Source organism: Colossoma macropomum, unplaced genomic scaffold, assembly GCF_904425465.1.
Source record: "Colossoma macropomum unplaced genomic scaffold, Colossoma_macropomum, whole genome shotgun sequence".
NCBI lineage: Eukaryota > Metazoa > Chordata > Actinopteri > Characiformes > Serrasalmidae > Colossoma > Colossoma macropomum.
The window spans coordinates 17,530,017-17,634,990 of record NW_023494801.1 but is presented as its reverse complement, the minus strand read 5'-3'; the positions used below and the strand labels follow the sequence as shown (position 1 = coordinate 17,634,990).

At 37.5% G+C, this 104,974-nt stretch overlaps 3 protein-coding genes across 4 annotated transcripts; all 3 read left to right on the top strand.

Annotated features, from left to right (window-relative positions):
• Window positions 1–11,446: 11,446 nt before the first annotated feature.
• pik3r6b (phosphoinositide-3-kinase, regulatory subunit 6b) lies at window positions 11,447–45,598 on the top strand. 2 transcript variants are annotated; one of them, XM_036589765.1, is made up of 20 exons: window positions 11,447–11,636; window positions 25,220–25,309; window positions 27,062–27,166; window positions 27,354–27,445; window positions 28,038–28,106; window positions 28,300–28,432; window positions 29,482–29,551; window positions 31,743–31,926; window positions 33,411–33,552; window positions 33,651–33,737; window positions 36,019–36,439; window positions 36,618–36,717; window positions 37,486–37,605; window positions 37,839–37,949; window positions 38,947–39,061; window positions 39,156–39,223; window positions 41,239–41,329; window positions 41,441–41,496; window positions 41,645–41,748; window positions 42,723–45,598. In XM_036589765.1, the coding sequence occupies exons 2-20, from the start codon at window positions 25,297–25,299 to the stop codon at window positions 42,871–42,873; spliced, it is 2,232 nt and encodes a 743-aa protein (XP_036445658.1). In that variant the 5' UTR covers window positions 11,447–11,636; window positions 25,220–25,296; the 3' UTR covers window positions 42,874–45,598. The 2 variants fall into 2 exon arrangements, with proteins under 2 accessions (XP_036445658.1, XP_036445659.1); XM_036589766.1 differs by having other exon boundaries at window positions 11,608–11,636; window positions 25,220–25,325.
• A 3,158-nt stretch (window positions 45,599–48,756) lies between these two features.
• Window positions 48,757–51,808, top strand: mfsd6l (major facilitator superfamily domain containing 6-like). Its single transcript, XM_036589767.1, has one exon. It carries the CDS (start codon window positions 48,786–48,788, stop codon window positions 50,538–50,540), a length of 1,755 nt encoding a protein of 584 aa, XP_036445660.1. The 5' UTR covers window positions 48,757–48,785; the 3' UTR covers window positions 50,541–51,808.
• A 1,197-nt stretch (window positions 51,809–53,005) lies between these two features.
• zgc:171844 (uncharacterized protein LOC100151763 homolog) lies at window positions 53,006–96,520 on the top strand. The gene is made up of 7 exons (XM_036589886.1): window positions 53,006–53,288; window positions 56,589–56,821; window positions 75,430–75,553; window positions 83,424–83,497; window positions 85,603–85,717; window positions 93,847–93,917; window positions 95,360–96,520. The coding sequence occupies exons 2-7, from the start codon at window positions 56,743–56,745 to the stop codon at window positions 95,476–95,478; spliced, it is 582 nt and encodes a 193-aa protein (XP_036445779.1). The 5' UTR covers window positions 53,006–53,288; window positions 56,589–56,742; the 3' UTR covers window positions 95,479–96,520.
• The last annotated feature ends 8,454 nt before the right edge of the window (window positions 96,521–104,974 follow it).

The window sequence follows — 104,974 nt, the reverse complement described above, 5'->3', positions numbered from 1 at the left end:
GCCTTTCTTTTCCTCTCCCTCGCTCACTCACTTTCGCCGGATATGTTGTAATCTCTCACTTTTCTCCTCTCCCTTTAGACCTGAACACAACGAATATGAAAACGAAAACCTGCTATTAGACTCCTGGCTTAGCGTCTCTCTCTCTCTCTCTCTCTCTCTCTCTCTCTCTCTCTCTCGCTCGCTCTCCCCCAACCCATTCACACACCGCTGTCACCCTCTCTCTCTCCCTCTCTCTCTTTCTCTCTGTCTCTCTCTCTCTCTGAATGGAATGGGGATCCAGTAACTCTGCAAAGTTTGAGGTCACTGGAGAAGTTCAGGCAGGTGACTGATTAGCAATAGTTTACACATTATTTACAAATGTTCAGTTTACCGAAATGAGTTTTCTCCTCAGCTGTTGATGATCAACACAAAGCCGCTCTGTGTCCATTTAAAACACTTTAACAGTCTAGTTTAGACAGCAGGCAAATCGCTAAATCAGTGGATTAATCTGTCAGGCCTGCTGTCACCAGAAAGGAGTAGAACTGATTAATAAAGCATACAAATACATAAAACAGATTAAGAGTGTAATTTTCCAATTCACAACCACTTGTTGACCGGCCGCATTGAAAATGCCCCCCTCCACCTGTTTTGTAAAAGCCTGGTTGTTGTGTCTTGGTCCCTATACGAAATTAGATAATGAGAGAGCGACATCGTGTGGTTAGAAGCTGTAAATGCCAGAGAGGCGTGGCGTGTGTCAAGATTACGGCTGCGTCCCAAACTGCGTACTGCTATACTAAACATACCACACTAATCAGGGGCGCTGTAAGGGGTTGGACGATTAGGAGGTTTCCAATAGCCCGGAAGAGACAGGGGCACAAAAATATTGTACATTTTTGTATGTGATACTCAGGCTTACTGAAAGATTCTTCAGAGAAACGCTTTATTAAATTAATACTGATTAAACATATATAGTGACAATATATAAGACCATGTAGAAGACAGAAGAACAACAAACCAGGGAATACAGCAGGGGTGCACAACTCCGGTCCTGGAGGGCCGGCATCCAGCACAATTTGGTGATTTACCTGGTCAGACACACCTGATTCAACTTATTTATTAATTGCTAAGTTTAGTGGGTGTCTTTGAATAGGGAAACTACCAAACTGTGATGGACACTAGCCCTCCAGGACTGGAGTTGTGCACCCCTGGAATACAGTATGTCAGGCAGTTTTCTAGAGTAAAATTGGGTTATGAAGACTGCAGCTGTTCATAAAAAAGTATTTTTGAGTCTCCCCCCTCCCCCATAAATCGATAGTTTTGTTTTACATACTCATTAATTTTGTGTTAATATTTTGTATAAGTTTAACTTGCAAGTCAAGCAGAAGTAGAAGGGTCTGGTGTCCACTATATATGCTAAGGACACTCTGTAGGCTTCTCTTCTATGCTATATGACCAAAGGTATGTGACCATTCCACCTATATGAGCTTGTTGGACATCCCATTTCAAGCAATACAGATTAATATGGAGTTGCCTGCTCTTTGCAGCTATAACAGCCTGCACTCTCCTGAGAAAGCTTCCCACAAGATTTTGGAGTGTGTCTGTGGGAATCTGCGCCCATCCAGTCAAAAGACCATTTGTAAGGTCAGACACTGATGTTGGACGAGAAGGCCTGGCCTGCAGTCATTGTTCGAGTTCATCCCAAAGTGTTCAGTGGGGTTGAGGTCAGGGCTCTGTGCAGGCCAGTGGAGTTCTACCACATCAAACCTGTCAAGGGTACAGGACAGGGTCTTCTCCAAACCTTAAAGTTGGAAGCTAATGATTGTCTAATTTGTCTTTGTATGCTGTAGCATTAACATCACCTTTCATTGAAACTAAGGGGCCCAAACACTGAAAAACAGCCCCAGACCATTGTCCCTCCTCCACCAAACTTTACTGTTGGCACTACGCATCCCTGTAGATAATGTTCTCCTGCCATTTGCTGAACTTAGATTCGTCCATCAAACTTCCAGACAGTGAAGATAGTCGGATCAAAGAGTCCAGTGGTGGCATGCTTTACACCACTCCAGCCAACGCTTGGTATTGCACATAGTGATCTTAGGCTTGTGTGCAGCTCAGCCATGGAAACCAATTTCAGATGTGCAGTTTTTGTGCTGATGTTGCTTCTGGAGGCAATTTGGAACTCTGTAGCGAGTAATGCAACAGAGGATAGGCAATTTTTATGCACTTTTAGCAGCCCCACTCTGTGACTTTGCACGGTCTACTCCTGTGTGGCAGAGCAGTTGTTGCTCCTAGATGCTTCTGTTTCACAAATAATAGAACTAACAGTTGACCGGGGCAGACCTAGCAGGGTGGAAATTTCATAAAGTGTCTTGTGTCAAAGTTGGCATCCTAAAACAGTGTCATGCTTAAAGTCACTGAGCTCTTCAGTATGAACTTTTCTACTGCCAGTGTTTAGCAGTGGAGACTGCATGGCTGTGTGCCTGATTTTATACAGCTTTCTGCAATGGAAGTCTGAAGTCTATAATTAGGAGTGATCTCCACATACTTTTGGACATATAGTGTATCTTTGAGCCTCAGTGAAGTACAAATTTTCAAATGCCTAAATCTATAATTGGATAAAGGAATGTTTTAGTGGGCTATGCATCTGTCCTATAGTTGTCAATAAGAGTTCATTATAGAGTTTTGCTTTGACAAGCATTGACAAGCATTTCAATCCCCTGGTAAGTTGAATACAGTGCACTGATATGCCATCATACTTATAGTCATATTCACAGCTTGCTGCATGCTTTGCTGTATTCTAAGTAAAAGTTGGAATTATAGAGCTATAACAAAATAAAGTGTAGGATTCTGAAAATTTTGGCATATTTTAATATTGTGATAGGTTCTGCTGAGGGAAATGAGGTGAGGCAAGGTACCCATGCAAATAGTTGTCAGAGGGCCCAAAATTAATACTTACTAATTTAATTTACTAATGAATGCACTTCTACTGGAGGTGTATGATTTTTTTTAAACTTAGTGTGGCAGAATGTGGTTCAGGATGCAGCCTACATTTACTGTCACTATTTTTACTGATTGCTGTACTAACAGCATCATTAATGACCACAAATGACAGCACAGTCATCTATAACAGCTTGGCCCATGTGTATCTCAGTGTTTTTCCTATGTGGGCATGCATTAAGAACATAAGTCATCAACTGCAGAAAAAGAAGAACTCTGTGTGTATGTGTTTGTGTGGTTGTTTGCAGGGGAGGTGCTTGATAGTAGGAGGAAGTTCTCCTTTCCTCTTTTCATTGAGAATGATGGGTACCCCCCTTTTCCCACCACAGTTTACTGTAAGCATAAACAATGGCAACTATGGACATTTCTTATTTCTATCACAAAACCCACAAAGACAATCACTTACTGGACAGAGAGCAAGCGAGATGGACAGAGGCTCCCTTTTACACCAACATATGACCAGTTTTGTGGTTTTCCTTGTAACGCTTACAGGTACAAAGAGCAAGACTTTTGGCTTGTAAGGCAAGTCATAGGCCTGCTAGCTTGTTGCTAGCCTCATGGGAACGTGTCAACGTAGACTTACTGGCCACATCTACCTTCTTTCTACACTCACTGTGCAATTCTACTTGCCATGTTGTTGCTTTTTCTAGTTCTACAATTACAGACTGTAGTCCACCTGGTTCTCACTTTGATTTGTTACCCTCTATACCAATTTACAATGGTCAGGATCATTACAGGACCACCACAGATCAGGCATTTGAGAAGTGGACCATTTTCAGCACTGCAGTGACACTGACATGGTATTGATGTCCTAGTATGTATGTGCTGCGCAGGGGTGATGCCGAAATAAAAAATAAAGAAAACTCATACTGACTCAGTGACACTGCTGGACTGAGAACAAAAATATCCAGCCAACAGCATCCTCTGCCCAGAAACCGACCACTAAAGAAATACAAGGGCATAGGTAACACAAAACTGACCACTTAAGAAATACAAGAGCATAGATAACACAAAACGTGCAGTAACAGATGAGCTATAGTCTTTGACTTTACATCTACAAGGTGGACCGACTATCTGTGTCTAAGAGAGTGGACAGAAAACAAAAGCAGAATACAGCTTATCACAGCTTCCATCATTTTCTGGAGACTTGCTTTTAGTTTTGCAGAAATGTTTTTCTACACCTCCAAAGCTCAGTCTTAGAAGTTGGTTGCATTTTCTGCTTTTCATGATCCAAGCAATCCCAAACACTTTCAGTGATGTTGAGGTCTGGACTCTGGGGTGGTCAGTCCATTGTTTTGAGAACACCAGCAGCTACTTTCTTTGATTTGCAAAGGCTCTTGATAGCTACATATCATTTCAGACTCATAGTGTTGAGTTGTCTTCTCAGGATGGACAGAAACACCTGTGAATTTTTCAGATCTGAAGCAAGAGTGGAGCTTGATTTTTTCCTCTCTCTCAAAGATGAACGCTTTAAGTGCTGTTTATCTGATGGTGGTGGTTTTGGTGGTCTACCATGTCTTGCATGGTTGTTAGTAGTCCCACTTTCTCTATATCTTTGAGTTTTTTTTCCAGTTTTGGAAACTTTTCGCCGCCTTATGCTGCAGGATTGCTTTCTACGTCATCTCATCAGAAATATCTTGTGTAAATGAATAACTTACTTAATGGACGTTTCAACTAGAAATTGAATAAATGAAAGGTGGCCTCTGTCTTTTGCAAAATGCTGTGGTCAATTAACGTATATTGTGGAATTAAAGCACTAGTTGATTAAAATAAACACATGGAAAAGAACTATGATTACTTTAAAAAGCATAAAGGATGTGTGTCCACTGACTTCTGCTGTTTCACTGTCCACTGTGTTCATTGTTCCTAAGCAACATCCCCAGCGAGACTCACACAGGAAAGAGGACAGAAGTGAAATCCACCCTGCTGAAAACGAGAGTCCTTTTTTTGTATATTGAATTCAGCAGCATATTACAGAAGATTTGCATGTTTTTTTCTGTGATAGTTAAAAAAAGTTATAAAAAGTTATTTTTATTAGTTTTCTCAAGATCTCATGATTTTTATGCCATTTTGACAGCAAAAAGAAAGTTATTTTATCGGTAGTGATTAATGGCATAAATATCTCAAGAAAACAGCATTTGTTATGTAGTGATGATTATTTAAACATCTTGAGAGAATAATTGAAAATAACTTATCATAGATAAACGCAGCTTATAGCTGTGAAGTAAACAACAGAATGCCACTACCATGTTGGTGTCACTGGCTCACTGAGAACAGTCCACCACCTAAATAATACCTGATGTTTTTATGTGTATCCACCTATTCAGCCTTGAACCTTTCAACTATTCATGCTGAAGTCATAAGGAGTGTTTCAGCCTGGACTGCTTTTTCAATGAGGCCCAACACAGAGCAGCTAATCAGAACAGAGCCTGATTATCTTATATTAGTCTAAAAGGCGCAGCAACAAAAACAGCCTGTTTTATTCTTAGGGATAAAGAGAGTCATGTAAAAATGGATTATGACTTATATTTAATTATGATGAATTATGTTTTTTGTACATAAAAACACAAATGTTATAAGTGGACCTCAAGAGACAAAATAAAATACAAGAAAAACGTAGGATATGGACCCTGTGAGTAGCTGTACATGTATGGGAGAAAGAAGGAAGTTACAGCCTAGTCTTGCATAGCAACATCACAGGATTGGAGCATTTAAGTATTTGAGTATGGGAACTAGTCTGACCACTGTAACCACTACAGAAGCGAATAAGCTTTACAGACCCATTTTCCATACCATCAGTAACATGAATTTCTTGAATATTTTCCTTTTCTTTCAGTCATTCAGTTTCTTTTTTTGCAAGGGCAGATCTGAACAGAGGAAGCTGGTCACTGAACAACGAGATAGCACTGTAGTTAATTTTAGAAAAGGGAAGTGCAGAACAAGCCATGCGAAACTGCATGAGAGCATGAGGAGCATGAGAAAACAGTCGACAGACTTTAGTGAATGATAATCGATGAGATTTCTAGCAGCAGAAGCTCCTTCATACGCCTAAACGTATTTCATGCACATACTTTCCTTGATTTAACAAATTATGTATATTATTAGCTACGCTTTTTATATTACACGCCATGGCCTTTATGGTCTGTGGATCCACCAATGGTGTGCTGTACAAGTTTTTGAGAAAAGAGAAGCGTAGGGTAAAAGTTTCGGCATGTCTGAAAAACAGAATAGAGAAAAGGCGTAAAAGAGCTGCTTTTTTTTTTTTTAGCTTGTTACAGAGTTTCTACAGGCTGAATGATGCTAAAAGTTGAGAGGTAGGCCTCTCGTTATTTTTTTCCCCTCACATATAATCTGACAAACAGCCTTCTGTGTTAGGATTGGCTACTAGTTTGTACTCACAGACAGTCCACCATTCAGTCATCGTTTACTTACTGTAATGTCTGTGCTGTTTGAGTTAGTGTGTAATTGATAAATGTATCTGTTGTTCCCGCTCATATGCCATCCTGTTCCTCTGCAATAAGGAAAAGTAAATGAGATTATAATCTTAAAACAAACACTGATAGCTAAATTCAGGAAATGTGAAAATTCCACCAAAACAAGAATGGCTTGCTGGATTATAAGACAAACCATGGACAATTAATAATCATGATATTGCAGCTGACCACCTATTTAAAGACTTCCATAAATGCTATAATTTCACTTCTTGCATTACTTGGATTTCTATGCATATATTTAACCACTGCGTACATCGTATTAGACACACAGACACTTGTTGGTACATCTTGTAGGTGTTCAGTGAGAGACTCCAGCTCATTTTTTCCATCCACAGTATGTTAGACCACCTTCCTCAGTGGTTTACAGGGCCGCTGTTGGCTAGATGTTTTTGGTTGGTGAACTATAATAAACCCAGCAATGACGACTTTTACTCACTGAGATGTTACATAGTCACACCTGCACATCACCCACTAACATGACAACACCATATCAGCGTCACTGCTGCGCTGAGAAAGGTCCACCACCCAACTAGTACCTATGGTGGTCCCTTACCTTTGATTGAGAAAGATAAACGTAGCTGGCAGACTGTATACAGCAATTAGAGGTCTGCTACCCCACCCAAGCCTGACAAAACATCAGGGTTTGGGGTGATTTTTCAGGCAAAATATCAGGCTTGGTCAGGTTTGGGTTTGTTTTCTGCTGAGTCATTTTTTATGTAGTACACTATATGGCCAAAAGTATGTGGATACCAGTTCTAATTAATGTAGGTGGTCTTAGTCACTCTCATTGCTAACAGGTGTATAAAATCAAGCACATAGCCATGAAATCTACATAGATAAACACTGGCAGTAGAATGGGTCAATGGAAGAGTCAATGACTAAACGTAGCACTATCAAAGTCAGTTTGTGAAATTTCTGCTAGGTCTGCCCTGGTCAACTGTAAGTGTTATAGCATCTTGGAGCAACAACGGCTCACCCACAAAGTGCTAGCCCTCAAAAAATTCACCCGGCTGTCAAGTGCACATAAAAATGGCCTGTCCTCTGTTGCATCACTCACTACAGAATTCCAAACTGCCTCTGGAAGCAGCATCAGCACAAGAACTGTGCATCGGGAGCTTTATGAAATGGGTTTCCACAGCCGAGCAGCTGAAAATAAGTCTCACTATGTGCAATGCCAAGAGTTGGCTGCAGTGGTATAAAGCACACTGCCACTGGATTCTGGAGCAGTGGAAATATGTTCTCTGGAGTGATTAATCACGCTTCATGCTTTGGCAGTCTGATGGATGAATTTGCGTTTGGTAGATGCTAGGAGAACACTAAATATCAGAATGTATAGAGCCAACAGTAAAGTTTGGTGGAGGAGGATAATGGTCGTTTTTTCAGTGTTTGGGCCCCTTAGTTCTAGTGAAGGCTAATGTTAAACCTAGAGCACAGAAAGACATTTTAGACAATTACATGCTTTCAGCTATAAGACAACAGTTTGGGGAAGACCCTTTCCTGTTCCAGCATGACTGTGCTCCTGTGCACAAAGTGAGGTCCTTAAAATTACTCCAGTGGCCTGCACAGCCATTATGGCATTAAAGGGGGGAAAACTCCGTATTAACAACCATGGTTTTTGAATGGGACTTCCAACAATCCCTTATAGATGTGATGGTCAGATGTCCACATACTTTTAGCCCCAGTGTAGATTCCTTTTTATTTGAAAGAATGTGTCTATGTCAAATCCGTGCCTTCTTGCTCTCTCTCTCTCTCTCTCTCTCTCTCTCTCTCTCTCTCTCTCTCTCTCACTTGATTTCGTAATATCATGGTCTATAGCTGTGTGTGGAATAGTTTGAGTAGTGGGTGAATGAAACACCCGTCTGAGTGAAGTTCAGCAGTATATCGGTTGCAGTCACACCATGGCCGATGAGAGATGTATGGGGTTGGAAGAGAGGTGGATCTTTTCTCCTGCTTGTTAGGCTTTCTTACAAATTAGGCATTGTTAGGCATTCTTACAAATAGTAGTAGTAGTGAGAGGAACTTTTATATATGAAAAAATATATATATTCCAAGTGCATTTATCAAATATATTTTTGCAATGTATGAAAATGGCCTAAAATACATATATATGCATTTATATGTTTTTGTTGTTGTATTTTTTCAGTTGTATGTAGTTTTACTAAAGGTTACAGATATAACGAAATGGTACTTACTGAATGGTACTGTGTTTTGCATTGTACTTTGCATTAACCATGTATGTATACGGTAAGACTGTGCTCACAAAATGTATTTCAAATAAACAAGATATCAAATCATAACTGCATCTTCACAGTGTATCAATACCTACAACACTTGCTTTTGCCATGTTAAAGGTTCATTTGCTAATATTTAAAATTAAAATACTGGAATACAAAATTCATTTCAAAAGGTATTCCAAACAGTAAAGTGCATTAGACAAGTATTTTGGCTATTTTCATGCATTTTCAAATGTATTTAGTAAAAACATTTATATACATTTATTTTTGTATGGTACATTACTATGTGTAATATGTGCCCATACATTTTAAAATAAATACATTTCTAAATATATTTGGTTAATATGGCAATATATTCTGAAACACAATTTAGTGTTTGGAATGTATTTCAAATATCTAAAAATATATATGTCCATCTCCATAATACAGCTTCTGTTGATCAGAGGAGGGTGGATGCTGTCCTCTACCTTTGTCAATTCCACAAAAATATGCTGATCATAAATACTATTTATATTGTATAAGAGAGAGCTTTTGTACATTCATTGACCACATCCTCTAATAACTCTCACCACATATTTACTCTCATTTACTTACCTTGGAAAACACCCATGGTTTCAGTTCCTCCTATCTCTATTACTAAATAACCTAATGATTGTTCAAATTTTCCAATAAAGTTTTAATCACACTTCTTCATGTGTTACTAGATTCCTATACCCAGGAATAAAGCCCCATTTATTACCAGGGCAGCTGGTAAAAATGTTTTTAGAGGGCTATGGAGGTCATGGACAGCATATAACAAAACCAGTCCCTTCACCACAAAACCTATGCCTTAGACATATAAGCCAATTTGGGTCACAAATTTTTTCTCCATGTTGTTTTTTACGCAGTGAGATTCATGGTTGTAGTTTTAGAGGGCATTCATGGATGCTTGTTCAACATATTATTTGCTGAACTTACTATGTCAGTCAATTGTTGGGAGAAAGTTACATACATCAAATCACATTCATTTACATTACATTTAAAACATCTTCTTTTTGTTTCTTCTTATTACCGTTTCAGAAATGCTGTTTTCTGAAAGATGCTTGTAAGTTTTACGTTAAAGTAACTTAATGTAACTTAAAAAAGAAGCTGTTTGCTGTTAAAGAGACGTCAAGAAAATGATGAGCTACGTACTGGATATAATGGATATGGGCTCAATATTTTTGCTGTAATGTTTGTTCTAATGAATCAAATAATAGTACAGATTTAAATGGAGCAAATAACTATTAACCTCAATTTTGATCGTTCCCTACGCTGTCAGAAAAAAGGCTCTGTGCAGGTACATTTTTTGTTCATCAAGGTATAAACAATGTAAATGTACCTCAAAAGTACAACAAAGGTCCAACTGTGCGCCTTAAATAAGGGTTTTTTCCCAAACGAAAGGTACATATTAGCACCTTTTCAAAACCTAATGTTTTAAAAGACAAATGATCTGAATGTTGGGTTAGGTTTAGGTTTTGTGTTGAGGTTAAGGTTAGATTTAGGGCTAGATTTTATTTATCTACAGTGGAGTAAGTACGCCTCAAAGGAAAAGTTTCTAAGAAAAACAAAGGGCCTCATTCACCAATATCTTTTTTCTTAAATCTTGAGAAAGCTCCTAAGAAAAAGCCTATGCCAGATTCATGACATTTTCTTAAATCGCGGAGTTGTTGGTACCTTAGTTCTCTCGACTGTGTGTAGATTGTGTTCTTACTTAATAACAAATCCTAAATAAGAAAACATTGGTGAATGTCAGAATCTTGGTAAAAACTGCATAAGTGGGTTCTAAAAAAGAAATTTCTTCTTTAAAACGGTTGGTGAATGAGGCTCAATGTCTTTTTGGCCCAAACGCTGCAGTAATTTGAGTTTGTATGGTGCTGTGTGCACTGCTTACAAAACATGTTCAAATCACATGTTGTTTATACCTCCCCCTGTCTGCGATTGGTCTACTGCACAAAGCGACCTTAGTGAGGCTAAGACGTACAGTGAGTTCTTTTTAAGTATGTTTTCAACTGGGTGTTCTGCAGTAGTTGGTGTTTGTGGGTTTGTTTAGTTCTTTTCAGTTCATTTACTGCCAGAAACTGCCATCTTCAAAATCATTATTCATATTTTTAGCATTCTCAGGGATAGATCATGGTCTTGCAAGGACCCTGAGCACAAGAGTCTTTTGAAAAATAAACAAAATTAGCCATATTAATGTGCGGCATCTCGTTGTGTCTACATTGTAACAGTGCTTTTTGCATTAAGATTTGAAGTAAGATTTCTTCACTTCTTCATTCACTTATACCAAATCATAAGCCAAGGCCCCTGACAGTCAGAGGCCCCTGGGTGCTGGCCCCTAGTGCCCTGGTCAGTGGTCCATTCCTGATTACTGCCATACTACTATACTAACAATGCTTTCACACAACGATTGGATGAGCATACACTGATCCTAATATTTTTGCTTACCACTTGTTCAGCGTGCTGAAGGCAGGGAGGCTCTCCAGAGCTATCTTTTACAACTCAGTAAGGCCTTGAGGTTTTGAGGGACTTCTTTTAGCTTTTCAAAGGCTTAAATTTCAGCCTAAAAATATGTCAGCCCATGCAACATACGCCCACACATTTAGAAGACAGGAAACCCATTGTTGCACCTTGTAAAAAAAGAGAATAGGAAGTGGAGGGTGTTCGTGTTCATATGTATGTATGTATGCGTGTCGCTTGCAGACTTTGATTGACACCAGCGAAGTTCATGTCTCCCCCCACCACCACCTCTAGAAATACTCATGCTAACTTCACACAGACACAGTAGCTTAATGAGGAAGAGAAAAGCTTACTGACAGTGACCTCAAAGCGAGGCTCCGCTTACTGGCAGCTGTGCTGAGGACGGCATTCGAAGTCTGCTGGATCTGAATTAGACATCGTTGCTTCTTCAAAGGTACGTGAGACGTTTCTGTTTTGTACCTCACATTGATACTTGTAAAGATAAAGTTGCCAAGAAAGGTTCTGCAGAGGACTTAAGGGCTCTTTCAATGGGTGGTTCTTTAAACTTATGGGTCTTCACTGAACCATAAGAACCTTTTTCATTTCTTGTTGCTTTTCCTCAACAGTGAACGCATCGACAATAAATCATGTGGAAAACTATAGAAGTATGGCTGCTTATGTTGTGACAGTTTCATTTATTTTTTTATTTATTTATTTATTTACATTTAAGGTCAGGTACCAATGCAGTAGTAGTAGCAACAACAATTTTATTTGACAACAAACATTTTACAGACTGATTGCCTGACATGCCTCCAATAAAGCCAAAGAAGACTGCTTATCTGCTTATACTGCTTAGATCTTATCTTTTAATTATTGGCAACACTTCTTTTATCACTTAAAATCTTGAAGGAACCTGACGCTATACAGCTGTAGGCCTTTGTATGCATTATGGGTAAAATCTAAGCCCAGCTAAAGGTCAGTAAACACATTTATAATGAATATTTTTCAGGTTTTAGTGATGCATCTCATACTAATGAAATATTAGTCTCTTTTGTAATGTAATGAAGAGATTATTTATTCTAAAAATAACAATAAAATAAAGAAGAGAAAAGACGAAAAGTCTGGGCTAGTTTTAAAGGGGACCCGTCGTTGTTTAATTTCAGAAAAAAAGCTCATTGACTGAACATTAACTGATCATTATTATGAACAACATACATTTTACATTGTTGATAAAAGGTTTTAACACTTTATCCATATTAGTTGGACTCTCTAAGTCAGGTAGATGACTAATCGTAACATTAACAGTCTACTAGTCTAAAGCCTTATTTTTGTGCATCAGTCTATGCTGGGTGTTGAAGAGCATGAAAACAACATGAAAAAATGCAGTAAAAATCCTCTGTGTGGGAGCACATTTACAAAGACTATTTGAAGAAGTGGAACCCACTCTGCAAACTCTGCTTTACTCACAGCACAACTTCAAACACGATGAAGGCCTCTCGCTTAAAACCATGGCCATAGGTCAGGCACTGTTATGCTTAAGTATAGTCAGCCATGCTTAAAAAGTGCAATAAAAATGTTTATTAACATATATAGTGAATTAGATTTCACATTCTGTCATGTTTAGAGTTAACAATGTAAATGGCGAAGAAAAGACAATCTCGGTACACTCATAAACAGATGTATTAAAAATAGCACGTTCTGTCAGTTTAGGACTACACGGTTTGTGTTACTTTCGCCACAAAACGTATTAAAACAGAAAACAACATGACCCAAAATGTGTGAAAATGGGTAACACAGGAAAGTGTGTTGTTATTTAACACATCACTTTTTTAGAGTCTAACTCATTTTAACTCGTCTGAGGCTGCGCCACTATGTTGCATACATGGTGGGTTATGTGCAAAAATTGAAACGTCCTCGTTGGAATGACATGTTTTGTTGATTTTCTAAGTGAAACTATGTTAATGCATCCTGTACAGGGAATAAACTTCAATATGACATTTTTCTGCAAGTTTCTTTTTATTTGCTAGGCTTAACACGTTGGACCTAACATAGAAAATGTGCCATAACTTTTTCACAGGCCACATTTTATGTTGATTTTTTTCCCCAGTATGTTAAATTTAGCAAATAATCAGTAATTGAGCATTAAGTGTGCAGAAGTGTGTCTCTATAGAGGATCTTTTAACTTTTTTTTTCTTTTAGAAACATGTCATTTGACCAGGGCACCCAAACTTTTGCACAAGACTGTAGACATTAGGCTTCCATTTAAACTCTGTTGACAAAAGCTATTGAAATGGGTTAGTGGGCTTATTAAGGTCTGCAGTGTCAAGTTAAAAATGAGTTTTTTCCTGCAATACACAAAAATATAATTGATAAATAATTTTAAAAATCTTCTTGACTGTCTTTATTAGAAACAAATAAGGCAGATTTACATTTATTATTTCCCCAGCTAACCTTCTTTTTCTGAAGCAGAATGTCTTAGCATGCATATGGTTTAGCCATGACAGTGTACCCTTTAAGCCCACCATCTAAACAATTGCTACTATTTAAAAATATAAAAATAATAGTTTGTAGAGTATGATGACTCTATAGATGTAAATGTAAGTGTAATTCCTATATTTTGTGAATATTATTAACATTTATCGCCTTTTAAGGCAAAGTTTTCATTGTTATTGTGAGGTAGTTAGATTAGCCCCTCCACACAGAGGTCTCAAACTAAACAGAAAAAAAAGGTTTAAAATTCATAGTCACCAACAAAGATGTGTGTGTATTGCATGAAGTTCCCAATGTTTTAAAACCTGCAATGATGAAATACTTCACAGTGCAAATCAATGTACAAGGCATTTAGGTTCACTTGAAGCTTATGCTGCATTTATGTGGAGTAAAATCCATTTGAATGTCCCTCCAACTCATAATTCCTTTTCGGAAAGTCAGAGTTTCTTGTGGGCTCTGACTTCTCTGAGTTGCTGTTCCGTGACATAATTTCAGCATGCCGTTGCCTGTAGAACAAGAAGTAGTAATGTGATTTAAAGCAGCACTAGGTAATATTTTTTGTTAAAACTGAAAGAAATAGCATTATTCAGTATGGAGAAAACAGAACACGCTACAATATGGTGTGTATGCGACGCTGTGAGTCTCCCTGTAAGGCCTGAAATAATTATGTACAAGTCAGAGGTACCAGGACTGATTTGGTGGGAGTCTTTCGGACATCATACATCTTTACGTATTAACGTCATGCACACATAGGCTCAAAAAGGTCCAACTCGCTGTTTCGCTCTAAAATGCAAAATCAACTTAATAATGATGAGGATATGATGGTAATTGTAAATAATTCACTTAGATCCTCAGAGCACACATCCCTCATCACGTTTGGCCAGAGTTCTCTTTCAGTACTCTTTTAACATGCTTGCGAAAGTTAGATTCATCCACTTGTGGGGATTTTCACACATAGAAAATGTGCCATAACTTTTTCACAGGCCACATTTTATGTTGATTTTTTTTCCCAGTATGTTAAATTTAGCAAATAATCAGTAATTGAGCATTAAGTGTGCAGAAGTGTGTCTCTATAGAGGATCTTTTAACTTTTTTTTTTCTTTTAGAAACATGTCATTTGACCAGGGCACCCAAACTTTTGCACAAGACTGTAGACATTAGGCTTCCATTTAAACTCTGTTGACAAAAGCTATTGAAATGGGTTAGTGGGCTTATTAAGGTCTGCAGTGTCAAGTTAGAAATGAGTTTTTTCCTGCAATACACAAAAATATAATTGATAAATAATTTTAAAAATCTTCTTGACTGTCTTTATTAGAAACAAATAAGGCAGATTTACATTTATTATTTCCCCAGCTAACCTTCTTTTTCTGAAGCAGAATGTCTTAGCATGCATATGGTTTAGCCATGACAGTGTACCCTTTAAGCCCACCATCTAAACAATTGCTACTATTTAAAAATATAAAAATAATACTTTGTAGAGTATGATGACTCTATAGATGTAAATGTAAGTGTAATTCCTATATTTTGTGAATATTATTAACATTTATCACCTTTTAAGGCAAAGTTTTCATTGTTATTGTGAGGTAGTTAGATTAGCCCCTCCACACAGAGGTCTCAAACTAAACAGAAAAAAAAGGTTTAAAATTCATAGTCACCAACAAAGATGTGTGTGTATTGCATGAAGTTCCCAATGTTTTAAAACCTGCAATGATGAAATACTTCACAGTGCAAATCAATGTACAAGGCATTTAGGTTCACTTGAAGCTTATGCTGCATTTATGTGGAGTAAAATCCATTTGAATGTCCCTCCAACTCATAATTCCTTTTCGGAAAGTCAGAGTTTCTTGTGGGCTCTGACTTCTCTGAGTTGCTGTTCCGTGACATAATTTCAGCATGCCGTTGCCTGTAGAACAAGAAGTAGTAATGTGATTTAAAGCAGCACTAGGTAATATTTTTTGTTAAAACTGAAAGAAATAGCATTATTCAGTATGGAGAAAACAGAACACGCTACAATATGGTGTGTATGCGACGCTGTGAGTCTCCCTGTAAGGCCTGAAATAATTATGTACAAGTCAGAGGTACCAGGACTGATTTGGTGGGAGTCTTTCGGACATCATACATCTTTACGTATTAACGTCATGCACACATAGGCTCAAAAAGGTCCAACTCGCTGTTTCGCTCTCAAATGCAAAATCAACTTAATAATGATGAGGATATGATGGTAATTGTAAATAATTCACTTAGATCCTCAGAGCACACATCCCTCATCACGTTTGGCCAGAGTTCTCTTTCAGTACTCTTTTAACATGCTTGCGAAAGTTAGATTCATCCACTTGTGGGGGTCCGAAGCACAACTGTTATTCCAAAATGTTCTTCTGCATGTTGCATGCAATTACACATTTCCATCAGAGAGGTCTCCAAATCCCCAAATCTTACATTGTGTTGCTTTAAGCTTTTTAAACAAACTTTTGAGTTTCTGTTTTTCTGTTTTCATATGCTAATTATGTATGATGTCGACAAACATAGTTATAATTATAGGCTTAAGACTTCTATGCTTTTCAGTCGTATATTAATGCTGAATTTTCATAGCCTACGTCTCCTGTAAAAATAAATAAAGCACTAGGAAAATGGCTCTCTTTTAAAAGCTTTCAGCGGCCAAACAAGGGCGAGCGTGCTGTGAGCCTCTATATTTCCCTCAACCTTAAATAGCTGAAGTTGCCTGAATGCTTTGAAGAGGAAAATTAGGAGATTCCTGGTTGGAAAATTCTGAGCTCCCATTTGGCACGAAAGCAGCATTGTCCCATACATTATTGCAGTGTTGTTGCCAAATTTTTGCAGTAATGTGTTTGTGTGTCTACAAAAAACTGACCAAGGGTGCCCAAATTGCATGTTTTGTTGATTAGTAAAATGAGTTAAATGTGGACTGCACAAAAGTTATGGCACATTTTATATTTTAGTCAATGTGTTAAACTCAGCAAATAAATAGAAATGGTGCACAGAATTGCCATATTTCATTTTATTCTCTGTTGCAGATGTGTTAACTTTCTCACTTCGAAAATCAACAGAACATGAAATTTGAAATTAGTTCAGACTTTTGCATATGACTATATTTTGCATTTGTACTGCAGAATATCTCCATTCTCCCTATCAGATCTGAAATTTGAATCCCTGTATGTATTTAGAACATCAGACCGTCTAAATATTTGATGACTACTTATCATGTATGCATATATTTTTGAATACTTTGCAGTCAGCCATTTCAGTTTTGAGTAAGTTTTTAATAGTGTATTCAGGCACAGTGCCAGGTAGGTGCTAGGGGTGCTCAAGAGTTTATCACCATAGCCTGTGTTTGTCTTTACAGCTACAAGGACCAACGCAACACTGCAATGATTAATCACAGGCCAACCCAGAATATTTATTAACCTGCATTTTTTAAGATAAAGACATTTGATTAGTTTTCTGTGAGTGCTGTTTTCTCAGCCCACGAATCGCTGCTTAGCAGCTGTCGCTACCCGCCATTGCTTCAAGCGGTTAACCGTGCGTCAGTGTTTGAATGTGTAGCTTCAACTGTGGTCAAAACATCTACCTGGTGGACGTGTAAAAGTGAGAACCCATCCCTGATAGAAGAGAGTATGTTGTTTTTTACACATCGAAAGCCAAACACAAATTTTCATAATGTCATTGTCATCAATGGTCTGTGAATTTGATATTTACAGTGCTCTTGAACTAGCAACAAAAGCTAAAATGTACTGTTAAAATGCTTAAGCAAAAGTCTACTTAAATGGATCAAGTCATCAAATGTAAGACATATTTTTCATGCCTGTCGTGGCCGTAACCTTGACCAAGGATGTTAAGTTGTTTTTCTTCATCTTTGCACATCTCAGCTGTCTGATTGATTTTAACAAAGTTTTGTCTTCATTCAGCAAAAGCTGTGCCTGTGGTGAGCAGATGTGTGCTTTCTAGTAAAATATTGGCTTTGTTTATGTGAACCCAGTATTCTGTTTGATTGCTATTGTTTTGTATCTGTATAGAATGAAAATGTTGGAATAGGTAGGGTGATGACTGCACTGCTGTTAGCAGTAGGTTATAACCTGATGTTATGACATAGCAGGACATAGCACATTTGGAAACTGTGTCTATCTGTTCTAAGTTGGTCTGCCCACTTTTTCACAGGCCTACCCAATATTTTATTTTTGCCTATGCAACTGGTGTGATCGCGTTGCATGTCACTAAAATGCAGCATGTTTAGTTGTGAACAGCAAAAGTGCAAGCAGAGTTAAAGACTAGTCAATGACCAGCAAGCCTTAGATGTTCACTTGAACGTTGGAAACTTCATATTGAAACTTCTAGCGCTAGACTATAGTGCTGCCCCTGAGTGTATTTGACTTCACTATTTTACCTTAGCCTCTGTAAAAGACTACAATGTCTGGTCATTCTTTATGAGTGACTTTCTAAGCTGAAGAAAATGCTGTCATACTGCTTGCTCTTTGCTCACTTCGAAACTGGGCCTTCATATGTTCAGACACTGTCTACCTTAAGCTGTCTAAAATATATAAATTAAAAAGCTGGGTAATTGTGTATTGCTGATAAATAGATGCTTGTTTTCTATTCTAATAAGTTAGTTTAGATTACAGATGACCTTCTCAGCATTCTGGATTCAGGGTTCTGTCTCAACATGCAGTGCATCTTACTGACCTGGCTAACTTTAGGTCAGTCTAACCCTGGTGGCACTGATGACCGATTTGCTTTTAAACATTATAAATGCCTTTTTTTCTACATGTTTAAGTAGTATAATTTCTTTTTCTGTCTTTGGCAATTCCTCCTCATGTTTTGCATGATTTGCATGATTCGGCGTAAACAGCACACTTTCAGGTATACATGCATGAAAACTATTCAAAGCTTGAGTATCTAAACCTGGATGAATCGCATCCTAAGTATCTAAACCTGAATTTAACAAGGTATGAGAATCTAAACCAGGATCTCCTCCTGAGTATCTACACTTGGATTAATCACAGCCTGAGAATCTAAAGATGGATTAATCACAGTCTGGGTATCTGAACCTGGATTAATCAAAGCCTGAGTATGTAAACATGGATTAATAATAGTCTGAGTATCAAACCTGGATTAACCATAGTCTGAGAATCTAAACCTGAATTAATCATAGTTTGAGTATCTAAACCTATCTTAGTCACATACTGAGTATCTAAACCTGGATTAATCACAGTCTGAGTATCTAAACCTGGATTAATCACAGTCTGAGTATCTAAACCTGGATTACTCATAGTCTGAGTATCTAAACCTGTCTTAGTCACATACTGAGTATCTAAACCTGGATTACTCATAGTCTGAGTATCTAAACCTGGATTAATCACAGAGAAAATTGTTCTCATTGTTGTAAAATGAGTTACTGCATATGTGTTTGTTTGGTTTTGTGAAGCTGAAATTCAGTCAGAAACTTGGTCTAAGTTGAACTGCTTTGTTAGACAGATCCCTGATCTACTATTTCTGGTCGTCTAACTACAAGCCAAAACAAGCGTCATCATGTTCACACCACAAAAATCAAAACATAACTTTAAGCTTTTTCTCCTCATCCTCTTTTTTTCCATTTTTGGGTCTGGATGCCTACGTTCTTTTTAGATGGAAAGCACCTCAAAGATCTGGCTTTACCAGTGTTTCTCAGTGATTTTAATTCTGTCCAAATTATTGTTGTCAGTCACATACTGTGCACTCCTGCATCAGTAAAGGTTCAGGCGCATTTAACCTTCTACAGAGAAACTACCGCAGATTATATAAATCCTGAGTTGATTGATATGTTGGTAAAATGCCATCATATTTAAGATTCAAGATGTTTCTTAAGTATGGAGGCACTCAAAGAGGTGCTTACTTGTCTCCTCTGTAGCTAAAATCAAGGTGATATGTTCTGGTTGATTTTATGTGTTGATGTTTTATGTGGTGATGTTGACTGTTGGCTGTGAATTCTCAAGCTAATAACATTGCTAATGGCACAGTGCCATCATGCTTAAGACAACAAGAGAGTTGGTAAGGATAAACAGAATAAAATCTGTTCTGGAGTAAAGCCTGTGTGTAAATCGAGTAACCACTCCCACCTCTGTCACTTATACCAAGATCTCTAATCCCATGCAACGTAATCAAAAACATTACAGACATCCTGTGTTAAACTTGTATCATCCCACTTCCCAGTGTGAAACTGATCCTGTCCAAATAGTGCTTTAGACCGTGTAATGATACAGGAATAAACCAGAAGTTGTTACGGGGCCCCCTGGTGGCCATAGGGCCCTAAGCAGCTGCTTACCACAAAACTAAAAAATACTCACCATTGGGTCATTTAATGCAGGATATATACATTGTACTACATATGCTAATTATAACTATTGATGTGATAAAGACAGGCCAGGTGACTGATGATATTTGTACATTATGGAGTTTAAATGGTGAAAGTGGTGGTCTTCAGATTTTTGCAAATGGGCTGATGGTTTGATGTTATGCAAAGTACAATGTGTAATACTCTATTCCTTTAAATAAAACAATTTAATCAATCTAATATAATTAACATTACCTAATGTAGTATTATGACACTATCACCAAACATTTATACAGCTGACTCACCTCGGGATGATGAGTTGGCACAAGAATTTGGAATGGACTCATTAGGTATCGTTCATCTAACATACTGTGCGGTAGGATAAGACACAGGAAACATTGTAGATGCATGCAAATGCTCTTTTATTGAACAGGCAACAAGTGGTAAACTGCCGGCCCAGCACTGACCGAACACAGCAAGACAGCAGGGAAGGTCACTTCTAGCCATAAGTTTTCTCTTTATGGTAGACAACACATAACTACCCACTCCCCCCATAGCACAACCCAGCAAAACACATGCAAGACATAAAAACTTCACCACTATAACAACATTTCTGCCATGCCTCTCAAGCTCCTATGGCGGTGCAGCTTGTGCCGACACCATAATATCTTCTTTTTTTTTTCAGAAAGAAATCTTTACATTGGTTCAGGAAACATAAACCTTATTGTTGCTCTGACTTTTTTAAGGCTTTTTGCTCGATCGTCTTGATGTAAATACTTATTCAAACTTTTATTAAAGGTGCAAAACTATGTAAGAGTTTTTGTCAAAATTAAAAGAAGTAGCATTACTTAGTCCGGAGAAATAAAATATGCTAAAATATGATGTGCATGCACTGCTGCAAGATGCCCTGTAAAGCCTGAAACTATTAAGTCAGAGGTGTTGGGCCAAATGTGGGAGCTTTGTGGGAACACGTCATATATATTAACACGCATAAAGTACTTATATTTAGAACCATTTAATGCTTAAGTAGTTCTAAATAAAACCCATCATTCTAAATATAACCAAAGCCTTTACTAAAGCATCCTTGAAGAACTATCTTTTATAGGTGTGCAGTAATGGTTCTTCAGAACAATGGATAATGTGTTGTATATGACTCTACAAAGAACCTTTTTGAAAAAGGTTCCATATAGCACCATAAACAGTTCCTATAATGTTACAAGCTTGACATTATAACAAAAGCAGAACCTTTTTTGGTGCTATACATTTATTAAAGAACTTTTGAAGAACCATCTTTTTAAGTGTGCGGGTGAAATTTTAATTTCCGCTGTGTATTTACACCTAGTTATGTTTCAGCTCAGCTCAGTCCTTCTGTAAGCAGTAAAACTCTATATGTAAGATTTGCTTTGGAAAATGTATGAGAGAACTTTTTGAAAAAGGTGAAAAAACTAGCTTATAAATTTTGCACAGTTGAATGAATTAAATGGAAATGTTTGCTTGAATTATTTAATGGACATCTGTGACATGAGGGGGGGTGACCCTAATGCTTTTTTATTTCAACATGACCCTAAATGTGCCTAAAAACAATTTGATTACTGTTTTTGGTTGTTGGATGTATACAGACTTGTGTATATAAGTATGGGCACCATTTGCCTCTGTTTTGCTATTTTTGTTGTAAGTGAAAATACACATCTTTTACACTTTAGCACATTTTAATACACAGTTACTGTTTATTTGCTGAATTAGACACATTGCGGCCTGTGCAAAAGTTATGCCACATTTTACATTTACATTTCACAGAAATTGTGCACAAATTTCTGGAACAATCTATATTTCAGTCTGTTCTCTGTATAGGATGTTTTAACATATTGTCACTTAAAAAATCAGCAGAACATGTGATTTGACCAGGGGTGTTCAAACTTTTGCATACAACTGTATTGAAGAAATAGCTTTCACCTTTATTGGATCTTATGTAATATAGTTTGTATTTAAATATAACAATAATATCTTTATTTATCGAGCACTTTTCATACTGGTGGCAGCTCAGAGTGCTTTACAGACAACTGATAGAACTTAACAGTTACAAAAGAAACTATGAGTATAAATTTTAAACTATATAAGACAATGACACAGATCAAACTGAAATGATAAAGACCAAAGAGACGTAGAATTTCAACCTTTTTAACTCTGTGGAACCACCAGTGATTCCGAAACACACCTCGTTGTATTCTTTACTTCATAAATTTCATATTTCATAAGCTACATTCAAAAGGTGGGTGTTTTCTTTACAGTCAAATAGATGGGTAATGTAATTTTAAAACTTTATAATAAAAGAAGCAGATTTTTGGCTTTCAGCAGTGAATTGTAAGCATATAGCAATATGTTTATGTTCATAAAACGCAATTTCTGTTAATTTGAGGGAAGCTTTTACAAAAGAACTTTATGATTTGGGCATGTAAATTCAGATGGAAAAACCAAAATATACCCTGGAGAATTAAGTGCTAAGTTAAAGAATTATATTTTCAAATGTTTAAAAGTGAGCACTGAGCTTGACTGTCTAATAAAAGGTAGAATTGAGTTCCACAGTTCAGAAGCATAATAACTGAAAGAGGCCTCTATCATATTTATATTGTATATAAACTATAAGCATTTTATGCTCAGGTTTGGTCTTACGCATGTTGTCTATGTAGCATGTGTTGTTTAGAATACACTGTTGTATGCATTGCCTGTGCAGTATTTTCTCATGCTTGCTGTCTATATATAGACTATGTGTTTAAGGTGGTAAGCTAATGGGCTGCAGCCCAGCTCATCAAAGGCCTCACTCTCTGCAGCAGTGGTCTCCAGCCCTGGTCCTGGAGAGTCTAGTTCTGACCGCAATCTGCCACACCTGCTCCAGTTAATTAACTTCTCTAGAATTTCCTGATTAAATGGATCAGGTGTATTAGCGGTAGGTAAGGGAGGGGCAGCATGTTTGATGCAGCTTGGAAGTAAACTCTGAAGGAAGGAAGCTCTCCAGGACCAGGGTTGGAGACCACTGCACAACCTGTCCAACTGGTTCCCTCATTAGAATATTTCCTTTATTAGGGACATGAATTCATTAGAAGTCTAATTGTGAAATAAGAGACCCCCAGCTGCAAGCCTGAGGGCATCTCTATCAATTATAGTATGTAGTATAACCTCCATCAAGCTTTAATTGTACAGCACAAAATGCTACAACTGAATGTCACTGCAGTAACTAAAGGAATATTCTGTACCTATTATGAAATGAATATATCAGTAACATAGTTTTGAAAGTGAAGAACTGAAGTGTGTACCACATACAGACCCCTAGGATTTAGGGGTTAAAGAGAATAAAGGGAATGTTGCATTGTAGAGAAATTTGCATGCTCTAATTTCTTTACAGTGGTGCTGATAGGAATCAGGGATCTCAATGTCTACAGCACAAATATACATTTGTATGCAAAAGTTTAAAATAGAGGGGAAAAAAACATGAAATGTGCCATAACTTTTGCACATATTATGTTTTATTATTTTTTGCTGCAGATAAACAGTGATTGTACATTAAATTGTACAGAAGTGTGTTCTCTGTTAAGGATGTGTATTTATTTTCACCTAGAAATAACAAAATAGGGGCTGGGGCACCCAAACCTTCGCAGAACACTAAACTAAACAGTAATTAACCCTTGTGTGGTGTTCATGTTTTTGTTACTCAGTGGGTCTGGTGGATCCATTGCATTATTGGTTTTTTAAATCATAACCATAACAATTTATGTAAAAATACCAGATGTTTAAAATATCACAAGTGGCCAGCGTACGGTTCTCTTTTAGCAGCTGTAGCCAGTCAGCAGCCTGTCCATGTTGTCCACCCTCACACACACACACACACAAATATACAAAAACATTTACACACAGACAGACACACATACTAACAGCAGGCCATTTAGGAGGAGAACAGAGTGGAGGGACACAGCACCTCCACACTTTTGTTCCCCGCAGGTTAACCGAAACATGTGTAATATAAATGTGTAGGGGGTGAACAGTGTGAAGTCACTAAAAATGTTTTATTTTTTTATGTTCTTTACAGAAAATGAGCAAAGGCCAAAGAATCTGAGGTTGAAATAATAAATCGCATCATTTTTTATTTTGGTAAACATTGAAAATGGGTCTCTTAGCCCCCACACCACACAAGGGTTAAACTCTATTTAGGCACATTTAGGGTCATAAGGGTCATCTTGGTAAGTCATGTCCTGCATTGTTGATAATGGTAAAATATTAGCAAATCAGAAAAAATATGTTTCTTTTCCTGGAACTTAAGCAAAAAAGTTCCTGGAAAAAAAAGCTTGGGTACTCTTTTACTGTATAAGGCCCCACATGTACCTTCTGACATTCAGAACCATTCTGTGTATAAACTTTGGTTTTTAGAGGCATTAAATGCTGTGGATGTCAGGTTCCTATCACCACCACTGTAAATAATTTTAACTCTAGAAATTTCTTTTGAACTGGTTATTTTACATCAAATCACTTATGATTTTGACTTTAAAATGCCATATTTGCTGTGCTTTTATACTTATGTATTACATATATTGTCTCTGTCCACATTTATCTTCATTTTAGTTGATTTTAATTTTTCTGTATCATTTGAGCACGGCAGCTGTCCTTTTACATTGTGTGAAACTTTCATGGTGAATGGCCCAAAGAAATGTTCCATCGCTTGGAATAAAATCTCTTTACAGAAGAAAGAATGTTTTTGCTCTCTCTTGTAAAATAATTCTTTTGCAGATACTTATTTTTCTTTGGACAGCAATGATATGTAGTTACATATTTCGCATTTTAAAATGACTGAACAGGCGAACTACACCCCCCCCCACACACACACACACAAACCCCTCCTCTACCACTTGGCTGTCACCATCTTCTGCAGAGTTTCCTGTGTAAAGACACGAAGGCTCCTTCTGCTTGTGTTACTTTCTGTCCTTTCTTTCCTGGTATTCACTGATATACTTACTGTGTCTCTATTTAGTCAACTATTCATTTTTAGATAACCTTTTACTGCCAATTACAATGAAAAGCGAAAAGTGGATGTTCACACAGGATCTGTAGAACATTTATTGTGCTTACTGTCTTTACCCCGCTTACAGTGCTTACTGTGCTTGCTGTGGCTGCTGTACTTGTGAGTAGACCACATGAGCTCTCTGAAACCCAAATGTTCCTGTTTTCTCTGTTCACAGGTGTGAAGTCGTTTGTGCCAGTGTGTGACTCATGTACTTCATGTCATGTGGAGCTTTTACTAAGCATCAGAACCCTGATGGAGACAACAGGTATGCGAAATAATGGGTAAGCCCTTCAGGGTCCCGCACTAATATCTTTCTTGACCAAATTGTCTCCTGACCATATGGGCCTAATCTAATCTGTAAACTGTAATATGATTATTATTATTTGAAGAGATCTAACTTTTATTTTACCTTAACCTTTAACAAGACAATGTTTTATTCACTAAATAGGAAAAAAGATTGTATATAATGATTTCATATAGACTTGAAAACAAAAATGTAAATTGGTAACCCAGTTGTATTTTCTTCTTATTGTTCTTTTTATTGCTCTTCAGCACAGGCCAGTGATGAAAATAAAATAACATTCCAAAGTTTCCAAAGTCAAAAAACTATGTGGTTACCACTAAATGTTATACAAACCCCATTCCCAATAATAAGTTGGGACAGTACATGAACTGGTAATAAAAACAGAAAGCAGTGATTTGTAAATCCTGTTTGATGTGTAATAAATTAAAAACAGTTGAGAAGAACACAATATCTGATGCCTAACCTTATGAACTGTAAATCAATTCCACATTTGATGCCTGCAATAAATTCAAAAAACATTACATACAATTGTGTTACATTATCTTTATTTTTAACAACATAATAAACATTTGGGGACTGAAGACACAACTTGATCCAGTTTTGAAAGTGGATTTTTTTTTTTGCCATTCTTCTGTTATACATGTCTTCAGCTGTGCAAACATGCTGGGTCTTTGTTGTCATATTTTGAACTTAATAAGACACATTTTCAATAGGAGACAGTTTTAGACTGCAGACAAGCCAGTCCAGCACCTACACTCTCTGAATATGCAGCCATGCTGCTGTAACACATGCAGAATGTGGCTTGGTGTTGTCATGTTAAAATGAGCATGGAGGTTCCTGAAAAAGATGTTGTCTAGAGGGCAACATAGTACAGTCTTAACTTGTATGTGTGGATGCATCAAATGGTGAGGAATGATTATGGTTTGTGGTTGTGATATCCATCACAGAAGCATGCTAGTTTTTGCAGTGCAGACTTAGGGGTCGGAGGTCATGTTCATTAATTTGTATTTTTTGACCTTTTTTAAGCACAGAGATGTCTCTGGATTATCTGACTATTTTGACCATATTATGCACTGTACTTAAAATCCATGCAATCCCTGGTTAAGAAACATAATTTTTTAACTGTTGGATTTTTTGCTGATAAATTTTTGAAAAATACATCTTCACTCAAAAAAGAATTAGGCCTTTCTTGTGTTTTCCTTTTATGCCCAAGCATGATTGCCTCACCTGTTTAAGATGTCTTGCGAACATTTCACAATGTTCCTGGTTTAAACTGCTTCTGTCAAAAACTTTGTGGACCGTGTTGCAAGCATTAATTTTGGAATGAGCATATGTCCTAAAAAATGTTCCAAAATATTCTAAAAAGCTTTTTGTTTTTATTTGCATTTTATCAACTGTCCCAACTTTTTTGGAATTGTGTTTGCATTTGTGGTTTGGTTTAAATTAAAAGCTCTAATTATTTCAATTTGTTGCTTTATTTTTTAAGCTATAGACTGTTAACATTGTGTCAACCATCACCATAACATGTGCCAACCAACCCCGTGCACTAATTCCAGTAAATATTTTCTGACTTTGAAAGTGCCTGTTTTTTTAGCTAAGAAGTTCAGCATTTATTGCTAGCTGGGTTCTCCTAATGTATGGCATGTCTAGGATATACAGTTGAAAATGAAAACTGTGCCAACTAACCCTGCTGTTACCTAACTCTCTTTGCAGCTGCTGGTATGTCATCAGCTGTAGAGTCCAACCTCTATCGCCGTCTTCATGCCATCCTCAGAGAATTGGAAACTGACACTCAGGCCGGCTCAGCCTGTAATAAAGGTACCACTAAATTCTCTTTAACACAAAGTTAGTTGGCAATTAAAAACATAGTATAACTAAAATGATACGGCTAATAATAATAATGTGAATAACCTAGAAATGTAACAACAAAAACAACACTTCTTGTTCTCTCAACAGTGGATTGTATTAGAATGTTTGTGTGTCAACATATCCTTTTTTTGTCAAGGAATGCTGAGATGGACTCTGCATAAAAAGGTGGAGAACAGTCCCTCTATTAGTATCTCTATGTTGAGAGTACTTGTTAAGGAGCTTGAAAAGGTAAGACCAAAGCTGATCAGCCCCTTAATCTTTCTTTTGACCATAGAGCTTTTAAATAAAATTAGTAAAACAATGTAAAATTGACAAAAAGTAACAAAAAATTATTAGCTTTTGCCAACTGCTAATTATTTTACAATGTCTAATGTTCTGCATGTATGATTATAATGTTCAGCAGTCAAAATATCACAAGACACTGACTTTGTTAGGATATAAAACCACATAAGTGTTTTGAAAGTGACATTTTGTCAATATTTTAAAATTGCACCAAATGAAAAAAGAATCCTATGATTCTAAGCCAATAATATGTCAGAGGTGGGCAACTCAAGTCCTGTAGAGCCAATGTTGTGCGCAGTTTGGTCATTTTCATGCTCAAATGGGCCTGATTCAACTGACCACTTATTTACCTGGAGTTCTCCGCCTCTGCCTTGTATCATAGTGTAAAACCTTCCATTACATCAAATGTCCATAGTTTGCCTGCTGTAATTATAGATAACCAGAGAGAAACAGATGAAGCAGAAAAAACAATGTATATTTGTACACCTGTATATCTGTTCTCAGAGTGTCTGTGTAGGCTGAACTATTTTTATTTCAGGCAGAGAGAATTGACTGCAAAATTCGTATCATCCCATTGCTGCATACATTGGCCTACACAGTTATTCAGGTCAGTTTCATTCTTAGTCTTAAAAAAAGCTCCTGCCAAAACTACAAAAACTACATACCATTACTTGTTGTATAATCACGTTTTGTTTTTGTCTTTCGTGTTGACTTTCCAGTAACTTGCCAAACTAAGAAAACAGATGTTTGTTTGTTGCCTGATAAACATGCAGCTTATCAGTTTTTGCATTTTTTGGCAGTCTGCACATGTTCCAGACGACCTAAGCGAGAGGATTTATGTCTGCCTGAATCGGCTAGTTACACTACCTGAGCCTTACTGCTCTATAGGCCTCAACTATGCTAAAGTCCTGAAAATGGAGCGCAACATACCAGGTAATCATTTCAGCAATTTCAGCTGAGATGATGGTGTATCAATACATTACCAGATCCTTGATGTGCTGTCACATCCTTCGTATTATTGATGGTTTTTCAATGAGACATTAAATTGAAATAATGTACCTTTTTTCACAGCTATTTGTGCACATAACATTAACAGCAGCCATATCATTGGTACAGCACAGGAGCTGCTAGGCGGCAAGGCCACCCAGATCACAACACTAAACATAGTTTAGAACACTATAGAAAGTGGGAGTGTGTGAAGGCTTCCTTTACTCAAACAAGTGAAAAATAAATAGACTCATATATATATATATATATATATATATATATATATATATATATATATATATATAAGCGTGGCAGGTTGGAAGGGCCAAATGACATCAGAATTTAGAAGTCTGCTGTTTGAAGTACTTGGATAAAATGTAAGTAACTATACAGTCTAACTGGGTACGTAGTATCACTTTAGTCCAAAACAATTACACAGCACTTTAGAGTTTGAACCGCATATTAACCCAGTTAATATCTCAAACCTGTTGGACATTTCAGTGTAATTTAATTTGTCTGTCTTGGAACTTCCCAGTATGCCAAAATAATTAGATTATACTTGGAAGTTTGTTCCTCACACTAATCTCTTTAGTACATAAATCTTAAGGGACTGTGAAAGAAAGCTTAAACAGGTGAGCTTTAGAGAATGTTGGCAAAATCAGTATAATACCTTTATTTTGTATATACTGTTAAAATCTTTTATGTATAATTAATATAATTATGTATAATAATATAATTAAACTAATGTTAGCATAATGGCAAATTGTTGTTGATGTTGTTTACAACAGGCCTAGTTTCAACGTGCCACAAGTAAAATAGTCTAGTGCTTATAGTATAGCTCTTTAAACTAGAAACCCAATGCAATGCACAACTGTAGCAGTCAAATGTATTCATTTATGTATTATACAAAAAATGGAGGATGTATTTCCCAGTTAGCACATCCACATTGTTGTACATGCAGTGGTATAACACCTGCACTGTCTGATTTGTTGCAGGTGCTTTGTATCAAAGGCGAGTCATTGCTGAGCACAGCCTAAAGAATGAACACTATCCCCTTCGTGAAAGGTAACAGCCTAACCAGTCTTAGTTTTTTATTGGGTTTATTCTTCTATACTTTTATCTCATCATTCACCATTTCGTCTTTCATCTGCCTGTAGAAAGCCTGTAGAGTCTGATGCAAAAGTCTAATTACCCATAAATTACGTGTTTTTTTTATTTTTTGTACATTTTTGTGCACAATTTCTATTGAGTTTAACATTTTGAGAAAAAAATATTATTATAATTATAATTATATAATCAAAATGTGCAGCAGTGTGTTCTCAGTACGAAAGTGTTAACTTGTTTTTACTCAGCAGAACAAGGGCACTCAAACACCTGCACACAACTGTATCTTATTTATTTTTATTACTGAGGTTTTTGTCATCAGAACAAGGTAAACAGAATAACAAGTAAATTAACAATATAAACTGATTCCTGCACTGTACCGGTTAGGTGACTAATGCAAGTGTTTTTGTACATGGAAGTAGGAAATGTGGGCAGTAATAAAACTAAATTGAGTGAAGTTCATAAAAAGAAGTGAGATAGGTGAGAATTGAAATGTCATTTTACTTGTATGCGTCAGTGATAAGATCAGAGTGACTCAGTTTGTGTCCTCATTCTACACCCAGTGCATTTTCTCCTGCAGTTGTGGCATGCATGCAAGCAAGCAGCTCAAGGTTTCAGTGCTATTGATCGAAGGAAGATAGCATAACATGCTTAGACATGAATAAATCACTGTCTTCAGCATCTCTGCACATACATTTGGCATTAATATTAATAGACCAGTGAACCTACATATGCTGTCTGAGCTTTGTAGGTAATGCTGATGATGGTAAAATAGTGATAAATCTGAAAAAAGAAGTTTTCTTTGGGGACTATATTGCCTTACAACATCCTTCATGTACATCTCTACTATGAATGTATTTTTACATATTTTTGGAATAATTGAATTATTATGCCTATGTTTAAATATAATCCATGTTGAAATGAAATTCCATTTTCAACCATGTTGTCATTTCTTTAATCCTTCTTTGGTTCATTAAAAGCTTTAATAGATCTTCTCAGCCTATCTACATCCATCAGCAGAGTTTGGTAGAGTATTCTAGACCTACACACAAGTACTTTGGTGAAATAATGTTGAAATAACAGTGTCCAATACTGAGCATAATTTTAACATTTAGTATTCAACCATTGCCTTTATTACAGCATTCATTTTATTTTTTTGCCTGCTTTCAGTTTTACAAAGAAATCTGCAGGAATGTTTTTCCAAAGTTCAGTCAGAAGTTGGTTGCACTTTCTGCTTCTCACAATTCAAGTAATCACAATTACAAATTTGGACTCATTCCATCAAGATTTTGGTGTTCTGGTGTAAGTTTTCTCCAATCTTTGTATATTTTGCTTAGTAGTGGCTTCTTGACAGTAATACATCCTTTCAGACTCAAAGTGCTGGGTTGTCTTTTCAGAGTGGAAGGATGGACAGAAACACCTGTGGATTTTTTCAGATCTTAAGCAAAAGTGGAGCTTGATTTTCTCCTCTCTCTCAAAGATGAAAGCTTTAAGTACTGTTTATCTGATGGTGACAATTCGGTGGCCTAATTTTTTTGAAGTTTGGAAACTCCTGTATTTTCGTGGCCATGCAAGTAGATCATCGTCTATTTAATCTTCTCAGAAATATCTGCCCAAAAATCAATAACTTGTAGCCATTTTGACTGGAAATGAAATAAATGAAGGGTGGTCTCTGACTTCTGCACAGTACTGTAGAATCTTGGTAAAATGTCTTAGTCCATCCAGCATCGGCATTTGAAGTGAAGTTTGTTGGGTGCTATTTATAGTCTAAATTGACATCATAAACCGCAAATGTCACTGATGCGACCAATCATACAGCAGTAAAGACAAAACCTTAGTGACTAAATGTTAATGTGATTAACATAGATCACTAAATGTCAGATTCAGTATTTATTACTCCTACCTTGCTAAACTAAGACTTGATGTCATTCAGAGATGTTAGCTAGCAAAGTTTGCCATCTCAGCAGAATCAATTGAACCATGCAAAGTCTAAACAAGCAATGATGCTGTTTATGACAGTAGAAGTAAAAGTACTGTGATTTGAAAATACTCAGAAAAGTGCAAATCCATTTGAAATGCATATAATTGAGTAAATGTAACTAGCTACGTCTCACCTGTCTATAATTTAACCTTCCCTTCCTGCCTTGTACAGGGTGTTTGTGTTTGTGGACCAGGCCGTGTTTCCTCAGACTCTGCTGGATGCTGTTAGGGCCGATGTGAAGTATGGAGCTACAGAATGGGACACACTGAGCCACCAGCGCAGAGTCCTACTGCACACACTGCAGTCTGGACTGGGGAAGCAGTGCCATGGACGACAACTAGCAGAGGCCCTAGAGGTCTGTATAGGTTTTAAAACAAGGCTGTGGGGCTCCTGAATGGCGCAGCACTCTAAGCATTGGCCCTACCATCACATTTCAAGTTTGATGCCTGGGGTAGCCATCCTTGGCTATGGGTTCATTGGCTGCATGATGCTAGCCAGTGTAGTTGCCTGTTAGCTGATGTAATACAATTGTAAGTGCACTCAGCTGTCCAATGACATTGCATTCATAAAGATACAGTGGCTGGCTTCATATGATCCATTTAATCAAATTGGGTCGAAGTATTTGATAGAACATGGATGTATTACAAGAGTCAAGTTGAAGTGATGTATTGTCTGTGGTAATACAATTTTTACTTTTAAACCTTAACCTTAGTCAGCCTTAGCCAAGACGTGTTTGATGTCCACAATATGCTAACGTAGCTAGCAAGTGGTGGAAGCTTATAGTTCACCATTTGGCATTGTGCAAACTACATGCCTAAATCACCCTGCATTGACTTGTTACGTAATCTGCTTATGTGGTGACACTATATGATTGTTATGTATATAAATAGACAAAAATAATGTATGTCATATAGCTAAAAACAGTAGTCGCAGACAGAATGTTTTGTAGATAACAATATGACATACAGTGCCACTAGTTTCAGTGGTCTGTTCTAACAAAGGTAATGAATCATTAGGCATGGTGGCAAGAGGATATGATTAGTGTCCAAATTGATAGAGTTTATGAATTGGGTGGGTGAGACACCCAAGCAGAACACAGGTACCAAATCAGATAACAAAAGAAAATGAAAGGAGTAGAGAAAAATAATAAAATAGAAACTGGAAACTGAGGAAAAACTAACAAAACAAATGTAGAAACTTACACTAAAAATGCAATGGCAGGAGGACTAGAAAGAGGGCGTAAATCCAGGGAAACAAAGGACACAGGATAATGATCCATACATGCTAGTCAGACAAACACAATGCACAACAAAGGAAAGGCAAACAAAGAGGTAATATATACACAGACAAGGAACTAGGAACAGCTGAGATTTGTGTTAACAGGAGTAGTTATAGACAAGACATAGGTGAGTGATATGAAAAGGGGCGGGGCTAGGTTGGATTAAGAAAACCCAAACAAACGAAAGCACATGGCTAGAAAACAGGACCAGAAAATCTAGCAGTGCAGATGCAGACAGAGGTGGAACTGGAACTGGACATCGTTGCAACAAGACTATTTGAGATTTCTTGATAGCTCAGTGCAGTTTGAGGCAAATAGGAGATACTGGCGGAGTGTGAGCTTCCATTACTGATCAGCTTAGCTTTGTTGAATTAAAGATCTAAAGAGCTAAAGGTACAAACTTCAAACACCAATTGTGTTTTGTCTTATTGAGTATATTTATGGTAAGTGAAAAACTGTGTCCACTAGATTTTTTACTATTGCTTCAATTGTCTATATCCAGTTTGCAGATGAGTATATTAGCAAATATTTCACAAGATGTTTATTTCTTCTTGTTGCAGGAATTATGTGACGTAGAAAAATACTTCCTGGATGTTGTGGCCACTGTGGAGGAGAGAATAGAGGATGGAGGTTCAGACCGTGACCAGTACAGTACAAGATTACAGCAGCTCTACCATGACATCCTCTCCTCTACAGGCAAAAGTAGGTAGACATGACTTAATTCCATTGTGCAGATTTTTCAGCACGACACTGGCTGTGTTTCTACATACAGTATGTTATCACGTGTTCTCTCTGTTCAGATCCATCAAGTCCTACTAGTCCAGTTGGAAGTGCACTGCCCAGTCCTGAGATCAGCTTCCATGTCTGGACAAAGGAAGATGAGATATGTGAGAATTTTTACCATGTCAAACATACAATTTTCTTCTTTTAAGACTGTTTTGAACGTGAAAAGCATAACATACATAAACTTTGTAAATATTTGTTTTGTTTGGCTTAAACTTTAGATTTTAGTAGAGAATTGTGGTCCATTGCCTGTTTTATTTTCATTATCACAGAATAAAGTAAAGAAGAGTGGTTTGCTACACAGGGGTGATGTCACACCTCCTAAAGCAGTGGGGCAAAACATATTGTTTCTAACTGACTAATTTGACTAACTAAAACTAACTTTCAGCACAACATATGGCTTATGCCATGATTATAATATAATAACATCACTATAAACCTGCTAATAAACAGCATTAGTGCTTGTTTAGACCCTGCACTTTGTTCAGCTGACATGGCAAACATCTCTGAAATATTAATTCTGACATTTAGTAAATTTCAGGTAGTGTGGTAGCATAAACTGGGCATTAGTTCATGTATTGCAGTACAAGCATTTTTACTGGATTAGTAAGTTGCAGCAGTCCTCTCATTGGGCCTTATTCACCAACTGATCTTAAAAAGAAATTTTGTCTTATAACCCTCTTACGCAGTTTTCACGAAGATTCTGACATTCACCAACGTTGTCTCATTTGGGGTTTGTTTTTAAGTAAGAACAGAATCTACACACATTCAAGAGCACAAAGGTGTGAACAATTCTGTGGTTTAAGAACATCATGAATCTGACATAGACTTTTCTTAGAACCTTTCTCAAGAACAAACTTAATAAAGAACTTAGTAAATGATGTTATAAATCTGACGGGCTTTTCTCAAGAGCAAATTTAATAAAGATGTATGAGGATATCAGTGAATGAGGCCCTCTGAACATGAAGTCATGAAAGCTTTTAGTGTTTGGGAATTGTCCCAACTCGAAGATGAAAAGGAAATTTGGATTGGTTCCTTCACTGAGTTTGACTCTTCATCTGTTAATGCATATAGGTCAACAATTTTATTCACTTTTGAAAAGGAAATTTCTCTAGATCTCAATGGGCCTTATTCATCAATATCATTCTAAGTTTTTACTTAAATTTGTTCTTGAGAAAGGTCCTAAGAAAAAGGTCTACATCATATTCATGATGTTCTTAAACCACATTATTGTTAGCATCTTTGTGCTCTTGAATGTGTGTAGATTCTGTTCTTACTTAAAAACAAATCCCAAATAAGAAAACATTGGTGAATGTCAGAATCTTTGTGTAAACTGCGTAGGGGGGTTTAAAAAGGAGTTTCTTCTTAAGAACGGTAAGTGAATGAGGCCCAATGTTTTCTGGGGAAGTTCTGCTCCTGAAGTTCAAACTAACATTGACTTGATCCCTCGCTCCTCCAAAGGGTCATTGAAGAAACTTCCCTTAAGCTAATACATTAACACCCTAAATGGCCAGGACCCACTGGCAAGGTCCAAAGTTCAACCACACACTTCTATAACCTAAGAGTAACCAAGCTAGTTTGCACTGTAGTCCACGTCGTTACTGAACAATAAGTGTTAGTATATAATAAGCCTGGGATTTTAGGTAATACTTTATTTGAAGGCTACCTACATAGGGACTTCATAACACAGCAAGCACTGAATAACATATTTATTTGTGCTAGAAACCGCAAGATGACATAACATGTTCTAGGAAGTAAATGACATTGCTTTGACATAAGAGACTTTAAACTAATGGGATGGACATTTGTTCTATTTATAACACTATTATGAAGCATCAATTTCATAGTTTTACATGAGTTAAAGTACAAAAACCTTTTGTCAATACAACATCATTTACTTCAGCTTATGGGATCTTGTGATTAAAAGCATAAGCTGTTCATAAAGACTCAAATATTGCCTTATAAATATGTTATTCAGTGCTCATGCATGTGTTATGATGTCTTTATGTAAGTAGCCTTCAAATAAAGTGTTACTGGATTTTAAGAGTTTAACAGAACTGCTTTAAGATGGGGTTGGTAATTCTCCCAAGAGGAAATAGTGAGGGCAAGTAAACAAGGGCTATTAAAGTTGTTAAAGCAGTTTAAAATGAAAGGTACCAAATGGAGTTCTTCTATTCCAGTCCTGGAGGGCCGATGTCCAGCATAGTTTGGTGATTTCTCTACTCAAACCTCTTGGTTCTACTCAATTGTTAATCGCCAGTAGGTGTATATGAGCGAGGAAATCAGCAAACTGTGCTGGACACTGGAAGCGAAGAGTCCTGGTATAATCTGTTAATGCTTGATTTGTTGGTATAATCTCAATTAACCTTTGACTTTCTCAAACAGGGAACGAGTTGGTTAACTTCGCTCTGATGGTAAGCCCTGCAGAGCGAAGCTCTACATACCTAGATGAGGACGAGGATACCAAACGTGCTTCTGTCATCTCGACTGTGTCCATAGACAGTGGTATTGAGGGGGACCTGCCTTTGAATGAGTTTGCCTCCATGATAGTAGAGCCCTCGGGTGAGCAGGAGGTCCAGGAACAGCAGAGAAGCTCACAGTTTTTCAGGAGGGCATGTGTAAGGTGGCCAAAAGCTGGGAACAGGATGACCCTAATGATGGAGGCCATTAAGGAAAGTGGAATGACGGCAGGAGGTGGAAGTGGAGGCTCACTCCCAAAAGAGGAGAAAAACTTCACTGCTCGTCTTGTTGTCATGGGTGATGATAGCACTCTGGGCAGGCTGGGCAAGGCCTATCACAATATACGGTATGAAGGCTTTACATTATCTTTATTATCTGGATGCTTTTAAATATCTACATTATTTCTTTAAGGACAAACCAAAACATGTACAGGAATGATTTTCTCCAATGTTCAATATAAACAGACTTTTTGTTCAGTATGAATAGACTTAGAGATTTGTCCTTCTTTTTGATAATGTGTGCAGAAAGAGGGAGGCACGGCATCTTTTTCTGACAAAGAGAGTCAACTTGGAAATATACTACATTCCAGTCTCTAACCAGCCTCTTTCAACTTCTCCAGCACAGGTGATTGTTCACTGATCTATTAGTTAAAAAAAGTTAACAATTTATTCAAAGGCTACATACATAGAGACATTATAACACATGCATTACCTTTGAATAACATATTTATGAAGCATTACTGTTTTGATACTATTCACTATAACATTATTATATTCATTATGTAGGCTACCTACATATAGGCTTCATAACACAGGCAAAAACATTTAATAAGGTATTAAAACAATATTTGAATACTTATAAACAGCTTATGCCAGTTGTATTGACATAAGCGGCCTTAAACTGACATTATGTCAATTTATAAAACTGTTAAGAAGCATCTTTCCCAAATAATGGAAGACAGAGGCCTAGTTAAGAGCACCATATGTCAGTTCTATGGAAGCTGCACTTGAACTTAAGTGCTTATACTTATACATATTTTCCCCTATATGAATATACATATACATACAAAAATCTTGAGTAAAAGTAGAAATACCCTTGGTAAAAATACTACTTGAGGAATAAATAGTCTATATTTCTACTTGTGTTCAAATGTACCTTTTCAATGTACATGCATGTCAAAAGTACTGTCATTACAGTTATGTTAGGTCACTTATGTCAATACAATGTCATAAGCTTGTCATAAATGTTTTATCATAAATAAGCCATTTCTTTATAGACACATTATTAAGTGCTTATGCATGTGTTATAAAGTTTCCATGACCTTCTGAAAGACTAAATGGCAAATATAAAAATTCAGGTAAAGTGTTTCTCAAAAAATCCTCTGCATTTCAGGAGAACGTACCAGGCCTTGTAGATATGCTTACACTAGCAGCATCTTTGGGAAAGGTAGATCCATGGTACGAATGCAACATCAGCAGTCTAGGAGGCATGATCCTAAAACTAGCTGAAATGGTAATTGTCTTTTTTTGAAACTCTTTTCATCTTTTTCCCTTGTTTATTTAGCCCCAAAGCCAAGTGGATGGACATTATTGGGATGTATTCAATCAGGATTGTTATGTTAGAACAAACCACATATTTGTTGTACATATTTGACAATGTAAAGTAACACCATATGACAGTAGAATGCTCTGTAGTGTGGTCACTCACTCTGGAAACGCTTTATGTATGTGGTCTCTGGATTGCAGCATTCCAGTGTTGGTGGATCCTCTGAGCAGAACACCTTTCTTCAGGATATCATTTCATACTACACCCGCACAGCACAGCAACCCATCCACATCCCTATCTACTCTGTCAAGGTCAGACTGCAATGTTTTTTTTTCTGTGTCATTCTTATTTTATAAGGTGCATTTTTACAGGGTGGTTTGCCTTGGAGAAGGTAGAGAAAGGTCTGTGCATTTAAAGTGTGTGCTCTATTTGCTCAATGGAATTCTTGCTGTGTTTAAGTCATAGTAACAGGTACAAAGCTAAATGGAAAGGAGCACCAACATTACAGTTCAAAACCATAGTAGAGACTGGGGAAAACAGGTCATTCACAAGCATAGAACTGCAGATCAAACCAAGTAGGATGTCATTGTACCACCTACATTAAATCACCCAAAGATACTCTGCAGAGCAAGGGTGTCCAAACCTTTTTTTAGGGAGGGCCAGGTTATAGTGTGTCAAAATACCTGAAGTACCAAAATACTATTCAGAAAAAAATGTAAAATATTTGTGCATGGAATCGAATCTTTCTGTGTGCTACCGTGTTTCATATCACTGTCTAAAAGATGCACAAGGCCTTTTTTGTGATTGAATTGCTCAGAGCTATTTGACTCTGTAAGTGCTTATAACAGATAATTCAATTGTTTAAGAGAAACAATAAAAACCTGTTTCTATGTGTATAAGTATATTTCTATTCAAGTGTGTACTTGAAATATAACTTGTGAGAGAAACTAAACAAAAAATCTATAAATTTGGGGTAGTGAACACTCACCAAAATAAATTTAACTTAATAAACATAACCAAACTAAATTTAACTCTGTTACACATTTTCATTCTATCATGTGTCAAAGTAAAGTCAACATATTTTCTCTTTGCAAGTCAAACAACAATTTGTTTTATTTTCATTTGACTAAAACACTTTTGATTTCTACATAACTGAGCTCTAGAAAAGCTGCTCAGTTTGGCTATTTTTCAAGCCAGTGCTTGTGTTGCAGGAGGAATAATTCTCTCACTGTCCATTAACGACCCAGTGCCACATTTAAATACAAAGCTGTATGTAAATAAACAGTCCACCTCTCTTCCTGTATCTAGATGTCCTTCCCTGGCTTGGATCCTAAAACAGTGGAGGATGTGTTTTTATGTCAGCTGGACATTGACTTCCCTGAGTTCAGGCCTTTCAGACCAACATTAAAAGACACAATCAAAGGTAGGCATGATCAAAGGTTGGTGCTAATTGTTGAAGGTGGCTTGCCTTATTTTCCTAAACACCGGTGATTAACTGCTCATGTTCATTTTTAAAGGATCAGTGCGCTACAAGAAACACATACAAGAAGAAGGGGGAGCAGTCGTGTCTGTCATTTACAGAAGGGTGACTATCATCTTCTACACTATCTTGTAGACACAACATAACCCTTGAGAGTGCACTCTTAACAAATGGTGCCACAAAGAGTTCTTTGAATGATACCATAGAGGACCTTCCCTAAAGAACCTTGTTAACCTTGTTAGATAAGAGATCTGTGAGTATGAATAGCCTTTTAAAAGCTTAAAGAACCTCCACATAATATAAAAGTACTTCAGAAATGTAAAGGTTCTTTCTAGAACAGTTACATCAGTGGAGGTTATTTAAAAAGGTTCTTCACACACAGACATGTCATTTATAGAAATGGTTCCCAGCAGCAGCGGTTCTCAAACCAATCTTCATGGATCACCAGAAAGTCCAGATTTTTGCTCTGCCTTAAATGTTGCAAGTTAGGTTGCCAAAAAAATCTGGGGGTTCTTGAGAGCCATTTTGAGAATCACTGCTCTAAAGAACCATCCATTTAAAGGTTATGTAGGGAACCAAAATGGTTCTTCTACAGCATTGTGAAAAAGAACCCTTTCTGGCATCTTTGTTGTTAAGAGTGTAGATGACTGTTCATTGGTCATAACGTTTGTGGTAACACTTTACTTGAAGGGTGTCTACATAACACATTCATAACATCTTACATAAACGCTCCATAACATGTTCATGAACATTTAAATCAACATTTATAAAGCATGCATATTTTACTTGATATTAATTTGGACTACTATGTCATTTTACTGAGAGACATTTTTCAAAGTAAAAGTTCTCATTATTTATTTTGAAAAAGTATATTATTTTTTAGTAAAACGCATCATTTCTGGACAGCCAAATTAAAAATGACCTCACTTTATTTCTGGGGTCATTAAGTGCTTTGACACTTAGACACACCATCATAGTAAGATTCAGTCGAATGATTGTTCCTAAGCATATTTAAGAGTAATTTACTGCCCATGTAGTAAAGTAACATAGAAAGCAACAAATGCTTAAGAACAAACAGATAATTAAAAAAGAAATCAAAAGAATAGGTGAAACGGGCCTGAGTGTCAAAGCACTTAATGACCAAAGGGATAAAGCAAGGTCATTTTTTATTTTAGCTGTCCAGAAATGAAGCACTTTACTGAAAATAAGATTCTTTTTCAAAATAAAATGTAATGACACAGTAGCCCATATTAATGTCATGTAAAAACTATATACTTTATCATGTAACATGTTAAGAAGTGTTTATGTAAGATGTTATGAATGTATTATGTAGATACCTTTCAAATAAAGTGTTTTATAGTGCTTTATAGTCGGCCTCTACTGATATATCATTTGGTCGTTAGTATTGATCGATATTAATAACCCATAGTATTGTCAGTATCGGTCAATAATATTGCGAATAATTAACATTCATTTTGATTGCATTGTTGCTGTGATTTAAACCCTGAATGATGGAGCAAAACAGTTTAAACAGATGTGCCACTGGACTACTCAACACAAAGCACTCTCTGTTATGATAGCAATACAGGCTGAGCTACAATATCTGAAAACAAAACATCATATTGATTAGTGTTAAAACAAACAAAATGCATCAAAAAACATCATTAAACATTTTAAAATGATATACACATAGTTTGTCATCAAAGGCAATGACTTCCATTAAAACAAGCAGCATTTTTCTTTTTTTGCAATGATTTTTAGAGTGTTAGATCACTGTTAGATTTTAGCACTTTATTATAGGCTATTTAATCTTTTTTTATTAAAATTTCTAAACGTGTTATTCTCTCTTCACTCTGTACAGTCTGTATACAGAAACTAATTTGCAAAAACAGTGTGTTTTGAATTTTTCTGATGTCCTGAAACCCAACACATTTGCAAATTCAGGCTACAGCAGTTTAGCTCAGCCCATTCACTGAAGCTATAAGGAGTGTTTTAGCCCAGACTGCTTTCTGAATGAGACACAGTAGGGGTCCTTTCTTACAGCAGCACTAATGAAGGGAGGGCTAATTGTGAAGGTCTGTGTTGGTGTGGAAAGTCACCTACATGCTGTTTTTTTACAGGCGTCCATCAGCAATCGGGAGGTGGACAGAGGAATGTCTCTGACAACGTGTGGAGTGTCGATCTGCCATGCTCCATCATGCGGAAATAAAAGTATGCTGTTAACAGAATTCATCACAACACCACAAGCAAGGTTTCATCTGTGTTTGATTTCATTGGACTTTCATATTTTTCATATATAAGGACGACACTTTTTTCCCACAGATCTCGACAGCCTGAATGTGGATTTCCGTGATCCAAATCCTGCAAGATCCTGCATGGTAAGAATGAATCATCTATTATATGCGTTGTTGAAGACAGGACAATTAAAATGCTTAAATAACATCAAACAATTATGAGAATTATTAGAGATTCATTCATTACCAGATTATTTCAGTATTGCATCCACAATAATGTACTGTCCTATAGTCTACACTCAGAGTCACCAGAATTTCCATCAGAACTCTGGAGGAGAAGACATTCACAGTATGTTTGGACAAGGACTCCGACAGAACCTTCAAAAATGTCCAGAGGTAAATAAACACAGATGTACAGTTGAAGCATGGGTAAATATTTAAAGGGTCTGTATTCTGCTTTTTTCTGGTCCTTTTTTTGAGTTTATGTACCAAAGAGAGTCTTACTTCATTTTAACATGACCATGTTCCACACTCTCTTTATCCCTTAGAATAAAACAGGCTCTGATTGGATGCCTTATTCAAAAAGCAGTCTGGGCTGAAACACTCTTTATAACCTCGGGGTGAATGGGTGGAGCTAAATGACTGTAAACTGAATAATAATAATCACAATAACAGTAAATGCAAAAGAGGCCATTTTTGCAGTTTAGCTTCTATACATAGAGTATATAAAGTGGGGAGTAAATTTTGAAATTTTAACAAAATTTATATTAGTGACTTACCAAAAATTTGGCCACCAAAATATTTAGGTGGAAGAAAGAAAATAGGCAAAAGGATAAAAGGCAAAACAGTTTTCTCCCAAAAGTTAAATAGGACTACAACAAAGTATTAAAATCTAACAGCAATATAATACTCTGAAAATCACTGTAATGAAAAAATAAAAATTAGAAACAACATGATGTTTGTCAGAATGGAATTGCCTTGGATGACTAAATATGGTGGATTTTGTACATAATTTAAAAAAAATTATGTTAAAAGATGTTAAAAGATTAAATGTATATGTAATAGTTTTAGTAATAGTTTTAGATTGTTTGCTGTATGTTTGGTTCATTAAAAGCCATACATTAAATTAATAAATTAACAGCCAATTGAATTAAAACTTTTTTTTTTTTAGTTCTCAGCCCAAATTTTTTTTTTAGTTTCGGTCCAAAAAATTGATTTATATACTCTACTAAGCTTGGTTTCCTATTACACTTTACTGTATTTTTTTCTTAAGGTTTCTTATTAATGATAATGGAAACTCTTCCTTGCTAAAAGGAAATCCAAGCTGCTATAATAAAAAAATGATTACTGCTTCTGCATCTGCCCTGTAGCATAGAGGTGATTCCAAGCACGGATCCAGGATTTTGCCTTCAGAAGATCAAGTCCAGGCAAACTGTGGAGGAGGATGACTCAGGGCTGAGCAGATATCTGAGCAAGACTTTCTCTTTGCCCATCAACACCTTCTCTGGAGCGCTATTGTGATAATAGCAGACACTCCTGCCTCTGACATGAACTCTGCAGCCAAAGAGACACGCTGGCTGAATCATATACCTCTGCAGTGTGAATATGTGCACAATGCATACAAGTGGTGTCTTGCCCAGTATAGACATTATGTGTGTATTGGACACAGTCTTTTGGACCATTTATTAATTACCAAAAACAGCGCTACAGGTGCTCCAGAACAACCCTGTGGTTTACTAACACTGACTGTAATAACTGTACAGTCCATGTTGTGTGTTTAAAAGCTTATGATTTCATAGGGCTTACGTTGTTGTTCGTTGGCTGTTTGCAGTGGTTCCTGAGACCTTAAATAAGCCCAAAAGGTGTTTTTGTCCAGCAGATGGCGCTGTAACTCAAAGTTAAGCAGCGTCTGTATTTGTTAAAGGGCAATTCCACAGATTTTTCAAAATGTCTGTGTAATTCAATTGTTGAGATGTGAAATAGTTCATTATAGAGAAACTGACTCTGATTTCTTTATAATGGTGGTGAAAGGAACCCGAGGTCACAAATACAAGATGTTTTAGGCCAAAATCTCATCTCAAAACTCCTCACAAACCAGTGTCTCAGCCATCAAAAAACATATTGCCATCATTTTATGTAACACCTTTCTGTGAGGCAGCTTTCAGAGACATTAAAAAAGCAATATGTAAGATGACACGACCTGTCAAATTCATACTCCACACTTCAAACAAGTAGGGGGCAACATATTACTAGAACATTGTGGCGTCCACCCCTATTGTAAGAAAGAAAGGAAATGTCCCTCCTTCTCCTTCTTCACTCCCCACCCCGTTTACTTACCAGTCTAGACGAAATGTTGCGAGTTCAGCATCAAACTTCATTCCTTTACACACCAAGAGCTCTCCAATGGTGGAAACGAAGCCAGTGTTAACTTGTGTGTGTGTGGGTGGGGGTAGAGAAGGGTCGGAATATGGCATCAGGGCAGTGCTACTTCTTTATCCTCTCATGTTAGACTGTTGGCAGACTTGATGCTACGGTAGATATCTCTGCAACACAATACATAGACATCTTTGACATTACATCAAGACTGTTATTTCTTCACATTCTGTTGATCATTTTAGTTTATTTTGGAATGTTTTGAACTAAAAATCTTACCAGTTGCACCTTTAGACACTTCAGATGTCTGGTTCCTACCACCGCCACTGTGAGTAGTTCTGACTCTGTAACCACTCTGAACGACTTTGTTTACATCTTAATAATTGAGTTAGGCAGAAATTCTGAAAAAAGCTGGGCTTTCTCCATCATATAGCCTTTCTAAGAATGGGGCAAGAGGCTATCTACTTGCAATTAAAGAAAATACCCCTGCTGACACTGATGCTTTATAAGTAGGGGTATGTATCTTAGACAAAATGGACAAAAACACGTCCCTGCTGGGCAGGTTTACAGATTAGTAGCAATGTATAACATTACTAAAAACATAGTTAAGTGCTTAAAATGAATATTTTTTACTCTGTATTGCATTTTACACTACTCCCTTTCTTAGCTTTATGTCCAAATAAATGTCCAAATTAATGTCAACACACAGCAGTCTTTGCATACAGACTCAGTAAAAGTTTTTTATACAGCACTTAAAACTCTTTTTAATTTTTTTCAGTAAAATATTCCCCCCAAAATATGAACTGCTAGTTGCATGTACTCAAGTACATTTCTGATGGATTTGCACTGTCCTGAATATTTTTAAGATATGTAATTTTACTTTTGCTTACTCCCTTACAGAAAAAGTCACATATTATTCACATGAAGTGTGCAATAACCACATGTTCACAAGTACTCACATGATTTTTTCACATAGGATGTCAAATATTTTTAACATGTGAATAGTACAAAAACTACAGGTGTTTATTTACATGTGAAATATGTGTAACTTTTCTGTAAGGGTAAGAATATTTGGAGAGATATCTGCTGTTTTCATTAAGTTACCTGACAGGATCTTTACTGCTTTGCTGTCTGTCACACCTCTGATTTTAATGTTTAAGGATCCCAAAAAAACAAGAATAATGAACTGCAGTTTCTATACTGATAGATGCTGGATATACTAAGACGTTCTACTGCAGCTCTGTAAGTTATTCATGTTGAAGTAGATTTTTGACCCAGAACTTTTGATGGATTTATACTTTCCTGAGTATTTTCTATTTATAATACTTTTACTTCCACTTAAGCATACATATATACTTTTACACAGTTGCATTTTAGTCATTAACATTTAGTTAGCAAATCATTTTTTGTGTTCAGTATTATAATAATACATTGTTGACAGCATCCATCACACCTCTGACTTTTGAGGTCATTTTTAAAGATCCCAAAAAGACAAAAATAACAAAACTCCAGTTCTTATGCTGATAGATGCTGGATATACTTAAATGTTCCACTAGTTCTGTAAGTTCTATTCTGTTCTGTACTCAAGTATATTTGCATGGAAAGCAATTCCTATTTCCTTTTTTGTTTTATTGCATTTACTGTCATTATAATAATGTGTTGGTGACAGCACCTGTACTGCTTTGCTGTTGGTCACAGCTCTGACTTTTCAAGTCACTTCAAATGATCCCAAAAAGAGAAATAGAGCCCAATATACTTCAGTTCTTATGCTGATAGATTCTGGATTTACTAAGAGGTTCTGCTACAGTTCTATAAGTTACTCAGTATTTAAGTAGTTTTTGACCCAGTACTTTTGATGGGTTTGTCCTAGTATTTTCTAATTAGCACTTTGTGCAGCACTTTGGTCAACACTTCTTGTTTTTAATTGTGCTATATAAATAAACTGAAATTGAAATGAATGATAATATTTTTCCATCTCTTTCAGCTACCTTACTAAGTTATTGTGCTTATTTCCATCATAATATATTGATTACAGCATCTGTCCTGCATTGTTGTTCACACCTCTGACTACTGACCCTGTTATGACCATGTCTTTTGTTATGGCTGACTATGACAAAAAAGAAGAATAACAAGCTTTAGTTTTATATTATATATATATATATATATATATATATATATATATATATATATATATATATATATATATATATATATATTATATATGTATTTTCTGTAAGACATTACAAAAGCTCTCCAAGAGCTCAGAGATATAGACAAGGGGTGGCCGGTGGTGGCCAGTGCCATCCTGAAATGAAGCATGACCACATTTCTGGCCACGCTGGTTACAGAACGCGAGACAATCAGCCATCATCAGTCAGCCATCATCAACAAAGCATCAATAATGTTCATTATTTATGATGAAAATCTGCTACAGGGTGGTTACCAATCAGCTATGAGTCTAATGATGCTGCGTTTAATAATTATCTTGCAGTGGTGGGCTAATTTACTCAGTAAACAGATTGTGAATGTGCGCTGGGGTCCCTTCAGCAGTGCTGCTCTGTGAGCTGCATTATGAAGTGTGTAATTTAATGGTAAGATGAGTAACTATAACAATATAGTCAGCCATAATCATTTATCACTTCTTTGTACATGCATGTGTTGTAGGTTTCCTTATACAGTGCTGTCTGGCTAGCTTTCTAACCTGTAGTGCAACTGAAATTCCTAACTTGGCCTCTCTTTATGAAATGTTTTTTTTTTCTTCTCTGGAAAAAGTGATGCATTTAATTTACTTGATTCAAATACATCATTTCCTCATGAATGACTAAAATATGTTACATCACTTTACGTTTGGTAGTAGTTGTGCTGATGTAACATTTTGTTCATTAGAAAATGATTTACAGATTTATTTATTTGTTACAGAGAAGAAGTACATCAGCGCATATGCCATTTTAGTATAGTAACATTTATTTATTTATTTATTTATTTATTTATTTACTCTCTTCCTTCCTTCCTTACTTACTTATTTTCTTACCTGGCCAACTCATTGTAAAAGTTGTAGTTATGGCCCTGCAGGAGCCTCTTACGTCGCCGAACCCATCGACCCTTCATTAAAACTGAGCTGTAGTTCTCCTACCCGCAGACAGGGGCGGTGTGAGTCAGTGACGCCACGAAAGGTGAGCAGCACTCGCCTCGCCATTGAACGCCGGCTGGGAGATTTCTATCAGCAGAAGTGAGGCGAGTCTGCACTTTGCTCCGGTGTGGATGTGGAGGACTGCTTCTGGTTTTCACACAGCGCTTTTAGAGGCGAAGCAGTTAAGGTAAAGAACTTATTCAGATCAGTGGAGAGCGTGACGTGTACAAACTGAAACAGGTGCTCGGCACAGGTTCATCCAGCGCAACTTGAAAAGCTGGGTCACGTTGTTTTTTTTTTTTTTTCTTGTAACTAATGAGTCGTTCTACTAGAAAAGTAGCGTTGTATGGAGATTCAGTAGCCTGTTTTACTATTTGTGTCCTATAAAATTCCTGTAAAAGTTCTTTCAGGACTTCCCGGACGGGTAAGCTGCAGCTCAGACCACGTTAAACCTAAATAACACGGGAAAATCGCGAAAAAAACGCTCGCGAGCGCGTTAAACCATTGTCCTTTGTGCAGTGTGAGCCGGTATGTAAATACACTTCCAAGAACCGTTTAGAGCCGCGCACTGAATACTGAACACTGAATAGAAGCAGCTTCATTCCAGATGGTGGAAATGTCCCTCCCTCAGGTTTAAGAAGAGAAGGTCAGTTTATGCAGATGTCATTTTGAAGCCTAAAACGTACTACAACTTTAATGTACTATATATAAAATACTAAGAATTAGGTTATATGTTTTCTTGTACACTACCTGCTAGAAAAAGCAGTGTGGACAAGCATTGCTGCTCACCAGCATAACCACAATAATGTTTAGTTTTGGATGTTGGTATGCTGGTCAGCAGATATAAAAGCTGATAAGCTGATCACCACCAAAACCAGCATATGTTGTATTTTGACGCTGGTATCAACCAACATGACCATACCCCGATGACCAGTGTGAAATGCAGTATTAATAGGCAGTTTGTTCCCCTTTGCTCCAGTAACAGCCCCTAATCTACTGGGAAGGCTTCACACTAGATGGGACATCGCTGTAAAGATTTGATTGTATTCAACTACAAGAGCTTTAGCTAGGTCAAGTACTGATGCTGAATTATCACAGACACCACTCCAGCTTGTCCCTAAAGTGAGGCACTCCACCACTCCAGAGAACACAGTTCCACTGTTCTACAGTCCAATGCTGTGGGACTGTATACCGCTCTGGTGACCTATATACGATTTTCTGTGGAGATAAACAAGCTATGAGTGCACCTTATGCACAATGTCTGTGTAGTTCAGTCAGTTGAGATGTGAATGAAGTCCTTCTTATTGTTTTGAAGTAAAATGGTTTATTGTAGAGAACGTACTGACTTAAATTTCTTTGCAGGGGTGGTGATAGGAACCAGGGGTTGCCATGTCTACAGCACTATATCAGTATAGCTATAGCACTTTATTTACTTTTCAAAGCAACCAGTGACCCTATGTCTTCACAGGTTTCATTATGTAATGTAGATAGTGGTAAAATAGTGATAAATGAGAAAACATGCATTTTCTTTGGAAACTGTTCTGCCTTACTATGCTGTGCTTGTACATCTCTGGCTAAAATATGTGTAAAAACATATCATAAGACAATGTGTTAGTCATCATAGTGTATTTGAAACAATTTCATGTCATAACTGTCTGTGAGGGAGACTTTAGAGGCAGTAAATGCTTCAGACATCTGGTTCCTATCACCACCAGCTTAAAAAAATTCAGACCAAGTTTATCTACAGTGGAGCATTTCACATCAAACCACTCTGAATGACTTTGTTTACATCTTAACAACTGAATTATGTAGGAATTCCACTTTAAAGTGGAATTAAAGTTGCTTTCTCATTAACTGAGACCTAGCTTCAGAGAACTTTTTCATTTTTGATTTTTTTCAGATAATACCTTTATGTAATGGTGGAGCAGCCATGAAGAGGAGCAAGCAGTGGGATGTCAGAGGAGCTGTGGGCCTTGCAGGTGTCTTCCACTTCCTGCATTGTTGGGCTTCAGGATGCCTTCTGCCCTTCCTCACCCTCTACCTCCGGCACCTCGGCCTCACCGCTTCCATGACAGGCATCATCATGACCGCCAAGCACCTGGTGGCTCTGGTTTGGAGGCCTGTCTCCAGTGCCTTGGCCAGACGCCATAACAAAAGACGCGTGGTCATAATAGGGTCTGTCATCTGTTCGGCAATGGCTGCTATGATACTTCTGCTCTTCCCACCCACAGGAGTGAGCATGGAGAGTGGAAGCTGTAATGTAAGTCAGCTGAATGCTAACCATACAGTATATGAGTTTGACTCCACCACTCGGGAACCCCGGACAACTCCACAAACATTCTCTACACGTGTTGCCTATTCAGCAGAACCTAAGATGAGGTTTACAGAAGGACACCGTGCAATGGCAGTCAACCACAGTGCAAATTCCGTCACCAAAAGTGCCTCTGAAACACAGACAGTTGAAGCAGGTTCAGATGAAATTAGCAGCCAAGAAGCTCTGGAAACCAAAACTACTCAGGGCCACCCACCAAAGAGGAAGAGTAGGTCTTTAAGAAGGCGTGAAGAAAAGCAGGAGGAGACAGATATGGAGACGGCCAGATCTGAGTTCCTTGGAAGCTTGAAAGTCATGGATGCTCAACATCAGATGTTCTTCTTGGTGATGATTGTAGTAGGCATATGGGAGGTCATGGCTGCCCCATTGGAGTGGACAGCTGATGACGGACTGCATGAGTACCTTGATTTTGTGGATGCCACGGACCGCCATGGTACCGTTAAACCTTGGAGACATCTAGGGACTGCAGGTGGTATGGGAAGCACTGGCATTCTAGTAAGCATCCTATACTGTCTCATTGGAACTGTGCTGCACTTTTACGCCTATGCTATGTTCATGGTCATAATGGTGCCTGTTGCTGCTTTGTTACCACTTTACCGCCACAAACGTGAACGTCTACCTGGTAGTGGCTTGAAGGCCCTGCTGCTGGTGCGAGGCGATCCACGGGCAATGCTCTGTGCCATCACTGCCCTTGTTACTGGCATGGCAAGCTCAGCTATATCTGACTTTTTGCTGTGGCTGATGCAGGACCACAGTGCGTCAGAGCTTCAGATGGGCATTACTTTGGCTCTGGCACCTCTATGCCAGGCTGTCTTTGCCCCTTTGAATGGAAGCGTGGCCCGTTTCCTGAAATCCCATGGGCGGCTACTGCTTCTTGGCATTTTGGGTCTGTCTCTGCAATGCCTTTACTACTCTTTCTTATGGGCACCCTGGGCTGCACTTCCTGCTCAACTGCTGGCTGGACTTAGCACTAGCGCCCTCTGGTGGTCGATAGAGGCTCAGTGTGCAGATACTGCGTCTCCAGGGACAGAGAGGGCAGTGTTCCGAGTCTTTGAGGCCCTGTCTCTGGATCTTGGGGCTGGGCTTGGCAGCCTGTTGGGAGGGTTTGTGGTGCAGAAGTTTGGATTAGGGGTGCTCTTCCAGGGTACAGCGGTTATGCTTGCATTGTGGAGCATTACTTTAGCTGTGTTGCAGTGGAGGATCCCTCGTCAACGCAGGATAAACTACTCACGACTTCTGGCGGCTGACGCCAGTGAGGTGAGTGAGTCAGAATCTGACCAGGACAATGACTGGCTGGAGAAAGCCATGGAGGAAGACAAGGGGAACAACAATTGGAGGAGTTCTGAGAAATAAGCATTATAGCTGGTAAACATTCTTCCACAAAGAATTTTATGCTAGACACCAATGACCACCTACGTCTAGGCCTATGTAATGTGGAGGACTCAAAGTAAGACACTCCAATGGCTTCCAAATGGCTTATGGCTTCAAGAACATTACAAATGAAAGCTGCTGCAGCTGGATGCTGCATGAGCTGCAGTTTTGCTCAGCTGTCGGGATGCCAATGTATTTGTCTTTGACTACATGTTATTGGAAAACATGCTTTGTTTTGCAATTATCATAAGTAAATGCTTATCATAATCTCATTGTTTGGAAACATATTTCATTGGAAAAGACATGTCACACATTGGAAAACTGAAGACTCCTTCAGTGTATCATATCCCCACCACAGAATATTGGACCAAACAAGGCTCCTGTTAGAGAAATTAGAGGCTCATAGTAACCATATAAAGAACCAGTGCAGTGTTGATGTGACCTTAAAATGCCCAGCATTTAATAAAATGCCTCCTCACTTTGCATTCTGCAATTCAGAAGAGCACTGTGGTCATAAAGCACTGGTTTATGAGACGAATTGTATGTATGTTGTTCATTGTGTACTTAACTCAGTTACATAATAATAAATTTGCACTAATGCTTTGAGGTAATTGGGCTTAAGTGAGATGGACATAATCAAGTTAAGGCCTCAAAGCATTTGTATTGTTAAGATGTTTTTCCAGGCAACGAAGCCATTTGTTTATATTGGGGTGTGAGTATATGCGTTCCTATGTTTGCTCTGGATTATCACATGGCTTCAGTTACCATTTCAAACTACTTCCCTGAATGCAAGTGCAGTGTGGGCAACACTTCACGTTATCTTATCAGGTTTGTCAAACCTAACCTGTTTTATGCAGTGTTTGCGAAACCTGTACTGCAGTAAGTTTACCTACTTTAACTGTGAGTGTTACCTACCATTTTTGTTATTTCTTACAGCCGTCTCATTTACTTGAGCTGGATGACCTGAAAATAAGTTTGGCTGTTCTGACTCATAAAGTTAAATGAAGCAGATTTGAGATTAAGGGTAATGAAACATGCCTGGTGGACACTTTAAACAGCTCAGCAAAGACATGTAAATGACCCAGTGTTTACCAGACTAAGCAAGCTATGAGGAATCAGACTTATGGAGTAGATTTGGAAAGCCTTTTACATGTTGCAAAACTGTAAACTGTGACTATATGTGTTCATTGTGTGACCATTATTTGTCTAAAAAAAAAAAAACAAGATTAAATGTCTTTCAGTTGCTATTTCCAAAGACTTGTTGACTCGTTGTTTTATGAAGCATATCGTCACTGTCAAATCGAAACTTTGTAGTTTTTGTTTTAGGAACCAGCTGACATTTACATAACATGAACGTTTCATGACAAATGGACCGATAGATGTGGTCCAAAATGCTTGGAATAAAATGTCTTTACATTAGCATATGGTACTGTGCATAAGTCAGAGTCCCCCCTTCATTTATGTAATTTCCGGTCAAAGTGGCCATTAATTTTTCATAAGATGTATCAGCAGAAATTAGATGTAAAATAATCCACTTAAGTGAAAATAAGTGGAAAAACAGAAGTTTCCAAAAGACATGGAGAAAATGAGACCCGGTAGATCACCAAAAACTGGTGTTTCTGTCTATCCATCCACCATGAGAAGACAACTCAATGAGTCTAAAAGGACTCTGACTGTCAAGAAGCTGTTACTGAAAAAAGGAAATAGACAAAAAAGAAAACAAAGTGCAAATCAAAGAAGCTGCTGATGTTCTCAGGATAATGGACTGACCACCCAGAGTTCAGACCCAGCATTGAATGAATCATTGAATGTGTTTGGGATTACTTGGATCGTGAGAAACAGAAAATGGAACCAACTTCTAAGACTGAACTTTGGATATGTGAAGAAACATCCCTGTAGATTTCTTTGAAAAACTGAAAGCAAGTCTCCTAAAAAGAATGTAAGTTGTAATAAAGACAAAGAGTGGACACACAAAAGACTGAATATTTCATTATATTTACATTTAGCTGTGTATTTTTCGGTTAAATATCTGTTATGATATAAAGATCATGAATATATATGGATATAAGATCATTCACCAATATCTTCCCAAGTTTTTTCTTAAATGTGTTATTGAGAAAGGTCCTAAGAAAAAGTTTGCATCAGATTCATGACGTGTTCTTAAACCACAGAATTGTTCACACCTTTGTGCTCTTGAGTGTGTGTAGACTCTGTTCTTACCTAAGGACAAATCCCAAATAAGAAAACATTGGTGAATTTCAGAATCTTCATAGAAACTGCATAAGTGGGTTTTAAGAAGAAATTCCTTTCTAAGATCGGTTGGTGAATGACACCCAATGTATCCTTCACTTCACATATCTTAGTGTGTCCAGCTCTACTGATGTTTGTCTTATCAGCAAACAGTGCAGGGTCTGTTTGAATAGATTTTTTCCCCCTGTTTCCAGATTTATCCCTCTTATCTGATGTTATACGTGTTATTCAATATTTACCTGTCCATAATAATGATGGCACACGGTTGTGGGGTCTGCAAACAGGAAATGTTGAGTCAATACTATATCATGGCGTGATGTAAGAACTCAAAGGTCACTGGCAAAGGCTGGCAGTGCCAGTATACTTGAGTGATAGGGGCCTATCAGCAGGTACAAACACTGCGACAATGTTTAATCTGAGGAGTACTGGGCCCTAGATGTTTCCAACCACCCATGAACCATATTTACCCACTCACACACAGTAAGTTTACTCAGGTACCAAGTTGTCTGTCCTGTTCACTCACACTGTTGTTGATGTTCTTATTTCTTATTACAGTATTTCAAGTAAATGGATCCCAATCACCAAGAACACTGTTAGCTTATGTTCAGACAAATCACTGAAATACAGATGTTATCTTCTAAGTCAACGTTGGTGTCAGTCTTTGACTATGAACATGCCAAAAAGAAGCTTTATAGACAGACAGGTTTGGGACAGTGAGGTGAATATTAAACTTTCAGTAACAACCACAGCCAGAAACTCATTAGTTTTGTTATATACACAGTGTCAGAGTGGTAATAGTTTTTTAAATGAGGTTTTACAGTGTGTGTAGATGAATTGGTTGCACCAGTGAGGAAAATTTCTTTTATCCTTTCTAAATACATTTATACATTTAGGTCAAATGACATGTCTTGTTGATTTTCTAAGTGAAGATAAGTTAACACATCCTCCACAGAGAACACACTTTACACATTTTGATGCACAATTACTGTTTATTTGCAAAATTTTACATATTGGAAAAAAATAAAACATAAAATGTGCAAAAGTTAGCTGGGATAGGCTCCAGCACCCCACCGCGACCCAGAAGGATAAGCGGTTTAGATGATGTATGTATGTATGTATGTGCAAAAGTTAATAGCAAATTTATTTTATTTATATATTTTTTGATATGTTAAATTCAGCAAATAAATAGAAATTGTGCAGTAAGAATTTGGTGGAAATTGTCATTTTTAAATATGTTAAATATGAAGAGGATGTGTTAACTTATTTCATGTTAACAAATTTAAATTTGCATAAAGTCATTAGATGAAGTAGACATTACATCAATGTTACGAAATTTTTGCAAACGTAAATTAAGATGTGTAGAGTTATTTGTTCTGAATTGTTAGAGAAACTAAGCAAGTCAGAATATGGCTGTATTTGTGTTGTAGACATTGTGACCACTGGTTCCTATCACCACTACTGTAAAGAAAACTCTACAGTGAACCATTTCATATTAAACCACTTTGAATTGCTTTGTTTACATCTCGCAGATTGAATTATGCAGACATTTTGGTGGAATTAATCTTTAAGAGGAAGAATTTCTGTTTTCCATTAAGACATAATTTACCAGTTATCTAAAAGCAGTTTCAACAGATTTATTCAAAGGCTTTGTTTTTGCTTTTGCCTGCCTCTGATCCAGGCATGCAGAGGGAGGGGTAGCGAATAAGCTCTGTTATGACAACCCTGAATCACAGGTCCACAGATCAAGTTATGAAACTGCTGTCTTGTTGGATTCTATGGCTTCTGTGAATGGAACTGAAGTATTATCATCCTGGACTAGTTATGGAGGAGATGTGTGGCATCAGTTTACTGCCACCCTCTGGTAAAACGAAATACTTCTTCTCGATCAGGTCAGACAAATGTGAAAACGTGATTATGTGCTGTTTCATGTAGCACATTGTTCCTGCGTGTTTCTTGTAAAAGTGTTTTTTGTACACTTCACAATTGCAATTTGTGCGACTTTTTATCATGTTGATTTGCTTAGTGAAAAAGAAGTACACATCCTCCGCACATTTAAATGCAGTTACTGTTTATTTGCTTAATTTAACATATTGGGGAAAAACCATGAAAAGTTGTGTCCTGTGCAAAAATTATGCAGCATTTTATATTTTAGATTTAAGTATATTTCTTATATATTGAATGTAGCAAATAAATAAAAATATTGCACTATTTTTTTTATAAAATTACATATTGGCTCTTTGATGTGGATGTGTTAACTAACTTTCACTTATGAACAGAAAATCAAAACAAGACTTGACCAGGGAACACTCTTAAAAAGCTATTATGGAACCATGAGCACTCACAGAACCATTTGCATACCTAAAGGGTTCTTTGCATAATGTAATCGTGCTTCAGACTGAAGAAGAATGTGTTGTATATGGTTCTATAAAGAACCCAATTGAAAGTGGTTCTATGTAGCACCAAAAAGGGTTCTGCTATTGTGATCATGTCGAGCTCGTGACTGTAGAAGAACTCTTTTTGGTAATATGAAGAACACTTATATAGAACCCCAACCAAAAGCACTTATCAATACCTTTGCATATAATGGTACCCATTCGGCAACACCCTAGCAACCACCTGGGAAATGCTTAAGCTGTGCAATTATTTTCTTCAGGAAATGCACTTTTGTAGTTTATATCATCATCACAACAGATGTTATCTCAGTAAAGCAATCTCCGTAATGTAGTGATAATGACATAAAAATTAATGAGATTTTGAGAAAACTATGAAAATAACTTAATGGCCATATTTGCATTTTTTACTCCCTTTTTGCTATGAGAATGCGTTATTCTCATTTGTTTTCTTAAGATCTCATGATATGTATGCTGTTATGATGCCAAAAAAACAAGGTTTTCTCGAGATCTCAAGTTTTTTAAACGTAACACAATTTATATAAAAAAAAAACATTCATGTGAATCTGTGCTTTAGGGCTTCCAGACACAACTGATTCAACTGAATATCAAACATTTAAAAAAAAATAAATGTAACTCTGATACATTTGCCTTATAGCAAGAGGATAATGGGCCACTGCTGGCCAACTGATAGCAAAGCTGGTGGTCCACTGGCATTTTGCTCAGCGTTTTCTGGGTGGCCTACCAGTGTTTAAGCAGTGTGTTAGACAAAATTCCACTTATCACTGCTCATTTTACACTCACTGTCCAATTTACTGATTTTTCCTTCCCCCGTTTTTTAGTTATACTTTGTAAATTATTTTAGTAAATAATTTTAATATAGCTCAGTGTCAGCAACATCTGTAAAATCATTTTACATTAGGCCTAGTCATTATTTTTTCTCTCTGAGTTGTTTGTAATATTTGTCTTAGTTTTTTCTAAAATAAAAGTCTGTGCATTTAAATCTGTTTGGGGAGATTAAAAACTAGGTAGAGCTTGTTTAATCTGGGTGGTCCGAGGGTGGACCAGCAGTGGCAAACAGTCAGTGGGGTGTCGACCTTATCAAGCCAACGGACTGATATATGCTCGCTGGGTTTTCTGTTTTTGTGACAGCCAAGTTACACATCAAGTGGTTCAGTGATGCTGTTATCAACTGACTCTTACGAGGCGCAGTCAGCGCTGCCACTGTTGGATGCATTCTCCATGTTACTCACCAGGTGGCGCTTTCAGACGATTAGAGCCCATTCATCAGTTGCAGTTTACGCCTGCTCTCTCTCTCTCTCTCTCTCTCTCTCTCTCTCTCTCTCTCTCTCTCTCTCTCTCTCTCTCTCTCATATTCCCTTAAGCACAGCGAGTGTGCAGATACAGATGCTCCGATCTTCCTGTGGACAGTCAGAGTAATGCATGAACGCGATTCCTAGAGCAACGGTTTGCTTACAGTGAAAGAGATAACCAAGCGGTCACGCTCTGGTCAGTTGGCGATCTGAGGAACAGCGCTGATCAGAATGGAGAAGGAGCGAAAATGTGTGAAACAGTACGGGTCTGTGGAGAGAGCGGAGCCAGCTAAGGACGCAGCCAGAACAGGTAAGCAGGTGAAGTAACAGTGCAGCTCAAGTTGACGGTAATATCCATTAATAGCTTTGAGCTCGTAGACAGACGCACAGGGACAGACACAGCATCACAGTGAAGACTGTTCTACTGACTTAACTGTCCATATCTTTTGGTCCACATGTTCTCTGAGCTTTCCTGAGCACATTTTTCAAATGGATATTGTTAATAAAAAGCAACTTATCACTTAATTTATCAGATCAAATTCAGTCTTTTGGTCATGTGGGACCACTTCTTGGCAAATCTGCAGTTTCCATTGTGAATCAATCAAAATATTTGAGTAAAGTCTTTGGGTCCATATGTGCTCTAAGCTTCCTGGAGCACATTTTTCAAATGGATGGACTAAAAAGTAAGTTTTTATAAACATAAAAGAATAGAAACTCAAAGTTTGCTTGTGAATAAAATCATAATTATGTGTAATCAAAAATGAAACTGGGTATTATTAAATGTTCATCCAAATCATAACAATACAAAAGTACAAAAATACAAAAAAAGTGTTTTTTTTTTTTTTATCATGCCAAATTTAGTTTGACATTAATGGGTTAATTGCACCCAGTAGGCAAGCATGCTCATATCCTGTGTAAAAGGTAATGCAAGTCAAATTGATTGCTGTTTATTATAATGGCTGTGGCTGTTTTTAAACAATGAACGTCAATCATATTTGCAGCCCTTTCATTAATACTTCAGGATGGTCATCTCAAACTCTTTAGTCATTTCTGTCTCTATGTAGATTCTTGAGTCCAATTAAAGTGGCAAAGCACTGTAAGTAAAGGTCACCCTTTTCCAAAAACATTGCTCCAAACTGGAAGTCGCTCTGGAAACGAGCGTCTGCTTAATGAATGAATGTAAATGTTAACAGTGAATGTGCATAGCAAAGCAGCCAGAAGCAAACCACCATGAAAAGGCTTATACATTTGCTTCATAAAGCAGCCCTATAGAAAATTTTAATGAAGTCCAAATCAAAGCGGCACACTGTAGCCTATTAGACTGGCCACTGGTCCGTGCTATTTGGACATTACCCATACAGACAGATGATATCAGGTTGAACGGAGTTGTAAATAGTTTGTTCTCCATCTGAGTGGCTGTCAGTGAGGATGACAGTGTGGATAAAGTGTTTACACAGAGGGTGTGTGGTTCAGTTCATTTAAGACAGCCAGATGTGGGCTAATTACTAGAGGATTAGTGCTAAGCCACCCATGATCTTTAGTCCAGGCTGGACATTGGGCCTCCCGTCTCTGGTTTACGTGAGTGAATTTGATAATGTCAGCGGCTAGTGCTGGACATCACTGATAAAAATGTACTATCACAATATCTTTCATATATATATATATATATATATATATATATATAAATATATATGAAAGATAGGCTGGGATAGGCTCTAGCACCCCCCCACGACCCAGAAGGATATTAGATGATGTGTGTGTTTGTGTGTGTGTGTGATTCAATTCAAGGCATGAATATTGAATATTATTGCTTGTAACCACAATAAGTAATTATTTGGCTGACCTGTCCAGAATACTAGTATTTTATGAGCATTATACACTGACTGGTCACTTTATCAAGTACACCTTTCTTATGTACAATCATTGTCCATTTCATCAGCTCCACTAACCATATAGGTGCACTTTGTAGTTCTACGATTACAGACTGTAGTCCATCTGTTTCTCTGCATACTTTGTTAGTCCCCTTTCACTCTGTTCTTCAATGGTCAGGACCCCCAAAGGACCACTACTGAGCAGGTACTATTTGGGTGGTGGATCATTTTCAGCACTGCAGTAACACTGACGTGGTGGTGGTGTGTTAGTGTGTGTTGTGCTGGTCTGAGTGGATCAGCCACAGTAGTGCTACTGGAGTTTTTAAACACCTCAGTGTCACTGCAGGACTGAGAATAGTCCACCAACCAAAAATATCCAGCCATCAGTGTCCTGTGGGCAGCATTCTGTGACCACTGATGAAGGACTAGAGGATGACTAACACAAATTGTGCGGCAATAGATGAGCTACTGTTTCTGACTGCATCTACAAGGTGGACTAAGAAGCTAGGTATGTCTAATAGAGTGGACAGTGAGTGGACACAGTGTTTAAAAAGTCCATCAGCACTGCTGTGTCTGATCCACTCATACCAGCACAACACACATTAACACACCACCACCACATGAGTGTCACTGCAGTGCTGAGAATGATCCACCACTCAAATAGTACCTGCTCTGTGGTGGTCCTATGGGGATCCTGACCACTGAAGAACAGAGTGAAAAGGGGCCTATCAAAACATGCAGAAAAACAGACGGACTGCACCTGTACGGTAAGTGGAGCTGATAAAATGGACAGTGATCATATATACAAGGAGAGTTTTAATACTAATTTTCAATTAAATATATTATTAAAAATACAACTGAAAACTGAAAAGGAGCATCACCATCACTTATTTAATTTAGCGACAGTTTTGGTGGTCTGCTAGGTCTTGCATGGATGTTAGGGGTCTAATTTCTCTCCTTATTTTAATCAATTTTGAAATCCATCTCATTTTATTTTGACTTTCTCTTTTCTTATGCAAGTGGATTATCTTATTTCTGGTCTATATCTCCTAAATATAACAATTAACTTGCACTTAATGGTCAGTTTGACTGGAAATAAAATAAATGAAGGGTGGTCTCTGACTTTTGCATAGTTCTGTATATTATTCACATTAATTACTCTGAATCTATTGTTCGCCTATTGTAATTTAGTCTGCCCTGAGAGAGAAATTCTGTTTTCTAGACAATGTTGTTAGCCTACCCAACCCCTGACACACCAGTTTGCTGCAGAGTGACGCCCCCTCACTCGAACAAACTGATGTGCTTCTTTTGATTAGTTGGTCCTAAGTGAGTCACGCATGGATGAACTCAACAGCATGAAGTAGACATGAAAGGCATGATACACATTTTCACCACACATATACTCTTTATGCCCTTCTGATGCAGCTCCTCGCATCTTGTTGTTTGCTGGCTAACGAGCCGTTGCATGCAAGCTGGAAGCTTGTGCCCTCCGCATGGTGTGCACACATTAACTGTGAATTGCATGAGGAGTCTGAGGGCAAAGGAGACTGAAATAGAGAGAAATACATAGGCTAGGGGTCAAAAATATTAACGAAAATGATTACAAGCCCTACGTTGTGACAAAAAGAAAAGCCTCCTGGGAGCCGAGCTATTAAAATTGGCTAGGCTAATTAGCCTGTTACTTGTAGAAGTAATCACTCTTCAGAATAGCTGTTTTCTCAGGAAAGAAACTGCATGAAATTCCCAAAGGGCTGATACAATTTTCTTGTATTTTATGTTTCATTGAGTTCAACTTATAATGTTTGTGTGTTTTTATGTACCATCATTCACATTTAAATGACTATTTACCGACCTCATTTTACCCTTTACAATGAAACAGGCTATCGTCTGGAGTTCAATCCCCAGCAATGCCACAGCCATCTGTGGCCAGAAGTCCAAGAGAGCATTATTGGTCTCACTATCTTAGGGTGGGTAGGCTCAGTAGGGCACTCAGGCGTATATGCATGTATACGCCGTACACTGACTTTTTTAACTGTGCTGTTTCCATATACTGACCTCTAATGCCCACTTACTACATATCAGGGAGAAGAAAAACATCACGCGTGAGTGTCATGATTGGTCAATTCCATGATGAATGAACTATTTTGATTGGTTCATTTTTATCCATTTCTATGGATACCACCACAGGATAATACTGTGTTCGAGTCTCCTGCTGATATGATTAGATGTAAAAGTAGACAAATTGTGATTTAAAATTTCTGTGAATGTAGATTCTTATCAATATTCGCGTGATGTTCTAGACTGGCGTACTAGTAGCACAACATGTTAACTAACCTTAAGTAAGGTTTGCTAACGTCAGCTCTGTGAAAACAGCACCACTTTTTACACAGTTTTTACATTATGTCCATCCAGAAATGGATAGAAGAGAGAGGGAAAAACAGAGAAGTTGTTTATTTGAGCTCTTTGATCTCTGTCTCAGCAATGCAAACCCACACAACAGCAATTAAAATATATATCTCTATCTATATATACAACCCCAATTCCAAAAAAGTTGGGGCGCTGTGTAGAATGTAAATAAAAACAGATGGCAATGATTTTCAAATCTCATAGACCCATATTTTAGTCACAGTAGAACATAGAACACATTTTCATTTCATGAAAAATATTAACTTATTTAGAATTTGATGGCAGCAACGCATCTCAAAAAAAAAAACAAAAGGCTGGAAAAATAAGTGGTACTAATAAAAAACAGCTGGAGGAGAAATTTGCAACTAACTGACATGACTGGGTATAAAAGGAACATTTTAGAGAGACAGAGTGGGCAGAGGTTCACCAATCCATGTCTAAAAATTATGAATTTCAGAAAAATGTTCCTCAACATAAAATTGCAAAGACTTTGGATCCCACCATCTACAGTACATAACATCATTAAAAGATTCAGAGAATCTGGTTAAATCCCTGTATGCAAGGGACAGGCTATTGGATGCACGTGATCTTTGGGCCCTCAGGCGGCACTGCATTAAAAACAGGCATGATTCTGTACTGGAAATCACTGCATGGGCTTAGGAACTGTATCATGCAAAGAAGAAGAAATATGTCAACTTGATCCAGAAACACCGCCGTCTTCTCTGGGCCAAAACTAATTTACAATGGACTGAGGCAAAATGGAAAACTGTTCTGTGGTCAGATGAATCAAAATTTGAAATTCTTTTTAGAAACCATAGACGCCATGTCCTACAGACTCAAGAGGAGAGGGATCATTCAGCTTGTTATCAGTGAACAGTTCAAAAGCCTGCATCTCTGATGATATGGGGATGCATTAGTGCCTATGGTGTGGGCAGCTTACACATCTGGAAAGGCACTATCAATGCTGAACAGTATATAAAGGTTTTAGATCAACATATGCTCCCATCCAGACAGCGTCTCTTTCAGGGAAGGCCTCGCATATTTCAGCAAGACAATGCTAAACCACATACCGCATCTGTCACAACAGCATGGCTTCACAGAAGAAGAGTCCAGGTGTCTGCCTACAGTCCAGACCTTTCACCAGTAGAAAACATTTGGCACATCATCGAACAAAAAATCTGGTAAAGAAGACCCCGGACTGTTGAGCAGCTAGAATCCTACATCAGACAAGAATGGGACAACATTCCTCTCCCAAAACTCCAGCAGTTGATCTCCTCACTTCGTAGACGTTTACAGATTGTTGTTAAAAGAAGAGGGGATGCTACACAATGGTAGACGTGGCCCTGTCCCAACTTTTTTGAGATGTGTTGCTGCCATCAAGTTCTAAATGAGTTAATATTTTTAATGAAATGGTAAAATGTCTCACTTTCAACATCTGATATGTGTTCTATGTTCTATGAATAAAGTGAATAAACTATGGGTCTATGAGATTTGCTAATCATTGCATTCTGATTTTATTTACATTTATTTAATTTTTTTACACAGAAAGAAGGACATTTTACATTTACACAGCGTCCCAACTTTTTTGCAGTTACGGTTGTAGGTTTAGACATTTTCAACATATTTTGCCTTACAACATTCTGTCTTTTTTAAAACAATATTGATAGATAAGGTGATATAATTTAATGTCTCACTTCTTCAAATGTGTCAAATTGTTATTAGATGATGATGAGAACACTGTTAGAGAAAATCTTTGGGGAACTTATTTAAGGCCCTGACATCTGGTCTGGTTTGTTCTTTGTTATGGAGTGTGCAGTATCATCATAATTAGATCAAAAGAGATCTCTGAGGCCTTCAGAAAGAAGGTTATAGATGCTTACAAGTCTGGGAAGGGGTTTGATAAGTGTTTCCAAAACATTACAAATCCAGAAGATAATTTGCAAGTAGAGAAGATTTAAAACTACTGCCAACATGTCCAGGCCAGGTCACCCTAGGAGATTTAACCCAAGAGCAGACTGTAAGAAATATTTAATAACCCCACTCCTGGAACAACATGCTATAGACAGTGTGTTAAAAGTAGAGTTGTTTGGCCACAGTAATAGAAACCAAAGACTGCATTGTTTAGAAGAACCTCATACCAATTGTAAAGCCTGACTGTGGATATGGTATGGTTTGTAAGTGCTTTGCTGCCTCAGGGCCTGGCCCACTTACAATCAAAGAACCGACTGTGGATTCTCTTTCGTACCAGAGAGTACATGAGGAGAATGTGAGAAGATCTGTAAAAAAGTTGAAGCTGAACAACTGGACCTTCCAGCAGGATAAAAATCCCAAGCATACAAATAAATCTACAAAAGAATGTCTCAAAAGGAAGAAATGCAGGGCTGTGGAATGGCCTAGTCAAAGCCCAGATCTGAATCCTATTGAAATGCTGTGTGGGGATTTGAAATGGGCTGTACATGCAAGAAACCGCTCAAACATTGCACAGTTGAAATAATTCTGCATGAAAGAGTTGGCAAAAATTTCTCCTAGTAGATGCCAGAAACTGGTAGACAGTTATAGGAAGCACCTACATAAAGTTATTTCTGTCAAAAGGGCTAATAGCAGTTACTGAAGCCAGGGGTGTACTTACTTTTTCAACCAAAAAAAAAGACATCTTAGCTAATTTATTTTTAAATTAAAAATGAATGATTGCACACATGTATACACACACACAAGTATGTCCCAAAGTATGTGGATACCTGACAATCATACCTATATGAGTTCATTGGACATCCCATTCCAAAACCTATAACAGCATCCACTCTTCTGGGATGGCTTTTCACAATATTTTGGGGTCCATCCACATTTACAGTAGTTTTCAATCACAATGTGTCTAATTTTACCTCTAATCTTATCTGCATGCCAATGACTGACGGCAGGAGACTCGAATACAGTGGTATTCTGTGGTGGTATCTGTAGAAATGGATAAAAGTAAACCAATCAAAATTGTTTATTAATCATGAAATTGACCAATCTCATTGTGCTCTGTGCCTTAGGTGGGTATACCCCAAAACGCAGTATATGGAAAGAGCATGGTATAAGTATAGACGGGTTTCCAAACATTACTGGGTGCACACAAGGCAAAACCTTTGCTCACTTAGCCAGTCACAGGATTGTAACATTAGTCAATTGTTGTAGTCAACATAGATTTTGCACTCTTTGTAAATTCTTGTTGACTCAATAATAAAATGCCATTTCAGCGTTGGATCTGTTTGTCCGTGTTTCATTTGTATATTAAGATAACATTATGTAGCTAATAGGAGCTATCCAAATCACAAAACCTTATGCTTGCTGACATGTCCTATGAGTTTTCCCCAACTTGCCTGGTTTAGTAGTTTGTTGAGCCTGTCTACACTCTCATTATTTGACAATATCAGGAGCATGGTGGTACATTTAGTGTCACAAAGCTAAGTAAACAGATATTTTAGATGGCCAGTTAGTTGCCTATGACCTACTGAACGAAACCAATATTATTTAGTTTAGCTATCATTGATATGAATCACACACAGTGCTAACTTACTCATTACATACCTAGTTAATGTTAAAATAATGTCCTGACAAGTTGTGTGACCTTGTTGAAATGTCCTACTGTAGCATATTTACAGGTAGAGCTCTACATAAAACTGTAGGTAAGATATTTTGATGGCCTAAATCACACAGCACTGAAATCACCAGCTTCCTGTTTAAATTTTCTGACCTTAAATGGTGCAACAGTTACATTCTAGCTCCTCAGGCCACTGCCCACTCAGTCACTATTTAAGGTGGAACAGGAAAATTCAAACAAGAGGCTGGCAAATAGGAAGCTGACCTTAGCCACCCTATCAAAAACAAAAAAAAAAAAAAAAAAACACCACATTTGGATATGAAGTTGGTACTGCCCAGACTTTCACTGCCTTTGGGACCATCAGGACCCCAATCCACCCTTTTGATGGCCTGGATCCATAATCTTCTGTGGTGTTTGGCAAAGGGATGCGAGAAACATTCTCCAACCATCTTCTCTGCGGCTGCTGCAGTTTGCTGCACAACAACTCCTTGTCATTCTTGCTTTGTAGAGGTCTTCTCCCGCAGAAAATCGGGATCCTTTGGCCTGCTCCCATCTGCGTAGTTCTGTCAAGGCGAACTGATATCCAATATCTGAGTCTTGTGAGTCAATTCACAAATACATTATTTTCTGCTGAGATAACACAGTAGTCATGGTCATCAAGCTCACTGTGAAGTAACTTCACCAAAATTTATTCCCAGTAAACAAAAAGCAGGAATTAAACCACAGAACGGTTAATTCTGGTGTTTTGCTGGGCAGCTGTGGCTGTTGGACTGAAGGCTCTGCTGTCTCTGTAAGCTACGAGAATTTGCTTGTTGTTCACGTGGTTGGTTGCTTTGCAACTCTTTAGAAGAGTTGAACTCTTTTTAACTGTTTTACTGTCATTTTATATTGTTTTGTAAAAAATAATTTAGTGGTCATTCTACTTTACTTATGCAATTCAGTAATTTGTAGGATTTCTCTTCAGGTGTGTTTCGGCCCGCTTCTTCCTACAGTGGGCTGGTTTCCTGCCCGCTACCATGTGCCACACTGAAAATTAGATGCGCGCCGCAAGAGATTGTGGCAGGTTCTGCGGGAATCCGCAGGAGTGCAGACCTCTATTGCTTTCTGGCATAAACGGCACTGCTTTCTGTTGCTTCCTGCCCCCTAGTTGCGCACGCATTTCTGTGATGACGTTGCAAAAAAACTAGACTATATGCCCGTCTACACCACTGATCCTACCTACCTTGAGAGATTAAAGCCAATTTTGCTCTCTTGGCCTCCTGCCAATGGATGCCTATGGCAATCTAAGAAATAAAAAGGATTTTTGAGGACAAAACCCTGAAAAACAATTGAGTTTGTTGTTTGAAATGTGTTTTATTGGGTTCTCTTTATCTAGTGTTATGACTTGATCTGATCATATTTTAGGTCACTCTATGTAGAAATGCACATAATGCCAAAGGGTTCACCAAATGTCAAGCAGCACTGTAGATATACAATACTAGCCAATATTTGTTATGGCATTTGTTAGCTCATGTGCTAGAATTGTTTAATTAACGATAAAGAAATAAATGAATACATTTCTATCAGAAAAATGTAAATAAAAGACAAACCTAGGCATTTTTATTTCCCATCATTTAAAACTGTGCATGACACAGTTCTATGTATTGCGTAATAGTATAGCATGTCACACTGTACGTTTTGAAATTCCAACAGTGTTTATGTACCACATAAAATTCATCCATTAGTGAATAACATAACCAAATGCTCTTCATTTCCTCATATAGTCCTGTAATCTTGTAAGCATGTACTCATGTACACATGTAATCATGTAATCATTACTGAGGGTATAGTCATTGGACAGCCATTATGGTTGCTTGCAAGATGGCTGATCACATCACCTGTATAATGAAAATAGCTCACGTTTATTGTCTGTTTGCTCACATTGTTTTCATTTTCAACTGTATCTTATCATTTAAGTAATATCTTTATAACAGATGTAATTTAAACACAGCTGTAGTTCAGGGTTGATATCAAAGCTTCAGAGCAGGGTAAAACCTTTCTAGGGGAATTCAGCTCACAAGTTTATTCCTGTCATACTCATTCATAGGCATTATGCTACTCCACTGAAGTGGTTCCAAATGAAGCACTTGGGTAAACTGGCCTACAGCCTTGGGGTTTGGGTTTAGCGTTCTGAAAAATAGAGTCTGGATGAATGAAATGCTTTAGTGAATATGGGAAGCTTGATGTATTTTAAAGCGGGTGAACATTCCCTTAAAGAATTCTAGCACTCCCCCCCCTTAGCCTTTTTAGGTTGAAAGATCCAGTTTGTTTATGCTTACTATAAAATGAGCAGAACTTCTGTGTGTGTGTTTGATGTGAATGATGTGATATACAGTCTGCTGTGTGAGAGTCTCTCAGGTACTGTGACTCAGACTGGGTTGATTGTCTGTATGTGTTTGTGTGTGTGTTTGTCAGTGTAAGAAGTTACTGCAGTGACTCAGAGGGCTTGTTGAGCCATATGCACATGTGTCCAATTTAAGAACACTTGCTCATTCAGGTGCTGCTTGTTTGATCTGTTTTGTTTGTGGTGTGTTTTGTTTTGAACTGGCTCAGAAGTTCTTCCTTCGTTGACTTTGATCTTACCTAGAGCCTTTTCTGTCATGGAGGCACAGTTTGACTGGGCCATGGGCCATGGACCAAGATGTTTTTGACAGCATTAGCGTTTAACTAGGCTGCAAGCCAGGACACTTTTCACCACAGTATCAGAGTTTGACTAGGCTGTGAGTTGGCAGATTTTGCCTGGGTTGTTAGCCAGAGACTTTGCACAGTAACAGCAGAATTTGACTGGGCCGCCAAAGCCCGGGAATTTTCCTCGTTTTCGCAAAGTTTGACTAGGCCACAAGCCTGGGACTTTGCATCTGACAGTAGAGTTTGACTGGGCCACAAACTGGGGGCTTTGCACCATGACAGTGGAGTGTTGGGGATGTGAGCAAGGGACTTTGTATCATGACAGAGATGTTTGACTGAGCTGCAAGCTAGGGGCTTGAATCGCTATAGTAGTGTTTGAATGGGTTGAGAGTCGTGACGGTGAAGTTTGACTGGGCCATGAACTGGGGACTTTGCATTGTAATACTGGAGTTTGACAGGGCTGCAAGCCATGGACTTTCCATTGTGATAGCACAGTTTGGCTGAGCTGCAAGTTGGGGGACTTGCATTGTGACATGAAAGTTTGACTAGGTCACGAGAGTTTTTCCTCCAGCTGCCTGGGAAACTGTGTGTGTTGTTTGCTGTTATTTGTAATTGTGAATTGTCCTTGGGTTTGAGAAAGGCCTGTATAAATCAAACTTAATACTATTATTATTATTATTATTATTATGAGAAGTACACGCTCAGTCTTTTCAGTGTTCAGGTGATTCCGCATCTATTCTGTATTCACAGTCGGATTTTGCATTTGGTTGGCTCGGCACTGGATAAGAGGCCCCCTGCTGGTCATTTCACTGATGGAATGGAAATCAACTTTGATATTTTTGATGAACACAATCAAATTAAATTATTTTTTCCCCATAACTATGTGTGAAATGTTGTGACTCTGTGTTCCCTACAAAAACAACATGTACAGAGAACTCAATTATATTGTTAAACATATTTTTTATTAATTTATTAAACAAAGTGATGCAGAATTAAACTGCCTGTCAGCAAAAGTATGTGAACCTGCCTTAGTAACTGGTGTGGCCTTCTTGGGCAGCAATGACTTCCTGTAACTGTTAATCAGTCCTGCCCATTGACATTGAGGAATTTTGGCCAGTTTCTCTTTACGGAACTGCTTAAACTCTGTAATGTTGGCAGATTCTTGCATAAACACCACGTAATAGGTCCTAACATGACATTTATGTTGGATTAAGGTCTGGACTCATTTTATATCGAAATCATTTTATAATGCAAAAATGTCTTCTGCTTCGACCATCCCTGATAAACTGGCTCTTGTGTAAATTTGTTGTCTTGCTGCAAGACCCACCTTCTGTCCAGCTTCACTTCATAAATGAATGCCCTGACATTCTCCTGTAGATTTCCTGATATTTCCTGGCAAACTGTCCTGGTCCAATGGCACCAATACAACCCCAAACTGTGATACTGCCACCACCATATTTCACAGTTGGAATGAGGTTTTTATGCTGGAAAGCAGTGTTGGTGTTGTTTTTTTTACAGACATAATATTTTTTGTTTAAGTCTCAAAGTTCTATATTTGCCTTATCAGCCCATAAAAACATAGTTTCAAAGTAAAGTGATTTTTAAATTTTAAAAAGACAGAAATGTTGATCCTGGGGAGTAGTGGGTTCCTCCATAAACACTGTTTTTATTCAGTGTTTGCCTGATGGTGGACTCAAGAACACTGACATTAGCCAGTGCAAGAGAGGCCTGCAGATTCTTAGATGTTACCCTGGTTACCAGGTTTTTGTGATCTCCCAGAATTTTGTACGCCTTGCTTTTGAAGTGATTTTTGATGAACAACCTCTACTTAAGAGGACTTGTGTTGAAAAGTTTCCATTTGTCAATAGGTAAGGGGCACCTGCACTCACACTTGATTGTCATTCAATCAACTGAACCTCCTGACCCTAATTATCCCCAAACCGATAATTCGGTCACTTTTGCCAACATGGACATTTAACATTTGAACACTTTGTTCAGTAAATGAAAAACTATATAGTTCTTTGTGCTGTTTGTGTTATTGGATTCTGCATTGTTTATTGGGATTTATATTGTTATGACTTAAATAAAGATCTGATTGCATTTTAGGTCAGATTTGTGTAGAATTTCAGAGAGCTCTAAAGTGTTCACAACCTTTCTAACACCACTTTATTTGTTGAATTGCTTGCTTACCTACAAAGATGAAAATCCAGTTTGGTTTTGCAAATCTTATGCAATATATTCCATCAATGTTATTGAAGAAAAAAATGCATTGCGCAGACACTGAGGGACTTTCAAAACAGGTGGAAATTGCATTTTATAGCTGCTGTGAAAAGGGGTGAAATAATCTGTGTGAGTAAAAAACTTTATTTCAACAGCAAAATTACAGATGGAGTATATGCATTTTTTAAATCTTGCTGATGTTTCTGATGCAGCTATTTCTTTTCTAGGTTTTTCAATCTAGTCTCTCTGTGCCATAGCTGTTTTAAAGTGTCATTTACCATACACTGTAATTTCATTGCAGTTCCTTGTATTTAGAAAACTGTTGACTCAAAGCTAATACAAGCCATTGGCTTGTTGCTGAAATTCACTGAATTCACTAAATGTTTTTAATACCAACAATGCATCAACACAGCAAAAATGCTATTCTGGTTACATTCTGTCTTTCTGGTCTCATTCAGGAAAACTAGTACCATATTGAGAGAACAGATTTTACAGAATTACAGCTTTTTGCAGAACACTTTGATCAATTTTCATGAATACATAAACTTTAACGAAGAATCCATCAATTGCCCATTGACTTCAATTATTTGTTTCAAGTCAATAGTCTTTCTGCTCTGTTCTACAATAACATGCAAAGGTTTTTGCGCAAAAATAAGTTATTCATTTTTCAGTGTCAGAAAAATCATTTTTAACAGAAAATTACACAGAAGCCTGGAAATACGTCATTCTTATGTTCAGCATTTAGTTTGCCTATTCCATCCTTTTCTGGAGGCTTGCTTTCAGTTCTTCAAAGACACCTGCAGAGATATTTTTCCATGCTTCTTGCAAACACCTCCAAAGTTCAGAAGCTGGTTGCATGTTTTCCGTTTTTCTCCCAAGTAATCCCAAGCACATCCAGTGATGTTGAGGTCTGAACTCTGGGTGGACAGTCCATTAATCTGAGAACAACAGCAGCTTCCTGACAGCTGTGCTTTCAGACCCACATTGTTGAGTTGTCTTCTCACAGTGGATGGATTCAGATTCAAGAGTGGAGCTTGATGTTCTCCTAGCTCTCAGAGATGAAAGCTTTGAGTACTGTTTATGTGATGGTGACAGTTATGGTGGTCTACCAGGTCTGGTATGATTCTTAGGAGTCCTATTTTCTCTAGTTTTGGATTTCTTTTTCCACTTTCCCCTTCCTTATGCAAGTGGATTGTCTTATATCTGATCTCTTCAGACGTATATGAGTATCTTGTTTTTCACATTTTTATTGTGAATGAATGGTGACACCTTATTTGAAGGCCACCTACATAAGGACATCATAACACATACATAAGCATTGAATAATGAATTTATAAAGCAATTGGAGGATATTATAAGCTCAAGTAAATGACATTATATTGACACAAGGGTTTTGTACTTTAACTCATGTAGAACTATGTTTAGCTGCTATAAACTATTACTTGGAAATGATGCTTCATAATATTATTATAAATAGAACAACCATCTGTCATTTTAGCTTAAGGTCCCTTATGTCAATACAATGATGTTTACTTCATAGAACATCTTATGTCATCTTGCAGTTACTAGCATAAGCTGGTCATAAATACTTATTCATAGACATGTTATTCAGTGCTTATGTATGTGTGAATACAGAACCTATGTAGGTAGCTTTCAAATAAAGTGTTTCCAAATTAATAGACTAAAGGTGATCTCTGACTTTTGCACAATACTCTATATACAGGGAAATGCATTTAAATTATTATCCATGGTAATCAACTGTATGCAGCACAACAGGGCAGACAGAGATTATTTCAAAATTCTGGAGAATTCCTTTAAGGTTTTATTGGTAATGACTCTAAAACCTCAAGCGAACTTGCAAATTAGTGTCATGGACTATTTTTCTCCCCCTCCTCTCAGACTAAATGATATTGTGATGGACAGAAGTGTGGACGTGGGCAGAAGTGGCAGCGTGTGTGGCGAGCAGCACGGAGCATGCTCAGAGAGTCCACTCTGAACAGCGGAGTGACAGAAAGAAATCAACCTGTCAAGAGCAATTTAGGAACCACAGGCGAGAAATGACAGCATAGCACAACACATGCAAATAAATGCACAAGCAGATATGCTGCCTGGTCTCCAAACCGACGCGAATCAATGACCCATGAATCTAGCGGTGGCGATCTCAAGTGGGTGGCCTATCTTTTTGTGTTATTAACCTTGTTTCCATCCCGTTCTTCCTTTCTCTCTTTTCCTTGGTGATATTGCTGTGGTTTGCATAGAATCTTCTCTTCTCTGACAAGGTCAGGCAATTAAAAGCCAATCACAGTGTAGTGCTGTGAGGTGACTCATGGCTTATAGCTTTAATGAGAAAGAGAGCAAGAAAAGCAGGAAGCAAGAGAACGAGAGAGAGAGAGAAAGATTGGACGTTAACGTGCCTTTGTCATGCAGCAGCTGTAGGAGGATGTTAAAGTCTCCAGGCGGTAAGATCACACCTGTTGGCTTCTATTTGTCAGTTCCTCAAATCCTTAGAGGTAAATGGTTGGATATGTGTGTACCTGAGAAATCCTTCACATCTGCTTACATGCACTTTGTAGACAGAGCCATTTTTGTTTGTTTGTTTTCCCAATACACTAATGTGATAAAAATGAATAACTAGCAGAAAGATAATATAATTTCTGTTAATCTGTAAAATGCAATGTGATATTGGTGGTCTATGTGACAAATAACCTACAGCCTACATACAAAAACAAGTCTTAAGGCTTTCTTAAGAAAATTAGGAAGATGTTCTTAAGAGAATATTTGAGTACTTCTTATTTTTTTTTTAATTCTTATGTTTGTCCTAAGATCCCTCGCAAGTTTTTTTCTTAGGAAAGCTGGCATGATCTTGGCCCCAGGTTCTCTTGCTGCCCTTTGTGGATATGACTGACACCCCTGATGTAGGCTATAGAAATCAAAAATTGATATTTATTGAGTTTAGTCTTTCTTAAATCTACTCCTGGTGACCCACAGCACTGTATGCTTTTAAGTATTCCTTGATTCAACACATCTAATCCAGCTTATCAGCTGATTATGGGACCCTTCATGAGCTGGATCAGGTGGGTTTTACAAGAAATATTGAATCGAGATGCATCGTTTCATAATCACATCATTGCACCCAGAATCGAAATCAAATCAAATCGTGAGGTGCCTAGAGATTCCCACCCCTAGTTCCCAATCATAAGCCAATATCGAGTTGGTTGAAGTTCTGGCTTACTTTTTTCTTTTTCCTTACTCACATCAAAGTGTTCATGCTTATTCATATAGTAACAAAACATTTTTGCTAACACTTTACTGTAGGGTACTGTCCATAAGCTTGTCATGAAACTGACAGAACCCTACATAAATGTTTGTAAATGCTCAATTCCAACAGGCATCATCTGTCATAAAGGCTACTTTGGTTAACTTTGATCAAAATTGGTAAATGTATCCTTTGTAGCAAATGATGCCTATTGGAATAAGCATATATAAATATTCATGTCAGTTGTCATGACAAGCTTATGCAGGTGTCATGTAGCTTTATGATCAGTAACCTATAATACAGTGTGATTTAAAAAGATACATCCGATTTCAAAATGATTTATTTAACTTGTAAATCATTACAGAACAATGCAGTAAATTGTAAATAGTTTAAGTGAGCATAAGGTTTATTATGTAATTTTACAAGGGCTCAATATGAACCTCCTCCAGCTGTTCGGACAACATCAACGGCATAGTCAAATTCATCTCATACTCGATTGAGCATGTCGGGTGTCACTGTATTCACAGCTCTTTCAATGCGTTTTGCAGATCATCCAGTTTTGTGGAACCAACGACGAACGCTCTGAGCTGTTGGAGGTTCACTGCCGATGAAAATCACGTTGCACAGTTATGACAGATTCACTCTTATTGAAGTGGAGAACGCAAAGCGCTTTCTGCTTAGGGGTCGACATCTCCTCACAGACTGAAAGGAGCCATCTTCTGCTGACAGTCAGAAACTCTATGACCCCCTCTTTCAATTGGTGTGTGATTGGTTCCTAGGTGCCTCACAGTTGTAAAAAAATTATCCTTTGAATTCAGATGAATCTTTTTGAATCACTCTGTACTTAGTTTAAACATAGTAAGGCACGATGACGTTTCCAGAATAGAAATACTGAATACTTCAGTGTTTTCAAATTAGTACCTACTAACCACATCTGTAGTTGAAAAATGATTTCAAGGCAAAGTAGAAAAAAAACGAAACTCCAAACATACCTCTAATAGAAGTCATTGGGCAAAACTACAGCACACGCCCTTTGGCTTCTATTATAAGTGTGCTTCGAGTCAACAGATTTTTTATTCTTTAACTAGGCCTAAGTAAAGTGAAATGTGTCCACTTTATCATCCATAGCAACCTATCATATCGTTGCTATCCAAAGTAAAACATGCATCTCCAGAATAGTACATTTACATGAGAGGGCAAAAACATGCTTTCTTTTTAATGTAAGTTAATGTAAAGAGGTTTTATTACAAGTGTTTTTGTAGCGTTTCTGTTGGTCCATTCATCATGAAGTTTTCACGCAATGTAAAGGACAGCTGCTGTGATCAAAAGATGCAGAAAAATAAAAATCAACAAAACCAGAGCTACTTTTTTTTGGACAGCAACGATATGCTACAGATACAGCTGATAGAGATTAGGTTGATAAAAGCTGGAGTATTCCTTTAATGACATAAGAATATGTACCTTGTTTGATCTTCACAGCAGACTAAGCTGCTATAGACGTTCATTCAGTGAAGCTTGCATCATACACCCACCGTGTTCAATTATCGCGGGAGTGAACGTGTGCAACGGAACCAATGCTAATTTCCTGCTTGTTTCCGTGGAGATGGATTAAGGAGGATGGCCAGGCTGTTGTTGGAATATCACTGGTCTACACCAATGGACTGACTCATAGAGCACAGAGAAGCAGTGACCGCGCTGTCAGGTTCATTGACTCATGATATGGAAGACCTGGACTCTTAAGAATGGTTCTTCAGTAGTTCTTTAGTAAAGGCAATGATTTTATGTAGAACCATGAACACTCAAGCAGCCATTTGAAAAAAGCTGAAATTTTCTGAAATTTCTTAAACTGAATTCCTAAATAAAATACTGGATGTTCATTTTTTTTCTCCTCCTTAAACTCAACGTAATATAACCAGTGTTCATCCAGGAAAAGTGAATAACTTGAACTAACAACTGGTTTTGTAGGCTTTTATATAAACTACCATTAGAATTCAATGTTTTGCATATGAATGTATAAGATTGTAATATATTAGCACTGTGCAATTTCACATGCTTCCAATCTGAAACTGATGGATCAATATCTAAGATAGATAGATAGATAAAGTCTGCAAAGTTTAGTTGCTGAGATGTAAACAAAGCCAGTCAGAGTGGTTTGATGTGAAATGGTCCATTGTAGACTCACATTTTGTTACAGTGGTAGTGATAGGAACCGGGGTAATTATAATGTCTATAACGTGTAATGTTGATAAGGGTAAAATAGTCTTACAATACCCTGCATATACCTCTTCACAAGTCTCAGAATTACTGTAAAACAATGTAAAGCATCTTTTTTGTAATATTTGTAATAGTTTTATCTAATAACTTTCTGTTAGGTAGTCTTTAAAGATATTACATGCTTCAGGCATCTGGTTCCTATCACCAACACTGTATGGATAATCTTTATCCCTTCACTAACACCACTGCGAACAATTCTCAGTTGGTAAGTTTGACTTCACATCAAATTACTCTTAATGACTTTATTTACATCTTCACCATTTAATTCCTCAGAACTTATGTGAAAGTTTTAATTCTGCAGGGAAATCATTCAAATTCCTATTTAAAACTGCACTATGTAAGTTTTGGGTGCCGGTCAAAATGTGTAATTATGCACAAAACATTTGTATCATAGGTTCATCTTTGAACTCTGTCTTGTTGATTTTGATTTTGAGACCTAAACATCGAGCTGGACCTTCTTTTTGACTCTGTGCATGTGGCGTTAATACATAAAGACATATGACATGGTCCAAAAGATTCCCCTTGAAATCTGTCCTGATACGCAGATGATTCAAATTTTTTTTGCAGGTCTTTACATAGTTATGTTGTCAAGTGGCTTGGCCTCAGTAACCTTGTTTATTCTTTCCTTCCCCCCCTCGCAGATGAGGAGGACATTGTTTCCATGGCCGACTCGACCATCACTGTGGACGACATTGAAGGGGAGCTGTTCAAAATTGAGAGGATACGGGATGTGCTGGTGCGGAGAGAGTCTGAGCTGAGATACATGTGAGCTATTTTTTCCCCTGCAATGAGTGTTTGTGTGTCACCTGATCTCAGGACTGATGAAATGTGTCAGTGTGTCTGATCTGACTGAGGGGGCTCTTTTTGCAAGCTGCTGAAAGCACTGTCCTCACCAATGTGTCGTAGGCCTACAATGACATCAAAATGAAAAATCAAAAATCAGCCAGTCTATAGGTGCTGTCATAGGAAAAGCTTGTAGCTCCATTTTTGTGGGCTTATATTATTTCAACCCATAGAAAAGCTGCACATTGTGTGAACGTTTCTTGAGGAATGGGCCAAATGTAAATTTAAGGAGGAAACATTTAAGGTTTTCTTTATAAGCTGCATTAACAGATGCTAAGGTAAAAACATTCAAGCTAAAAGGATGATGATTCAAACAGGTGAGTCATACTTTGAATTCTTAAAATGTCAAGCGAGAAAGAGACTATACAGACCAAAATCCACCTGCATTATCTCACCAATGACAATGCTTCCTAATCCAGTATAACGGAACACCAGACAGCCTGCATTTTTGCCAAAAAGTTATTTTGCCTTTTCACGATGCCATAGAACAGGTGGTCTTCTCCAAGGGGGTCCGGTTGAAAACATGTAGATGTCCCATTTTTTTTTTTCAGGCATGAATTTAAAAAAAATGGTTTTTTACTAAATACAATAGCTCTATATAAAATCATGAACACTCAAAGAACATGATTGAATGTTTTGCATGGTGAAATGGTTCTTCAGACTGATGGAGAATGTGTTGTATATGTTTCTATAAGGAACCTTGTTGAAAAATATTCTATATAGCACCAAAAAAGGTTCTTCTATTATTACAAGCTTGACATCATAACAATAGAAGAACGCTTTTTGGTGCTATATAGAACCCTGTCATTTCAAATGGGCATCATCTCACATTGAAACGAGAGGTAAAGTCTCCTCCCTCGTCTGGTGTTTTTTTTTGCACCATATTTGCCGCACAAAGTGTTGTTATTGTTCTGAAGTGTTGCACTTGTTGTGTAATGCTGACGTAAACGTAATTTGGGTAAATTACACAGATCTGTTATCCTGTACAAATCAGTCAATCAAATCAGGCACAAATTATATTACTGGACACCCTCTGGTAAAACTCATCCAGCTTGAATAGGGCTTTAGTCAAAGTTTACTAATATAAAATATGTAATAATATAATAAAATCCTTACTATTATTACTATTCTTGGTAGGAGCACAGACACAGAGAGTGTTTAGACAATGAAATCAAGTAAACGTTCATTTAACAGTAGAATTACATGGGCCTCTTATTGTGATAGCACTGGCATTCCTGCTGAACACATCATTTCAAATGAAATGTCAAAATTTTGTTTAATAATTCCATTCATTTTTTAATTATGACATGTTTTATCTACCACACATCATAAATGAATACATTTATACGGTCTAAATTATACGGTCTAAATTAGAATAATAATTGATCAATTTCATACATGTCTGTTCGGTGTGCAGCAGTTGTTAACTCCAGGCTTTTTATTGTATTTTTCTATTTCAAAAAGCTGAGATAAGAAAAGGTAGAAGTCTGGCCCTGTACTCTGGGAAAGTGAAGCTATTGCACTTTAAAACCCTTTTAAGGTGCACAATTGGACTTAGGACCATGCTGTGCCTTACATTGTTTGTACCATGGGGGACAAAAATCTACCTCACAGTGCTCTTTTTTTATGACAGTGTCATTAAAAGGTTTGAAAAAAAAAAACAGTTTGGTGCTTCACTGGTTTTGCGTCACTGAAGAGGCAGTCTATGTGCTGTGGTCCTCCAACAGTATTGGACTAAGTACAGAGAAAAGAGGCTGAACAGGAGCTAATGGGTGTAAACAGAGCACATCAGAGCCATAATGGGGCTTGTTGTGAAGTGGCAAAAGGTGGAAATACAGGGTTTCACAAAGCATGATGGGGTAATCAACACAGATCTGAAGAACAGTCTGACCCAGAGAAAGAGAGAGGGGGTGGGGTTGAGAGAGTATTTCTCCTTTATCTGTATATTATTGTAACAAGGTTGTATCAACACACCAGAAATACAGAATCATCATCTTTGCTGTAAAACTAAATGGCAAAAGTGTTTTTCAGGGTCGTCTCCACTGCAAATTAATGTTGCTTTTCAGTGTTCTATTGCATTAATTTAAAAAAGCTGGCTGAGCTACATTAATATCTATGAATCAGACAGTTTCACTTTGAAAGTACCCTTTTTCTTTGTAAGTATGATTTACCACTGCTATGCTAATTTCAGCAAGCTATGAGATTCAGTCGTTATGAGATTAACAGTGTCACGTTAGCGGCAAGATAACGATGGTATGTATTCACTTTCCCAAATATATATATGTCTTTCAGTTTTTGACATAATTTGAAAATGCCTGTTTCCCTTTATATTGTATGTAAATTTGAAGATGAATGGACCGAAAGAAATGGCCCAAAATTACTTGGAAAAAAGTCTGGTTCCATTGACTTACATTAAAATTACATTAAAAGTTTTTTCCTTCTTAATTTCAGAGGTACATTTCAGTACTTGGTGATTACAGAAACTATCTGGCTGCTGCCAGTAAGTTACTGTAAATTTACTGAGTAATTTTTACAGTGTGAGTTGTGTGTCTTAGAACCTCAGTCTCTAGCACTTCAACTAACACAGTGACACTGAGCTGAGCCTGCCTGAAGCTCTACACCGGCACTCACTTCCCCCCCCCCACACACACACACACACATAAACATTTTTCAGCCCAGGCACAAATCAGCTCACCCTTTCATTTCTGCAGATGTGACAGGAATACATTATGTTACTCCTTTTCTCTTCTTTTTGGCCTTTTTGAGTGAAATGGCTTCAGGTGAATGAATAATTAACCTAAGCAGATCAACCTCTTTGATATCCTTTAGCTAATTCACTCCCCTGAATCCAGAGCTCTTAATCTGAGTTGAAAGCCAAATGAAAGGAAGAGTCTTCGAGGTCTAGGTGTACCACTGGCTTTAAGTGAATATGTTGAATAGGAAAATGGCTTCTGCTGCAGAAAAAGTGACATTGGCAAGACTTAGTTGGTGGACAAAAAGAGGCTGATAATTACACAGCTGAGGACCTGTAATTCCTCTTCAGCTATTTGTGCTAATAGCTTCCGATGGGAACCAGCACATCTGAAGCAACTGAGTCACAGGGACTGGCATGCATTTGTTTGTATCATTACGTTACATAACTGTATGCGTGCATGTGTGTTTTCACATTAATGAATTTTTCAGGTTCAGTTACTAGACCAACAAAATGGTCTTGAATTGGTATAAGGTTTTTAGAGTAGCTACATATCTTATTTATTAAACCTGAAAGGCCAAAGCATTCTTTATGCTTAAGGTTACATTTAGGCCTAGAGGAGTGTCATTATATATTGCAGTGTGTCCTAGGCCTCGTCCTGGAGTCACATTTCAGTGTTTTCACTGCATTCAACATATCTGACTAACTTAACTAATGAGCTCATTAATAAGACCTCACTGAAGCATAGAATTGTATTGGGTGTGCAGGGCAGTGTGCAGGACCCCACACACTGACTTGGACTTTAGACTAAAATGCTTTTGCTTTGAATGACTTTAACTATGTTTATTTTGTTCAAACATATTCCATCTTGTTACCAACAAGACAATGTTAACTCTACTGAAACTTTGCCAAATGTTTCAGTAGTGACTGTTTCAGTAGTGACAAGTTTAGATAATTTTGAGCAGAACTCAAAAATGCTACCCTGTACAGTAAAGCTTTGAACGATTGTACACAAATAAAATAATATTTTTCATGAAAACAAAAAAAGTGTTTCCGTTGTGACAGTTCTTAATGGTACACACTGATTGTCATATATTTATATTTTATATATTTAATTTATATTTGAAACCTCTCATTACAAGATTATTATAAGAGTTTTACAACATTATTTAATCCATTTCTAGCCATTTTGCTTATACAAAGGTGAAATGACATTACTGCTATTGCAGATAAATTTACTTCCTTGAAGCATTACTTCTTAAAACAAGCAATTTGATACACCGTCCAATTAGAACAATTCATTTGGTGAAATTACTTAAAATAAGTAAGTGTTTTTAGAAATAGCTTGAATAACTGTGTAAAACTCTTACAATTTCATTATAAGAAATATTGACTAAATATAAGATGCCCTCACTTGCCAAGATGATACTGTTCGCAGTGTAGATTCTCAACATCTATCGAACATCGATAGTAAAAATAATACAACATTTCTGTGCTCCTCTCACTTATTGGACATAAAATAGCCCATAATTAGAGAAGAATGTATAGCGTGCAAATACGCGTGCATGTGTGATAGAGGCAGAGAGAAAGACGTGTGTTTGCTCATCGCTGACTGAAATGATCAGGCTGAATGTGAGAGCTGCTATGAAAACAGGCAGACACTCAGACTCACACTGAGTCATCATTGAAATGAGGGCATAGGGGGGTTAGAGTTATTTTAGCAAATAGACCCTGAGCCTCCACTCAGATCAGCTTGCAGAGTAACATACAACTTTCATAATGGTCATCATTTACACCAAAGCTCTTATAGCTTCATGGAGCTTTGAAATGAAGCATTTCCCACTGTGTTCTTGTTTGTCTTTGATAAAATGAAAGTAAAAGATAACAGGAAGCAGATGTGTTCACAAAAATGTGACATCAGACGGCTCCAAGTTATAAACACAAGTTAAGAAGATATGGCACAGCAAAGCATTTTCTAAGATGGTTAGATGTATAGCTTACACTTTGGCAGCTTGTGTTAACTACATTAAAACTATGATGCACTAAAGCAATTTACCACAAATTATGTAGTTTTTGTTAGTGTCAGAACCAAAACAATGGACCAGTAGAAATTGTCCAAAGTTACTTAATAATAATAAGGAATGTGACCATGTTCTATTAACTTCCATTAATGTTTTAATATTGAGTGATGATATTTAGACAAAGAACTATACATATAGAGCGAACATTATATATTGACCTCAAGAGAAACAAGTACATACAAGAAAAAATTAGGATATGGGGCTTTTAAACATGGCAAATAAGTATAAATTATTCACTAAAATTTGCTGAAAAAATGAAATGTTTAAATGTGTTCTGTGTTGAGGATGTGTTAACTTACTTTTATTTAGAAAATCAACAAAACATGTAATTTGACTGAGGTATTTAAACTTTTGCATATGATTGTGTATATACAAAGTAATATTTACAGTTTGCATTTACAGAATTTAGCAGACACTCTTATCCAGAGCGACTTACAAGAGTGCTTTGTTGTCTACTCAGAGAAAGTATCTTCGCTAGTTACGAATAGGTTAGAGTAAAAGCTACTCCTGAGCTCAGATATTGCTAGAAACGAAAGCCCGTGTTGATACCTAAAGAAAAAGTAACAATTAAACACAGTATAGTGCAATACTTTTCAATAATTGCAGTACAATACATTACAATAAATACACTGTGTCAGTGCTCACTTAAGTGCTGTAAAAAGAGATGTGTCTTCATTCTGCGTTTGAAAACCACGAGGGAGTCTGCTGTTCTGTCAGCCAGTGGTAGTTTGTTCCACCACCTGGGTGCCAGGACAGAGAAGAGCTTTGATGCTTGTTCTATGCATGTTGAAGGATGGCGGGTCAAGCCGAGCTGTACCTGAAGCTCGAAGGGCTCGAGGTACAGTTGTACAGGCACAGGTACAGGCTGGTCTGTTTTTGGCTTTGTAGGCAAGCATCAGGGTTTTAAATCTGATGCGTGCAGCTACAGGAAGCCAGTGAAGGGAGTGCAGCAGTGGATTGATGTGACTGAACTTAGTAAGATCGAAGGCGAGCCGTGCTGCTGCATTCTGGATGAGTTGCAGGGGCTTGATGGCCTGCATAGGAAGACCAGCCAAAGTTGAGTAGTCAATCCTTGAGATGACAAGAGACTGAACTAACACCTAGGTGGCCTCTTAAGTGAGAAAGGGTCGAATCCTCCAGATGTTGTACAGGAGAAACCTGCATGACTGAGTCAGGTTCGCTATATGAGCTGAGAACGATAACTGGCCATCCACAATCACACCAAGTCTTCTTGCATCTTCAGACAGAACACTCAGAGAGTTCTTGAATGAGATGGCAAGATCATGGTGAGGATTTGTAGTTCTAGCAGCTCAGTCTAGCTAGGAGTGAGCTTCATACCATTCATTGTATGGATCATGTATGTAGTACTTTTTCCAATATGAAAATTGAATTTCCCTTTTTTTTCAAATAAAACATTAAATTGTCAAAATTTACTTTTCACTCTGCAGTCTGTACAAGAAAAGGCAAGGCAAGTTTATTATATATAGCACCTTTCATACACTGCAGTCATCCAAAGTGCTTTACAAATAAGAAAATACAAAGATGAAACATGATTATAAACAATACATTTAAACAAGAAGAAATTAAACATTAAATCAAAAATCAAATTAAAAATGAAATTAAGACAGGAGAGAAGTGCAGTAGAGCTAACAGTGTTTAAACAGAGCTGAAAGCTGTTCTAATAGGAATCTATTCAGCCTGAATTTTAAAGTGTCCAGTGTCGGGGCTCTTCTAATGTTCTCTATTTAAATGGAACTGTTTTGTTTTAAGAATAGCACAGTAGCTAAACACTGCTTCTACATGTTTAGTCCTTGCCTAAACATGGAGGAGTCCATATATGAAATGCAAACGTATGTCTGCTTACAGCAGTTTAGCTCCGCCCATTCATGCTGAATTTATAAAGAGTGTTTTGCCCAAGCTGTTTTTCGAATGAGGCACAATACAGAGCAGCCAATCAGAACAGAGCTCAATTACATATACCAGCCTCAAGCACACAGTAACAGAAACAGCCTGTTTAATTCTTAGGGATAGTGAGAGGTTAGAAAATGGTCATGTAAAAATTAATTGTGACTGTTTTAACACCACGCAAATGTTGTATGTGGACCTTAAGGGAAAAAAATAAAATACAGGAATAATGTAAGAAAGGGTATTTAAACGTGGCTAATAAATAGAAATTGTGCATTAAAATCTGAAAAAGCCATATATAAGTTGTGGATGTGTTAACTTGTTGTTACAAAACATAATTTCACCAGGGGCATTCAAACCTTTGCATACGACTGTATATTTGATGTAATATTATTGTTAGTATCATGTATGCAATGCTGCTGTGAAGCTGGCCACTGTGTCTTTTCAAGCTACGGCTCTCACAGCATGGTAAGGCAGCTTGAGGAGAGCACTGACTGACTAGTTCTGTGTGTCTACGTGGAGACTCACCATTGGCTAATACCACTGCACGTCAACAGGAAAGTAGAACTTTCCACCCAGAAAGCAGGCTCAGACTGTTCTTTCCTCTTGGACTGAAGGTCTTGCAAATGAGATTTTTCCATTTTAACTCCTTACATGGCCAGGACCCATGTGGGGCCAAAGTTTTGCTACACACTTCTATATTAATAGGTTCTATAACCTATTAATAGCTTAGCTAGTTTGTAAGTCCCTGTAGTCAGCTGTGTCTTGGGAGTCACCTCAATAATACAAAGAACTAAATGTCTGTTCATTTACTGCACAAATAAGTGTGGTGCCCAAGGCAATAAAAAGCTTTATTTCTAAAGGAAAGGTTTCCTGATAGTTTTTGTCTTTATTTTATAATAAGCTTATAATAAGTTACAGCTTGGGAAAATCATCTTTTCTCAGAAAAAAACTGCAGACAAATGCAGTATGATACAACAAGTTCAATGCTGCTGTCATATAAGAGAAAACGGCTGTAAAAATAATACCAATCCAGATTCAGGTTCACAGAAACAGGATAACCCTTCTCTTCTTCTGTCTTTCTGTCTGTTTGTTATTCATTTTCCTTTTCCAGGATGGATGATATTCAACTATGTAAAGAGATCACCAGGCTTAAAAAAGAACTCCAGAAACTGGTCTCGATCCCAGGTAGGCCCTTAAGAACAGAATTTAACATCAGTGCAGCTGCAGTATTTTGCTGTAGTATTACTGCTTTAATTTGGCCTCCCAGCCACTGGTAGTTAAAGAGTGGCAGATATTCATACAGATGCTGGAGCACTACTTAAGTGTTCAGTATAGTTTGTATCTACTGTGAGTTTTTGCATGAAATAATCAAGAACTGTTGAATATTGATTCCTAAATGTATTTTACGTTCTTAAATGTATTCTTACGTTCTTGTGTTTCTGTGTTAGCTGACCTCTCTTAGATATGTAGCTCTGCTACTTACCAATTTGACTTTAAAGTATTTGGTTTCCTAGGAGATTAGACACAAAAAAGCGTAGTTTGAACATGTTTTTCTTTCTAGCTACCATCTCATTAGCCCAGTGCACATACAGAACCTGGCCCCATGTACATAAGCCAGCAAAATCTCTGGGGAATAGCAGTGATTTCTGTCTCAAGACAAAAGTCATGCATCAGGCTGAGCTCCATTTATTCACTGAACTACAGCCAGACAGACTGGCCTCACCGCATACAGTTTTATGCTTAAACCAGGTAGCTCCTGTCATCAACTGAAGTCATATAACTTACAAAATAAAATAAAAAATATAATCGTGTTAACATGTTGAGTATTAAAGGTACAGGTTTTTGAAATACATGTAAGATAATGTTCCATTCAGTTCCGTTCAAATATCTCTTAAATACACATATTGTAAAGAAAGGCTTTAAAATGGCCAATCAAAAGTCTAGTTATCTCCAGCAAAACATGGTGTCATACATTCTTAAACAACATGAACAATCCTGCAATTACAGCATGAAAATACAAAAATGAATCTGATCTTAAAGTGCCTACAATGTTGCCTTGAAGCTGAATAAACTCACAGGTCCATTGTACACCACTACTATTATACTCATGAAAAGCCCTCAGGAGCTGTAAGAGCTTCAGAGGAAGGCTGAACAATTGAATTCCATAGGAATCATTTGTGAGCACAGTAATAGCTGTGTACATAAGTCCTGTATTTTAATGTATTTAAAGCATTTACTGCCAAATTAATTAAAGGAATAGCTTGACTAAATTGAGCTAACATTAGCATGGTAGCAAATATGTTGCCATTTCCAGCCAGCCTAGTGTCAGTTATCTGAACAACAGCTCAGTAGTGTAGCATAACTCAATATAGGGCCTAAGTAGTGAATGGGATTTTTACGTTACAGAGCTATGCCTTCAGGCCTCAGGCCATAAATATCAAAACTCCTCTATGATGATGCTAATTCTGCTAGCATGCCTATAGGACTTCTAGTAGTGCATTATTTTTAAGATAACATTTGTGCACATGAACATTTTTAGCTATTCTAGATTAGTATAGACATTTAAAGCTTGTAAAAGACATTTATTTGAGGCATGTAATAGATATTATCATATGTTGCAGTTTAACAGTGACTCCTTAAATAAAGAGCTCTGGCTCCATTTCTGACAGACTCTTAATGGTTTTGTTACCCTTGAATTCACAGTCAGTCACGTGTCTACACACTTAATAAAGATGGTTCTTCAAGGGTTCTTTAGTGAAGAAAATGGTTCTATACAGAACCATGAACACTCAAATAACCCTTTACATGATTAAAGAATTCTTTGCATCATGAAACGGTTCTTCACACTGATGGAGACTGTGCTGAATGTGGCTCTATATAAAACCTATTTAAAAGGGTTCTGTATAGCACCAAAAGCATTCTCCTATGGTTAGAAGCTTAACATCATAACAATAGCAGAACTCTTTTTGGTGCTATATAGAACCCTTTTGCAACCAAAACACACATTTCTGAAACCGCTTATCCTTCTGGGTCACAGCGGGGAGCTGGAGCCTATCCCAGCAGTCATTGGGCGGGAGGCAGGATATGTCTGTCTTTCTGTCTGCCCATTCGATCGCAGGGCAGACAGACAGACAGACATACATTCACACACACTCTTACACCTAGGGGCAATTTAATGTTTCTAATCTGCAACCAATACATAAAAACAAAAAAAGAGTATTATTACAATACTTGCATAGTATAAATTCAACGTACGTGTCTTGTGTCTGACCTAATTTCTGCTTTGACAGATAAGGACAAGTCCAATGAGGACAGGCAGAGAGAGGAGGAGCTACTGCAGCAGATCCATAAGCTAGTGGAAACTCGGGACTTTCTGGTGGACGATGTGGAGTTCGAGAGGCTGAGGTTGGTGCTTGCGTAAGAGAGCTCAGCTTGTTTGTCTCAGCACAAACAAGCTGTCGAGGTCGAGTTGGTGGTCTGGGCCTTTAGATAGCTATAGCGTACCTGACTTTAGCACAGAAGGTGAATGGAGAGACGTGCTTGGAGCCAAAAGTGTGACATTCATGCCCACCCTCTTGACCGTGACATCGCAATCCAATTACTCTCCACTCTGTGCCAATAACATATCGGCTCGCTGTGTCCACCACACTCACACACACATTCATCTTTCTCCACTCTTTACGTCACCTGTGCTGTCAGCACCACTGTGGCTTGGGGTCTGGAAAAATAAGGCCGATTGATTTACAGGTGAGGAAGGGCAGAGGAGAGAGAGTTAGAGAGAGGGAGTGAATGAAGTAGACAGAATATTGCATGGCTGTAGGTGAGTGCAGCTTCTTTGCAGAGGTGTGAGGCTACATTAGGCCTACATTGTTATCTCTTCCTATGAAACGCTCCAAAGAAATAAGTCAGCTTCCTGATAATTTGCATCTTCATTTACCTTTCAGTGCTGTCGTAAAGTAAACTTCAGTCTCTGAAATGGCAACTTAAAGGAGCAGTATGTAATATTAAGTAGCATCTAGCAGTGAGGTTGCAGATTGCAACCGACTGAATACCCCACCCTCACCCTTCCCTTTCCAAGCATGTAGTAGAACCTACGGTGGCTGTCAGGTTTTCTGCTATCGTCTGTCCCGATTTCGTTTTGCTTCTTCATGTTTTTGCTTCTTTGACGATGAGGATTCATCTTCCCCTGCTTTTTCTTGTGCTCAGTAATAAGCATGATCCTCCGCTTCAACGTAAAACCACAAAAGGTACTCTCTAGGGAAGGGGTTGGCAACATTTCCAAAGCTGCATGCGATGCTTTTACTGCCCTGTTGAGGCTCCAAAGCAGAATTAAATTTTAAGGTAAAAATAAAATAATCCTCTTTTGCAGTAAAATAAAGCTCTGCTGATCATTCTAACACAGTTTTAACAATAAATGTTCTTAGACACTGAAGTTAATGCATATCTGCTAATTCACCAACCTTTAACCCTGAAGAAGCACGCAGACTGCTGTTCACCATAGCAACGCAGACAAGAATCTGACCTAGCTAGTAGCTAAGGAAAAGGCAAAGAGAAAGATTTAAGACAAACATCAATAATCTGGAGACGAATGGACTTATTTCCATTTATAAGCACTCAGCTGGTTTCCTGATACGTTTAATCTGCAACGAGAAACTGTCAAACACTAAAAATCACAAAGCTGAAGTCAGCTACTCATTCGTTCAGGTGGAATGGGAAAATTCAAACAAGAATTTGTTGAATAAGAAGACTTCAGCTTCGTAAAAAATCGGACAATAAGAAAAATTTTACAAAAAACTATACCACTTCTGAGGAAAGGTTTCCTGCTGGAGATGTGAGAAAGGTGGCTATAAATGATGATATTATGTTTTTAGTCTATACCAGGACATTAGCTAGCACATATAAAGACATATTTTCAGCCATGATGGTAAAATGTTACATCAATAAAATGGCCATAAACTGTTGTGGCTCCCAGGTCGTTTGATTTTTGTTGGAAGGTCAAAATGGCTCTTATTCATATTTGGGTTGCTGACCCCTGATCTAGAACCAGTGTTTGGTTTGTCTGTTCTGGGCTACTGTAGACACATGGCAGTGCAACATGTTGGTAGAGCAACCACTCCACATGTAGATATGAAGTGCTCGTTCTAAGCTAACGAAAACAAAACAATTCATAGTTACAGGTGATTATACACTAATGAAAACATGTTTTTGTGTACTATGTTCCATTTTTTGCTAATAGGTTCCCCCAAAATGTTACACACTGCACCTTTAATAGGATAAAGAAACAATGTTAACTTGTGCATCTGTGTCTATGTGAACTTTTTTTTGCCAACTTACCTATTTTATAAGGATTTGTATGAGGTTTCATTAAATGTTCACGTTGAAATGTTCCTTCTAATAATGTGCTTCTGTTGTACATAAACCTTGCATATACAAAATAGAGGCCTTATTGGAAAAGCAAAAACACTCATGTTGGTATAAAGAGATTTTTATTGGTCCATTCGTCATTAAATATTTACATGCAGCAGAGGCCAGCTAGCACTTCACAAATGGTGTCAACAAATTAACGCAAAATCTGAAGTTATGAGGTTTAAATGTGACAGTGACAATTTAACCATTTATTCAGAGTAACTTACAAAGTAATCTGGCAAGTTTTATTATCTAAAAGACATAGAGCACTGTCCAAAAGTCAGAGACCACCTTTCATTTCTTTAATTTTCAAAAAGCTAATTAAGTGCAAGTGATCATTTTTGGGGAATATTTCCGAGTTCTGTAGCTTGATGTTATTAAATAGTTAAATAAATTCAAGCATAGACATTGAGGACAAATAATACATTTTGCTTTTCTAGAGGACAAAATAGGCTAGCAATGAATGAAAATGTTAAGTGCGCAAACTTGTTAAAGAAAAATGAAAAAAAAAAGAAGTGAGAAGCAAATAAGTGCATATTAAAGTGTAAAAGGACATTTAAGTAGCAAGACCTTATCTTATGAGATCTCAGTGAAGAGCATGCCAGGATCCCTGCAGTCAAAGACCTAAGTTGTCATGCGAGTGTTTGAAACCATTGATTAGTTCAATCTAGAGAGAATAGACTACACCCAACTGTGGCGCTCTGCAGCAGCAGGCTAGTTTCGTCAGTTCAATAAACGTGGCAAATTGTTTTGGTTATGTGAGTCATGAGAGTGAAACCCATTGAGCTCATTTGAGCTAGTACGTCAACCCAAACTTTGAAGAGGTACAAACGCTACAGGGGAATTACTTAGAACTAATAGGCAGATCTGACTGTGAAGGCAGTGTGTTCTGTCTAGATAAAAAAGATAAAGCAAATTGTTTTGCTTATGTTGCTAGACATTGCTTCACGCTTCATAGACTAAATGGTCTGTTCACTGTTTACTCCACACTTTTGTAACCTTCTACCAAATGAGGACACACAGAAGTGTATAACAAGTGGATAACCTGCACCTACCATCTGCAAATAGGTATGATAATAAAGAAAATGTCCTCTGTGAGAGATTGATGAAAGCTTACATCGAAGTACTAAGTTGTGAAGGTGCTAGACTGCTCTGCCATGTGGGTTTGAATCCCCTTTTTTTGTCAAAAAGGAATCAACTGAAAGGCTAATGAAAGGCGACCTTGGTTCTTGGGCTTAAATCCCATCGCAATTTTTAGGATCCACTAGGGGTGTAATGATACACTCAACCAACTATTCTACTTGATTTTATGATACTAGGTTTGCAATTCACTATGCTCACAATATTTTGAACAAAATTCAAATGAGGAAAAATGCCTGTAATCATCAGCTTATTAACTATACTGCAGCTGGGAAGCACAAGCAGTGCGATACAGAAATGTCGAAATATGTAGACACCCTTTTTTAAAACCGTACACACAAAACAATTGTGTTGTTTGCAAACCGGATATCTTCAAGTGACAAAGACATCATTTGATTTCTCAATTCTGTTGCATTTATTTGACATGTAAAAAACTTGATCCAACAAAGACTATTTATAGAATATTTATAGATTTTATTTATTTATTTTTTACTTTTACAGCATACAGAATTAAAGAGAACATTCGCAGGGACTTTTCAGTCTTTTTTTTCTTACTTGAGTCTCCACTGGTCTCCTTCTCTCTCTGGGCTCTGCCACCTACTGAGAAAAGACATGTCTGTAAGTAGGCTGGCAGAAACAAGACACATTTGAACCTTATCAGCTACTCAGCACACTCGTTCGGCATTACTGCCTTACCGTCCTGCGTTTGACACTGCACCATGCCCCCTCCTTCACACAGATTTAAATGAGTTCAATGGGCCATAACCAACTGTCAGAGAGGATCATCAACAACACACTCGGTCCAAAAAGGTACATCTTATACATATATATATATATATATATATATATATATATATATATATATATATATATATATATGTATATATATATATACAGAGTAATGCTTTGGTAGATATTTATGTAATTCCGTTCCACCTTAAATGCTTCTGTAGAGGTGATATTTGCATCATTGCAGGTCAACACAAAGAAAAACAGGACAGCAAAGACATTTTTGACTTAGGCTTGTAACTTCCCTGTTTCCTGGACAAAAGAGATATGGAAATTTGAGACTCGCTCTGGCCAAACTGTGCTGCTATACAAAAAAGTATGTGGAGAGTACTTGGATAGCATGATTAATAAAAAGTAATGTCTAAAGTGAAATGTAATGGTATGTCACCATAATTTACCAGGTAGAACAAAACAGTATTTTGCTGTGGAGAGAGTGGTATTGTAGCCTATAGCCCTCTTTTGCTGCTCATATTTTTTTGGTAGGTCCCTGAAAGCAAGCAGAACCATTCTATAAGATAAATTAGGCCATAGCTGTGGTCTCTGTTAATTAAGATAAATTAGGCCATAGCTGTGGTATCTTGTTGTTTTAGCCATTAACAGAGACCACATGCTCCACTGAGATGTAGGCTATATTGCGTATTTTGTTCTCCTCTCAAGCAACGTTAGCATAATCCCATATTTTTATCATTCATATCTAAATAACAAAGTAAGGAAGTACCCTTAACAAACCTACCTCATCACTAGAAAGTGAAGCCATTTCAATGTGTGGTAATGCTGGCAAACTCTAAATGGAGTTTGCTGGTCATGGTGAATTATACAGACATGTTTTGTGTTGATGGACAAAGGGTAAAAAATGTAAAAATCAGTTGTTGCTCATGCACCTTTGAGAGTGTATGTGTTGAATAAATACCAACAGTGCATGTGCCATCATGTAGTGCATGTGCTGCCAATTTTTCTTCATGATCTCCAGTCTCTACTATGGATGAGGTGGCTTAGAAGTTAAGGTGTTCTATTGTGTTCTGGTCACCAAAAGGGCATATCTTAAAGCCATAATAAATGGCAATGGCATTGTGCTCAGCATCTGTGCTCTTCCTTCATTGTTCCCTCCTTCACATTCTTGTTAAGAAAGCTTTTTAAATAGAGCCTCATGATAGCACCCTACTTGCAGTGTGAACACCAGCTAAATGTGTAAGACAGCTAGCAAAGTACTTGCCACAGTTAGAGGAGGTGGCAAAGAACTTAAGGTGATGGCCTAAGACTTCAATGTGTTCGAACTCCACTTGCAAACCACAGGAGCGTGCTCTGCAATTGCGGTGTCCAATTCAGTGCTTGCTTGGAACAGGCATTTCTAAGGATCCACCAGAACACTCTCATTACTTGACAAACACCAGACCTTCTGAAATCACTAGGGAAGCCAAGTGCAAGTTCAAATCCTATATTAATCAAAAAGTCTTCACCACAATATTTGTGCTCCATGTTCATGGGCGCTATACCCATTCTCATTAGCTAGCAAATCATCTGCAGTCAGCAGCTGTCCTCTTGCAACAACAACTTTCTTCCACAAACTGATTCCTCGTGCCTTAGTTATAGTAGAACCTATGATTGCAGAGCAGTTCCCATTATATTTTTGTAGGGCCTTAAAAACTTTGGCCCAGTTTTCATCCTTGACAGAAAGGGAGACTTTCTGAAAGAGCAAACCAAACAGTTAATGTTTGCAATAAAACAATTGTGCATTTTGGACAATGTGCTTTCTTCGATTATGAGCATATTCGCTAAGTAGTTGGCCCTATTCCAAATTAAAAAAGAAGAAGAAAAATGGGGTCTACAATTGCCATTTATGGATAATAGGACTTTTGTAGAATCCAGCTGACAGCTTTTAGTTGTCAAGAGAACTGAAAAACAGAAGATAGTTTATGCTGCATTTTAATCTGTATTGGTATTGGGCTGTAGGATATAGTGAAGGAGAAAGAGTCTCTTGCAAAGAGCATGGAGCCCCTAACAGATTAGGGCTTCACAATATGTCAGTTCTATGTGAGTATTGCTGGACTATATGAATACATATGAATTGAAGTATTTATATATTCCAGCAAAACAATGAAGGACAATCTTTAAAGTGTAGGTGAATCAGAAATAAAGACACATTTTCCTTCCACATGGTTACGTATCTCCAAGCAAAACATGATATCATGCAGGATGTCTATGCTTTTTGAGTTGAGTTTCACTTAATGATAGGGCAGTGGGGGAGGTGAAATATTATATTGTTGGTTAATATTATTCCCTGCCTGCTGCTGCAAAGTGATGTGTAATGATATAATATATAATACTTAACACTTACAACCCAATCCTGAATTTTGCAGGCTGTCTGCATGGCTGTCATCTAGACTTCATAACTCAGGAGCTATTTAACTTACAGACATAGTACACATGTCTCAAAAATCAGCAGGGCTTGTGATGTGAAACAAATTACATTTAAAAAAGGTGTTAAAATTCTGTTAGCATGTACATATCAAATTATAACATATCTAGTAACCTAGAATCTGAAAATAACCATTTATGGCATGTGTGACTGTCTCATGTAAATACTGTATAATCATAATTGCAGTTTACTAAAATATGTGGAAAAAAACCATAAATCAGTCTAGGGATGAGGGGGTTAGTATGACCAGGGACAAAGACGATTTTGATTTCCTGTTAACTTTAACCATGTCACATAATTAATGTATTTAATTAATTATTAATTTATTCATTCATTTATCATATCACAGTCGCAATAGGAGGCAATATGCACTCACCAAGCACTTTATTAGGAACATCTCCTTGTATCTACAAAGTTTGTCCATTTTATCAGCTCCACTTATCATATAGGTGCACTTGTAGTTCTACAATTACAGACGGTAGTCCATAGGTTTATCTAAATACTATGTTAGCCCCCTTTCACTCTGTTCTGAAGTGTTCAGGACCCCCACGGGAACACCACAGAGCAGGTTTTATTTGGGTGGTGGATCACTCTCAGCACTACAGTGACACCGGTGGTGGTGTGTTGTGCTGGTAGGAGTGGATCAGACACAGCAGTGGTGCTGGAGTTTTTAAACACCTCAGTTTCACTGCTAGACTGGGAATAGTCCACCAAACAAAAAAGTCCAGCCAACAGTGTCCTGTGGGAAGGACCATGTGACCACTGATTAAGGACTAGAGGACCTGTGCAGCAACAGATGACCTACAGTCTCTGACTTTACTTCTACAAGGTGGAACAACAAGGAAGGAATGTCTAATTAGAGTGGACAGTGAGTGGACACAGTGTTTAAAACAGATGGACTACAGTCTGTAATTGTAGAACTACAAAGTGCACCTATATGGTAAGTGGAGCTGATAAAATGCATAATAAGTGTAGCTGCAAGGGGGTGTTCCTAATAACATGTTCAGGGAGTGTAAGTGCAATACTAGTGCATATTGTTAAATTACAATGTATTTTTTATGGAGGAAAAATTTGTTGTGCTGTAAATGTAAGTATAGCCTACACTTATTTTAAGCTCTTAGCCTCTACTTCACTAAATCGCTAGGGTAATGTTTTACATTACCCAAATTTCACATAGTGACAAACATGGGGATCAGGTAGCAATAAAAATACACACAACATGAACTCCAAGTTGTAATGTTAGATGGCTCATCTAGCTATTAATTTGTGAGGTTGTTGCACTTGCGGATTGATATTATTTTAGCATGCTAGCTAAATCTTACTGCTTTAATAGCTCACCAGCAGGTTAGGTAGCTAATTAAGCTGATAACTAGTTAACTTGTGGGTGGAGTGTGTAAATCAACTCTTTTTCCTTCACTGTGAGTAAATTCCACTGAGTGATGTGACGGTCGGCTAGTAAAGAGGTGGGTGGCACAGAAGATGACAGAGAGAAAATGAAAGAGATGTCAAAGAACTTACAATAATTTAAACTCTTCTTGTCTGATGGAAGGATGCAGAGAGAGTAAATGATTGTTTTGGGGCCAAGTGTCATTTACACATGTGAACATGTGGAGAAGACAACAGTGCATCATTAGTATTTGTTTCTCTCTGTCTCTTATGCACCCACACAAAAAACCATACCCATATGTGAGTTTGTGTGTTTGCGCCTCTGTATGTGCTTCTATGTGAATTTGTTGTTAAGGTAGCTTGCTGAGCTCATGCACATAATTCTGCCTCCACACAGAGAGAAAGAAGAGGACAAAGAGATGGCGGAGTTCTTACGGGCAAAATTTCCTGCAAGCTCCACCAAGAAAAGTAGGTATATGTGTGTTATCAAAGAATGAATGTCCTATTTTATTGTGCAAGTTAATTGCAGTATGTTCTTTGAAAACCTCCACAGCATTTTCCAGTTTTTTTCTTGTTTGCATAAACAGAGGTGCTGGAAAAAAAAGCCCACCCAAAGTCCAGAACAATATTTTATAAACACCACACTTTTCCTCTGAAACACTCTAAAGCCCTATTCAAGCTGGGTTTGTTTCAGCTTTGGAGTTTCTGTAATGGAATTTGTAAAGGGCTTGACAGGCAGGTTTGAACAGGATGAAGGCCCTAGTTCATCAAAGTTGTGTACGATCAAATCTGAGTGCCTGCAAATTTCAGCATTTTTTGACAGTTTGTTATTCATCAGTTTCATCTTTGGTGTATGTTCAAACTCACATCTGGTAGGAGTGTATAAATTTGAGTGTAATAATTTGAGCGTAATGATTTCATAATTTGAAAACTCCAGCTATCTTTTGCATTGTGTTAAAATTTTCTGACAGCTTACTTGGGAAAAAAATCCTGTTACTTTGCCTTTCAACATAAGTTGAAAATGTTTTTTCCTCCATTCTGTAAAGTTACTCTTTTGGAGATACAGGGTTTTTTCAGACAGCGACAATATGTTGTTTTTAAATATCTTATTTTAAGAAAATAACCACACTATACATTTCCATTGTTCTACTATCTTAAAAAATACTAAAATGTTTTGTTTATTTCACATTTTATTCTTTCCATTGGTTGTATTTTTAACACTGGTCAGTAGGGGAGCAGTACACCTAATACTTGACCTCAAATTCCACCTACATGCACAGCCATTAGCTCAGGAGCTCAAGAGCCAAAAGGGAATTTCACAATTTTTCAAATGTACTGCCTAATTCAGTTGTTAAGGCATAAAGAAAGTCATACTATGGAAGTCCAGAGAGGCCATGAGTTGTTGCTATAAGTTTCTAGATTGTTATCTTGAGATATCAAGATAAGTAACTTGTTATTTCAAGATAACAACTGAGATCAAAAGATAATTAACTCATTATCTCAAAATAACAACTTTTGTTATCTCAAGATAACAAGATAAGTAACTTGTTATTCCAAGATGACAATTTTGTTATTTTAAAATAACAATCCAAAAAAAAATTAACTACCTCATGGCCAAGTGTTCAGTCAGTATTAAAGATTTAATAATATGTCAGAGGCCTCGGGCTGTAGGGGATAGCTCTTGGTCTCTGCACCATGGTAAAATCACTGTAATGCACGATTAACCAATAAGGCAGAACTTAGAATAGAGATGTGATTATTCAGGGTTCTTATTAGGAAAATGCTTAAAAGCGTTTTCTAGACTTCTTTAATGCTTACCTCATCTAGACCAGGCAGGTCTGATAGAATGTTGTATAATTCAGTGGACCACTAAACTTTAAAGACACACTCTCTCTATTTCTCTGTCTCAGCTTCCTATCAGGACAGAAGGATGACCTCCAGGGCTCAGCAGACCTCCTCTCCATTTGTGACCAAGACTGGCCTCACCCTGCTTAAAGAATGCTGTGGTTTTACCTGTTCTATCATGTAAACACAGAGAAAAAAGAGAAAGAGAGAGTGAGACTAATGGGGAGAGAAACTGAGAGAGGGATAAGTGCAAAAGAAGAATTACAGTGAGTGAAATTGTGAACCAACAGACCTATAACAGAAGTACAGAGGCAGAAAATAGTCTGGGTCTATGATGAAGTTCAGACAGGCAGCCAAGAGGCCTTTTACATGATAATATCTTTCTATTTTAAGGACATAAGACTACTCTTTGAACTCATTATTGATGTGCAGATTGCAACAATGAGATAAACATTATGCAAATTGGTGCTCGTTAAGTCACTGTAATTAGGCAGTAGTATGTGTCTGTGTTTCTCCTATTAATAAGTGTTAGAAGCCAAAGTTAAGCAATCCCAAGAGCAGTTCCTCTAAAACCCTCCACTAAGCAGTTGCTTAAACTTTTAGCAGTATTTTTCCACTGTTGTCTGAGTAAAAATTTGGAAAAATGCAAATTAAAAATACTATTGGCGTTACTATATTTTTTGTTTGCCAGTGCTAAGCCAACTCTGATATCCTAACAATGTTCTGAGATCCAGTAACAGTAACTGCCATCATTGAATATAGTCCCATTTCAACCCTGCTGGAACTATGAATATGTCTTGAGCCTGACACTTACCAGCCAGAGTGAATAAGAAAGAGAGAGTGGTGGAACAGAAGGAGGAGGAGGAAGAAGAAAGAGATTACTTTAGAAGCCCACCATGTACAATTAAAAGGAACATATGCACTGGTTAGTTAAAAAGGAATTTAATGTCATATTTATGTCATGCTTTCTCTGTTCCTGTGCTTTCCTATGTGATGGTGTAAAGTCCAACCAGAATACAGCTTGCTTGAATGTTAATGACGTTCTCCTGATTTGAATGCAGAGAACAGACATGCTAAAGAACTGATTTAGATTTTGATTTCCACCCACATGTGCATTCTTTCACAGCAACTGTGGGAAGGCTGAAAAAACTTTACAGAACCTTGACAAAATAGCATTTAACCTATTGAGAAACTGTAGGGGACTCATAAAAAAAGATGGTTCTTCAGTAAAGGGAATGGTTCTATTTAGAGCCATGAGTTCTATTTAGAATCATTTGAAGCTTAAATGGTTCTTTGCATGGTGAAATGGTTCTTCAGATTGATGGAGAATGTGTTGTATATGGTTCTATGGCACAAAAAACGGTTCTTCTATTGTTATAAGCTTGACATTGTAACAATAGCAGAACCCTTTTTCGTGCTATATAGAACCATTTTCAAAAAAGTTCTATACAGAACCCTTACGTGGTTGTATATATAGAACCATATAGAACCTTTACCTAAAGAACCATCTTTTTTAAGAGTGTACTTAACGTATTATAGTGCCCTCCACAAATATTGGTAAACATGTGCAAAACAGGCTGTAAAACAATTATTATCCTTTTGATCTTTCATTGAAAATATTACCAAAATACTAATTTAAACTTTATTTAAAATACAATGTTCAAAAAAAAAAAAAAACTAAATCTTATATTAAAATAAATATTTCAACAAATCTGTGTGCCACAATAGTTGGCACTTAGTAGAATTTTCTATTTAAATAACGTATATTCCCATATTCATATGTTTTATATTTTAACATTCATTTGAGCTATTAGGAGCACTTAAGTGCTCAGCTATGACTTCCTGTTTCAGTGGGGTATAAATATGAGGTGACACACAGGCCACATTCCCTCAGTCATTCATCATTATACAAAAGACCAGAGAAAACAGCAATGATGTGCGACAAAAGGTTGTTGAGCTCAACAGAAATCAGAAATCAGGAAATTATTACAAGACAGCAGCTATCAGGGCAATAATTAAGAAGTATAAAATAACTGGAGATGTTAAGAATCTGCTGGAAAGATGACATATGTCTATAGTGACCCCACGCACAGAGAGGAGGCTGGTTTCAGCGGCCAAAAAATTTCCACGGATCACAGATGGGGAATTGCAGACATTAGTTAGGTCTCTGGGTCAGAATGTGAACCAGATGCCACCTCCATAACAACACGTTGTTTTGGGGGGGGGGTTCCAGAAAAAAGCCTCTGCTGTCAAGCACCAACAAACTCAAGCTCCTCCTTTGCCAGTTGTTACTGGAACTTTCAGTGGGACCATGTTCTATAGTCCGATGAGACCAAAATGGAGCTTTCATGCCAGCAAACACCAGAGGTGGGTTTGACAAGATAGCCATGCAGAGAAGTACCTCATGACCATCCCATTCCCTAAACCCCACAGAAAACCTGTGGGATAAACTGAAGAGTCCACAACTGTGTGGACCTTGGAATCTGAAAAATCTGGAAAGACTCTGTACGATGGAATGGACTCAGATCCCTTGACTGGTCTCAGCAGAAAACTCAGAGCTGTTATTTTTGCAAAAGGAGGTAAAAAAAGTAAAATAAAAATAAAAGTATTAAACGAAGAAGTGCCAACAAGTGTACCACACATAGATTTGAGAAAATTATTTATTTCGTGACTTCATTATTCATTTTTTATCAGATGCACCAATATTTGTGGATGACACTGTTAGTTTCCAGTTTTAATGTTACACCACCACGCTGGACTGACGTTTTAACCCCTTAAATGGTCAGGGCCCACCAGTGGGCCCAAAGTTTTATTACACACTTCTATAACTTAAGAATAGCTCAGCCAGTTTGCAATGAAGTCCCTGTAGTCACTGAATAATATGCCTTAGTATGTAATAAGCCTGAGATTTTAAGGGATCAACTAATTGAAACTAGGTATATTGCAAATAACCGGTGTTGCAGGTAAACCAGTACAAAGTAACAGTAATGTGACTAGTTTGTACTATAATGAAGTAGAATAAGAATTACTTGCGATACTCCTACATCTCTAAAAGCAGAAGAAAACTCTCAGGGCCTTCAGAAGCCTAATGTTTACTAGGAAGTAAAAAAAAAAAAATGTGTTTGTAAGTTTAAGTTCAGTTTTATTCAGTTGAATGTTTGCATTTAAACTATGCAAGTATTACAGTACTTCTCACTTCATTGTTAAGTGTAGGCTGGAAACAAAAAGGTTGGAGTCTATAAACGCCTTGTGAAAAATGGGCCAATTAGGAATAGATAAATATATCGAAGAGAGCTCTCCTGTTAGTTAGGATTTCGAGAGCTGACCTGATAACTAAACATGTGTTAACGCCCCTGTGTTAGCCCCAACGGTGCAAAAGACAATAAGGAAATTGCTATGCTTTCTTTGAGAGTTTAATTATGCATCCTAACAATGTTTTCATTTGACAGTAATAATGCCCTCTACTTCTGTATTTTGACAATTGTTGAGTTGTACGCAACAGTATCTCATGTGGTTGAAAGGGATTTTTGCCTATGTTCTGTGATACCTGTCCAATCTCACAACAGTTGCTATGAAAGGACAGATTTGTTGGCATTGATAAATCAATTCATCCTAAAGCTGCATTATAAATAGTGCCATACCAGTTTGGAGATTTTTAAATTATAAATTATGAATACATTAAGCCTCTGCTTTACCCCTGGGTGTCCAGATCTGCTGATTCACTGTGGCTTGTTCCAGTATTGTGTGCTGCCTTTCTGCTGCAACACTTTTGATGTGAAATCTAACGTATATAAAAAGAGAGAGCAGCATTTGTGTGAAAGAAGAGAAGAATTGTCTGTCTTTATCAATGCAGTTTGTCTGACACTACTGGTGGTAGCATAAGTGATTCTAAATGAAGCTGAATTTTTCAGGAAATGAAGACTTGAATAACCGTTAATTTCAGTGTCGTGTAGTTTTTGTACTGTGGCATTGTTGTGGAGCGCCCTTTGAATTTGTCTCAGTAATTACCTCAGACTATTCAGGCTTACATAGACCATTCTGCTGAATTGGTGTAAAGTCAGAGTTGAAAACCCTTTTCAGACTTTTAAATGACTAGGACTTTAGAACAAAATCCTTTGCTCTAATTGACCCTACATCTTAATTATGTTTATTTTAATAAAAAAAAAAAAATAAGATTGAACATTTTTCACTCCCAAACAATCATAACACTACTGAAACTTGACCAAATGTTTCAGTAGCGATTGTTTCGGTAGAGACAATTTTAGTTCATTTTGAACAGAACTCAAAAGTGCTAGCCAGTACATAACTGGCAAACACACCTTTGAACAATTGTACACACATAAAATCATAATGTTTTTCATTGTAACACAAAAAAAAAAAAATAATTGCAGAAACGGTGTGTTTCGGTAGTGACAGTTCTTAATGTTACACACTGATTTTAAGACTTTGGGACACATTTACTTCAAAACAATGGGATCTAAGTGTTCACTGTTGCCATGAGGGACAGTGATGCATGAAAACATGGTACAGTATTTATTGAATAAAGTTATTTTTATTTAAATATAAATATAAATATAAATCTAATAAGAAATATCTTATTGAAAATACACACATTTTCTTAACCACTTATCCTTCTGAGTCACAGAGGAGCTGGAGCCTATCCCAGTGGTCAATAGGCAGAAAAAAGGAAACACCCTGGACAGGTTGCCAGTCCATCGCAGGGCAGACAGACAGACATATACATTCACACACACACACTCACACCTAGGGGCATTTAACATCTCCGGTTGGCCTAACTGCATGTCTTTGGACTGTGGGATGAAATCCACAAAGACACAGGGAGAACATGCAAACTTCACACAGAAAGAGCCCTGGTCACCCAGCTAGGGAATCGAACCCAGACCCTCCTTTGCTGTGTGGTGACAGTGCTACCCACATGCGTTTAGGGGTTAGTGTTTCGGACATCCCAATAGAAAGTACCCTATAAATACTAATTTTGTTCACATTTAACAAATTTTTTTTCCTATTTCAATTAATGCCTTAGGTCTAAATACAGTATAACATAATACTTGTAAATATCTAGGTTCGGAATGTTTGTTTGTTTGTGTGTTTATTTATTTACTTACTTACTTACTTACTTACTTACTTACTGATTGTGGGGCTGCAGTTTAAACTAATTTGACAGAATGGTCCATACTGGCACATACAGTAGTTCGCTCACAGAGTAGACATAAGCTGGGTGAATACCTGGCTACTGAAAGTAGTTACTTCTCTCATACATCACTCACATTCATACGTATTAGATATTGGAAGTGACTTGAAGTGCACTTGCCACTAACATTGACATCGTCACTAGGAATGAATTAGTTGCTGTGACAGTTGATCTATTCCCAGTGAGCAGCAAAGCTGCACAGCCACAGCTGGCAACTGTCATGTGGACAAACAGCCAAACCAGCTGTTTCACTCCCCCCGTTTTAGTGCGTGTTGGCCGTTCTGCTCTGCGCTGCTGCACTGCACAACACGATGACTCATGGGGAGAGTGGGGGATTCATTGTGATGCACAGACAGGTGGAGGAAAGTCTGCACTGTCCTAAAATTGCAACACAACATCTCACTATTCAGGTATTTATATTAAAAAAGATTTTCTGCTTTTATTTGAAGGTTATTGTTTTATATTATACCTATCATAAAACTCATGAATGAAAACACAAACAATAAAAATGACATATCGTAAGTTATCACAAAGGACAGTGATAATTTAATCTGATTTCACTAGACAATGCTCTCTCAATGTAATGCTCTCTTAATGCACAATGACTGCTAGAGTTCATAAGTTTGAAAATAATTTTACAGTTGTCTGCAAATGTTTGAACACCCCCAGTCAACATTTTGCTGATTTTCTAAGTGAAAATAAAGAAGAGACATCTACAGAGAACAAATGTAAATATGGCATTTTTCAGCAAATTTTAGTGCAGTTTTTTCAGTTTAACATATTGGGGAACAATAAAATAAAAATTATGAAAAAATGTATTTTCTAAAAGACCACATTTTATGCTTTTTCCAGTACATTAAATTAAGCAAAAAAAAAACAAAAAACTGTGAATTAAAATTTGTGCCTGCCAGTTGAACGTTAATGTCATAAAAGCAGCACAGTAGCATCTTTGCGTAGGTTTGAGGAGTTCACTGACACTGCAACAGTCAGTAAAAGCAGAGTATGCTCCCTATTATACTCACCTGCTCCTGACATAGGCACCATTGAGGCTGAAGCCTAAGAGACATGGACCATATATATATATATATATATATATATGTATTTTAAAAAACAATGAAGTATTCAGACCTTAAATATTTACAAGAATTATGTTATGATCCATTTAAATCCAAAGCCTTAACTGACATAGCAATGAGCTAAATATCAACAAAATCATAATTTAGAGGGTAGTATCTTTGAGGTGGTGGCTATCCCAAATCCTAACCCCTCAATGTCAACTTATGAAAATAAAACGTGCATTTTTTTTTTTAATTCTTTTTGATTCCCTTTAAAGTGAAGTTGAAAGATTTGGATTTATCATGAAAATTCTATTCCATTTTTTCATGTCACTGAAACATAGTTTTAGTCCATAGACAGAGCCTTATTTTAGCCACATCCCTGCATTTTGAGACTGCATCCCTGTCCTTCATGGCCACATGGTGAGCAGTTAGATGCCATTGATTTAAAGTAAATGTGTCCCCAAGCCTGAAAATCAGTGTGTAGCATTCAGAATTGTCAGTACTGAAACACACATTTTCTGCAAATATGCAAACCTTTTGTGTTTTAATAAAAATATTATGTGTGTACAACTGTTCAAAGCTGTGTTTGTTAGTCATGTACTGGCTAGTATTTTTGAGCTCTGCTTAAAATTGGCCAAAACTACAGAAACAAAAATGGAACGTTCAGTCATTTCTTTTAAGAAAATGAACATGACTAAGATATAGGCTCACTAAAAGTCAAAGGATTTTAGTCTAAAGTCCGTTAAAAGTCTGAAATGTGTTTTGAACTCTGACTTTCAACCAGTTGGGTAGAGTGATTTATATACAGATATGACAAATAACAAAGTGCAGATGCTTCCATGATATCAATGTCCCCTTCCACAGGGCATAAGGGGCCACTTGAGCTGATATAAATTATATGCCATGCTGGCCTTGTGCTTTGCACTTACCAAATCTTAACCCATTCTGGACGGCCATGTTAGACAATGCTCTCCACCACCATCATTACAACACCAATTAAAGGAATATCTTTTGGAAGAATGTGTTCCATCCGCCTGGTACAGTTCCAGAGACTTGTAGAATCTATGCCAAAGCACACTGAAGCTGTTCTAGTGGCTCAGCACCTTATTAATACATGGGTTTGATTTTCCTTTAATTTGTCACTCGTCTCTATGAGCCCTTAGAAATATTAATGTTTCAGAAACACATATACGAAAGTAATTACAGAGTGGGAATAGCTTAGATGTTAACAAGCAGCATCAATGCAAATGTTCCTCCTGTTAAAGCACACAACCTGGGTTGTGTGACGTATGAAGGCTTCATAGTTTCCTTGAAATTTCTTAGGAGGTTGTCAGGGTTACAGCGAATTGCAAATGAGTCATTGCATGCTCCACTGAAGACACCTCTCCACGTTTAATTTGCTGGCCAAGTTGTAGATAATCAGTGGACTGTGTTGGGGTAACAAGGACACATTAGCAGGGCCGTGTTAATTGAAGCTCCTAAGACATTAAACAGCTTCTTGTGCTGAGATGATAACCCCCCAGTGTTCAGTCACCACCTTCAAACTGCACACGTGATTTGCACAACTGGAGATGCGTAAAAGCTCACGTGTGTAAAGGTTTTTCGACCAACCCAGGCTCGTTGAAGATTCCACTGCAAAAGCATGCTTGTCCTGTGGAGCTCAGATAAATGGCTTTGCTGTTTTCCCCCAGTGAAAGTAAGAGTGCAGTGAAATAGCTGCGTGAGAGAGGCAGGAGAAGGGGAGATGGTTTGGACATCTCAGTGGGGAGTGCTTGACAGCTGAGGGATGTGTGCGGCTGATCACAGAAGCGTCCATGGAGAGACGCAGTGTGGTTCAAGGACACGCGCGAAAGACTGCTTTTGAGCGTTGTTCCCTAGCAACATGTCACGCAAAAGTGGCTTGTGACGTGAGGCTGAGACAGACTAATAGTGAAAAATAAAAGTCAGCAACTGAATGGAACTCATGTTTAAAGCAGTACTGCTATACTGGCAAAGATTACTGATTACCTGTTAAAAATCATTTAAACTGTGACCAAAGCATTACATTTCATTGCTTTATTATTAAGTAAAATAATACATATTACCTTTTATTATTATTAGCGGTTGTCTTTTTATTGCCATATATTTAATTAAAGACAAAAAAAACAATATTAACATAACAGCTACAGTAAATAACATAGCAGAGTGTGTCCCCTAATAAGCACACTTGAGCAGCATTTGGTGCATCACTGAAATGGAGAAAAACTGGCATGAACATATAAATCTTTTTGTACCCTTGTTATGTAAGCCATTTCCAAGTACACTTATTTGCAAAAGTTTAGTCGCCCTTGATTTTCTGATTGAAAATGAGTTAGCACGCCCTTTATAGAGACCACACTTCTGTCCATTTAAATGCACAATTACTGTTCATTTGCTGAATTTAACATATTTTGGGGCATAAAATATGACCTGTTCAAAGATATGGCACATTTTATAGTGTATGTTTTTTACCCAATATGGTTAACAGCAAATGAATAAAACTTGTACATTAAAATTTGCAGAAAAATGCCATATTTAAGTTTGTCTGACGTACTGCATAAACATTGTTAAAGCTTCAAAAAATACTATTCTCACTATTTATGATGCACAGAACAGGGCCACCAATGAGAACAGAGATCATTTACTTATATCTCTCCTAAAGGCACATTAACCAAAACTGCCAGTTTAATCGTGAGATAAAGAGCAGGTGAAAAATAGTCATGTATAAAATATTTATGATTATTTTGGTACATAAATGCACAGACATAGTAAGTAGACTTCAGGGGAAAAAAAGAAAGTACAAGAAATATCTAGAATATAGGCTCTTTCAAAGCTTTCACGGCTTCTCCTGTTGTTAATCAATTCCCTACTATATATAGTAGAAAGAACAGATGGAAAACCTGCAATAAGCCTGAGATTGTGGGAAATGTTTAGAGTTTGTCAGAGTATCACTCTGTGAATGCTAAAACTATTTCTCATTAAGCTCATGCTGATGATGCAATGTCTGTGACATTTCAGTTGATTCGCTGACCACAGTGGATTCACAAACAAACTCTGCCAACCTTTTACAAAAATAAACCAAATACGCCGGTCTTCTGTTTTCGCCTCCAGCTGTATACTGACCAGAAACTCAACAGTGCTCTGCTGCCCTGTTCTGTATTTATACAATGGAAATGTTATATGTAAATGGTCACATGAGCATTCTAAGGATTAATCATTTGTTACAGATCTAAGATATAGTTTCCAACCTTAAACTGTCCAAAGGCACATGTCATAATTTGTCTAGGTGGCTTAAAAAGGAACATTTCCACATAATAAAATGGTTGGTTTAGGCTGCTTCACCAAATTAGTTGACGAGTTTGTCTAATATGGGTGAGTTCAAGGCCACTTTT

Excerpts from the sequence above, each read along its gene's own strand:
- pik3r6b (XM_036589765.1), top strand. Across the intron at positions 33,738-36,018 it reads GACAAAGGAAGATGAGATAT|GGAACGAGTTGGTTAACTTC; the intron begins GTGAGAATTTTT and ends TTTCTCAAACAG. Across the intron at positions 36,718-37,485 it reads TTTCAACTTCTCCAGCACAG|GAGAACGTACCAGGCCTTGT; the intron begins GTGATTGTTCAC and ends TCTGCATTTCAG.
- mfsd6l (XM_036589767.1), top strand. The coding sequence starts at position 48,786 with ATGAAGAGGAGCAAGCAGTGGGATGTCAGAGGAGCTGTGGGCCTTGCA.
- zgc:171844 (XM_036589886.1), top strand. The coding sequence starts at position 56,743 with ATGGAGAAGGAGCGAAAATGTGTGAAACAGTACGGGTCTGTGGAGAGA. Across the intron at positions 56,822-75,429 it reads TAAGGACGCAGCCAGAACAG|ATGAGGAGGACATTGTTTCC; the intron begins GTAAGCAGGTGA and ends CCCCCCTCGCAG. Across the intron at positions 83,498-85,602 it reads GAAACTGGTCTCGATCCCAG|ATAAGGACAAGTCCAATGAG; the intron begins GTAGGCCCTTAA and ends CTGCTTTGACAG.